We start from the raw sequence: 144,179 nt of genomic DNA, 5'->3' as shown, positions 1-144,179 counted from the left end.
CTTTCCTCTCTGTTAAGCTACACCTGGCACTCCTGAGCTTCCAGTGGTCCAGAACCTTTCTGCCCTCTGAACCTTCCTGACTCATCCTGTTGCCCTGCTTTTGGTTGGAGATCTCGTTGCATGGAGGCTGTGTGGTCTGCTTGGGATGTGTGTGGTGGTAGACTGACTAAGGAATCGTGCAGTAAAGTCTGGATGTATCGTTTATACTTTTTTTTAATCATTTATCAAAACACAGCATTATGAAGCCTCTCCATACCTGCTCTGAAGACCATGATCTATGATCAGGAGGTAGATTCCAGCCACAAGAAACAAAAGCAGGATGCAGAGCACAAGCCTCTTCCGATGGCGCAAAAGTATCATCCTGTAAAGGTCGTGAGGACTTTCTTGGGGCAGACAAAATAGACAATCACATTTTGATGAGTGAAACAAGTACAGTGTTGTCTTCTCTTTAATCCAAAGGGACTGACAAGATGAAGAACTTTGAGCTGCTCTTCAATACAAGGTAAACTTTGACATTCATTTTACATTTGTGTGTCGAACGTACCTTTTTTTAATTCTGAATTTAAATTGTATTTTAAATTTTATAAAATGTAGACATAGCAGTTTCAGAAAAGAGAAAAGGAAGCACTGAATAGCTGTTTGGAACAGGGTGACATGTAAGAGCTGAGCCAAAAAAAAATTATATATTAAATATACTACTATGGGAATCTGTAAACTCCTTCATACCAACTTTTAATTTAACACCCATAAGTATAATCAAATCCACTAAATAAATAAAATGTGTATAGGAACACGCTGGCCATTATCTAATTTTATTGGGATTTTAATGTTTTCTTCACATTTTTTTTTTTTTAGAAGCAAAACTACCCAATTTGTTAGAGCAAGACTGCAACATCAATGTCATGTATTTTACTTTATGAAGTAGGACTTACAGAAACACATGTTCCACTGCATTCTCAAAACTCACCAAACCACAATTAAGCCTCTGCAACGTCACTAAATTAAAAAGACAAAAAGACAAAGTGATTAAACAAATAGATGTGTCAGATTGCTAGAAAGGTGTTTGGAGATTAGTGGGGAGGCTGTATTTTGCTGCTATTTAAGTGCTTTATTTAAAGCTCTTTTTTAAAATCGATTTTTCTGTATCAATGCCTGCATTCCATGTTAAGTGTGCATGCCACTTTAAGATAGCTTAAAGAGCTAGTCATGAAAAAAAAGGCACTATCATGAAAAAAAAAAGCTGAATCATGAGGATTGGGGGCCACCATAAATAACTATTTAAGGTCTGACCTTTTTTTTTTTTTTTTTAGAATTTTAGATTTTTTTTGTTTGTTTATTTATTTAAATTCTCTTACATAGAAACATGTCTGGTTCAAGGTTCAAGTTCTTTTTTTACTTTATTTTACTGTCTACTATTATGATGTGATCATTTAGAATTGTGACATATTGTAATTTCTTTCCAATTGTAAAGAAACTTTAAGAAATTAACCAGAAAACTTGTTAAAACTTGATTTGTGCTATCGTAAAGCAGACTGTCTGCAAATTCTTATTCCTTGTCATATGAGATACGGTTACTCACCCTTACCACACACACTACTGCACTACAAAAGGTGTGTGTAAAGTAGTACAAATTCTAACTAGTTACTGACAAAAAGACTGTGTAAGGAAAAGCGTAACTTTGTTTTCACTTGTTCATTTAAATGGGTAAATAGTCTTGTCAATAGAACTAGATAGAACTTGTCAATCCACCAGTTAGGAATATAGAAATCTCTTCATAAAGTGTTAAATAATAATATATTATACAGATTATAATAATCTGTGGCAAATTCTCTAGTCACTATAGCGACCATTTTTATACGAGTGCCCATTATACACTGTGTACATTATACTTTTGAGCGTAAAGTGTACACTTACTGTTCACTCATTATAAAAAGTTGGACTGAGAAGATAGGAAGAGAAGAAACAAATCTTTTTTCTTACCTACAGATGAAACCCCTGTCAGTCAGCCAGGTATGCGGAGTTAGGAAGCGTTTTCCAAAAAAAAAAAAAAAAAAAAACAGTCCTGTGGGCTCCACACATACAAATACACACACCACACCCCAGAAGGCCTCTGAAAATGAAGAGGAAAAGTCATTGACAGTCCTAGGCAGGGAAGTGTGAATGAGGGAGGGGCCTAAAAAAAAATAAAAATAAAAAAGACTATAGGAAGATTGTAAAAAGGCAAAGATGTCATCATATAGAACAGACGCAAAAACAACTAATCCTCATAACGCATTGTGTCAGACAAGATAACCTGCCTGGGCACATTCTCCCTGCTGAACAGACCTGATTAAAGCAGTAATGTCTCTTTTTTCAGGTTTTTTAAACCAACAAGCTTTTAGGACTAATGGATGATTAGAAGAAAACCACTTGTTAATGAGGCTAATCAGAAAAAAAACGCTTAATTTTGCTTAAGAGCATAAAGATTGGACTTTGTATCAGTGGGAAAAAAAGGTCATGTAGTTTGGGGTGGTCGAGATTTCCCCTATTCCAGAGTAATGGCATATCAGGGTAAGAAGAAAAGCGTATAAAGCGATGCACCTTCAGTATAGTAAGTACATACAATAAATATGTTTTACGTACAAAGCACATTTATTAAAATGTCTGTGACTAAATCTAACTCATGTACTTTATGTGAAGCAAGAGTATTATCTTCGTGGGTGTGGTTTTCATGTTTTTGCACGTCAGCTAGGGAAGAATCTGGCGTGCTCTATCAAATCCCTAATCATAATATAATCACGTGTAAAGTCAACAATACACATGTCTAAAAGACATCATTCTTCAAAGTTGATTAAATGTGAATGTAGTTCTGTGGGTCAGGAATGATGTATGAATAAATAAATGTTGAAATGAAACTGCTGACAAAGAGTCTCCTTCAGTTGGGTGAAAACATGCTGCCGTCCACTAGTCTCTCATTTAAATATCATACACATAAACGACACTCCATGTTTCTATTTATATGGAACTAATTTACATTAACCATGCCCTCATCTACTGTATGCAAGTGCTGTGGAAGTGTGTCAGGCTAAAGGTAAGCAGGGCTACAAGGGGTGTAATGATCAAACTTTTGCAGAATATCAGAATAATTATAGTTGTTAAAAACTACTTTTATTTTTCTATATAATCCCTGCTACATTAATGCACTCACTCCAGCATTTCACTAGTGCTTGGACACCAGCAATGAAGAAAATCTTCTCAGTATGCTTCATATGAATAGGGATTTACATATTCTGTGTACACATACAGTACTTTAATATTCTGTGTACACATACAGACTCCTTTAAACTTTTGCATTATTTAAATGTTTTAATGCAGGTAAGAGTCTTATTAACATATTGTGCTTGAATGCTTCTGTAAATGTCATTCGGTTTTGCGTTCATGCAAAAGAAATTTTATTCCAGTTTGACTTAAATACTCTGCAGATTTGTAAGAAGCTTAATCTTGTAAAAAAATCACCAAATAGATGGTAAGAAGAGTATTTAAGTATTTCAGTCAACAATGGGATAACTGACTGATCAATCAATCAATACATAAAGTCACAAAATTATTTAAAAACTAAAAAGTAGATGACACAATGTTTTCTGTTAATATTAAATTCTCAAAAAAAAATTATGATATATAAGGCTTTGAAAATTTTATATGCCCAAAGAGACTTTGGATTTAGGTCAGAGTTTAATTGTGTCTTGTGTACATAAATGCACCTGTTATATAAATTGAAGAGATAAAACCAATAGACCAAAGTCTGCCCTTCTGACCCCAATTTATTGACACCAAATTCTGTTTGCATTAGGATTACTACTAACTCAAGCAGTTTTTTAGCCTATGCTCAAATTTGTAACACATCACATCAAACCAGTTATTAAGTCACATTTTGGCTGGTCTGAGTTATGGATATTTTAAGATTCTTGGCTCAATAAACTTAATCTTGATATTATCAAAAATTATCAAGTTTATTACTGTACCAAGTCTGGTTGCTAAAATATAGCCAGAGTTTTAGAAACAATCTAAATTCTCCCTCATTTAATATTTAAATAAGGATTTTGGTAGGTAGTAAGAGGGAACACTCAGCTTTATTTTGCACCAGGATTTCCATGTTATCCCTAAAAGTAACTTTGCCAGCAGCACAGATCTAAAGCAAAAGAATGTTTTTTGTTCGTTTGTTTGTTTGTTTGTTTGTTTGTTTGTTTGTTTGTTTTTTGACAGTTGGAAATTCTTTCATTTTCATTTTCAAAACTATTCATGTCATGGCAGTCACAAGTCATCGCAGAAAACCCGTTGGTAGCAACATGTTCCAAAGTCAAATTTTTGAATGTTTATCACACACAAATGTCACTTTATCACTTTATCTTTGATCTCCATGTAAAAAAACCTACAAAAAGAAATAGGGGGATTTGGATGATAATGTTTGATAATGATCTGGTTAAACTGGATTCTAATTATGAACATTTCTAATATTAGACATTACAGATAATGCACAGGTAATTACAATGAGAGCTTATATTTAATTTGAACACTGTCTAAACAAATTTTAATACAAATATATTTAACTTGTTAATAATGAGAGATCACTAATAAAGGAAATATAGTAGTGAATTGAGTTTACCCACAAGTTGTAAATGAGAAACTTAAAAATTAGATTTAAAACTCTTTACTATGCTAGCAAAAAATGTAATAGAAAATGTCCTTTTATATAAACATTTTACCAACATGTGTATGATGGACATTCAGGTCAAACTGGTACTTGTGGTAAGATTTCTCATGAATCTCTCATGAAGTGACATTTACAGAAAACTTTCACAGTCCACTGTTTATGCAGTAAAACATTTAAATGGTGCAAAAGAGTGCAGCGTGTCTTTAAAGAAGGCAGTATATCTGTGAATGACGATGGTGCCCAGAGTGGCTCAGAGGCCACAGCACTCACTGCCTTGAACATTCAACGAGTAGATTGCCTGATCCTTAAAAATCATGCAGCAAAAGTTTGGTAAAACAGACACATGGCAAACTTATGATGGCTCATACCAGCCTCCAGCAACCCAACTATTGTTTAATACTGTAAAGATTTAAGGCAGGACATTACAGATTTTTTGTGCTTTACTTTAAGGTGGAAACAAAGAATTCATTCAATTTAATATTATTATGGTCATTATTTACTTTTGATTATCCTTGAGCAATCAAGCAAAACAATATTCTTTGTAAATTAGTTAAATGTTGACTGCAAAATTATGTGGATTTTGTATCAATGATTTTTTTATTTAAACTAGTAGAAATAAGTTTCTTTTGATGCTCAGTGTACTAATGTAAAAAGTCTAGAAAACTGGTACACCAAACCATCTGCTATTCCACTAAGATCTGCCATCCTCAGAATCACATTTATAGTGACCCTCAGGTTCTTGGTTACCTCTCTGACTGAGGCCCATTTGTCCATGAATACTCAGTTTGGCAGTCGGATGTGGGAAAACTGTTGGTTGTTCTCAATCTCTTCCATTTGAGCCATCTTTGGCACTTTCAATGCTGATGTACCCTTCCCCAGATTTGTGTTAAGTTTTTGCATAAGCCTCTTAGGTTTACAAATAATTTATTTATTCATTGATTAAATAAATAATCATTGATTTACAACAAGGAACTATTGACACAATATCAAATCAGATTATTCTACACACCTTGCCAGTAAAACAACATTCCAGTTGATCATTCAATCGGAGATCACTTTTGGTCACAGTAACAGAGTGTGTCAGAATAAATACAGCAGCCTGCAATCAAACAATTATTCAAATGCAATTTTATTTATTTACTCAACTGTATGTACAATATGTACCATGGAGTGCAGAGACATTTTTACAGTTGTAATTGCCAGCAGAGCAGCCTGGAAACCAACACAATTAGAAAATGCGTAACTGTATTGGAAAAATGGAATTAAATGCATACCAAAAAGAACTAACAACAACAGTAAGACAGATTCCAACAATTCAGCATTCTTCAGGACTTTCAAAAGACCGAAGCTACTTTTCTGAGTTCAAAGGGTGCCCTTAGTCTTAGTCTGTATGAGATATTTTCCTTTTTTTGTCTAAAAGAATAAAAAACAATCTGTTGTAGTATTCTATTTTTTATATATAGAGGAGCATTCTATAGTATGTACTGTATATAGCTATAAAGCTAACTGGCTTTTAACACAAGTCTGAATCCCAAATCCCCACTGTAGCTTCTGATCACAGCAATGAAAAAAAAAATAAGATACAAACATGCGACAGATTAAAGAAAAAATTATCTCTATTCTGATATTGGTGGTGAGAAGCACTATCCAACACATCAGTCAAAAATCTCCCAAAATCTCTCAGTTGGATTGGGATCTGGTGCCTGAGAAGGTTAGAGGATATGATTTACATAATTTCATGCACATCAAAGCTTTTAGTTATCACCCATCTGTACATTTAAAAGACAATTCTAGCATGATTAAGTTCTGAGCATGATTAGCAAAATTGTTTTTTTTCCCCCTCATCATGCCTTAATTTAAATTTTACAGTACTGTACAAAAGCCTTAGCTGAACCTCGGATTGGTTGTTTTAATAAAGTTATGATGAGAATACTTCTCAGTGTCTTTATTAGATTGCAAATAAAAATATAAGAATTATATACTATTATTATTAAATAGTTTTTTTTATAAACAGACACAAAAAAAGCTTCTCCATTTTCATATTTTGACAGTTTTATTGTACTTCCACTACAATTTTCAGATTTTTTCAGAGGTCACGAGTGGAAGCAAAGGTCATATAAATACTTGTCACTTTAGTCTTTACACATCCAGACAAAAGTCCTATTGTCTATCCAAGTTGTAGGAACAACAAATTATAACTTGACTTTTAGTTGATCATTTGGAATCTGAAATGATTAATATACCGTAAAAGGCAAAGGCCTCTAGATTACGCTACCAAAATAAAATCTTATCATGCCGTGTTTTTTAATTATTTAATTAGGACAGAAACGTCAGGCCGTAATTAACACATTCCCAATTGTATAGAAGAAGAAACCCAGCACACCCAACCTTTACTTGAAATGCATCCTGACCTTACAGCATGACAAAGATTTCACCACAGACCAAAGTGCTGATTATCAAGATCTTGAAGACCAAGTTTCCTGCTGAGGTGGCCGACATCTTTCATGTATCTAAACATCAAGTGGAGAGGATAAGAAAAAGATTTGAAGAAACTGGTGAAGTTGATGCCAGGCCCCGGTCAGGCAGACCCGGTAAGACAACTGTTCGAGAGGACTGTTTGTTGATTCGACAGTCTAGGGCAAGCCCTTTTTCACCTGCAGCAGAGCTACATAACAACTGGTCACCAGAAACCCCTGTATCTACAAGAACAGTTTGTCAATTAATTTATGCAGTGATCTCAATGGCCAAATTAGTGTAATCAGAAACCAGCATCAAACAGAAGCAACTAAAAAATCGTGTTGCATTTGCCAAGACCCACAGTTTACAGGAAGGATGGACTGTGGAAAAGTGGCAGAATGTTGATTTCATGCCAATCGTCGAAAATACTGCAAAAGAATTATTGGACCCGGCAAGGACCCAAGATTTACACAGAAAACAGTCAAGTTCGGTGAAGGAAAAATCATGGTTTGGGGTTACATTCAGTATGAGGGAGAGATCTGCAGAGTGGATGGCAACATAAACAGCCTGAGGCATTAAGACATTCTTGCTGTCCATTACATTCCAAACCAGAGGAGAAGGCAAATTCTTCAGCAGGATGGCACTCCTTCTCATGCTTCAGGCTCCACATCACATGCGCATGTCTGAGGTAAGATGAAGAAGAAGCTTTTGAAGATGAAACCAAAGAATCTTATTGAACTCTGGGAGTCCTGCAAGAATGCTTTCTTTGCCATTCCAGATGACTGCATTAATAAGTTATTAGAGTCATTGCCGAGACGTATGGATGCAATCCTTCAAGTTCATGAGAGTCTTAAACAATAGTAATTCTTTTTGCACTGCACTATGACTTTATGTTCTGTACTGTACATTATTTCTGTTAAGTGACAAGACTTTTGTCTTAGCAAAGCCTGACCTTTCTGTCCTAATTAAATAATTTAAAATCACGCCATGATGAGATTTTAGTTTGGTAAAATAAGTGTAATCCAGAGGCCTTCACCTTTCATATAAGCTATTTTTTTCCGAATGATCAACTAGAAGTCAAGTTAGTATTTGTTGTACTGGATGCAATTTGGATAGGTGACAAGACTTTTGTCAGGGTGTGTAGAACAAGAATGGCAAACCTTACAAAGAAAGGGCTGTTGTAGCTTGAGGCTTTTATTCCAACCAAGCAGATGCCTTACCTAATAGTAGCTAGAAATGCAAAAAAAACAACAAAAAAAAAAACTAACTGAACAGGTGGGATCAGGTGTGGCTTCTGCTTGGCTGGAGTGAAAACCTGCACACCCTGGCTCTTTCTGGAGAACATTTGTCAAGTATGCTATACATGCTTATAAGCTTGTGCTATACAATTCCTCTCTATTTATTACTATATATGTATAACATAATGTACTTTTATCTTCTGTTTAATTACAGCCTAAAGATATTAAAGTGACTTGTTTTGAAAGTTATGAATGACAGAAGCTACTGTAAGTCCTAAATATTTGAAAATGCTAATTTTCCTTTGGGCCGGAGCATCAGGTCGCATCTTATGTTCTCCCTCAGGATCTCACTCAGCCAACTTGGGTCCGGAGTTAAAAACGGCTAATTGTGAGTACATTGTATACTAATAGAAATAAGAGTATCTCTATCATACCTAATAAAAACTAACTTAAAAAACAAAAACAAAGAAAAAAGAGTTCGGAGAAGTTGTGACAGTAGTTGACCTCACCGCCACCATCTTCTATTCACTGTGTATGTGACAAATTAAATTTGAATCGAATTGCCATTTAAACTATTTTCCACTGACAAAAAAAAAATCTAATTTGCAAATATTTAGCCTGGTTTCTCTCAATGCAATTCTATGTTTATACATGTCTTTGAGTTTCTTTGCTCAATTCATTTGAGAGGCCACCTTGTTAGAGCACAGACCAGCATCCTTATGCGTGCCTCAGTTGATGCTTGTCCCACCTAGAAGGAGTCAGGGACATATTTGCATAGAACATGAACAGGTTACAAAATCCATGTGAGCGCACAAGAAAATATTTTACCTGCTAGATAATATGTATGTCTTCATTATAAAGGATCCACTCAGCTTCTTTTAACTCAGCTAAATCTTTTAGAGGAAGCGAGAAATGTAATAGGACAGGAGCTAAATCCACATTCATTAGTGAGCAAAGCAAGGATAATGAATTTTGTATAAATATATATTATATCCCAATATTTTGTTTAAGTATGAATGGTTTGCAGGAAAGCAACTCAAAAGCTATTTCCTCTCCAGTCAGAGTATTTTCTTTTCAAATTTGCCAATAAATCAATTAATGAAAAGGCATTAATGACAGTGTTACAAGCCTTTGTGTTAGCAAGGTGTGGTTCTTGTCATTGTTGCTCTTTCATTTTCATTTAGAGCATTTGGCAGACAACCTTTTCAAGATCAACTTACATTTCTATCTTATTACACATTTGAGCAGTTGAAAGTTAAGGGCCTTGGTTAAGAGCCCCACAGTGGCAACTTGGTAATAGTGGGGTTTAAACCTGGGACCTTCCAATCAGCAGACCACTGAGCTACCTTACAGTGTAAGCTAGACTAGCTTTCATACGACAAATCTAAATGCAAAACCAATAATGGGTTAAAAATGTTCTGCTTGTATGTTTTTTATAACATTGTCCTTGCAATAAATTATGACCAAAGTTCATACCGTAGTATTTTTTCATGTTGAGTGAAGGTATTACTGAAAAGACACACACAGTGCTGACAGGAACGCTGGTACTTTGGTAATGTCATATATTTATTTTATTATATAAACGGTTTGTAGAGTTGATTAATTAAGGAAGACTGATCCTTGAGTAAAGTATACAGTATTTTATATATTGATAAATATCTAAAAATATATTTATATATTTTTATATATTTGATTATATTTGATTATATACTGTATTTTGTGTATGCTGCAGCTGCAATCATTTGCAGCGCTACTGATGGCTTAATTTATATTTGCACAACTTTCTAATCTTCAGATTACGAACTTTGGTGACAGTTTGTCGCCATGCTGCACTGCACATCACACTTTCTAAAGTTATATTTGTAATGTAGCTCTAAAATGACCATTGTACAACAGTTAGTTCTAACAAGTAATCTGATTGGACGAGAGGCACCCAACGAGTGGTGATACTAGACAGTAACTGTACTGAGATGTTTAATTATATATTTAATATATTTATTATATACATCACTGCCTGTTAAAACACACAGACAAAAGTCGTCTCTAAAGCACTTTCAGCAAGAAAACACATCTGATAATGTCATCTTAAGCAACACTGTCTTCTAGTAATTGCTTATGCGTCAGTCAAAATTGCCTCTAAACCGTCTGGGTACTGGTTTAGCTAACAAAGCTAATTAGCAAATCACTCATCCCCGATCACAGCTGAGCAAAAATGATTTTTTTTCCCATAAGTAGTGTCATATTTCTTTCACTGTCAACCTAAAAATCTTTAAATTCATTGTATTAGATTTTTGTGTTAAGAACCTTACCAACAGGAAATATTGATGGCTAAAAAGGCGGTTTGAAGTGATGTGTATCTTGATTCTTTGCTGAGGGAAGCTTCTAAATCAGTGGAATAAAGAACAAAATCAGCGCATCAGCAACAAAGAGCTTCTCATATCAACCAAACACTCCCAAAACCTGTTTTTACTTTGTCATTGTGGAGTATTGTGTGTGGAATAAAAGGGATTTGAATCCATGTTAGAATGAATGTGAGACATAACAAAAGATGTAAAAGGGCCTGAAAATGTTCCATCAGCATTGTATTTATTAAAACCTTTTCAAAACTTAAGATGTTAAAGTTACATGCCTACAGGGTAATTTCTCTTTCTTTTCTTTCATCTGAGAGGCAGGATCAGTTAAATGTTCAATGGCACTGAGCGAGTGATCTCTAGTGTTCCAACTTTAGAATCTCAAGTGGCTAAATACAATCATGTAGTTAAAATAGTGGAATAAATTACAACTAAATAGAAAAAAATTATTGGTAAGCTCAGGCCAGTCTGCTTATTCTCCTCTGATCTCTCTTATCAACAAAGTGTTTCCTTCTGCAATCTCTGCACATAATTTGTTTATTTCTTTTACATCAATCTATGTAAGCTTCAGAGACTGGTATGCGTAGAAAACACACAATGATTTCTGACTCATACTGTAAAATAATTTCTGACTCATATAATCACTTTTCATAACCAAGGTGAGCATCTCAGTATGTGCAAATAATTGAGTCCTTAAAATAATGAATGAGAGCAGCAGAATGAGCACATTAGGCTCCACTCCTCTGGTCAGTCTGCTCATTCTCTTCTGAACAACATGTTTCATCCTAAAAATAAATAAATAAATAAATAGATTTATCTTTATCATTCCGTGTTAATTCTGATCAACAATACCACAATTAAAGCCACAACTGCAGCTCTTGATCTGTAGCTGCATGATTTTTGCATTGTGCTGCTGCCACATGATTGACTGACTGCATAACTTATACAATCCCAAATTCACAACTAACCAAAAGAAACAAGCAAACAAAAATGAAATTATCAAACAAATGCACAGACAATAAGGGGGGAAAATAGGAGATCAAATGCACACCTTAATATGCAAATGACCAAATAAATAGTAAATAGTTCAGCAACACTCTGCTCTTGATTCTAAATTAGTAGCACCTGTTTAAGTCATAGGGTTAGGGTTAGGGTTAGGTTGTTCTAAGTAGATACATGGGGTATCAATGATGCTAAGAATAGTGAAAAATCAGCCCAGAACTACACGGAAGGAGCTGGTCAATGCCGCGAAGAGAGCTGGGACCATCGTTTCCAAGGCTACTATCAGTAATACACTAAGACATCATGGTTTAAAATCTTGCATCGCACGGAATTGCATCTCCCCTGCTTAAGTCAGCCCATGTCCAGGCTGTCTGAGGTTTGCCAGGGACCATCTGGATGATCCAGAGGAACTGGCATGGTGTCAAATTACGCGCGCGCACACATACACATACTGTAAGAGAGGCTGGAGAAGAAAATAGATTTTTAACCTTCTAATGAGACTTTAAGAAATTGTCTGACATGTCTAACCTTCCTGGAATAAGCTGATCTCTGATCAGGGGAAATTATAGATGTTAGATGTTTATTTAGTCTGTTTGCCAGCACCTTCATAATAACCTTTCTATTAACATTATGAAGAGAAATTGGCCTATGGCAGGGTCACTATCTTCTTTATCTTTTTTCAGTAAGAGACAGATGTTGGTCTCATACACAGTTTGGAGAAAGTCTTCTCTTAAAGGTAATGTGAGAGTACCTGAATTTGATTTAATTCTGTAAATTGACATAGTAGCTTAATACCCTTTAATTTGACAACTTTCTTGGCTATCCCTATTCTAGCTGATACCCTTTTCAGTTTCTGAAGTAAATGATTAATCTGAATTCATAAAATGCAGTTGTATTCACATTCATCTTCATAGGAGATAACATGACCATGCATTACCACCTTAACAATTTCCCAAAAGATCTATCCAAAACCTCACCTGTGTCATTTATTTAACTCCCTCATCTTCATGGTCTTTTACCTCTCACAAAACTTTTGTCAACTAGTAATAATGGATTATAACCCCATGGATAATGCTGTTGGGAAAAGCCAAGTCAGTGGTCATTATTAGAGGACTATGATTGGAGATAAGTATAAAAAATCCATCTGGTGACACTGCCTTCCCAAAAGGAACTGATTTAATGGCAGAGAGTAGTACTTCCCCTGTTAATATCCAATTCTTCTCTTCCCAAATCAATATGTATTAGATTATCCAGAGAGTCAAAGAAACTGTGTATGTCAGACTGAGTGACATCACATTGGGAGGAGAAGAGGTGTATATAGAACTCTTTAAACTTGTTGTTGATACCTTTAGCTCTAGTTAGCAGAGTACCTAAATTTATCTGAATTTAATTCTGTAAATTGACCTAGTAGCATAAGAACTTTTAATTTGCTGTACTAACAACCTTCCTGTCTTTGTTATCTCTTAATTTAACAAGGTTTTTTTCAGTTTCAGAAGTTAGTTATTAACCTGACTTCCTAGAATGAGAGCATTACAGAGCATCAAAGATTTTTGTAAGGCTTTAGGTAGACGTAATGTGGATTCTGAACAGCAAAAGATTTCGAATTCAGGATGTGGAGTAATGTCTTTGCGATATGCATTGGAAAAATAGAAAAGGATTTTTGATCTTTGTAACAAAAGCTAAGTTACCTTCTGAAATGTTGCACCTGTCACACTGAGCCAAAACAAACTGGTAAATCTTGTGCAGTTTGGATTTGCAGTTGTGAAGGGTGTATGAGTGATTCACCCTTCATCTCTTAATTTAACAAGGTTTTTTCAGTTTCAGAGGTTAATTATTAACCTGACTTCCTAGAATGCAGTTGTAGTCATAATGTGACTCCCAATGTAGTCACCCATTTAGATCTGTGCTCATGTTGGTGAGCTGGAAGGAAACATTTTCCCAAAAAAAAAAAAGAAAAAAAAAAGAATGGCAACGTCACATGCCTTGAAAATAAACAAGGATAACAAACCTGTGAAACCTAAGTCTTTATTGTTTTGTAGTTTTCATGTTTACTTCAGAAAAAGTATACCCGCCGACTGTCTTAATAGCATGAACCCAACAACCTGATGAGACCTGTGCATGTGAAAGGCATAAAGAAGAAATTACATCGTCTGCTTACACATAATAAGAGTAACGGTAAAAATGACCCAGCAGCATTACACAACTAGAGACATAATAAAAATAAGTGAAAATCTCTGTGACAGAATGAACATATACCCAAGCACAACTCTTTTTGTCAGAACAGAAGTAGCTGCCGGCGATGGCTACAGAACTAGTAAGGAACCGAACCGTTAACATCCTTGAGCTTTAACATGACTGATGTTAGAGATTAGACATGAGGTGATTACCAATTAGGTCCAAGTGAGGTCACCTCATTCACTTTCAAATATAGAGATTTATCAGTTTTGCGTTGTGCAGCTGCTGCCACAGATTTAACTACATTTCCATCTTGTGGTTGGTGTAGGAATGAAGTTTTTGGCAACTTTTGTCATAGTAATGATCTGAATATTTTTTGGGAGAAAGAGATAGAGCATGGGAAAGAACACATTTTAGATTAAAAAATAACTAAATTTACTAGACAATGGTGAGGAAGCCAGTAGCAGTCAAGGAACCGTCTTCTCTACATGATCTTCAGGAAGCAGTCAAGCACTGAGCGAATGACACCAGATTACTGTACATCAAATGTATCTTTGACCCTACTATATGTCCAGCCGGATCCAGCAGGTTTTGAAGAAAAAAGGAATTCATACTAAATATTGATTGTATTGATTGTTATATGGGAATTTCACACCATTAATTATTCTTATTATCTTGATTGTAATTATTTTAACATTGAACATAACATTGAATTTAACTTTTGTCCAATACTTTTGACCACCACAAACAATCACACAAACCAGGAACCTTGAAGTACTAAATGGATTACATGCCATGTACAGCTCAATCTAAAACATAAAATAATTATTCTACTTTAACTAAGTCTAACAAATATTCAGGGTGTAATAATTTCTATATTGCACATAAAACATTTACAGTAATGTAGAAACTTCAAAAGGCCTCAGGAGCTCTTCATTCAATAAGCTAAAAACAAATGAAATCAATGGATTTAAAAAAAACAAACAAAAAAAAACACAATGCAGCATTAATTTGTGTTTTACACGTGGGATTTTTCAGTCTGTACAAAAATCCCCAAAAACCAAGTATTCTTGCCTCACATGCGTGTCTAAAATAAGCACGTTCACACACCAACCTGTTTCTAAGGTATCAGATGAAATCAGGGTGGTACATTTTAAACTTCTACAAAATAGTATTACTTACATACAAGGCCTTAGCTGGTATGCTAATGGTTTAGCTCCCACATACCTAACCAGTCTTCTGATACGCTTCAATCCACCACGCTCCTTAAGATCATAAAACTCTGGACTTCTGGTAATTCCCAGAATTTTTAAATCTACAAAAGGCGGTAGCCCCTTTTTCATATTTAGCTCCAAAGCTTTGGAATAGCCTTCCAGACAGTGTTCGTGGAGCAGACACGGTTTCCCAATTCAAAAGTAGACTCAAGACGCATCTCTTTAATCTGGCATACGCGTAACTCATCCCATAACCTTATACTCCAGTACATCTATCCTGAATGGCAACTACGCTAATTCTCTCCATCTGTTCTATATTTTTCTACCCATCACGAGGCATCTGAAGATTGTACCAGCTTCAGTAGACAAAGGCCAACCCTGCGAGGTTCCTGAGGCTTTCAGAGAAGGACCAGCTCCAGCTGGATTCTGCTTTATGATGGCTGGAGCTACACATGCTGCTCCTGTGCTTCCAGTGACCCAGACCCCATCTGCCCTCTGCACCTACTGACTCATCCCTGTGCTGAACTGGACTTCATGTTAATTTAAATAACTTTTGTTATATTGAACTTTCACCTGCACAACACACATGATGTTATTTCTATCTGTTATCACCCAGATGAGGATGGGTTCCCTGTTGAGTCTGGTTCCTCTCAAGGTTTCTTTCTATTGCCATCTCAGGGAGTTTTTCTTTGCCACCATCGCCATCACCCTTGGCTTGCTCATCAGAGACATTTCATTTATCATTCATTCATCTCATTATTATCCAGACATATTTTTCTTACACATACACACTTCCAAATATTTTCTTTTCTAAAAAATTCTTTCATTTTTGTGAAGCTGCTTTGAGACAATGACCAATGTTAAAAGCGCTATATAAATAAAATTGAATTGAATTGAATTGAACTTCTTTGCAGTCATGTCATCTCCAAAATACTGTTTTGGGCTAAAAGCAATGAAAAAAGACAACTATTGTTTATCCTTAAAGGTGTATTAATTTAAGTAGGACAAGTCAGGAAAATATCACATTTGTCAGGCATCATATTTAATTTGTAAAATAATTATGTGGGAAATGAGATTTGTGAGATAACTGCAGTATTTACCCAACACCCTGCTCTGGTCCTGGATCAATAGTCATGTGCTTGACTGACACTTGATGGCAACAGTCATGATCAAGAAGGAAAATATACTTGGTCTTCTGAAATATACAGAAAAAGAAAAAATATCACAAACATTAAAGTAAAAAAAAAACAAACATTAAACCTGAAAATCTGAGAAAATTTTTCATAGGTAAGCAATTATTATATACAAAATATGCTGTTGGTGAAAGCCAGTTAAGACTGTCAACACTATTAATTAGCCTTGACACAGTCTTTTCAAAACTCTTTCAGAAGAGAATAAAGACTATGGAGGAATTCAGTGAGATTCGATTGGTTCACTAATAATAAACCAAACTCAGCAAATCTCTTAACCCTATCCTCAAGACCTTTTCTTTGAGTGCCTCATTAATTCTGTGTTTAATCCTACCTATTTTAATCTGCACAATAGACTGAGACTATAACTAAATGAGATTTTTTTCCCCCAGGCTTCATTCAATTATAAAACATGACTTCTAACAGTCCATCAGGCTGCACAGCTCCTTACCTTGCTCATAGGATGGCAGCAAATCCTAAGCTTCTACAGGCTCTCAGAGAGTTGCGTAAGTGCTAGTAGAGAAGGTACAGTATATTGTAAGAAAGAGGTACTCAAGCTAACATTCTCCTCATAGCCTTTAATAATGGCACCATTTGTCCTAAAGAGGAGGGAGAAAGGGGAAAATTGGTTTTCATTATACTGTAGCTCTGCAAACTGTTCCTGTAATTATTTACCAAACATTCATCCTCGAAGGTTCGGTTTTCACAGTCTAATGTTCTTTTTTTAGCCATGTAAGGTAGCCATGCTGTGTTGCAAGTTAGTTTGTGTTTTTTGAGAATTTGGGCACCTTATAGGTGCATTACGGTTGATTGGCGAAAAACGATTGTGTTGATTGGCTCTGTTAAGTTATATATATATAGGCACTCTCATCTCAACCAAAAAAGCCTTGGCTTCTGTGACATAATCTGGCACAAAACTGCTTCTGGCACAAATCTGCCCAACATTGTGATTTAATTTATGACACAAAGTTCTGTTTTCATAGAGTACGCACCATTTTTTAGAGTAAGCCATGATGTGACACACTTTTTTTTGTGTTGATGTGTGATGTTCGTTTTAGGTGCCTTGTCGTAATTTTTGTGTCTTCCACATACTCTGCATATACACAATTAACTACTGCGTTGATTGTCTCTGCTGAGTAACATGTATAGCCATGACCGCCTCAAGGGAAAAGGGCTGAATTGATTGGTTATTTTAAGTAACAGGTATTGCTATGCCTTCTTCTAGGTAAAAGTGCTGAATTGATTAGCTCTGTTGAGGCCTGTAGCCAAGCCCACCTTGAAAAAAAATGGTTTATTCATCCAAAAAGAGATAGATGGCCAATTCAGACACAGTGTTTTGATTAATGATTATGAAACTTATATTCTCTGTCAGAGAAATGGTTGACACATTGGCCAAAAACTTCTTACCAAAATCAGTCTGCAACATTCTCTTCCGAGTACTGTTTGGGCAGCTATGAAATCCAAAATAAATGATCTGTATCAAGCAAACATTGAAAGATAACATACAGTTGTTTTTTCAGGTTGGTCCTGGTGGTGCCTGCCCCAGGAAACTTAGGGCAGGTACACCCTGGAAAGGATCATATAGGATTCATTTGTTTGTAAATAATAATAATAATAATAATAATAATAATAATAATAAATGAAAAGTAAATTTGTCTTTTATTTCAAGTACATATGCTCATTCAAGTACATTCAAATCAAGTACATATGGCTTTTAACAGGGTAAAAAGCAGGGTTACCTCTGGGAAGGCCATTACCTAAGCTACATTCACCACATGGGTATATGCTTATGTAATTCTCATATACAAAAGAAAAAGCAATCATTCTTTAAATAGCTGGGATAAGTCAAAAATGATTCACACTATGGCTAAAAAATTTATTTGAATACATTTGAATAAATGCATAATCTTATTGCTTTTCCTAAAACATTTGTCCATCTGCCAAGAAGCTTTCGTATACCCTCATGAAATTTTTTTTTTTAAGATGAACGATGAATTCACCGCTGTCTTTACTTTTTCACCAGAAGTTATTCTTCATCCTCGTTTCAGGGTAACGAACATATTGATTGTCCAATGGAGCAAGGTCAGGACTATAGGGAGAATGCAACTACAGGGGACACAGGAATCAACTTTGGAATCACTTTTATTTCTTGTGTCTGACAGCTTTGCAGGTTACACAACAACTGTTCAAAATAGATTTGACTAAGTGAGGGAGAGAGAGCAAGGTCGATAACCTTAAATGAAAACCAGAAAAAAGGGTACATCACTATTCCTGGTAAATAACAGTCAAATCATTACTTCTAAAACACACCAGTTAAATAAAATTTAAACAAATACACCAACAAAATTATTTAACTAAGCTTCTAACACAACTGACACATACTATTCTATTAATCCTTTAAAGGACATGTAATACACAACATCATATTACATTTTTTGTGAATACATTTAAACTTAAACAACAATCACAGCATACCATAAGTTACTCTTTTCTTGTAATGAGCACTATAGTGAATTAATTAAATGTCAAATAACTCAATCAAGATTCAAGTGATCAGTTCTTCATATAAGTAAAGAGCGGTATTATCATATCATCAGTGTCCCTGAGATAACCAGCAGCCGATGCGCTTCCCTGTCTCACATGTTACTGACTGCAGTCTCCTACACACAAGTTTATACACAGACCCTATACTGTTACATCATAGCTACATCATAGTAGATACTGTGAAGTGGCGATTCTCTGTCACAGATGGTGCTTGTATGTTGAGTCTTTCAGTTGTTTAACTTTACAGTGAGAACATGCATTGGCATTAGCATTTAATCTATTTTTTAACCATTATCCTTATACGGTTCCAGTACTAGCCCTAGCGAATGCCAGAAATCTGTAAGCATCAATTTTCTTATTGGTTGACTTTTGAATGTTTTCTTTGTCAGCGATTGAGGATGTTTTTGTTGCATACTCTGCCGTTTACTCTCAGACACCTAGTGATAAGTCCATGTCTCGTCCCTAGTAATGATTCTCTTTGAGAAACTTTCACCCAAAAATTTGAATGAAATTTTGCATTGGTATTGCATAGTGCACTACTCTGTAATCTCCAGGCACAGCAAGTAAACAAGGACCTTTGGATTTTTTTTCTAGTTCAAGTTGTATGAAAGAGGTTTTGTCCCAATTGATTATACGACAAGTAAGAACAGTTCAGTCAAAGAAAATCCAGAGAGTAATAAGAAAGAGGTTGGGAATAAACCAAAAAAGGCCTTAAATAATGCTGCAAGAGGCTTGTATAACTGTACTTCTGTTTTAAGGGACAATGTTCAGTGATAAATAAAGTGATGAATAATTACCAGAAAACACTAATTTAGGAAAGCTCATTTTAAACCCAACACTGAACAAACATAACAGACATACAGCTTATGAATAGTTATTTTTATTTATTTAAATATTTTTGCGCTTTCTTTTTCCGGATCCACGTGTCTGGGGAAATTGGGCAACATACACTCCTAGAGACATGTCAGTTGTTTCTCTTGCAGATTCTTACAGGCCCGGGCTGCCAGCTTGACACCTGATTGTATCTGAGCATATTAATATGAATTAATACACATTAATATGAATTAATAAACCTTGTACAATTTTTTTGTTGTAAATTTGTTGAAAAATACATCAAATATCAAAATGCTTTTCCACAATAATCTGAAATGTTAACTCTGCTGGGTAAGGTAAACAGAAATATAATGAAACATTTCATTGCAAGTAACTTGGTCTGGGAGTGTTTTGTAAGACAAGCAAAATTTTAAAATAAATTTTAACTTGATAAATGAGCAAGGTTCTGTGTATGGGCCGGTCCAAGTGTAGTGACTGGACCAGTTCTTTAGTAACTGTACTGCAACAACGGCACCCATTAGGAAGAAAGGTTAAAAACACTGTCGCAGTGCGGGAGATTAATCTGTTTAATGACAATGCAAAGTCACATTTTCGCAAAATCCTCAAAAGAGGGCAAAAGCAAGTGAGAGATGTTCCTTGTTGAAGATTCCAGTTTTTCCGCCAGAGACTCTCCACCATAGAGCAGTGATTCTGTGTGTGTTTGTGAGTGCGCACACACATCTGTGTGTATGTGAAAGTCATCCTATACAGTAGCCCCCCCCCCCCAACCCCCTTAAAATACATGTTTATTTGTTTTATTTTTTTACTTTATATTTGATATTAATCATTTTTAATGTTAATATTTTTGGGTTGTGGATCGAATCATCAGAGTTTCTATTATTTCTTCTAGGAAAATTCGCTTTGGATTACAAGCACGTTTTGTGGAGAATTTTATTACATTTTAATTATAGTTTAGGAATTTAGTGCTATTTAGTCTAACTTAAAGTAAGTTTAACGCCCAATACCCAGGCCTGTGTGAAAGAACCAGTCCAGAGAGAAACGGGCCTGTAGGCCAGACACTCAAATTAGGGAAGTAGAAAAAAAACAGGCAGGAGGCAGAGACAGATTTAAAACAACAATAATATTAACAAGTATTAATCTAACTTAATATAATATCTAAACTAACAATGTACTAATAATACTTACAGTACTAATTTTATCTCATTATATATTATTATACTTCTTTTCTAACCGTGATCCGTGTAGAAAACTGTAGAAAACTCTACAAGAACGTAACCAAAGGACAACCCGTACACACAGAGAGCAAGAAATAAGGAACTTTAATGCAGGCAGAGCATAATGTAAAAGTGGCAAAGTATGTTGCCAAGATTTGGCAAACTAAGTTTAAAAGAGACACTTATATTATATATATAACTAACTTGGTTCCGTTTTTTTCCAAACACAGAGCACAGATGGCCAGACTTTTTAAAGATAAAAAACAAAGGGATCCATATATGGTATATGGTTATCAATGTTTAAAATCATACAAGTTAATGATTAAATTAAAAGATTAAAGAATATAATTATTTTATTAATCAAAATTTTAATGATCAGTTTCTTTAAATCAGGGAAAAATAATAATAATAATAATTAAATTAATATAGTTTAATGTAATCAAGCTTTGACAAAATTAATTATATTATTCCTAACTGTAATTCATTTCGATAATTAATCATTATACGATATGTAATCTTAAAAAAGAAAAAAGTATAATAAAAATAAAAAATAATAAATAAATTATTTAAAAAAATTTAAGCATTCTGAGGGCAGTTGAGACATGACTGTTAAAATAGGAAAATAAGAATAAGATTATTACACATCTTAGAAAAATCTTAAAACTAGTGGTTGATATTCTGGTTAGGAAAAGAGTAATAAACCAAACTCTTTGAATAAAAAAAAGGAAGAAGGAGAATTTAATTTTTGAAGGCCCAATAAAACCAACCCAGATAAATAAGTAATAAGTAAAAGATAAGATAAGAGGAGGATAAGTATGGAATTAGGACTTACCTCACCACTGGGCCAAACAAATGGACATACAGTATATCTATTAAATATTAAATAAAATTTGAATAAAACAAAGAAACAAGGAGAAGCAATGAGGCATTTGTGCGGTATATTAACCCATGTAGGAACCCATAAGGAAGTTATGGACTTTGAGGACCTTGTAGTTAGAGCTTTGTGGGGTGTCTGTCTTTCTGACCAGTTCAGAGCTGTCTATCTACATTTGTCTTCAATTAACGTTTTAGCTTTTCCTCTACTTAAAAGTTGTTTGGTTTTGTTTAAAATTTGGTGTGTTCTGAAAAAATTTGCCATGACAACTTCCGAAACGAATTATGCTCACAATCCAAGGTTTAACTGTATTCCATACATCAGTGCAGCCCAGTGTAGCATTGCTGGCTTACCTCATACCCATAGTGCTATCTGGCACTCAGACATTCTAACTGGTCTGTGGCTACCAAACCTATACACAGCGAACTGATGCACTATGTGACCTAACCTCTTTTAATCATGTGCAGCCATAACTCCAGCAATTTCTTTTGGATCAAAATAAACAGGCTAGCCTTCACTCCCCACATGCTTCAATAAGCCTTGGGGTCGAATGCCCCCAGTCACTGGTCTGCTGTACTTCCTTGGATGACTTTTTATATGTACTGTAATACCAACATTTCACAAAAACTGTCATTTTAAAGATTCTCTGGACTTACAGTATCCAGCATCACATTTGAACTCTTTTAATTCTTATGTACATTTAGCCATTTGGCAGATGCTCTTATCCAGAGCGTCTTACAAAAAGGGCTCGATCCCTTGATCCCTGAGAGACGATTGAACGAGGCGAGCAGACGAGTGCTGGAAGATTGGAGGGAACAACTTGTTTCACACCATTTATTTAATTCTTATGCTTGTGTACGCTTGCCGAGCAACTTTCAAAACTGACCTGTTGACAGCTGCCAAGTTAACCTATGTTATGCACCTCAAAGTTTAATGTTATTTCAGATCTTAACTACACCATACACAGCAACAATCCCAACTATTCACTATGGCAGTCTTTACTGTATATAATCACAGGATGAACAAAATGTCTTGGACCACCTCTCATTTCTTCACATTAAAGACAAAAATGGACAGAAACCTACAAAAATGGGTGTTTATGTAGTCTTTGCAGCAACCTCATTTATCTTCTCATCTTTTCCAACTATTCAGCATTTAGCACTACCAGTATAGAACCTGCCTTAGGGCTCTTTCAATACAATCATCTCAGCACTGCTCCAGACTAAACTACCCCAGCTCACTGTTCCTAGCTCTATCTGTCAGTGGATCACCAGCTTTCTGACAGACAGGCAACAGCTAGTTAGACTGGGAAAATTCATGTCCAACAGCCACACCATTAACACTGGTGCTTCCAAGGGATGCGTTCTTTCCCCACTGTTCTTCTCCCTCTACACAAACAACTGCACCTCTACAGACCCTCTGTCAAGCTCCTGAAATTTGCGAATGACACAACAACCATCCGCCTCATTCGCTACGCCATTTGCACATTTGCACTTAGCCCCCCTAAAAATTCTCTATAAACTTCACACAAAGACTTCAGTTTAATTCAATTAAATTTTATTTGTATAGCCTTTTTACCAATTGTTATTGTCGCAAAGCAGCTTTACACAATCAAAAGAATTATTTAGGTCTGTATGAAATGTGAGTGGGCATGAATCAAAATGAGCAGATTGTCCCTGGTGAGCAAGCCGCGGGGACAGTGGCAAGGAAAAAACTCCCTGAGATGGTAATAGGAAGAAACCTTGAGAGGAACCAGACTCAACAGGAAACCTATCCTCATTTGGGTGAAACAGAAAGCAGGAATTGATCTGTACTTATACTGTGTGTTAGGTGGCAGCCAGTTCAGATATAACAGTTAATTGATGTAAATATGGAGTCCAGGTAGTTATTGGAGACTCAGGTAGACTTGTAGAAAATTCCAGTCTTAAATTATCGAGCGACTGCAGCCAAGTCAAGTCCTCCGAGAAACAGCTGTCAACACCAGTCGAGGCCAAAACCGTCTTCATGGTAGAGTGAAACCGTCCCCAGACACCAGACGCATCCCAAAGAGACATACGGGGCATCCATGTGACGAGATCTTAAACTAGAAGCAGGGCACCAGGATGGGTCAGACAGGTCTGGAGGGCAGAGGGAGTCTGGATCACTGGCAGCTCAGGAACGGACATGTGTAGCTCGACAGAGAGAGGGAAGGAGAGAGAGAACAGGAGAGGGGAGAGCAAAAAAGGAGAAATAACAGTTAGGTATGGTCGCAGTCACATGATGTATAATGTGAATGTATATTTAGTGTAGAGTGCAAGCAGAGACTCCGGCAGGACTAACTATGACAGCATAACTAAAAGGGAGAGCGAGAAGGAAACACAGACATGAGGGCTCTCTGAGGCATTAATTATTCTCAACAGGGGTTCTGTTATTGCTGGTACTATCTGTTTAAGAAAATGTGTCGGTACAGGATCTAATATACAGGTAGATGAATTTGCAGAAGAAATGAGTGAAATTAGTTCATTCTCTTCAAGAGGAGTAAAAGATTTCTAGGTTCCGATCTGACATAGTTAGTTTAAAATCTGCATCAATTACATTGTTCGGTTTTAAAGCCTCAATTTTATGCCTGATATTTACAATTTTATTAAAAAAGTTCATAAAGTCCTCACTATTACATGATGTTGTTGTGGAGATTTCTAAAGTGGTCTTATTTCTAGTTAATTTGGTTACGGTATTAAATAAAAATCTAAAAATATTTTTTGTTATTTTCTATAAGAGTGGAGAGATATGTTGATCTAGCTACACTAAGAGCTTTTCTATTGTTCAGGATGCTCTCCTTCCATGCTATTTGAAATACTAACAATTTAGTTTGATGCCATTTACGTTTTAATTTGTGTGATCATTATACCAGGGAGCGAGTTTCTTATCTCTAATAATTTTTCTTTTAACTGCTACATTATCTAAGGTATAACGGAACGTCGACTCTAAATATTCAGTCTCCTGATCGAGTTCTGTGGGGTCAGACGGTGATCCAATCAAAGTTGTTAACTCTGGGAGATTACTGGTAAAGCTCTGTGTGGTATTTGATATAAATGTACTTTTCTCCTTCGGTTCCTCCCCGTCTTTCAGCGTGGTCTTCAATTCACCATCGCAGAGGGAGGATTAAGGCAAGGTGTGTGTTTTTCGATAAATTGTTATACCTGCATCAGTGCAGTCCTTTCTCATAAATACAGTTTACAAAATGTCATGAGGGATTAATCAGTTAAATCGTCTCTGTGTTTAACCGTCATCACACTAGCTGTTTCTTCTAGCGAAGGAAATTAAGTCCTTAATACATACCGTATGAACCTATAGTCTACTTTATAAAACAATCATGCCGCTCCTGTTTTAATTGGAAAACCTACCTGTCTATATAAAACATTGCACAGTGCTTATGGCATTTACTACCATAGAGTTATGCACATAAATTATTAAAAATAGTGACAGACGGCATTCAGTGCACTCGTTATAACTGCACAGAAAAATCCTTTTTTGTAATAAATATTGTATTGTATTAAATAATGTCCCAAATCGTAAAATACTTTTATTAGTCTTAGAATAGGGTTTTTGTCACTTTAATTTAGAAAAAGTTACTTTTTTTAATGAATAGAAACAAAAAAAGAATGATATTAAAAAGATGCTTTGTGGGGCCTCCGAGTGGCGCAGTGGTTCGATCCACGGGTGATGATGTAACCTCTTGCAGCCGGAGGCCTAGAGAGAGCTAATTGGCCGAGCTCTCTCACAGGGGAGGGATAAGAGGTATTTCGTGCTCCCACATTACTGACGGCTCTACAGCCAATCAAGGGCATCTGTGAGCTCACGCAAGCGGAAGGAGCAGATAGGGCTGTGATAGGGATATGACTAAAAAAATATTAGGGAAAAAAAATCGGGTGGAAAAAAAAAGATGCTTCGTTTAATTACATTAAAACATGTTAGTCTATATTAATTAATTAAAATAAATAGCATAGTAGCTATAAAATTTTAAGGGGTTGAATAGAGAACCTACTGTCTTACATATGTAGCTAAAACACTCAATTAAACTAGATAACATGATGATCAAAGTTTTTATATTTATATTTAACTAGATGGAAGGTTTTTCAAGTCACATGAAAAAATTTGGAGACCTGCTTCCATGTGACGTGTAAAAACCTTCCATCTACAGTTCTCTGTTCAGTTCTACAGTTCAGGGGCCTCATGTACAAAGACTTGCGTTGAATTCATACTAAAACATTGCGTACGGACAAAGCTGTAAATGTGCAAAGCTGTTACTGTACGCAGTAAAAAAAATCTTATGTATGAAACACTGCGTCCGCGGGGTCCCACGCATATTCTCTTTGTACATCCGAATTAACATGAAATTGAGCGCACGGGTACGAGCGCAAAACCCCTCCCTGCCTCCTCCTCCGTATAAATATGGTAATGACTCCACTTTGGCAAAACCAAACGAAAAAGCAATGGCAAAAGCAAGCAAGAAGAAAAACTTCACAGAATGTGAATTGGAGGTGCTCCTATCAGAGGTAGACCAGATATAAACTGTTATTTGCAAGTTTGTCCTCCGGAATTAATAACAAAATAAAATAAAAACTTAGCTGAAATAATATCTTTAAATACATCACTCATTAAGAAGCCACCCATCGCACACCCTGCCACCCTGGAGCCTCATCCCAACCATGCTGTTTGTGAGAATAAATGAATCATGGGTTGACCCAGGCCACCTTGCCACAATATTTGTTAGGCGCATTTGAGCATCACATATTATTTGCCTATTTATTGATTGGAAATGTTTCCGATTCACGTATGCAAATTCATCTTCAGATGGCGCCTTTATAGTAATGTGCGTGCAGTCGATCGCTGCGATTACATTAGAAAAACCGGCGATCGCTGCAAATTGAGCTTTAATGTTTGGCTGGTCAACTGCATGGTATGGAAACCTTATATAGGCTACCTGCTAGACATGCAGATGATCCCGTCCCATACAGCTGGCCAGCATTGCACGGCTTAAAGACGACTGCCTTAACCCCGAGCGGTCTGCCAGTTCCCTTTGGAAAGAACCAGTTGCCAGGAAACCAAGCGTTATCAGCACCTGTAAGGGAACGGGTAATGCGTGGCTCCTCGCTGTCTCTCTTTCCAAATTTGGACTTAACTCAACACAGAGCTCCAAGAGGATAGCTCTTGGAAATCTGAAACGGTTAATAAGCCAGTCATCATCGTGGGCCAGAAAATCACTGTGATCCCTGAAAACGCGTTCCCTTCGGATTCGGCCATTGACTATGTCCTCTAATAAGGCCAACACTGCCATTGCCATAGACTAAGGGTTGTATACATTTGCAAATGCTTTTATATGTTCTAAATCACATAATTGGTAGAAAAATATTGTGTCAATTAACCCATTTTATCAATTATAAATTAATAGCAATGTTTTTCATGTGTTGGTGCGATACTTTGTAGTGTGCAATTTAACATAATTGCCTCTAGGAGTCGCCAACGGAAAGAAGAAATACATGTACGCCAGACATGAAGTTGGCGTGGAAGAACGCACATTCTCACGTTAATTTCACTGTTAGTAAATCCGACCGTGAGCGTGAAAACTGGCGTAAGCAAAGTTTTCGTGTGTACGCAGCGTTGACACATGAGGCCCCAGGACAGCAAGGAAGAGAAATAATGCTACAAAAATATGAAAGAGTGCTTTGTGTACAAGAGACATGAGATACATGTGCTATGGTACATGTACTGTAATAGGGAGCTATCGTTATTTACCCAAGTAAAAGTGAAACTGGTAGGATAAGTGGCTGATGTTATAAACTGTTATTTTGTATTGCATATATTTGCTGCCACTTCTTTCTGTTTAACTTACGACAAAATCACAATAAAAGTAGGAGTTTGCTTTTTCTTTTAAATTGAATCCCAACCAATTTTGATACAAAATTGTCTACTTAAATAAAAACAAACATAACTGCAGGTCAGTTTAGTTAATGTGGCCAAACTGTGGGCAAAATTCACTCTGATATAACGAAACAATTTACACAAAGTATTTTTGCCATTTGTGCCTTTTAGCATCTTTATGAGTCAAGGACAACACTCACTCACTCACTCATCATTTATAGTATACCCTATAGTACAGTATAACTATCCGCTCTGTAAAACTATCATCCCCCTTAACGTTCCCTTTAGATTAATAATTCTGTGTATCATGTACAATTTTTCATGAAAATGACCTAATAACTGTCATTAGCCAATCAGAATTCAATATTGTAACGCGCTGCTCACATTTCCGCAATGGCCAAGAGGCCAGCTCGAGCACAGCTTTTGACATACTTCAAAAAGAAGTAAACTGAAGGTATGATACACAAATTGTGCACAATGTGTGCACAAATTCTCTCAGTCACAATGAAAACGAAGAATTACGTTTAACACAGGAGTTTTAGAAATGACTGACAGCTTTAATGATTATAAAAGATGCGTTCTTTACACAATTTGTGTAATTTCATTCTTAATTTAAAGAAAAGTTTTTGTTTTTTAAATTTTATTTTGTGGCGTCACCTACATGCTTGGGTACAAAAAGGTAAAAAAAAAATAGTAATTTGATGATTTGTGTGCATGTGTGTATGAGAGAGAGAGAGAGAGAGAGAAAGAGAGACTGGTGCATAGTTATACAAAACGACAGTAATATTGAATTAAATTATTTAATCACTAATTTTTAAATAAATTTTTATTGTACTTTTATAATCCTCCCCAGATGAAAGCCATGGAAAAGATCAAATGATCATTTTGAAAATTGCATGTTTAAATGTATGTGTTTAGTTTTGATGCTTCAAGTTGATTTAATTAAGCTTATATTTTGTTAATAAAACTATTTTTAAAAATTTGACATTTCACAATCATATCTCACCCCTCTTTTTTTTTAACAATTCGACCACTGTCTATAACACTTATCCTGTGCACAGGGTCACGTGGGGCACTGAAGCCTATCTCAGGAGACTTATAAACTTGTGTGCTGTATTTAATTACATATTTAACAGCTGTGTGCATTGCTAACTTTTTTGTAGCCTGTTCTTTGGCTCCATGTCTTGATCAATGTGGATGAGCTGTCTCTTTCTCTTCTCTCGCTCTTTTCTCTTGTTCCTTTTTTTCTTTCCCCCTTTCTATTTCTATCTTGATGTCATTTCTCTTTTATTTTATTGTTCCATCTATCATTTTACTTTTCTTTCTCTAATCTTACTTCGAAGCTTCTCTCTCTCTCTCTCACACATTTCTTTTTCTCTCTTTTTACCCTTTCCTCCGCTCATCCCCTTTTTATTTTTCCTCCATTTAATTCCTTTCTTTCTCTAACTCACTCTTTTTCAGCAGGGAAAATTCTGATAGTCAGCTCCAGATCTAGACATACTGCTTAAGTTATTACATGCTTAGAGTGTCTGGGAGGAGAGGTCACATTTCCTGTTTTTTTTTTTCCGATCTGATACAGTTCACATGACAGGAATCAGGCATTCTTAATTGGATCAGTTCCATAAACTCTTAAGCACTGAATGAGAGACCTCTAGTGTTCATCTCCAGCTATGTGCAGAATCTCCTCTGGTCACCCATGACCATGTAAACTACAGTACTAAAATAAAACATAAAAAATAGATAAGTGGGAGATTAAGTGTGCAGTTGCTCCAAACAAATCATCTTTTTAGCTAAAAAATAATAATAATTTACCAATACAACACAAAGCCTTTAGGATTTTAAGAGTTTGTGTATTACTTTTGTATGACATATTTCATAAAATTTTTTTGGCCAGCAATGTACTTAAATATGTGGGATTCTGTACTGTAAGCACTGTGTAGCAGCAGAGAAACAATGTTACAAAAATATGAGTGCTTTGTGTACAAGAGACATGAGATACATGCGCATATCCTGTGACTATCATTTATTCACCAAATAAAACTGTAACTGGTAGAGGAAAGGGGCTAATAATGTTGTACTGTAAACTAAAGTTTTTGCAAGAACAGGATTGTTAAGGGCATTTGCAAAATTCAACCATCACCATGATGAAGCTGGCCCTCATAAAGACGTTCCTAGGAAAGCAAGACCAAAACTTAATAGTACTGTACCTCTGCTGAGGAGTTTATTTAGAGTTACCAGTTTCAAGAATCACTAACAAACAACACCTCAGATTAGAGCTGTTATAAAGGCATTACAGAGCATAAGTAGCAGACACATCTCAATACCGACTGTTCCTAGGAGATTATTGCATATTTTGCACACCTTCAGCAATGTTTTACAATGTAGAAAGACAAATGAGGAAACACCATGTTTCCTGTCACATGGAGGTTTACCCACATTTTTGACTGGTAGTGTACATTTTATCATTTCATCAGTTAATGTAATAAACAATCGCACATCACCTGGGATGAGTGATATGATTTAACATATAGTTAAATGTCCCAGTAGTGTTACTAGGCTGGAAATGGTTATTTTTTAATTGAAGCATTTTAAATCACAGTATGCTTGTGAAATTGTTCTCAATAATAATAATAATAATAATAATAATGACATTGTTGAGTAAGCTCCCTTCTGAATGTTTAATGCAAGCAAAACTCATGAATACTTTTCCAAAATGCATTAGTACTCATAAATAAATTATAGAAAATTGAACACTTCATTCCTTAAAAATCTCCAACATGGTCAATAACTGGGTTATTCACTCAGATGTGCATTAAATGACTCACATTTTACATTTTATTTGCAGATAACAGCACTTTAAATAACAAATGTATCATTTACAAAACCTGAATCACAAATCATGAAATTCCTATATTATTAATAATTTAAACAATTATCAAATATTACTTCAGTGTCAAACAAAATCCCATCTGTTTTGATACTCCTTTTTTCTCACTTTAAGGAGTGACATGACAGCAGCACAGTATGGCTAAAAATGTCAAATAAGATACACATGAAACATCAGAATGAAAAAAAAAAACTCTGTGACTTTTAGCGATGACAGGGATATTGGTACTCAACAGGCTGGCTTGAGTATTTCGGAAACTTGCTGATCTCCAGAGATCTTTATACACAGCAAAGTCCAGAGTTTATACAGTGTTAGCGACAGTTCTGTGGGTGGAAATGCTGATGAGAATAATCACCACATTGATTTAAAGCAATTCATATAGTGACTCTTTAAAAGTGTCCAAAACTACCTTGTCTTTTTCCATACGAGTCTTTCCATATGATAGCCACAGATTCCCGTCCTTGGCTGACAATGTAATCAGACGTCATTTTTCTGCTTCTCTTGTTTATCCTCATCAAAGTTTGATGTTTTGTGCCAGCTGAAATACATTTCTGTTCACCATGGTTATTAAGAGTGCTTATTCGAGTTATTATAGCATTCCAGTAAGCTCAGGCTGGTCTGTTCATGCTCCTTTGATCTCTCTCATCACTAAGATGTTCTATATTGAAGACTCGGCACACAATTCGCACCATTTTGTGTAAACTCTAGTTGTGTAAAAATTCCAACAATCAATTCAACAATTTCAATCCCATCTGGTACCAACAACCACAACAGGATTAAAGTCACAGAGAACATTTTTTTGTTTTTTCATTATGTTGTTCAATGTGAACATTAACCAAAGCTTTTGACCTGTAACTGCATTGAATGTCTGACTGGATAACTGATTTAATATACTTGCGTTCCTGAAAAGTTGAAGGTGAGTGTATATTTAAAGGGAATCTACTTAGGCATCAGTACCAGGTGTTATTTGTGATTTCTTAGAGGTAGCAAAAGTATTCATCCAAGCCCACTATAATTTACAATGTTTTGGTTATTGTATAGAGAAAAGATACACAAAAATTGTCATCCAGGTGTTTAAATGATTCTCAAGATAAATGGTTAGTCTTTGGTTTTCATTGGATAAGTCTGATGTTAAACTTTAGCGACTGTATTAAAGGCATCATTGCACAATGCTTCCTTCATTAAATACATAAACAAACCCACACATATACATACACACTCGCACACAAAAATTAGCCCAACAGTTGGCATTTTCACTTTGCAGTAAGGCATCTTATGTCAGAATGAGTTAAAGGTTATTGCCAATGCAACTCCAACACTTTTTCAGTTACTGAAATGATTTACAGGCAATAAACAAATGTCTGTCTTCTTCATTGACACTCTATTTGGCTGGGAAAGTAAAATCCAAAGGCCATAAACATCACAAGGTTTTTGCCTGCAGCATAAAACCCCTCAGCTCCAGTGAGAGATCAGACATGAGTTGATTACACTTGGGTCCAAGTGAGGTCACCTCATTCACTTTCGCATATAGAGATTTATCAGTTTTAATTTGTGCAGGTGCTGCCACAGCTTCAACTCCATGTCCATGTCGTGGTTGGCGTAGAAATGTAGTTTTTGGTAACTTTTGTCATAGTAATGATCTGAATATTTTTTGTAGTCCGGCGTGATAAATCCATAGGCGTTTACCTTTTGGCATCACAGCAAAAAAAAAAAAGCACAATCAGTTTTCACAAAGTTGCACAAAGCTGGTTGCTTTAAATAACTATAAAAGTGTGAAAATTTGCAGTGTTGTAGTGATGGTCAAAAACTTTGGATACGATTGAACACAAGTGTACAAATATTGGGATTAAAGCATATTTAATTAAAATCACATTTCCTCATATCTATGATTAGGAATGAAACGCATTATAAAATAAATTCTTTACAAATATATATTTTTTAAATCACTTATTTCTAAAATATAGATCATAATGCAATAATCTCATATTTATTTTTAAATGGCAAGAAAAAATCTATAACATTTAAATGTACAGTATATTAAAGAACAGAGCTCTTACCTCATCACATGCATGAACAGCAGCCAGCAGCATCACTGCTCCTGTTGACGGCCTGTAGATGTTTTTATATTTGGTGTTGAGAGTTTGTGAATGCAAAAACCTACAGGATGACAGGGAGAAACGAGATAAGAAGCTTACAGATGCAGCTGAAGATTTCCATTTCTACACGGTCATAAGTTTCATATTACTGAAATATAGTGGTGGCCAAAAGTATTAGGACAACATATGCCATGTATTATAATGGATGATGTTACTAATTAGGTTTAACCTGTCTGCCTGAAGAATTGTGTTAACTGAAAATCTACTAAAAAAAAAAAAAAAATTGCCTATGTGACAAATGCTATTCAGATTCTGGAGCCATAGTCTGTGTCATTTCCATACCTAAACCCAAAAGTTATCTATTGAACAATGTTCAAAAAGTCAGAAGGAGTCAAGAAACCATCTTCTGTACATGATCTTCTGAAAGCAGTTTAAGCAGCCATGAATTGAGCGAGTGACACCAGCGTATTGCAGATGTCTTTTTGACTATATGCACAACCAAATCCAGCAGGTTTTGATGAATAACCACATCATACCAAATAATGATTGCTGTATAGCAACTAATTAATTATTCCTATTATTGTCGTTATTTCTAAAATTTTATAAAACTTTATTAAAACATTGAATTTAACTTTTGACGTTTTACACATGGGATTTTTCAGTCTGCACAAAAATCCCCTAAAATCAAGTATACGTGTCTAAAATAAGCACGTTCACACACCAACCTGTTTCTAAGGTACCGGATGAAATCAGGGTGGTACATTTTAAACTTCTCTGCAGTCACGTCATCTCCAAAATACTGTTTTGGCCTAAAACGGAGAAAAAAGGAACTCTGAAACATTGAAACTGGTGACATAAACTATTGTTTATCCTAAAAAGTGCATTAAGTTAAATAGGACAAGTCAGGAAAACGTCACATATGTTTAGCATCATATTTCATTTGTAAAATGATCATGTGGGAAATGAGATAAGTGCAGTATTTACTCAACACCCTGCTCTGGTCCTGAATCAACTGTTGTGTGCATGACTGCAGATTTCATGAGAATATAGTCCCGGTCATGATCAGGAAGGAAAATATACTTGGTCTCCTGAAACATAAACAAATGAAATAAAGTCTCAAAAAAAAAAAAGAAAAAAAAAAGGAAAATAAGATTTTTTTTATATATATCAAAATACAGTGGACATATATATGTGTGTGTATATATATATGTGTGTATATATGTGTGTGTATGTATATATATATATATATATATATATATATATATATATATATATATATATATATATATATATATATACACATACACACACCCACATACACACATATATACACACACACATATACACACACACACACACACACAACATATTACTGTTACCAAAGCCACACTTACTATATCTCCTAGCCTTATCTTTACTACCTCTAACTTACAATCATTTTGTCTTCCATCCTACGTACTTTGACCTGCAAAATAGACTTGAATAAGATCAGGCTGGACAGAATAAACTTACCTTGCTCTTGGGGGGGCCATCAAACCCTAAGCTTTTATAGGTTCTTATAGAGTTGCGTAAGGTGTTAGTAGAGAAGGTATAGAAAGAGGTACGTGCACCAACATCATCTTCAAAGCCTTTAAAAATGGCACCATTTGTCCTAAAGAGGAGATAATTCATTCTCATTATAACACACTGCTGTTTCTGTAATTCTATTACATTTGCTGCTAAAGAAAATATTTTCCTTTTTCTTGTTTGTAAATAAAAAGTGTCATCGCCAGCATGAGTGAATTCCAAATATAGACAAATATTAACTTGAGCTTCTCTAAAACGCTGACATTTGTACCACCTCTATCTATCTAGGCTTGGGCAATATAAAGACATAATATGATAAAAGTATGTTGCAGTACACTTTTTTTATTATCGTATATTATTATAAACAATGTATTTAAGGTTAATATATATACATCATACACATCATGTATGATATACTTGAAAACAAATCTGTACACAAATACAGTATTTGCTTCTTCAGTACTTGAACTAATTTTTTCCCCATTAAAAAAAATTCCCTGACTGATTGCACTTAGTAATCCAGGTAAGTATCTATCCAATGACGGCTAATATTAATTCGCGCACACAGTGGTTTATTAAATTTTAGGGCTGGAGAACAGCGTCTCCCCCATCAAAACGAAGTTGTAACTCAGCGGATAAGGTCAGACAGGAGATTTTCAATATTTGTAGAACCGGGTTAAGAAATTTACAACACATTATTAACACTTTTAAAAATAGTAAAAAAATAAAACAATAAAAATAAAAAAAATAAAAAAAAAAACACCACCACCAATTTCATGGAAGAAATGCAGAGGGGTAAAAAAAAAAAAAACATCATAATCAACAGTAAAAATTACAGCTATGTTTATTTCTATGTACAGATAACACAATAATGGGTGAGCATCAGGGTAAGAAGGGAAGAGCATGAAGCCATGGCGTCGTTATGCAAAGAGCCCAGTGTACAAGCCCATATCTTCTATCTACTTAGATAATTCTGTGGCAATGAGATGGACAGTTCTCACAATGAGGAGTTTTAATTGTTTCACAAGGAAGTTAGTTTAAGCCATTAATCAGATCATCATGCAAAGAGCCCAGTGTACAAGCCTCTGGAGGCAATGAACTGGGGTTGGTTCATTTGGTCAGGTCTAGACTTAACAACATGTAGCAATAAAATAAGGCCAGCTGATGACTTGAATGTACTGAATGACTTGGTTATTCCACCAATGCATTCATTTCTTTCCATAAGGCCCAGATATGTTCTAGAACTCAAAAATTTTTCACAGGTCACCACATTGCTCACCATAATAAAAAAAAAAGCCGGTTGAATGGAATATTAGCGTATGTAACTTTCTTTTTAACAACTCAATGTATGTATGACAAATATTTTTTCACCTGAAGACGTAATGGTTCTGGTCAATCTCCCGCCCTTTCCCTGACCCGTTCAGGATGCCCCCATTTCCGACCACAGCACACCGGATACACTGGGATCCGTTTTGCCTCATCTCCCAGTCGTCAAACATAAGATGGTTAGCGGAGGTGTTTAAGATGAACAGTGATTTCTTAAGAACTGAAACACACATTAGACATTCCATTTAATAACCTGTAACTGTTAGTAGCTCCTCCTTATATATAGTGGTTTTATATTATACATATAGATATATGATCCATACATAATAAACAGATGACAGGAAACGACAGTAATGGACATATCCCATGATTAATGAGGGCTACCAAGGCAAAACAGAGAGCAAGCTGTGCTCTACTGAATGCAGATATCCTCTATCTACAGTACTTAGATAATCATCATCAAGACATATTAAATTTCTTGACAATGCAAGGAGCACACAGCAGCAACCTACTGTACATTGAAGCTACATGAGGCTAGGTCAGTAAAAAGAAAATGCCTACCCAGTATGTGGCTCCTGATAATTATTATTGATCCATGACAATGAGGCATTCTAAGGCAATTCAAACAAAAGTGGAACTTACGTCTATAGTGAAGCACCTTTTCAACCATTTCATAATGCGCATAATAAAAGGCTGTGCCAAAAGTAATGCAAATGTACCGACACAACCTTTTTTTTTTATTAACTCTTCCTCTACACAAGCGTACTACTCAACATCGTCCATCACAATCAATGAATTTGGACCATTATTCAACCCAGCTCTCAAATTGTCTGCCCTTTGTTGCAGTTGATGGTCTTCCACTGAGTGATTTGTTTTGAGGTCTGGTTTCTCTCTCTTTAAACTTAGTTAACTATCTGTGCACATTCCTCTAGTCTTCGTTTCATCTGTGCACATATTACCATAGCCTTCTGTCAATGTTATATAGCCTGCATCTCTCTATTGTCCAGAACCCAATGACAGAAAAACAGGAAGAAAAATTACTACAGAACAGGAGTTTCATCATTTCCATTGCTACAGTATTACTCTTCTCTAGAGTTACTACAAGCATGTGTAATTTAAATGACCTACTATGTCAGGCCTATGACATTTAAAAAAAGAAAGAAATAAAAAAAGAGTTACGCCCACCTTTGCAATACTTTCAGTACAGACCTTGCGGATAATATGCAACCAAGTAGCATTGTAAAGAAGGAATCTAATAACCTGAGCAATTGAATGTGTCACTTTTAAAATTTTTATAATAAAATGTTCGGATTAATAAGTAGTTGACGCATTTTGGTATCTGTGCCAAGATCAGCAAGTTATTTTAAAACTATGAAAATTGATCCACAGATTTAACGGGTAGTTTACAGACACCTAGTAAAACGTGTGTGCATCAATTTAACAAACTGACTTATACACAAGTGCAGCAGTTGTACACTCATCTAAGTTTGGTCAAACAAAAAGTTTATGAATAGATATGTGAGAAAACACAATTAGACTTTGACCTTACACTAGTAAATATAAGAATTTCAAGCCAGTACTTTTGGAATGTATAGACATTTTCACTCTTTAAAAAAAATAGAGAGTGAAAATGTCTAAAAAAATATTCACTCTCCAAATGAGCAAAGTTGGTAGACATACCCCAAAAGACTTGCAGCTGTAATTGCAGTGAAAGGCGGTTCTACAAAGTATAAACTCAGGGGGACTAAATACAAATGTACACCACACTTTTCAGATCTTTATTTTAAAACATTTAAAAATAAAAAAAACACTCATTTTCCTTTTTAAATTATTTAAAAAAAATTAAATAAAAAATATTTAATTTTATTTGTATTATTATTATAATGATCAAATTATGTCCGACTTTTTGTAGGTCTATCACATAAAATCCCAACATAATACATTTACTTTTGAGGTTGTAAAGTGTCAAAATGCGGAAAGACTCAAGGGGTATAAATACTTTTGCAAGGCACTGCACTATGTAAACAAATATGACACATCTCCACTCTTACCCTTACTACAATTCTTAATTTTTCGTAGTACCAGATACACTCACCTTCAATACTGACGCTACCCCATCCATGAGCACCATAATGGCTGCGCAACCGCTCATATTCTTTGTCAGAGAAATGCTTGGCCCACTGCAATATTGACACATTGGCCAAAAACTTCTTACCAAAATCAGTCTGCAACATTCTCTTCCGAATACTGTTTGGGCAGCTCTGAAATCCAAAATAAATTATACATTTAGTTGCATTTACTAACTACATTATTAAGAACATTTAAAGGATGATTATTTAGCAATTACACTAAATAATATATGGACTACAGTGGCTCGTTATGTTTAAATAGTTTTGTAATAGTGCCTTACCATAAAACATTCATGCATGATCATGCGAAATTTGGTAACGGTCTTTCAATTTCTTTAAATTTGACAACGGGTGTAACTTACATAAAATTATTTGGTAAAAAAAATGGAAATAACTCCAAGTTGTGTCAATATCAAACATGTCGTATCAAATTCAAATTTTAAATAAGATACTTACAGTTTGTGGTAAATAATCATCCATGGTATAACGGTCTCCAAAGAAGTCTGGCTCTGTGGGCTTGGCTGGTTTTGTTATGGGCTTGGCTGGTTTTGTGGGTTTTTTTGGTTTAGTGACCTCCTCTTGAAATCGAGTTGTACGAGGAACTCTTTCTGTCACCGTGCTGCCAAAATGAGAAATGCAATACATCATATGCATGCTTTTCATATATTATAACAGCAGCAAACATGCAATGAAAAGTTATGACTCCATAATGAACTACTTGACTCATTACCAAATATTTCTCTCATCATATTTGTAATGGTTAAATGACTTTGGGGTGAAGGTTTTGAAAAATTCTTCAGGACTCCTCACCTTAGAGGAGATAGACAGCACTGATGATGTCATGTCCACTTCCATTCTCAGGTATGATTGGCTTCTATAGAGTATGCCATATCATTCTTGAGACCACAATTACCAGTAGACCTGGCACAGTTCTTTAGCATAAACGATTGTGTTCTCACTGATCAAAATGAATCAGATTCTGGGATCAAGTGTTCTTGGAAATTATCCCGGAGCTCTAATGTGAAAATACCTATCGAAGGTTGCTAGTTCGAACTGTAAATCACCAACAGCTGCTTCAGCTTTAACCTGGAACCTGTAATTTGTTTCTTGCTTTAAATTCAAGCTGTCTTAAACAAAATGAAAGGTAGATTTTGATTTTATTTTATTATGTTGAACTGACATTTATAATTTGTATTTTTTTTTCCTTATTTGGTCCCAATGGATTTTATTGGGAAATCATACATTCTATAGCTCCAGGAACTAGTGAATCACAAACATGAAGATGTTACATGACACTAACTTAAACACAGACAGCAATGTGGCAGCATACAAACTAATGTACTAACCAGGTAGTACATGAAGGCCCACCTTCCACACCACCTCTTGGAAACCACCTTGGCCGGTTGTGTGACGTTACAATTTTTTAACTGCACTGCTGCTAATTAAAAATAAACTGCACACGTGGGCAATGATAACCCAGTATATTGTCTAATAAAACCTACAGTCCAGGAATAAACGTATATTATCCTGTTGTCCTGTTGCATTCAATTTTGCACACTGCTTGTTAAACCCCTTACTATTGGGAAACTGCAGCTGCATAACAAGACTAGTTTCTTCCCTAAAGTTGTTGGCTGTCTGTCCCTAGTTACATCATCCTGAGAAATTCTGCCCCTGAAATCAAGAGAGCTCTCAGCTATAGGACACAAAATGACAAAACTTGTTGGTCCCATTCTCAGTGTTCACATGATGTTTCCATGACACCACCTATAATATTACAAGTTACTTTTTTTGTCTTTCTGATATGCAACATCTGCATATTTTAACATTTATTTAAAACATAGGCAAGTACTTCAAATAACTTAACTTTTGATGGTTCAGTTATTTATCCAATAACTGAATGGAACTTAGTTTTGTTTGTAGAAAAATAATTAAATAATAATATAATTAAACAGTAAAAAAATAAAAAGTCAACATTTGAAGTGAAAACTAATTGCTTAAAGTTGTATAAGAAAATAGCTGTTAGGTTTTACTGAGCTTGCTGGAGAATAGGAGTAGTTTGGGTAACTTTGTCACACTTGCTCTTTTCTATTTTTTATGCAAATCCCAGGAGCATACATTAGGTTTTTTGTTTCTAACTGAAAACTGGTCTGTCTTGTCCTTTTTCTTTTCTTTACAGCCATGCATATATTCTCCTGTAATGGTATTTATTTATTCATTTTTAAGTTATATATGGAAATACTGAATAATTTTGTACATAATTATGCAGACATGATAAACATGTATAACAAAATTGGTACAGCATATAATAGACATTTGCACAGTACTGTGTATATATATGTGTGTGTATATATATAGCCAAACACAGGAAAAGACACTAAGATTTTAGATACAAAAAGAAAACAATTTAATATGATTACTATATTATGTTTATAATTTTTATAAATTATATAAATTTATTAAATAAATCCATCTGTTTATTGCACTTCATCAAACAAGTATACATAAGATGGTTAAAGCTAAGCATAATCATAAAATGTTTATAAACTAACTTTAGAAAACACAACCAGATCTGAATTAGGTTCATTTTGAATAGATTACAGTAGTTGTATGAACAAACAATAACATATTGTTCTTTTGGCTTTAAGGTATTGTAAGAGATTATGTGGCAATGAGGCTGACAGTTCTTACAATGAGGAGTTTTAATTCTTTCACAAGGAAGTTTGTTTAAGACATTAATCAGATATAAGCGGTTAACGACTATAAAGGAAAGGCATAGAGAATAAAAGCACAAAAAATAACCCAGAGAAACCTGAACGGATCATACAATAATAATGTTGCTAATGTTGCTAAATAAACTATTGCTACATTGTACTAAATCTCTTGCGCAACATCATTAGAGTTTTACTTAGAATAATGTATGTCCAAAAACTGTAGAGAATAATAATGAGTTTGTGATCAGCTCACAACAACAGAGCTTAATTCTCTAAAGGGTCACTGAGCATTTTAATTCAGAGCCAGTGGAGTACTGAATTACTTTAACATGTTCCTAATAAAACCTGTTGACTGCTTTAAGTGAGTGTTGGCGCTATACATGGGCAAGGCTTAAGTAAAGCCTTGAAGTTCTATTGTCATGTCATGACTAGACATTTGAAAGGAGGAAGGGGGAGGCGGTCGAAAAAAGCTCACATTACAGAAAAACTTTTGCGTCCATTAAAAACCAAGTTTGTCTTTTGTTTTGTTAACACAAGTACATTTACCGGGGCAGAAAGCAAACAGATATATAGTTATCTAATTTGCATCTTAAAATAAATTTTCTTCACATGACCTACTTCCTCTGGTTTAAACTATGACCAGGGATTGTCATAAATATCATAAGACTTTCGAATGCCAAAAGCTCAAAAACAAAAAAAATGCACTGTTGGTTTTGTAACCAGTAATTAGGGCTATTCTGGGACAAATGGTTAGCCAAGATTAACAGTGTGTTAAGGCCAGGGTACCAGTATTGTGCAAAGTATATAAAGTCTTTGTTTGTCACATTAAATGGTTTAAAAAGACAGTATTGTGAAACAGCTGCATACCTGGAGGGAATGAGGGCAATCACTTTGTCCTTTGGCAGCAGAGAATTCTTCAGGCGTAAATGCATCATGTAGGATCCAACTACGATGAAAAAAAACAGGACAGAGAGAAGCAACTTTTTCTGATGCAGGAAACACATCATCTTGGCTCCTGACTACATGGAAAGATTTTGGGGACTCTCCTTGGGCAAACAAATTAGACTTTCACATCAGGGTTGTAAGTCATGAAGCAGCAGAGCACAGCACCCTCTTCCCCTCATAATCCAAGAGGTCTGTCAACACCTCAGAGAACCAGATGCTTCCCTGCAATATAACAAGTGAAATTTTGCATGGGTATTTCTGCACAGAGCACTACCCTGTAATTTCAGGTTAATTAAAGGACTTAAAGTCCAGGCACAGCACGTCAACAAGGACCTTTGCATATATTTTTTTTTAGTTCAAGTTGGAAAGCTGGAATCTGACCCAGTACAAGGTAAACAGGAACAGAGAATAGGAAAGTGTGAGAATGGGGAAGAGACTAAGACAAATTAAAAACAGGCAAAAAGAGTTTAATAAAAGGCTGAAAGAAGCCTGTATTATTCTCGTTTTAAAAGGACACCGTTTAGAAACCAAGCCGCTGATGAGTAATTAATCACTGATTCAAGAAACAACTAATTTTAAGCCCAGCACATCTATGCAACATACAAGCACAAACATCTTATGATCATTGGGCCTTTGGTCAAATTCACACATCAAGAGCTTGATGAGATATTGGATATTAAAATTAAGTAAATAACTAATGTTTTCTATGCATTTTCTAAATATAAATGTCCAAATGTGGTTCGACGATTGTCTGGGAAAAAAACTCTGCTGTGTAAGACACACACTTAAAGACTGATCAGCTAAAACATTAAAACCACCTGCCTTACATTGTGTATTCCCATTTTTGCCACCAAAACAGCTTTTATATACAGTAGATGATCGAATAATTAAGTTCACTGCTGTTGAGCCTTTTGACCCATCAACACAAGACCACTGAAGGTGTGCTGTTGTACCTGGCACCAAGACATTAGCACCAGATTCTGTAAGGCCTGTGAGAAGCAAGATGTGGTCCGGACTTGTTTATCCAGCACATCTCCCAGACTTCACGTTAAATTAAATCATCAGGAACTTTGAGCTTAGTTTAAACTGGCATGTTTCCTAAACAATTCCACAATTTTTGCAGTGGTTCAGGGCACACTTCCATAACTTTTCATTTAGCGAAACTGCTTTGAGACAATGACTATTGTTAAAAGCGCTATATACATAAAATTGAATTGAAAGACGACATTATCTGGATGAAAGATGATATCAGCTAATACCATGAACGGATGTACTTGGTCTGCAACAATATTTAGGTAGGTTTTATGTGTCAAAGTAACGTCCATATAAATGCCAGGACCTGAGGTAAGTCAGCAGAACATCATCCAGGCTGATGCTAGTTTGTTCCCCCCATGCCTGGCACCATTTCTACCATAGATAAGCAATGCACTAACATCCATCACTCATGCTTGTCCATGTTTCCTGCCCTCAAGACATCAACTTTGAAAACTGACGTTGGTTTTTAATGTTATGGCTGATTGGTGTATAAGTGCTCAATTTCTCCTCCACTCACCCTACACATTAAACACATTGTTTCACTACTCTATTCCTGAGATAATAAGTTCATAAAAGACCTGATTTCTGGCAAACCACAGAGATCTGTCTGATTTGACAAATGCGAGTGCGCAAACAGTAAAGTAACACCATGATCTATTTTCTTTGCAAATCAACACGTTACACTAAACTAAACACAATACAGAAGAGCGCTCTTACTTTAACGGAAACGAAGAAGTTTCTAGAAAACTGTAATTAAGTGAAGTTCGTTCTCACTCGCCAGACAAGGAAAGGAAACAAAATAATTTCTCTTACTCTGGGTTGAAATTCCGGCCAGACCCAGACTTGTAGATAAATGTTTGTAAACTTGTTTACCAAGCAACCCGATTCCACTCTCTCTCTCTCTCTCTCTCTCTCTCTCACTCACACACACACACGCACACTCAAGAGCACAAGGGGTGGACGCTTTGTGAAATGAGCAACAGCTGCTAGAAACTGGTCACCGCCTCTCTCACATCCTGTCCTCCTAACAAGGGAGGGTGGAAAGAAAAAGAGGGAGGGTCCTGAGAGGACACAGCACAAGTTGGACAAAAACGGGGGACATGTCAAGTGACCTCCTTCCCTTTGTTTCTCACACAGTCTATTTTTAACCTATCCAGAAGTTTGTAATTAAGAAAAGTAGCGCTGCTGCCTCATTTGCATGCTGTCCCGTTATCTCCGCCCTTCACACACACACACATATACGCACGCGCTTTCATTTCATTTCAGAGGTTAAAAGACAACTCAATCTCCACGAAACTGTTTTCACGTCACCCTTGAGGTATGTGCGGAATTTCCGGTTGGATAAGAAATCGCATTCTATCTCAAAGTGCGTTTCCTCATTTGTTTCCCGACGGTTAGAACTGACGTGTCTAAACGCTTCGTCATGCCTATAAACGCTCACCGAGTTATTGTTGTTGTTTCAAGCAACCGTTACTTGTAAATCCCCTACTTCCGGTTTACTGCACGGCTGTGTCGCGCACGAGCCTTCTATTATCTTAGGAGCAGAAGATTCCCTTTAGTATTTAATGTTTAGTATCACTTGTTTTTGTACATAATAGTATTTAGTATCACTTGTTTTTGTCCTTTACTGACTCAGTTGACTACAAATACACCACAGCTACTACTACTACATACCGCTAGCTGGGTGCAAAAGTTTGCACTCCCTTCTTGTGTTCCAGGCAAAAGAAAATGATGCATAATTTGTTTCACATTCCATACTGCTGCTGTCATACCTACATGCCATACCTTTGCCTCTAATGCCCTTTAATTTTGCACATTCCTCCTCTAACATCCATTTCATACATTTTAGTTTTACATTTTGTGTTGTAACTCCCAAATATGTTTACAAGAAAACAATCAAACGTAAAATAATTATATATATATATATATATATATTTTTTTTTTTTTTATGGCCCTCAAGCATTTTTATTATATATATTATATATAATAAAAATGCTTGAGGGCCATTCTGCAGAAAAAAGTAGAAAGTTGGGTAATAAAATTCCACTGAAATGTATACTTAGCAAAAAAAAGAAACGTCCCTTTTTCAGGACTGTGTATTTCAACAATAATGTTGCAAAAATCCAAATAACTTTACAGATCTTCATTGTAAAGGGTTTAAACAATGTTTTCCATGCATGTTTAATTAACCATAATCCATTAATTAACATGCACCTGTGGAATGGTCGTTAAGACCTTAACAGCTTACAGAAAGTAGGCATTTAAGGTCACAGTTCTAAAAACGCAGGACACTAAAGAGACTTGTCTACCGACTGTAAAAAAAAAAACCCAAAGAAAGATGCCCAGGGTCCCTGCTCATCTGCGTGAACGTGCATTAGGCATGCTGCAGGGAGGCATGAGGACTGCTGATGTCGCTAGGGCAATAAATTGCCATGTCCGCACTGTGAGACGCCTAAGACAGCGCTACAGGGAGACAGGAAGGATAGCTGATCATCCTCGCAGTGGAAGACAACGTGTAACAACACCTGCACAGGATCGGTACATCCGAATATCACACCTGCGAGACAGGTACAGGATGGCCACAACAACTGCCCGAGTCACACCAGAAACACACAATCCCTCCATTAGTGCTCAGACTTCGCAATAGGCAGTCCATGAGGAGGAGATGCACTGCAGTACTTCAAGCAGCTGGTGGCCACACCAGATACTGACTGGTACTTTTGATTTTGAGCCTCCCTTCATTCAGGGACACATTGTGAAACATTTTTAGTTTATGTCTTATAGTGTTGACTCTTTTAGTGTTCATACAAATATTTACACATTAAGTTTACTGAAAGTAAAAACAGTTGAAAGTCAGAGGACGTTTCTTTTTTTGCTGAGTATATTTCTTTTACACCTAGAACTTCTTTATTAGCTACAACTTAGTTTTAAACTTTATGAATCCACAAAAAAGTTTAATGCATTTTTATTAATAATATTATTTTTTTTAAATACATTTAATAACTGGTGTTAATTCCCTTCCTGGTAACACCAATGATGGTAACACTAATGACAATTTAGAGAAAAATCATGTTTTGCTAATACACATTCAAATACACAAGTGTGTGTTTGAAAGAAATAACAAAATAGGTTTACTAATTCAACATGAAAAAGATGGACAATAGAGAAAACATTAGATAGGTGCCTTACTGAAAGGTGTCAGGTAATTGTTTACAGTTACTATGATCATCGTTACCTAGTATTAGGACCTTAGTGCATCACGGTTGAGTTAGAGGACATGATTATTAAACATAAAAACTATTTTAAAAAGGGGGTTTGAAAAGGGTCGACAAAGATATCCCAACTTCATTTCCTGATTCTGCTATATGGACTAGGAAAGAGTTCTTGAACTAGCAGTATTGCTGCAATGCAGAGTGAAGAAAAGGCCAAAGGCTCCAGGCAGCCATCAGAACTTTTCCATTGGGAATTAAGCCAGGATAATGCTCAGGACTGAGCTCACGGTATTGAGCAGCACAAAGCTCAGAGGCAAAAAGAGGGCATGCTAATGCAGCATGAGTTCCTTAGAGACAGTGATCCGGGGTAGCAAGCACAAACACAGCATTGTCAGGTTTCTTGGGGACAAGAAAAAAGATGGGCAACATCAATCTTAATAAGATTTATTGTATATGTACAATTAAAGTCTTCACATTTTCAAATCACATGAAAGAAACCACAGAACTACACTTTCGATTAATTTATTAGTTAAGCACATGGATAAAACCCTTAATGACAAGCATTAGACAAAAATAATGACATTCAACATTGACTGTCTTAGCACAAATATACATTCCAACCAGTGGAAATATAAAAATTCACTCACTTGAGCGAGGAGAAAAATAATGGAACTGGGTACACAAAAGCCATGAGTGAAATTATTAGCTTACCCCCACTCTGGGTTTCCCCTGTACCTGATTGACTGAGATTTACTTTTGATGTAGCATCATTTGTACTAAAAACAATTTGCACTTAAAAAATTAGAACAAGTCTGGGTTTAAAAATATATTAGTAAACCAAATTAGAACTATATTATCATTTCAAACTTTACACACCTTATACACAGGGAAAATTCCCAGCATTGAATCAACTGTGTATAGTGTTTATATACTGTAGATCCAGTTGGATGTAAATTAACATTCTAAATGTGAACAATGCGAATTGTACTGTGAACACACTTAAAAATTTATATGATAAGCAGGCTTTCATTGACTCACAGATTACAATTGTGTGTACGAACATGTTTTTTTTTTTCAGTCAATGTTTAAATATTTACCATTTTCACTTTTAATCAATGATCAGACTAATTGCTAACCAGTCCTGACCCTTGCTTAAGGACAATACTGCTCTTGTTTGGATTCAGTTGTATTTGGAAGGAGTCCAAAATCTTTACAGATGGTAGGCACAAACAATGAGATCTATGCTGCCACCCACACCTACACAAATGACATGAACCTGAATACAAAGCTGGTGTTCTCCTCTCCTCCTGTGTAACCTTCATAAAACATTCACCAAACCATTCCTCCATTTGTTCTTTTAAGATGAAACTTTAACTAGGGTTTAGATTCCATGCTCAGTTAACCCTAAACATACTGTACATGCATGTGTGAATACGGGTTTTTTGCACATGTTTAAGAGATGGCTGGATTTGACGATCTGATTTTTTAAACTCCCATTTAATAATGGTACAAGTGAACAGTACTGTTTTTACAAAATTAACACTGTTCAAACATAAGGCCTTTTCATTAGCGGAAAGGCATAAATGGTTACCAGTTGCTTAAATGCATCAACACTGAGCTACTTCTCCATGTACTGGAGCACTGAATCAGTCAACCTATCTAATAAGGACATTTACTACATTACATGTTAAAGTTGAAATTAGACGCAAGTAATATTAGTTGGTGATGTAGCGTTTCCATTCGGTCATGCTTTACATGACCTTCCGAGAGCAGCAGCTAAGGAGAACGGTTTTCTAGGTAGAAAACAAGTCATAAAAGCTGAAAAAAACAGCCAATGTCTTCCTGTTCAAAGAAGCAGGTGTGCTTCTAAAAACATGAAAGGATCAACAGAGAATCAACATGAGAGTGCATTTCAAAAATGCAGCCAATCCCAATATGTCCACTGATCCCGATAGTGTATAAGAGAAGAGGATGGGAAGAGGCGCTTTTGCTCTGGGGGGACTGAGCAGGGAGAGAAGCGAGCAGCCCCTTAGTATTTCTTTAAACGTATTAGTGCACTTTGTCTCAGGCCTCTTCAGTGCTCAGAGGTATACATTTCCTGGGGAAGCTTTTAGTGTTAAATAAACACAAAGTGTAGTCCTGTCCCTTTAAATGCTAGCTCTACTTTTCTTAATCCTCTAAACATGTCCTTTGCACTTTGCTTTGTCCATCCTCCTGCCTTTTCACATTCTAAAGCCTTCTCACTATTACTATCTGTAAAAGCAAAATTCCTACTTTGGGACTTTCTCATGTCACAAACTCTACTCATAATACATACTGTTTAGCAACCATTATTCGATTCAAAAGCATACCTAAGTACTCACTTTTTGTTATTTCCTTTTTTTTTCTCCACCATTAACAGGTTTCTAGAACATTCTCCTAACTATAACAAGTCTGATAAGACCTTTAACACACTTCGAATTCAGGGCTTGACTGGTCATAAGGCCTGCGTGTTTCAGTGAATGTGCTGTGATCCCACTACTCCATGCGAGCCCCGGGGAGACCTGAGACAAAGGGCATCTGTTTGTGACACAAAGGGGAAGGTGGGTGGGTGAGAGCTGGTCCTCCCTCCCTCTTTCTGTAATACTGTGTAGAAACTGAAAGCCTGCAGCAGGGGAACAGCTTTCCAACAAGCACAGGGTAGTAAACTGTGTGTCTGACACATATATTTATATTTTTTTAGTTTCACATTTCTTTATCGTCCCTCTGCGTCACACCACTATCTCTACTAACCCCCCACACACAGTTGCTTCAAAGAAAGAACAGCGCAAAGTGTTTAGAACGTATAAAAGTCCTGTACTCAGTAAGAGCCTTTCCCACCCCCACTCTGCTCATACGGAGAATAATTCCTTTGCCCCCGCACCACCCCAGCTTGCTCCTTTTTTTCTCTCTTGGCCTATATATCAAGAGAAGTTTGTGGTCTAGTCCAAGGCGTGACAAAGGCCTTTTGGCGCTCTTACGCGTTCTTCTCTTAGTTCAGTTTCTGTCACCCAGGGAAAGAAAACACTGTTGTGCCAAATGGAGAAATGGTGATGGAACAATCCTCTCTCCCTCTATCCTCCTGCCTAATCCCACCTATTGATCAGGGAAAAGGGAGAGCAAAAAAATCATTTTCCTAACAGCTGTTTTCTCTGATGCTCCAACAAGGCCTCCAGATGATCTGCTCTCTTTAGTGCAGCCTAGGACATAAAGTGAAAAAAAGAAAAAAGCAAGGAAAAAGAAAGAGATTGTCAGATATGGTTTCAATTATGGGCTAATTTTTTATACCCCAGTGGGTAGAATGAGCATTTCTTATTTGCTTTACAGGTCTTATTTGCAAAATGGCTTCCACACCTCATGCTGCTTTCTCAAAAAGTTCACAGTTTCTTCCTTCTTCAAAATAGCTGACTTCACCCTATAAAAAGAGAAACAGGGAACAAAGCCATGCTCAGTCAGTGCTTACGTGGAGCTCAGCATCTGGGGCACAAATGCAAATTCATGAATAACATTTCATGATGGAAAGATGGACAGCATCTGGTCTTTGTGTCTATATGTCTCTTATTTCTTACCGCTGGTGGACCTCGGCCAGCTCTTCCTCTTTCTCTCTGCTGAGTCGCTCCAACTCGAGCCGGAGTCTGGCGCGTACCTCGGCCACCTCAACCTTCATCCTTTTGTTCTCTTCCTCCATTACAACCAGCCTTTCTGCAAACTCCTCTCTGATGATTTCAGCCAGGCTCCGCCTCTCTTCTGACATTTTATCTCGGATCTGTCACACAGGAAAATCTGATGTATTTGTGCGAGCCATAGAACCAGGGGATGACTCATCTCTTAACTCTCATCAGCCTACAGTAGCTTTCAAAAGGGCAACTAACAAAACTAGTAATATCATTACACTGACAAGGAAATGTACCAGCATTATTATCTACGTATATTATTACAGTATCTGCCATTGTGCAAGAGCAGATACAAATATACAAGTGATGTTGCATACCAAGAGATTTGTAATGGTGTTTAGGATTTCGTTTTGGCGGAAATGTTTTTTTTATCTGAATAAGGTCTACATTTGACATGACATTGATATGGTACTTTTGAAGCCAGGTTGCGTAAGTAATGAACAAGCACTTGTTTGGTAGGTTACATTCATGTACTGGAAATTGTGCAGGGTGTGTTATCGTCTATGTGATCATTCTAGCCAGAGCAACAGAATGGTATGTGCCAACCTCACTGTGCAAAATGGTTTGTTTTAAGTTGGCACATTCACCATTATTTCTTTTGAAGGAAATTGCTGATATAAAAAAATATATATATTATAAAGTAACTATAATCAGCAAAAAAAAAAAGAAACGTCCTCTGACTTTCAACTGTTTTTACTTTCAGTAAACTCAATGTGTAAATATTTGTATAAACACTAAAGGAGTCAACACCATAAGACATAAACTAAAAATGTTTCACAATGTGTCCCTGAATGAAGGGAGGCTCAAAATCAAAAGTACCAGTCAGTATCTGGTGTGGCCACCAGCTGCTTGAAGTACTGCAGTGCATCTCCTCCTCATGGACTGCCTATTGCGGACAATCTGAGCACTGATGGAGGGATTGTGTGTTCCTGGTGTGACTCGGGCAGTTGTTGTGGCCATCCTGTACCTGTCATGCAGGTGTGATATTCGGATGTACCGATCCTGTGCAGGTGTTGTTACACGTGGTCTTCCACTGCGAGGATGATCGCTGTCCTTCCTGTCTCTCTGTAGCGCTGTCTTAGGCGTCTCACAGTGCGGACATGGCGATTTATTGCCCTAGCCACATCAGCAGTCCTCATGCCTCCCTGCAGCATGCCTAATGCACGTTCACGCAGATGAGCAGGGACCCTGGGCATCTTTCTTTGGGTGTTTTTTCACAGTCGGTAGACAAGTCTCTTTAGTGTCCTGTGTTTTTAGAACTGTAACCTTAAATGCCTACTTTCTGTAAGCTGTTAAGGTCTTAACGACCATTCCACAGATGCATGTTAATTAATTGATTATGGTTAATTGAACATGCATGGAAAACATTGTTTAAACTCTTTACAATGAAGATCTGTAAAGTTATTTGGATTTTTACAACATTATTGTTGAAATACACAGTCCTGAAAAAGGGACGTTTCTTTTTTCACTGAGTATATGTGAGTCTTGTGCTTAAGATAATATTTTTGAGCCGGCAATTTGTTAAGGTAACTTGAATTAACAACATTTGAAACAAAGTGCAAAGTCTTAGGGTAGTGCTGCCTGGTTGGAATAAAGGCCTGTACATACACTGGCACCTACGCCATCATGTAATACAATTCTGGTGTATTACTGGTTATACCAGTGTGTTTTTGGTACACATGTTGGCCCTTCCCTTGAGACAAATATGTACACTGGAAATTACCTGGTGTTGTAATGGTTTTGGAGTGTTGCTTTATTATTGCTTCATTTACCTGCGTGAGATCAGCAATCACCAGCTCTTTTTGCGTAAGAAGGGACTGCAAGCGGAGAAGCTCTCCTTCCGTTTCAACCTGTTTCCTTTTCATCTCCTGATGTTTTTCCAAAGCTACCTGCTCCGAGCGTTCCAGCTCTCGAAGCTCTGCTTCGTACTTTTCCCTCACACGCTTTACACTGAATTTGCACACACACACACACACACACACACACACACACACACACAGAATGTGTAAACATAGTAAAAGTCTTCAGGTACTTATTAAGTCATTTCTTGCTATTTGGATTTAGTGCATTAAAGTTCACGGCACAGATTAATTCCTTCTGACGCTATTTATGAAAATGTCACATTTTCACATCTTGTTATACTTGCACAGTTTCTCTATTTTTGACTTGGGGAATCTTAGAATGTGTCAAAGTCAAATAAATGGCTAAATAATACAAACACGCATAAACTTTTCATGCTCACCGGTTGTCGGCTGCTCTTTCGCTCTCTTCTCTAGCTGTGTTGGTTTCCTCTTCTAGCCTCCGAATAGCCACCTCGATCTCTTTGTCCCGTTCCCGGCGCACTTCCTCTTTCAGCTCTCGCTCTCGGGTAAGCATCCAGACTTCCTAGGAAAACATAACCCACTTTGTTAGACTTTAAAATAGATGTATACAAGTACTGCATATGTACCGTAAGTGGACATAGTGAGCAAAGCCAGTAGATGACTCAATTAAAATATCCATATGACCTGAATTTTCTTTAAACACAGTGACATTATACTCAAAAGTTTCTGAACACCCTTTAGCCTTGCTATTCCTTATACTTAATGTAATTGAATATTAGGTCTAGGTGAACAGAAGTTGACTCATAACGTGTGTCTTTTATTCCGCTCAATAAATTTACTGCACAAACTCTATATTTGCTTTTATTAGCTTTACACAATTGGATTGGCAATCTTTTTTTTTTTCATTCAAAGTTCAAATACAAATCGTGATTTGTTGACACAAGTAACCAAACACAAGTAGGTAAACTGCATGCATGTGGTGGAATAAATGCCTCTTGGTTAATTTATGGTTGATTTTCCAACCATTTTAACTAAACATCTGGTAGATTTTATGGTTTCTTAAAAGAGTGTCAATATGCATCAGGACACTGAATTACATTATCTTCAGGTCATCACTTGGTAGTTTAAGGCCTGTTCACGTTGACAATCAGGTGACATTCTATTGTAAAGCAATAACAGCATTCCAGGTTACTATTTTATTTAAAGAGACTAAAGAATAACTAGAGTACTAAAACCATTAAATGAGGACCAAACAAGATAATCTAAAAGGCACGTTCATAAATACTTTTAACCACTGAGTACCAGAGACAGACTGAAGGGTACAAGTCCATCTCCAAAGATCTACAGTGGATTTACCTTTGTCCACAGTGCGTAACATTTATTAAGAAGTTTGCAACTGTAGCTAATCTCCCTGGGCGAGGACGGAAGAGAAAAATTTATGAAAGGTTGCAACGCAGGATAGTCAGGATGGTGGATAAGCAGCCCCAAAGAAATTCCAAAGAAATTCAAGCTGTCCTGCAGGCTCAGGGAGCATCAGTGTAGTGCGAACTATCTGTGCTATGGATAACTATAAACGCTATGGCAGAAGACCCAGGAGGACCCCACTGCTGACACAGAGACATAAAAAAGCAAGACTACAGTTTGCCAAAATGTACTTGAGTAAGCCAAAATCCTTCTGGGAAAATGTCTTGTGGACAAACAGCTTTTTGTTAAAGGTCATTATTCTACTGTTTATGAAAACGGTATAAGGCCTACAAAGAAAAGACCACAGTACCTACAGTTAAATTTGGTGGAGGTTCAAAGATGTTTTGGGGTTGTTTTGCTTCGTCTGGCACTGGGTGCCCTAAATGTGTGAAAGGCATCATGAAATCTGAGGATTACCAAAGGATTTTGGGTCGCACTCTAGGGCCCAGTGTCAGAAAGCTGGGTGTGCGCCCGAGATCTTGGGTCCTCCAGCAGGACAATGACCCCAAACATAGTTTAAAAAGCACTCAGAAATGGATGGCAACAAAGCGCTGGAGAGTTCTAAAGTGGCGAGCAATGAGTCCAGATCTAAATCTCATTGAACACCTGTGGAGAAATCTTAAAATTGCTGTTGGGTAACAGCGCCCTTTCAATATGAGAGAACTGAAGCAGGTTTCAAAGAATGAGTGGTCCAACATTCCATTTGAGAGGTGTAAGAAGCTTATTGCTGGTTATAGGAAGCGACTGATTTCAGTTTTTCCAAAGGGTGTCAAACCAAATATTAAGTTAAGGTTGGCAATAATTTTGTCCAGCCCACTTTTGGAGTTTTGTGTGACATTATGTCAAATTTGCTTTTTTTCCCTGTTTTTTTTTTTTTGTTGTTGTTCCAATACGCACAAAGAGAATAAACATGTGTATAGCAAAACTTGTTAATGCATTACTTTTCTGTAAGAAATACTTGATTTTCTAGAAAAGTTTCAGGGGTGCCAACAATTTTGGCCATGACTATAATATGTACCTATTTTTATACCTTTATATATACCTTTTATATATACCTTTTTACTTTATTACAGCTTGTACTGTATGTCTATATTTAAGGCTTTACATCTCTATATTTAATAGTTTGTTTACTTTTATAATCAATGTAACTGTTTTTAAATATTTACTATCAATATTAATGTCTTTTACTTTGTTTTAGGTCTTTGAGCTGCATTGTGGGTACATTCTATAAACTGTGCTAAATACCACATGAATATGTTATAATGTTTAATTAAATCCTTTCACAAAGTCAAACAGGTCATTTGTGAGAACATTAAATATAGAAATAACACACACACACACACACCTCCTTTTTCATGTAATTTTCTTCCCATGTCTGTTTCTCTATTTCCAGCCGTTCCCGCAGAGCCTTCATTTCCATCTAAAAGCAAAAACAAACATTTAACACACTATAAGAGTTTATTCTGTTGCCAAGGAAGATTACAACATTCTGTAAATAATTACGGACTGGACAAGCAATATAAAGTACTGTGCAAAGGTCTTGAGCCACCAGGTCTTGTAGAGTAAAACATTTGTTCCGATTTGTAACCTCAACAGCAACCTCATTTCCCCTCTCGTCTGTTGCAATCACTCAGCATTCAACATCAACACTAACCATTGGCCTGATCATCTGTCAGCTGCACCTGTTTCTCACTGGTTTATGTCCTACATTATATGTTTTTTTACACCAGAACGATTCACTGTGTGGCTTAACAAACAAAAAGCATTCCTCTAACACTGCTCAGGCACAGGCAAAAACCTGCCATAAATGAGATTCAGAGATTCAGAAAAGTCTTTTCGAAAGCCTGGAGAACTATTCCTCAAGACTGCATTAAAAACACAATACAGTCTGTCCCTTTGGAAGCAAAAGATGAAGAAATATGAGTTTTTTTTCCCACAATGCTGTATATAACGGAGAACTTGTGCTAAAGAAAGCCGTCATGTACACAGTCATTCCTGTTTGTTTTCGTCCACCTTTCAACATAAATTATGTTTTATTTCTAAATATTCTGTGCAATTCCTAAATCAAGGTGATGTATTTGTTAGCCACTGATTTATTGCAATTCGATTCAAGCAAAAGTGGCTGCGCAAAAAAATACACATTTAAGGACTGTTTTCTTGTTCAGATGTTTAAAATGGATATTAAATTATGCCTTCTTAATCCTCCATTTGTTTTGTGTTTGAGAAAAAACACAAAACGGAGACAATTTAAAACCATTACTGTAATGTGTAAAATAAAGAATTATATTTATTTTTTCCTCACTACACAATCTCATTTCATCTTTTTTTTAAATATAATTTCAGGCTCCAATAAACAGCCTAGATTTTTTAAAATGCACCTAAATTTTGTACATGTTTCATGTGACGAATATCACAAAATTTTATTATTCCTAAAACAATACAATTAGTCAATTTTACAAATATTAGACCTAAAGATTACCCAGAATGCATTAAGTACACAGAATGTTTTGTTTGACTACATTTAGTTTTGTTTTTTACTTATTTTATTTTTATTCATATACACAGATTACTTTTTAGAAGAAGTGTTTTATATGCTTTTTTTTATTTTTAGAAATGTTGTTTATATGGAATGTAAAACTGTATTTAAGTCATAAAAATCATCAAAAAGTGTTTACATAATTTATCCATAAAAGGTTTTATGCATAATTTCAATCACATACTGTACATAGTTTAATTAAATGTACAAATGTGAAACTCCTACATAAGCATTACGAGTTCCTGACTCGGCTCCAGCAACTTCTAGACTAAATTTAAGCTTCTGGGGTATTTGTGTTAGCCAATCTGACTTGCTGATAAGGGCTCGAGATACATCCTCCCTTTCCAGATAAAAATGGGGAACTGCGCAATTCACTTTGTTCCATGTTGACAGAAGAACGGGGCCAAGTACAGAACTTGACACATCTGTAGTGTGCAGTCTAGAGACGTGTGCTGTCACATGAAACATCTTGTACTGAGAGAAGAAAACTTCACAAGGTTGACAGGCATCATGACAAATATGTATTATTCATTTTCTAAATAGCTATTTCAGGTTCTCACCTGGTGCCGCCTCTCCTGCTCCTCTCTGCTTTTCTCCACCTCTTCCCTGAGAGTGCGATTAGCCAGAGAGCTGTTGTTTTCCAATTGAGTCTTTAACTCCTCCAGCTCGGCCTGCTGCCTGTAATACAGTACACACAAAGACAGACACACAATTATATGTGAACTCAAGCTTAGCTCTCTCAGTGGTGCAGTGACCAAATAACCCTAAACTGTATCAACCCTGACCCTGACCTTGAAGCTTGCTGGGCAAGACGCTCCTTCTCTTCAGCGACTTCCTTGTAGAGTCGTCTCCTCTGCTGCTGTAAGGCATTCTCTTCTTCCTGCATTTGCTTCTCAAACCTAACACACACACACAGAGACATAAATAGTTTCATACAGCCCAATCCTGAACACTGTAATTATGGAGAAGATGCATACCTTTCAAATTACACAATACTGAATAGAGTACACCCCTCTCATTTTGGTGCCAATGACCTCTTCGTGTTTCGACTTTACTTTTGCACTGTGTACCTTTGCTTGGCAAGTTCCCTCTCCCGCTGGCACTGTTCGTCTCTCTCTTTCTCCAGCTGCTGTCGGAGCTCATCTGTCTGTCGAATGTAGCGTTGCGCTGCTCTCTCGTCTGCTTGAAGCAGCTCGGCCTCGTGCATCACCTTCAGCTTCTTCAGCTCCTGCTTGTGCTTGGCGATCAGTTTCTGGATCTCTGGCTCCAAGCCTGAACACACAAACATGAGTACACATCACACAAAAGTGACGTTTTAAAAGACAATCCTATTAGATTGTCAAAAGAGCTGGCAGAATCATTGGTTTTCAACAGCTCACCTTTCACAGTGATTTCCTTGATCTTCTTGGTCTTCTCATCGATCCACTTCTCACGCCGGATCTTTTCCGTGGTGCTCATCAACTCTTTGAGTTTTTTAATCTCCTGATGTTGGGGAAGAAAGAGGAATAAATATAGAAATATGGATGAAAAAAGCACTTTTTACTCTGACGTTGTGGCAATTGACATGTTTAAGAGTGTGAAAAATAGAATTTAATTTTTGGTCACACACAGAACAGATGTTTAGGCTGAATCTTTAACAGCTGGCTCTCATAACTGACAAAGCATGGAATAATATTATATTTTATTAAGGGGTAAAAAATATGTGGCCAAAAATTTGTGGACATCTGATGATCACAGGCATACTGTATGTGGTTCTTCCCCAAGCTGCAGTCACAAAGTTAGATGCACTCAATTGTACAGAACGCCTTAATAAGCTGTAGCATTAAGATTTCTCTTTACTGGAACCAAAAGGCCCAAACATGTTTCAGCATGACGATGAGATAAAGTCATGGCTTGCCAAAATTGTTGTGAAAGAACACAAGTTGTTTACAACAAACTTTGTTTTTTTTTAAATTATTATTATTAGGGCCCAAGCACTATGATATCAACCCTGCGTGTAGAGGCCCTCTCGTTTTTGGCTTTTTGAGAGCTTTATTATGCTCGAAAATCAGGAAAATTAGAAGACAGGTTGGAATCTGGTGCCATTAGGACACTGGAGCATCTGGGCGTTTTGCTGCATAGCTCTACACACTTATACGTATGCATGCTGTACGAAACCTTTAGATCTTATACACATTTAGATCTCAATAAGCTAAACAAATTTCGATTTGCATGTCATGGGCATTACTCAACAGGAAGTCAGTTATTTTGGGTCGTTTGCAAAATGCACCCAATGTACTTTGATAAACCCTCCCCCTGGGGGATTCATACGGAAGTCACCAAACCAGCCCCATTGACTGGGAATCCAGTGATGGGTTTGGGCATTGGCTTGCATTGGCTGGGCCTTTCGCATAGCAGGCGAGAAACCTACTACTGAGCCACCAATGCCCTTGAGTAAAATTGAGAGGTAGTGCCTCGCCACCTCTAGAAAAAGCTGGAATCCCTTGTTCCAAACACCAAGGGATTTGGGATTAAGCCTTGTGTTACAAACTAGTTAGTTTTGTAGCTCGCTTCGGCCATAAACAAAAATCACAGATGGAATCAGGTTCAGGGGCAATTTGAGGCAACTTTGATGCAATGAAACTAATTTCACTCCACTAATTTCCACTAATGCACACATTGTACCTGAGACTAAAGGGTGCACAAAGAAGAGTCTCACTAAATACTGATTTTGTTTTATTAATTAATGTTTATGGAGCATTAGAGTTTTTTGTATATGCATCCTTTCTTTATATGATTTTTTTGCATGTGTCTTTTGCACAGACTTTTGCAGTGTACCGCACACCCACACACACACACACACAGACAAAATTAGCAAAGGGGAGCGGGCAAAAAATATAACAAAAAGTAATGGACTAAATGGTCCACAAATTTCAGTTTAAGCTGCATCAACTAATTAAGTAAGGGATAATGCATAAGGTGTTACAGGAAACCCAGGGGTAGCTCAGTGGTTAAGGCATTGGATTACGATTCGGAAGATTCCAGGTTCAAACCCCACAACCACCAAGTTGCCACTGTTGGGCCCTTGAGCAAGGCCCTTAACCCTCAACTGCTTAGATATGTAATGAGATAAAAATGTAAGTCGCTCTGGATAAGAGTGTCTGCCAAATGCCTAAATGTAAATGAAACTAACCAATCATTGACGGTTTGCTGAGTTGCAGCATCTGTGGTCACATACTGATTATTATCTTCTGTACTGTAAACATGCTGTTCTAAAAAAAAAGGAACCGACACTTTCTGACCAATCAGCCTGAGGAAATGAGAAGTACTACGGTAGAATTACTTTTTAAAAATCCAAGTCCATCCGTCTGTGAAATCAGCAGTGTGCTGGTTTCACTGCACAAATTTAACCTATAATGTTTTCCAGCACTCTATATTTAGTTTTGTACAAAAAAAAAGGAAGAAAACTTTCAGACATGCCCTGCAGAGAGGGGAACAGTGGGATGGGCACGACTCTACTCTGAAGGGTAAATCCACACAGATGGTGAACGATCTAATATTTGTCACGGTAAACATGCCATCTGGGTTATTATAAAAGATCCAGTCGCTTGTCATGGGTAGGTCTGTTACGCTTCTACAAGTCTGCCTACGTGTCTGCCTTTATTACAGGCTTCTCACAGCAATGTGTAACGATGCTGTTTGCCGTGGAGCGTTTAACCATTTATTTGCACTGTTAAGCATTTTATTATACACTTTACTGTGTCTCTAAAGTCTAATCGACCAAGTCATCCAAGTCACAGCAGAGGCTTGATATGTGAAAGAAAAGCAATGAAATGATGAAAAAGTGGAGGTTAGAAATGGAAACACAAGCATTACCTCACACAAGGGACCCAGAATTTGCCACACCTACAGCCAGAGGAGCAAACATAAGCAGAGGGGCAGAGAAAAACGCAGACAAGGAAAGAAAGAGAGAACAGTTAAAAAGGAGAAAGATATGTTGAAGTTAAACACATGTATCCCACACACACACAGTAAGAGGTTACTATTAAAGACGAACAGTGACTGCGACATGTAGCCTATGCACACCAAAGATCTACAACTGAAAACTGAGTCAAATCAACCCAGTAGTCTTTCTGTTCTACATCTGAAAACAGAAAACATGCAGACCAAAGCAAGCAGGTACAGTAACTGCTGTAGTGTCGAGTAATATAGGAAGTATGACAAGAATTAAAGTCTAGTGCTGACACACATCAGGAGTCTCATTTATCAAAGTGTGCATAAAACAAGTACTAAATTTGTGCCAAGGATCCGTTTATACACACACACAGCTTTTACTGTACATTCACTCCGTGTAATCTGTTCTGACCTTGTGAGAACTGAAAATAGTAAATACTCTCTCTTTAAGGGAAAAGTGTTGTTTAAGAAGACATGACATCATCAGATGTGTTTTACTGGTGAAAGTGCTTCCATGGGTCTTTTGTGTTTAAATGTGGGTTTTGGCAGACATCTGCTCTCAATAAAGTGACTCTCTCTCTTTCTTTCTTTCTCTCTCTCTCTCTCTCTCTCTCATATATATATATATATTAAAAGAAGCATATGAACTATTTAAAAGCGAAATAACTGGTCTTTGAGGGTCAGAAATCTGAACGTTTTCTCTCACAGTGGAAATGCACCTATGCTGAAAATTGTAGACCCCTCCATGATTTCTAAGTAAGAGAACTTGCAAAATCACAGGGAGATCAAATACTTATTGACCTCACTGTATATATAAAATCACCACTCGTGGAATGCCTCTCGTCCAAACAGTAAAATAGTTTAGGACTAACTGTTGTTTAATTATGATCCCTTACGCAAATAAAATATATTTCTCTATATATTAACGGTCAATATATTAAAAGATTTTGTGTTCTGATCTCCTGGTAAATTGAAATGATTTTATAATGTTAAAATTCCTCGCTACACTAACTGATACTCACTAATAATTAACAGGAAAAAAGATATTCATATTCACAATATACAAAATAATCTATTGAGAAATATATTGAAATATATTCAAACATATATATTTATGTATGTAATTTATATTCAACAAAATACTTCATAATATATTGAATTTGATTGAATATATCTATCTTTCTCTCTTTTTTTTTTTACAATATGCTTGTATGTTAATGTAGTTCGAACAAAATGGACTTCATAGGAATTAATCAGAGTAAAAAGTAAAAGTGTGTGTATAATTCTTAAACATGCATAAAGTTTCAATAATGTTTCAATAAAATAATTATAAGTATAAATATAAAGGTTTTTGCCTTCATTGCAATATATACTGTATATCCATGTGTTGTAAAATATTCACATATTTTACAACACATTGCCATATATTTCTCTGTAAGGGATTAGAAAAGATTTTTGTGGTCAGATTACCTAAAATTAAACTTTATTACCCTTAGAGGTTCTTGCATTTTCATGGTTTGGAGTGGACATAAATCTGCACATTTAATGCACAGAAACGAGCATACGAAACCATACATACACACATTATATCCAAACTAGCCATACACACCGTTGATAAATGAGGCCTCAGATCTGTCTATTAACCTGATGATAAAATCTAACTGTAATGAGGTAAATAAAGGTTACAACTCACCAGTTCATGCTGCTCCTGCATCTGGTTGATCTTTTTTGTGTATTTCTGGTCGACCTGTTTGAGCTCGGCCACCACCCCCTCACAGCGCTCACTCAGGGCCTTCTTGTCATCGATCAGCTGAGAACAAGGGGGTAGACGAGTTTCACACAAACATGGCTCATTGCTTATTGAATGGCTATTCTGGGAGACTGGGCTATTCAACAGAAGGTTGAATCAAATCTAAGCACTGCCAAGACCTTCAATTGGATCTGATCCTTAAAGGATTCTAATATAAAATTGTTTTGGATAAAATTTTCAGGCAAAAGTTGACCGGTATTTCTCTATGTGACCATAGAATTATAACTTGTAGCATTGTTTCTCAATCCTATATGTCTTATGTGTCTTATTGTACGACTGAAATTGAATTCAACGAGTACCTCTGGCAAACAGGGACTTGCACTATTGCCAAACGGTATCATTGCACTGAATGCAGGAATTATGTTGAAGCAGATGAGTTGCAAGCTGGCAAACGTCAAAAAGTACAGCGTGATATCCCAAAATCAATATTACAGAACGCTTGTTTACAAATCAAAACCCTTTGGCTTTTTCAAAGCCAAGCAACAAGCCAGGATGTATGAATGTATTTTTTTTAAGTACACACATACTAGTACTTATCTGAATGTCTAAAGATGACTAATAAGTGAACTTAGCATAATAGTTTATTATGCTTATACAGTACTACAGGATCGGAAGTTTATCCCAGGAGACTTAGAGCATGGTGTGGGGTACACACTGGAAACACACACACACACACACACACACACACAGACAAAATGACAATTTGGGAATGCCAATTAGCCTAACCTGCATATCTTTAGACTGTGGGAGGAAACCAGAGTACCCAGAGGAAACCCTCCAAGCACAGGGTGAACATGCAAACTCCATACACACAGACCTGAGGTGGGTGCGAGACTATGCCACCCTGCCATCCCTTAAATATACTTTCAATCAATTTTTAAATAAAAAAGTCTCCGATCATTTTAGCGACAGACTAGAATCTTCATCAACATCTCAAATTACAAATAGCATAACAGGCACCTGATCGATAAAAGCGAGATGTCTTTGGATTGTAGCCTCATACTGTTGTTTCTGTAACTGAAAGTTGTGGTTGAGCTCTTTCTCTGTCTCCTTCACGTGATGAAGCGTCAGCTCTCTCTGTTGAGTCTACAGACATAAAAGCACATGTCATTCAGCTCTCGCCGGCTCTCACCAACCTACTAATTTTAGGTTTTTATAACAAATGCATATCCAAACTTGAAAACAATCATTGGTTTTACGGAAACTAACGCACAGCTGTGCGTATACGCTTACCAGTGCTGTCTGCAGCACATTGACAGTGCGTTTCTTTTCCTCCAGCTCTAGTTTGAGTCTCATCATCGAGCCGGTAACCTCAGCAGCAGTAGCAGAAGCCTGATCCACTGTAGCCAGCTCCTCCTCAGACAGTAACACCTAACCACATACATCACAACAACATATTGATATGGACAACGTACAAAAAAACACTAAATCAAATCAAAAGTTTCCTCAGACTGTACAAGTACCTCTCTGTGTGATCCTGATGTAACTGAACGTGGCCTCTCCTGTTCGGACTTCTCCATCTCATCCAGGAAGCTCATGATGCTCTGCAGCTTGGCTTCGGACAGTAACGCTCCACCTTCTGACAGGGCAGGACTCTGGCTCAGCTGCCCATGCCTCTCTACATTATCTGTGGTTAGGGTGATGGAGCCTCCACCCTGAAAGGGTAAGTTGGTGTAGGGTTCTTAAAGTATGACCAGTCTGTATATCAAATATATTGTTCCCAGTATGTTTCTGGAGGTTGACCTTGAAATAGTTTATCCACATCAACTATAACAGCTGCATAGTAACCTTAAATGTTTCTTATTCATACTGCAAATTGACTATTATTATTATTATTATTATTATTGTTGTTGTTGTTGTTGTTATTATTATTGAATAAAATGGCATTACAATTATGTACTGTAAAAATAGTACTGCAAACTACAAACTTGATTTTTGCAGAATGTAACCTAGGAGTGACTTGTACGTAACGTGCATTGAGCTCTGTGTCCTTTACAGCAATGGTTCCCAAACTTTTTTCCTTGAAAACCTAAGACCCTTCGCAACAACCCAGCCCATATACACAAATAAAAAAAAATAAACCGAATTAAAAAAAATCTATGCACATTTTACTGCAAGTGTATAATTATGATCTTATTTGGCATGTGTGTATCTAATTCCAACAACATCACAGCCTCAGGGCAAACAAAGCCTCGTGACCCCTTTGATCTCTGACACCCCCCTTGAAAGGGGCTTGGACCACATGTTGGGAAGCAGGGCTTACATTTACATTTCAGCAGACACTCTTATCCAGAGCGACTTACATTTTTATCTCATTATTATCTCAGCAGTTGAGGGTTGAGGGTCTTGCTCAAGGGCCCGACTTGGTGGTGGTGGGGTTTGAACCTAGGACCTTCCGTACCATAGCCCAATGCCTTAACCACTTGGTTACCCCTGGTTTAAAAAGATATTTGTTTGAAAATGTTTACGATTTTTTTTTTTATATATTTAAAAAAATAGTTTTTCTTATGTTTCTATCTGTATCTAGTATGATAACCTAAGTTCAGCTGAATAATTCATATAACTGCACGTGCTTGGATAATCTACAACAGGGGATTTGCTTTAGAAGTTAATGTTTAAAAAGCTTGAGTTGTTAAACCTAACCAGTTCTCTTCATATCCTGACAGCTCTGCTTTAGTATTTCTTTCTCAGTTTGGCCGCCTACAATAATTGTATTATTTTCATATAGTTAAATGTATGGTGGTCCAAAGATTTTTCCGTACACTCTATTGCTTAAAACTGTGTGGCAGGGGTATATTTAAACACACATTCCTCAATTTTCCTAAAACAGGAAGTCTAGTAGAAGGCAGTAAAGCTAGGAGATGCCTGCCACAAAGCTATAAAGTCTGCCTGTGGATTAGGAGAGATGGCTCTACGGAGCCAGGCAGAATATATTTTTTAAGGTATGTAAATATAAAGGAGATAAAGATAAAGATAAGCCACATGTTATTGCATTTCACCTCTCTCACACTCTGCACACGCCCTCCCCCTCCCATCCCCCCTCTCTCTTAGCCTCTAAGCATAAACATGCTTCATAAACCTGAGATACTGTGTTGGTGTAAACTGATAGTATTAAATTATGATAGTATTTGTATGATAGTATTCATCATTTTCGGTCCATATCGCCCCACCTAGTACCTCTTCAATCCATGCATATTTCTCCTTCCTGTAGCTCTTATCCTCTGAGAATCTCTCTGGCGCCTCCTCTAGGAGTTTGAGGGAATCCAGCAGGTCATTGAGTGTCGTTTTGGAATGAGCTCTGCTTGATGGTGCCCCCTGTCTCTGGTCTTCTACACTCACAGACCTCTGCAGAATCTCCTGAGCAACATCATCTTAATTAGCACGATTACTGACTTATTCAAAGTGTCTGGTGAAATTTGTCACATGTGACCAGCCGTATCAAAAAGCGGCCATTTTTTCTAGTTCTGTATCTTATGTTATGTTTCGGAGATAATATACGTAAACTGTGACGTCCCTGAGAACACGGAGCGCACGCTGAACAAATGTGTAATTACCTGAGAACACTGAGAGCCTCTTCGTGTTGACACCTTGGGCGATGCTGCCCTCAGATTTCCAACATCTTCTAGTTCGCTCTCCAAATTCACATTGGAATCTGTGCACAGAAATCCAAAATATATTACAGAGATACAATACTTTTATAATATCCTCAGATAGTATCTCCTATACGTTTTCTAGCTCATAAACAAAACAACGCCGGCTGAGCTCCGGATACCTGTGTTCTTAGCCTTGGCGGCTATTGGAGACGTGGGCAAACTCTGAGCAGGCTTCTTACGGCCCACTTTCCCGGCCTTCTGCAGGCCATCCACTTCCTGCTCTGCTATTCGCTGCACCTCCTCAGCTCTCTGTGCCCTTTTCTGCTGCAGCTCCTGTCTCATGCACACACAAAGAGCAATAATGTCACTAGACATAAAACAGTTACTGTACACATTTCAAGGCTATGTGAACAAATGAAACGTTTGGATTGAACAGTATTTTCACATAAATCCTGGACGTTGGTATCTACATGTCTGAGTTTGGGTCTAGTCGTTTGTTCTACTGCACCACATCAGGTCTTATCAAGGCCACCAAAGCGGCTTTTCATCTTTCATAAGCGCATATGTACAGTATAGTAAACAAAAGATAAACCTGGATTGCTGTGAGCCGAGCCAGTCGGGCCTTCTCCTCTCTAATGCGTTTCCTGTCCTCCTCTTTCTTTTTCTGAGATTTCATAGCCTTTTCTTCACCCTGCTGAAGCTCCCTTTCCTGCTTGAGCACATTATATAATAACCACGTTATAATAATAACTAGCCATACACAATATTTTAAAATAAACAAACTTTAAAAGACGAGTTAGTCTGTTAAAGTGTATGTGTACAAAATACAAGACATCATTATTTTCAAGGAGAGAAAAAGACATCCAGAGTCGAGAAATCCTTCATCCCATTATTGATCTCAGACAGAGTAAAAAAAAAGAACTTATGATCTGGTGCCAGTTACTGTGGCTCACCAGCATTCAAACATGTGGATCAAATGGATCAGAACACTACCGAGTCCATGGTAATCCAACTCATTACCTTTCTTTTTGAAGTGAGCAGTTGCTTGAGGGCTGCTTCGTTTGCTTTTCTCCTGCTGACATGGCGCCGGTACCACCGCTGGATCGTGACTGCTGCGTGGCTGACCTGCTGGATGAACCTGTTTAAAACGTCAGGAGTTTAATGATCATGCACGTCATGGCACATTCAGACGGCGACATTTTATCAGAAATCATCCGACATTGGAATCGCACCAGCGTCAGGTATTTAATAAGGTTGTGATGATAAGCAGCATGACCTTACCTCTCAGCCTCCTCCTCCGTGACCTCTCGTCTGCGAGGGCTGCGAGGACTTCGCGAGCTGGAAACGTTATTATTAGAGCCTGATGAAGCTGAGAAGTTCTTCTGAGATTTGGTCAGGGAGCTGCTCTCTATCGTCCCCTCATCGTTCACTGTGGCTTTGATGATGTTACTGATCAGACAAGAATCAATGAAAAGTTGGCTTATTTATTTGCAGCTACAGCACCACCTGTTGGATAAAACGGCAAATCGCACTGTTTAAGCATGAGTCTTTATTAATGAGTCCGTACTTGAAGCAGGGTTTCTGATTGGAGCTCTTGGGTGTGAGGGGCTTGTCCGAGTGGTTGTTGTGCAGCATGGTTGTCACGGAGTTGCCCACAGCTGCTTTACTGCTCCTGCAGGTAAAACATTAAACTGAACTTGAACTTGAACACAATGTGAGGAAACATTCCTCATAAAACGGTATCATTTTACCATGGTAGGCTTAAAGATATCGCAGAAACTAAATAACTTCTAAGCCACTTCTAAGTATTAACATATTAAAGTAATAACAGTGAAGGGGAGTTTGACACTAAACATTACACTGGTAGAGGTTGGCGCTGTCGCCTCGCCCCCCCATGTTCCGGGTTCGATTCCTGCCTCGGGTGTGTGTGCATGGAGTTTGCATGTTCTCCCTGCGCGTGGTGGGTTTCCTCTGGTTTCCTCCCACTTCCTTCCTCCAAAGACTATAGTGTGTGAATGAGTGTGTATATGTGTGTGTGCCATGTGATGGATTAGCCACGCAGTCCAGGGTGTACCCTGCCTCGAACAGAATGAAGCGGTATAGACGACACCGATGATGCAGACAGCCCCACATGTAAAGAGCTACATACATATTTTTACTAATTGTGTTTTAACCTCTTTATATTCAACAATATGATGCTCTATAAATAAGAGGCATAATTACTTTCAACTTTCTTATTTCCTATACCCTGTTCTGCAGGGTCACACACACCAAGATTTCACTGTCTGCATTTAGCTTTGTTTATGGTGCACAGTGTGGTGGTAAATTCATGTGTGAAAATGATTTCTCATGCTCCCAGAACCACGGTTTCACAATTTGAATCCTGGAATATACCCGTTCAATCAGGAAAGAAAAAACGTCCATAGATGTGATAACCTGGTCATTCAGGAGATTAAGGTCGCCAGTGGACTTCATTTTATTGTCACATAATGTTGCTGAGCCTAGACCTGTCCAACTGCAGCAACCCCAGATCATAACACTGTCTCCAGAGGCTTGTACAGTGGGCACAGTGCATGATGGGTACACAGATCACATGATCTTTTTCTATTGCTCCTAAATCCAATCTTTGATCCCTTGTAAATTTAAGTTGTTGTTTTTTGTCTGATTAGTCTCAATAACAAGTGCACACAGCTGTTTAGGTCCAATCCTGTGAGTTCAGAAACGCTTTTACTTTCACAGTTAAACAAAGCTGAGATTCATCTTTACTAAGCATTTAATTGATCTCCATTCACGATTTTATTTCTGACCACATGTCGTCCACAGAGTTGAAGGTTTAGTACATTCCTTACAGCTTTTAGTAATGTGTCGTCAGTTCCTAATTTAATTCCAATAATAAAAAGTGGGGAATTTTTTTTTTGGCCCGTGTATATGCACATAACTATTCAGTAGACTTGTAGTAGTCTAATCATGGAATGATTTCTAATACAGCATTACTTATTCAATAATCTACTGAGCCCCTTAAAGGGATAGGTTATTTTTCTTCTTCTTTTTTTAAGTCTGTCTTAAATTAAAATCAAGGTGTAGATAAGTCCTCAATGCAAGAAAAGTGTACTGATTCTTGAACAAAATATGTCATGAAATATCGAATGTTAGCAGACATCCTCATGTCTCTGCTGGGAAACAAAATAATGTCAACTTACCTGTTGTTGGCAGTGAAGTTATCAGCCAGGGAGATGCCAGAGTCCCTTTTTTTCAGCCCAGTGGGAGAATCCATGCTGCAGGTGCTGCGGGAGCTGGAGGGCAACACCAACGCTCGCGGCTGGTCGTCCTTAAAAGCGCACACATATGCACAGACACAAATCTACTTTCATTTTGTTCACAAAAGGCATACAAGGACAGCTTTATCGTGTCATCTCAGGTTACCTTGCAGAATTGTTCTACAAGTTCTACAGTCATTCACACAGTGCTGCCAAAGAAACAGGGCAACTTTCCAACAACATTAAAATGGGTTAGATTCACATTTTAGTGTGTATTGAGTTGAATGTGATGTACTCTAGATAAAGCTTTTACTTATTACTCGAAGCAGACTTGTCAAAGAGAACCATAAGGTAACCCCAGTCTTCTATGTTCTTCTGTGTTGTTAGATATTACATACATTACAGCATTAATTTACACTAATATCCAGTTAACTGAGTAGCTTCAATCATGTGAAAAAACATCTGATTATAGTGGCTCTGAGTATTAGGCCTACGCTACCTCAGATGGACAACATAACGTTTTTCACTGTGGAATTATTTATTTAACAAAAAAGAAGCCCAAAAGAAAAAAATGTGTGCAATACTCAATAACCCCATGATATAATAGCTTGTAGATCGTCCTAAAGAAGCAATAACTAGAAGTAACAGTTTCCGGTATGAGTTTATCTTGCAATGTTTTGTTCTTCTTTTCATCATTGCCTCGGTTTATTGGGGTTTTTGGGTATTTACAGTACTCATCCACAGCTCTCCTAAGGTCCCACCCCAGCATATCAATTGTGTTAAGGTCTGGACTTTGGCTTGGCCATACCAAAACCTTGATTCTTTAATTTTTTTGCCATTCTGATAAGATTTACAGGTCATCGGATCATTGTCCTGTTGCCTCACCCGATTTTCCGATCTGTCGGACTGATGGCCTCGCATCTGCCTCTAGAATACTCTGGTATACAGATGAGTTCATGGTCGTCTCAATGACTGCAAGGTGACCAGGTCAAAACAAAACAAGCCTAAATCTTCACCCCTCCATGGCTGTGCTTGACAGTGGGAAGTAGGTGTTTCTGCTGAAATTCACAAAACATAGCCCTGGGCATGAAGACCACATAAATCCACCTTGGTCTCTTCTGTTCACAGGTTCCAGAACTCTTGTGGTTTGTTTAGATGCAGTTTTGAGGACCTCAGTTTCCATGTTTCTCTTGGCAACCTTTCCAAACAAACTGTACTTGGTTATTTTTATTCTAATTATACTGTCATACTGACTTTAACATTGAATATGCTCAGTTAAGGCCTGTGGGGTCTAAGATGTAGCTTTTGCATTTTTTGTATTTCTCTTAGCATTGCATAGTCTGACCTTGGGGTGAATGTGCTGGGACGTCCACTCCTGGGAAGACTGGCAACTGTCTTGAATGCTTTTCACTTGTGAATAATCTTTCTCACTGTAGAATCTTGAACTCCAAATAGTCTGGAAATGGTTTTATAACTCTTTCTACATCTATGTAACAATTGCTTCTCTATGCAATTGTCGGGTCAGGGGCTCAGTGGTTAGGGCATTGGACTATGGTTCGGAAGGATCCCAGGTTCAAATCCTACTACCACCAAGTTGGGCCCTTGAGCAACGCCCTTAACCCTCAACTGTTCAAATGTACATATAATAAGATAAAAATGTACAGTGGGGCGAAAAAGTATTTAGTCAGCCACCAATTGTGCAAGTTCTCCCACTTAAAAAGATGAGAGAGGCCTGTAATTTTTACCATAGGTATACCTCAATTATAAGAGACAAAATAAGAAAAAAAAAATCAGAAAATCACATTGTGCACATGATTTTTAATGAATTAATTGGTAAATTTAGCTATAAAAATAGGTATTTGGTCACCTACAAACAAGCAAGATTTCTGTCTTTCACACACCTGTAACAACTATTTTTAAGAGGCTCTTCTGTCCTCCCCTCATTACCTGTATTAATGGCATCTGAGGAATGGGCCAAAATACCGGCAATAGTGTGTGAAAACCCTGTGAAGACTTACAGAAAACGTTTGACCTCTGTCATTACCAACAAAAGGTATATAACAAAGTATTGGGATGAAATTTAATGAAATACTTATTTTCCACCATAATTTGCAAATAAATTCTTTAAAAATCCTACAAGGTGATTTTCTTTTTTCTTTATTTTGTCTCTCATAGTTGGCATATACCCATGATGATTGGGAGAACTTTTTTGCCCCACTGTAAGTTGCTCTGGATAAGGGCATCTGCCAAGGGCATCTTTTTACCTCTTGGCATTGTGGTAACACACACCTAAATGCTCAAGACTAAAAAACTGCCAAAGTTTCTGCTTTTATAGAGGTCTGCACACCTGCTGATGATCAATTAACCAATAGGTGATGATTATCAGAACCTGACTGCAACTTACCCTCTTAAATCATTATTGTTAAATAAATAAGGACTCTGTGAAAAAAGCTAGATGTTGTCGCTCATCTGAGGTTGCATTTGCCTAATAATAAAAACCGCTATGATAAGATATTGTGGCGTGGGCGGGGCGGCGGCTGACGACCAGCATGCCTTGCGGGGATGTCGGTGTGTGTTCACCATGTTGGGGAAAGGTGTTCTGGTTAGTGGCTTAGGCCCTGTTGTGTGTGAGGGGGGTGTGTGACGTGTGAAATGTGCTCCAGTTCAAGCTAGTGCTGAATTGGATGTAGGCTCCTGAGTGAAGGTGCTGCTCATGCCTTACATGCTGTGTGCTTAATAAAGTACTCCCAGCCATTGCATTGGGTAGCAAATAAGCTCACTCGTCTCTCCAGCATTCTTCCCGGCGTAAAAACGCTACAATAGTATGTTATAAAATATAGAATTAAAAGAGGGGGTACTAACTTTTACACGATTGTACGTGATTATAACTTTATTATTACTTATGACCCTTTACATGATTAAAAGGACGTTGCTTTACACAACCTATAAAGACAAACTATATTTAAATACTGAAGCACTGAACCTATAAGAGCAGGAGAGTCGGTGGTGAATGGTGATGCAGGTAAAGTAGTACCAGAATATTCCACGTTGTGCGGTCTGGAGAGGCCTTAGTGAGGCTGGCTAGTTTCTTGCGGCCATCGGTGCTGCTGTCAAAGAGAGCCAAGAAATCCTCTGTCTGGCCGTCACTGAGAAAGTGAGAGAGAGAGAGAGAGAGAGAGAGAGAGAGAGAGAGAGAATTTATGAGTGGTGAGAATTTCATGGGTGTCAGAAAAACAAATCATGATTCACACTGAATCAACTAAAAATGCATCACTGTGCACATTCCATTCCAAAGAGGACTGGAACAAACCTGTTTTTTTTTCACAAAGAAATTATCAATTCTTTTTATGACTGTCCTTTAGATTTTTTTCCCTTTCCCTTTATTTAGCACATAAAAAACTCAAATAAATGCATAAAACTAGAATGAATACAAACTATATACAGTAAATGTAGATTTCGGCAGATAAAGATTAACACTTTGGGAGGAAAGAAATGGGATGAGTGATACACCCGGAGGATCACTGTTTCAACACAGCAAGCTTTGGCTAAGCGTAAGCATTGCTACCCATATCCGATGAACACGTTTCAAAGGGAAAAGTACCTATTTTGTGGTGACAGCTTTGTGAGGACAGCTGCATTAGGCCTTTGCTTAGGAATGCAATGAGACGGCAGCCATTTAGAGAAACAGATGCCTTCGCAAAACCCAAGGAACGCACATATGGCTATCACCTCTGTTCAGACATTTAAATGACTTAAACGGGCAACATGGGCAGATGCTGCTCATCTTGACGCCTAACCATGGCCCTACATAGAGAATGCCAGCTGGCCAAATGGAAAGTAGTGCAACGCTGATTTTAAAAGGCGCATTCCATTATGATTCGAGGAGGGGAGGTCAGGGGCTGGTGGCTATTGATGAGTAGAATGAAAAGGGAACAGGGTAAAGTTATTCTTTATTCTACTTCTATAAAGAATAATCAGGCAGAGAGAGGGAAGGGTGATGGCAGCTGACGGACAATAAGCTACCGGGGTGCGCACACTTCTCCTTTCACTGCAGCCTCATTCGAGAGAAACCCGAGAGGATTCCCTCTTACCCCCCTTCCTGTTGAGGACAAAGCCATCCCCACTGCCCTCCTCCATACCGCGGCAGCAGCCGCCAGCTCACAATAGCCATTGTCTGCAGAAAAAAGATAAATCTCCCAAACCCCAGCTGTTGCTTCTCCATGCGGTGCAAAGCCCAAAAAGTTTAGGAGTGCCCAAGCTTGACAATGCCTGGAGCATATACACTACATATACCGTAGGTAACAAGCTGGGGCACCTCACCAATCACTCACATCAAAAAAAGCAATGTGTAGAATGTTGTGAGGTAGCTAAACATTGCTTTAAGAATGTTTGAAGCGACTGAGCAGAGATCAGCACAACTGCTGTAACTGAAACCTGCACCTGGGTCTTATTAGAAAACTGGACACCAATGGAATGGAAAGCGTGACACAGTGACCAATCTCTGTAGCAAATCTGCTCTTTTTTCACTGAGCAAAATTTACCTTAAGTTCACTTTCAGACTGAATGCTTAACCTTTTTACAGTTTACTTTTTTTTTAAGTAAAACACATTTACACTTAAAGAATATGAGAGTGATGTTTTATACCCGAGTCTGGGGTTGGCCTGCTGGTTCACCTGCGTGGTGCTGTTTGATCGGCGCAGATTCTTAATGGCACGGGAACTCCCAAACCCACCATCAACCTGCCAACGACAGGAAGTAACAGCCCGTCAATTAAAGAGTCACTACAGTGGCCGAATGTGTTTTAACTGCTGCTGGCTGTCTGGACAAATTCCAAATGCTTGTTTAACATCCCGTACACACAATTAAACATACACATTCAAATGTATATTAACATTTTTCCAGTACTTTTAAAATCCGATTGATAGAAGAGGAATAAAATTTCAAAATATGCTCTTACTATACTTTACTATTTTGGACTATATACACACACAATATGAGACAACAGTATATACAGAATAGTAGTATATTACAGGTAGGAATGACTGATGATTCTGAAATGTTTACGAAGCTAAAGACGCACCGGTGTGTTGCGTTTGCCACGTCCATCGCTAGCCACAGACACAGATATAGAGCGGGAGAAGTGTTTCCCTGGTGAGGCGCTGCTGGGTCTGCGCCCCATGGGAAGCTGTGATCCGGTCAAGCTCAGATCGAGTGCGTCGCCAGCCATTCCAGACTGGATGGACATGGGACTGCGAGTAGTGTGCATCCTCTCTCAGTCTGAGATAAAAAGGAAAGAGGTCAGTAAACTCTGATTCAAAGCCAGACATAAAAAAGAATCTGGAGGTTATTGTGATACAGTCAAAAAGGATTAATGGTTAACGTCCTAAAAGTTGACTGCAAAGCAAAAGGGAATATGGCTATTTCAAATTCCAAGCCGAAAACTTAAGGGGAAATTGTGCCGTTTTTCAAAGGCTGCTGCAGGTCTAATCATAAAAAGGATATAGCGAAGCTTGGCACCAAATCTAGTTATTTAACAATAAGACGGCAGAATCCCTTATGAAGCTCTTATGAGCAAGAAAGTTTCTATATTACACTGCTGAGGGTGTGTAGGAAACCAATAGAGATTATACTACATACAATGATTATTATGAAATAATTTCCACTGCTAAAAAAAATAGAAATACAGTTTAACTTTCTAATGATTATTGGATTTGTTGTTTCAATGGTTGATGCAACAACAACTGCCAGGGATATCGAGATAGTGCAGATGTGGCTCAAGCGAACGATGCTCTGGGTTGCTGGTCAAAGGGTTGGGTTTGAGCTCATCACTGATGGGTTGCCACTGTTGGGCCCTTGGGCAAGGCCCTTAACCTGATGCCTATGTAAGTGTCTAAAGTAGAAGCAGGACTCAATGGGGAGAACAATATAGAGTGGACAGGGAAAAGTGTGAACCAAGATCAAGATGCATGATAAGCTCACCATTTGAACCTTGGCCTGCCCATCAATCAATCAATCAATCAATCAAAATCTAGAAAGCAAATAAATGCTACATCATGGTGTTTTCACATGATAGTTTAAAAACCTATATTTCACCTGTATTTTGTCAAAATCAGTATTATTTCCACATTTACCTTATAACCCAATAATAATAATAATAAACAGTAAACCTCTGCATACATTAAGGATTAGTAAACTCTACATGCTGGTATTGCATAACACAAAATACTGTAGTGATGATTTGAACCAGGACAGAACCAGATTTATTTTCCCCAAATGCTGAAGGTTAATGTTAGCCATAAATATTTCCCAGAATGCACCTTCTGCGCATCAATATAAACAGGAAGTCCTTACGAGGTCAGTAAGACAAACGCGCGCGCAGTGGGATGCTACAGTGGCTGCGTAACCAAGACAACGCCAAGCGTTGCTACAGGTGATGTAACCGTTCCTGCCTGTTATTGTGCTAAACCGAGAACGAAATTCTACAATCGACTGTTAAACGACGCATGAATATGATGATATATCTTAGATAACCAGAGTGTAGAAACTATATTTTTATAAAGTCTAGTGAATATCGGAAGATTCTGGAATTTAGCCACTGCTCCCGAGTCTTCTTACACATAAAAACAACAATAACTAGCCTAACCTACAGTACTGATTCAACTAAAATTAAACTGTTTCGTGAACATAATTAAAATATTGTTATTAATCGTGACTCGTTTTGCATAAAAACACAACACTACAGGCATAGATCTACACTTCTCCCTCAGCACTCACCTAAATCTGAATCAGATTCCACACATCCACTGTCTCCACTGCAAAACGATGATGTAAATTAAGGGTCTAATTCCCGTTTCTCGGGAACCAGATTTGTCAAATTCCTGCCTCGGATATAACACCTCCACCATGGAAAACTGTTTTCGTATCTAACAATAAATACAGCGCAATCCCATGTCTTAGCAACGAGCCTATCGAATCACCAAAATGACGCTGCCTGTCCAAACGCAGCCAATCACAGAGCGAAGTAGGAGGAGCTTCGAGAAAAAAACCTACCGGAACTCCGCCCATGTTATTCTCTTATTGGTGGTTGCCCGGATACTTGTGATCTGTCCTGGCGATCTGATTGGTGACTTTGATTGGAGTGGAAGGGGGTAAAAAGGCAAGGGTTTGAAGCTTGGTTGAAGCTCAGAGAACACTTACAGATAACGTAATAGTAATAACAACAACAATGTGTGAGAGTGTGTGCGTGTGGAAATAAAAATATAAATTTGACACAACCATGCATTAAGGGAGCAAATGTTTATTTTCAGCCAAAATTTACTATTTTAACCGTATTTATGCTACAATTAGACTAAGGAAGAAGAAGAAGGGAAAAAAAGTAACATTTTATTTACAAACAATAAGGTAGTTTCCTTTCGGCTTTGACACTTAGGTGCTTGGCTGAGAACAAATAACAACAAATAAAACACAAACTCTCCAAATTGCCTGTGTGACTGGGCTTAATTTTGTGACATCATTAATATGTTCACACAAATGACATAAAAATGTTTATAACATCGTTAAAAATAATAAATTGTAGTGAGTATTTTAAGAACTGCTCTGGAATGAATACACTTTCAGACCCTGAGGCAATTTAAATGACAAAGCATTTGCTGTTTACAGTAGCTCTACGCATCACAATGAAATAGATTTGAGGAACACAGTCATCTCTTGAAGGCTACAGCAAACCTCCAGACCTCTGCACCATTATTCAGAAGGATTTCCTCTGAAAGATCATCCAGTCCAGGCAAGACAGGAGCTCCTTTTTTGTCCAAATGTGATTCCAGAGTGTTTCTGATGCTGAAAAGAAGGGGGAAAAAAAACAGAATTGGGGAGGAACAACAGTTAGCAATTGCGGTCCATTGTTCACAGCACACACTTTAGTTTTTTCTGCCTGGCCAGCTGCCAATAGGAGGTGGTTAAAAGAGGCTGGGACTGACAGATGGAAGCCTGGAGGGGTCAAAGTGTGGCCCTGTGGAGTCAAAAGGCCCCGATCCCCAGGGGACTGCAAGGTGGAGAAGGCCTTCTTTGCTGTGATTAAAAGCACCCACTCAGGAACAAAAGCTTAAAGACACTTCTTTCTCTTTGTGGTGAAGTCCTGGTTATTGTTAAGAAATGTATAAAATTCAGTGGCACACTCCGGCAATAAATGTCTTTAATTCTTTCTCTCGTGTTAGTTAACAAAGTGGTAAATCTGTCTGATCATAAAAGCATATGTTATAAAAACAGTTTGCGTAACCATATGTGGCCAATACAGCAAATACTTCATGCTTCTCCCACCCAAATGGTCTTAGGGTTTTTTGTTTAGTTTTTTTGCTAAAAGAGAACACAGACAAGTAAGCAGAATGTCAGATAGAAAAAAAATAAATACTCACTCCCAGGTAGAATGGTATCTGTCCTCTGAAGTTATGTCTGTCTTCAAAAGCAGAATCTCATGAAGCTCCAGAGTAAAAAGTTCAACATCAGTGGTGTTCAGAAACTCCTTCAACTCTTTCTCGCCCTCAGCAGAAAGTTTCTCTTTATACTCTTTGGAAAGTTTTGGAATAGGGTCCTAAGGAGTTAAAAAAAATAATTGCCTAAAATATAATATTATACACATTATGAAGAGATTATGGTATGTGTATTAATTTATATGTTGGAGAGAGCCAAATTATGCATGCTAGATGAAGCATCATCCAAAATACCACTGCATGCCTCATTTCAACAGGCTTCATTCCAACAGGCCAAAACATGAGGTCAAATGCCATAGATCTGCAGACTACATATGTTTTAAACAAAACCCTGGCACACTCTGGTGAACACTTTCTCTGGATTTACGATACACAGCTTGGGCCTCTTTTCCCATTAAGTGTTGGCCCAGGTCAAAGGTTGGTGAGTGGAATTACGGACAGACTTAATTGGATGAGCAGAAGGTAGCTTGATTGGGTTTTTCAAATTGAAATGTGTTTGGTCTGAATACCAATGCATACGATTACTCTAAATCACAAGCTGCAATATATTATTTTTATACTGGTTTTCAAATTATATCTATTAATTTGATTAATAGATATTTTGTATATATGTAAACAATTACATAAATGCTTATCTGTAACTATGCACAAGGCTGTACCTTTAGGATTTTTAATTTTACACAGCAATAAGCGAAAGCAGAAAACTTACCCTGGTGATGCTAAAACAATTTTTATTTTTTTTTATAGTTCTTATTTGCATAATGATACCATACTCATGTGCACAGAGTTAGATTTTTTAAACCAGATTTTCTCGAGAACCAAATAACAATTGTAGCCTTTATAATCATTCATTAACTTCTCTATACAATCTCTTGTGCATTTATTTCTAGATGAGCTGCATTTTGTATGTTAGAAATATATTTAATTTGTTTACATTGACTGTTAGCTATGTTACACTGAATTGTGCTATGTCACATTGAATATTGTTTTATTAATGCCATAGGTGTTAATTATAATAATGTATGTTATAAACATGAGGCACGTGAACTACATTTATTACTAAAAATGAAGTCCCTTTTTAATAACACTATATATATATATATATATATATATATATATATATATATATATATATACTGTTTTAAATGTGTTCTTTTTTATAATATATGGAACTCAATAGGAGATGTGCTTTGAATCTAGGTAGCAGTTTGGTAGCCCGAAAATTTAAAACAGAAAATTAACCACTGACCATGTTACAAAAAAAAAAACACAAAACAGAAGATACCCATCAACTTGAGCTCTTTTAATAACAAGTGTGGATATGAAGGGTGCGGAAGAATTCACCTGTCCTCTCTGCAGCTTCAGCTCACTCCTCCAGCAGGTCAGCAGCTGCCATGTGGCTGTACACTGACCCAGCCTGATATCTGCCAGAGCCTGAGAAAACAGAAAAACAAAAAAGAGAAAAATGATTGAAAACCACACATTTGAGCATGCACACGTGGAATCCAAACTGGACTGGACACTTTTTTTGGAACACCTTCTTCCATATGTGGCAGGAGCATTAGTTAGTGTTCACACAATGTGCATAGTGTGATGCACAAATGAACAAGTTTGAGTCTTTCAGGAACTGATGATCTCCTGGGATTTTTATGACCTCGTCTCAAAATGGTGTAAATTAAATAATAATAATAATAATAATAATAATAATAAAAAACACAAAAAAGTGTTTTTGCAGCAAAAAGTGCCCTGTTAATGAGAGAGATCAGAGGAGAATGGCTAGCACTGACACAAGGACTAACTCGAATAGAACCGTTTTCTATCCATGGTTATAAGAAAAGCATCTCAAATTTTAAGGCAGATGAGTTAAGACAGTAGAAGACCCCATCAGGTTTCACTCCACTGGGAACTGACACAATAAATCTAGACAGCCGAAGACTGGAAAAGTGTTACCTGTAGATTTAAATGCCCTTTAAATGCATCTTCATCTCCAGTTCAGGACAAAAACTAATTTTAGACACCAAAATTTCTGGGCTGATTGACAATATTTAGCTGTAAAATGCTTATCTGAAACTGTGTCTTACATTTAAATTGTATTAAAATTACTCACTCACTCATCATATATACCGCTTCATCCTGTATTCAGGGTCGCGGGTGGCCTGGAGCCTATCCAGGGCACATGGCAGGGTACACCCTGGAAAGGGTGCCAATCCATCACAGGGCACACACACTCACACACTCAATTACACACTACGGGCAATTTGAGAACTCCAATTAGCCTAACCTGCAGGTCTTTGGACTATTGGAGGAAACCCGCCAAGCACGGGGAGAAGATACAAACTCCACGCATACAGAGACAGCAATCGAGTCTGGACGAGAATCAAACCCTGAAGGTGCAAGGCGACAGTGCTAATCACTACACCACCGCTGTATTAAAATCAAGTGATAATAATATGACAGATTAACAGTGAACGCTAATAGAAATACTCTAGAATAACTATATAAAATCACTGTATGGCAAATGAAAATTAATATTAATGAGTTTACTAAGGCTAAAGACTTGACTGCGTTTTAAAGTCTGCATATTTGGGCCATTTTTAGGCATTCTTATGTGTTATTATAGGCCAGTAATAATGTCTGGTCTAATGCCCTCAAAATATCAATGTATTTTTTTTTATATTACAAGGTGAATGTTTTAATATTATTAGCATAAGCAGTATAGATCTTGAATGAATGAATGAATTTCTCTTTCTTTGAAGAAAAGAATATTATAGCTATTAAGACTCAAGTGTAAATGCATTATAAATAGCATAATAGATTATGTCAGTGCAGGCTGCTGTAATCCTTACCTTGGCTACACTGCTGGAGATGTGTTGCCGCATCTTGAGAGAGTCCTGAAGATAGAACAGTAGTAAGCTTTCTGGTTGTCCTCCAGTTTTACCCAGAAAACGCAAGCCAGTCTCCAGAGCATCCACAGCATCACACACATCAGTGAAGGCACGCAGCACTGTTCTTACTGAGCAACACACTGAGCGTTTCAGAGGCTCCTAATCAGCCAAAAGAGGATAAATAGTATTCAATATATATTACTACAAATTGGGGAGCATGTTTAGAAATAATTTACATTAATGTTATGAAATAATAGAAATGTGAATATTTCATTCATTGAACTTTAATATCTAAAGTAAAATAGAAAATGTGGAACATTTATTATAAGTGGTTGGGTTCACCTGAGGTATCTTGCTTCTGACATCTTTCAAAACCTCTGAAAAATCTTGATGACGTCTCTTTAGGTACTTTTCAGTGTCCTGCATTAGTTAAACAAACAGGATCAACTGATCAACAGCAGACTCAATCAGGTAATGCAATTTATTTTAACTGAATAATATTGTATATCTAAATAAATAAAGGAAAAGTATTTGTCTGAACATTGGTCAGAACTCAGCTCTTTCAACTATATATTTATGTTTCATACACTGGAGGGCCGAAACCAGTCTTATAAAATTTCTGTCCGTCTGTCTGAGCAGAATTGAATGAAACTTTGCCATAAATAAAATCAAAATGTTAAGTAGATGTGAAGTTATGTCACAGCATCTAGCTAGCTCTTTTTTGGGCGAATATACTGTAGCGCTTTTTCCCTCGAGATGGCCGTGACTCTACATGTCACTCAATCAGCTCGAATCAACGCAATAGTTTCTCATGTATACACAACGTATGTGGAAGACACAGAAATACAACCATAATGCACCTACAAGCCGGCAAAATCCTCGATAAAAACACACATAGGACAGCGCGACTCATCATGGCTTACTCAAAAAAAAAATGGTGCATACACTATGAAAACTGAACCGTATGCTATAAATTAAATCTAAACGTTGAGTAGAAGGGAAGTTATGAACAGTCATGCGCCAGATAATGATCAGCTTAGCATTTTTTTGCTTTAAAGTTAAACTATTTCTACAAACTCTTTACCCTTCAATGTCGGATACTTACGCTAGTATTAAATAAATCTATAATAAAGTGAAACACAAGCTGTTTTCTGATGATTTCAACAAGTTTTGTACAATAAAATAATTTTTGTTTTTAAACAGTCTGACTGATTATTTTTCTGATTAACAGTTGTGCTTTCAATATTAATCCACATTAAGCATTCAAGCCTAGACTCAACTCAGCTTGCTTTAATGTTAATAATGCATTAAGAGCATGATTAGTAAGTAAATTAGTTTACTAACCGCTTGGATGCGTGGCTTTCCAGCTATAAAGCGTCTGTGAAGTTGTTTCTCAATGGCCTTCAGGTCGTAGTCGCTGGCAGTTTGTTGACCCTTCACCAGTGTGTAGTGGCAGTGAGCTAACACCAGGGGCAGCAGATCCTTCTCTGGGTGACACAGGGCCAACTGGCTCTCAGACACCGCCCCCACAGGCACACTGTAGTCACTGCAGGACACAAGATCACCTTAGTAATGAACGGTTTCTTGAGTAAACGCACTTTCCCAAGCAGCACACACTGACACACCTTTCTTCCTTATGACTGAGTCTCTGAGCTTCTCGCACCAGGCTGTTGTGAGTTTCCGACAGCAGTTTGATGAGAGCGTGGAGACACGAGCCCGGTCCATGATGGCTCGGGCAGAGAAACTGACCTGGGCTATCCATGGTAATGTCCTTCTCACACAGTTCTCGATCCACACCTACATCAGCTAACACACACCAGACGAACAGTAAATATAGTTGCTGAATAGTAAAGTTCAGCAAAGCAGGGTAGCACACATTCATTGCAGCGCACCATGCGCACACACACACATACACATGCACACACAAAATGAACCACCACGCTACTTAAGCAGTGTTTTTAAGATGGTTAGCACTTACCGTTATTAGCTAGCTCCATTCTGAGATGGTTCCACACCCTGATGAAGGTCTGTAGCCTTTCTTTAAGTTTATTCCTCTGGATGCCTTTAAACACACAATTATAATGTAACACATTTAATTTTATATCAATGCTGATTTTTTAAAAATAATTTTTAACGAAAGATCAAAATAATAATATGATTTTAGTATTGTTTCCATATCTTAAATCTACAGTACCTGAAGGAATTCCATGAAGCAGTGTTGTGATGGTGGAAGAGTGTGTCTCAGAGTCTGATGGTACGAACCGTACCAGATTAGACAACAAGGCTGTCAGGTCAGGCAGACAAGCCAGGTATCTTATGTACTGCACCTGTCACACATACACACAGACTATCAGTCTTTCACTATTTTATCTTTGGATTAAATCAGAACTGTATTAACATTTAACATTTTTACAGATTTAAACATAATATTTTTTTGGAGTACATACTTTTTTGAGAAACAATGCCAGCAGGGGAACTTGTTCCTGTGCATGCTTTTGAGCAATAAGCTGGTGCAGATGTTCCACGGTCAGGGTGTCTGGAGGCGTCCAGAAAGCCGTATGATGGCTGGGACATTCGGAAGGGAGAGGAATGAGAGGACGAGGGTCTTTCTTTAATATCTTCATCAGACTGCTGTTGGACAGCTTATCATCAGCTGCAACTTCTTCCTGAGCATCACTTAAGTGTCTGTTCAAATTCTGAATGCACAAAGAAAACAGAGAGAATGCCATACTGTAGCTATACAGAGGAGACAGGAGACAGATCACAGGATAGACAGCTACGTACTTGCTGATCTTGTCACGGTCTTAGATTTGAGTACATGACATAGCTAGCAAAGAGCCATTTTTATGCAGTGCACACTAGCTATAAACACATCCAGATAAAACAGAGCTATGTGATTTCTGTGAACTGACCTCATAAACCGGAATGATGGCATTTCTGCAAACCTGCTTCTCCCAATTCTCACGGGCAGAGCGGGAAGACCATTCTGTTGCCCCCTGCTGGACACGAACTGGTAAAGAATAACATCTGGTGTGAACATCACATACTGTACTTTCTGCTGAACTCCTCCTATCCTGCTGAACTACAATCCTAAATAATGAGTGCTATATTGGCATTTACAACATATAGCAGACATCCATATCCAGACTGATCCTGTAATCTATTTAAAAAAATATATCCTCATGCTGTTTGACTCAGTCAGGAACTAAGAATAGCATCAAACATCTTGCATTTGGGTTAGTACATCATAAAAAAAAAAAAACATGTTGTGTACTGTGGTGCAGTGCTCTATAATGTGTGTGTTGAGTTGTTTTGGAAAGCGTAATTGTGATAAAGCCTTCATGCGCAAAAGAGGGGAAGAAAATAATAGTCAACTATATTTTTACATCTGTGGAAGAGTACACCAAACCTTAAGTCAAACACTGATTAAACATAGTAAAATGCACTGAAAACTTTATAAAGTATAAAATTGTAGAGAGGAAAGTCTAAGGTACAAATATCTTCTGCATTTGTTTCATGAAACTAAACTTTTAACAAACATTTAATAAATTAATAATTGTTTAAAATGGTGGAACTAAGCTAATGCACATTTAAAACCTGCCCTTTGGTCATATTCACTATAAAAGACCTGGCCAAGATGGCAACTTCACCGATAAAGCTAACTTGTTTGTGGGAACTGTACACACAATCATTAACTCAACTGGGAGTTATTGCCACATCCCCCGTACAATCCTGACCTCGCTCCAAGCCATTTCCACATGTTTGGGCCAGTAAAGGAGTTCCTGGGAGGCCGGTGTTTCAGATATAAAACATGCAGTCTGATCATGTTTCTGGCACCTCGAGAAAACATTCTACCCTAATGGTATGCAAGCACTAGTGCAATGCTGGATTAGTATAGCAGGGGATTACCTAGAGAAATAAAGAACTGTTTTCTGTTATTTTGCACAGTAAAAAACATCTCATAATTGAATAAAATAAACTAAGCTTAAAAAAAATAGAAGCAAAATGCAAAAGGCAGTTATTACTCCAACCCCACACTTCACTTTTAAGTGGTTAATTACTGACATTTACTGTATGCCTTTGTATGTAAGCCATGCTAGGTATAGGGTTTATTGCACAAAGTCATTCCATTGTCTAATGCCTTACTGTTTATCATTCCTTACCTGCCTATCATCTCATCTCTGTCCATTTGGATTTTCTACTCTTCCTCGTCATACTTGAGTCTAAGCGCACTGTGATTAGGGAATCTTCAGTAAGCATCTCACTCAATTGCATTTCTGATCACTTTATCTGAACATTTCTGGAATCTTAACAGTTTGCATGTAAAATGACAGAGGTGGCATGTCCTGCATAAACAGGTTCACACACCTGCTGGGATATGTGCTAATCTGTTAAGGATCAGATGAACAGTGATGGCTGTGTCGTCCCAGTTCAGATTCAGAGTCTTCCCCAGGACATCCATGTCCTTTTCAAGATGGCGCCAGAGAAACTCTTGGACATTGTTAACAGCCGGGTGAATCATTTCACTGATACCCTGCAAAAATTTACAAAAGATGTACAGAATAATTATATTTTAATAAATGCATTAAATGTTAAATATTGTTCAGCATATGCAGACTAGACAAACAATTTCTTTTGTTCCCTCATATACAAAATTTTCCATGTATGTATTTCTTACAGTTTAATTGAATAATGATTAAATATGCTTTTGCAATCACTGAACCATCTGGGATTTGATGAAAACAACTCTCTTTTATAACTATGATGCACCCTAACTCGCTAACCTCTATACCACTTATCCTGTACAAAGTCTCAGGAGGAGCCCATCCAAAAATACTTGGGGCACAAGGTCAGGTACATGCCGGAGGGGAAGCCAATCCATTGCAGGGCACACAGGCACGCACACACTACGGGCAATTCGGTAATGGCAATTAGCCTACTCTGCATGTCTTTGGACTGTGGGATAAAACCAGAGCACCTGGAGGAAACCCACCAAGCATGGGGAGAACATCCAAACTCAGATGGTGAACACTCAGCCCTGGGTGTTAACCACTACACCACCATGACACAAATTAGACATGGACTTTAAATTGACTTTTATTCCCAATTAGCCAAACAGGTCTGCTGACTGAACTCGGCTGTCTCTTTTTATTAAGGAATTCACCCTCAAATTAAACAACATATGTTGATTATTAGCTAATTATATGTAATATAAAGAAAAAGAACAAACATCCCCACCTATGTAATATTCTCCTAATAATGTGTAAGTGCACAAAAGAGCTCAGGTGGGTTTGAGAGGGATTAAATAATAGCGACCTTTAATTACACATTGTACTAAACGGTAGACTGTACTTAAATTTTAATTACACATTGTACTTAAAAACTAATAAATTACCTCATAAAAATCACCTAAATATAAGCATATAATTTTTAAATAGAAGCATAATAATGTTTTATAAATATTTTAATTATTATTATCCTTTGACCAGAAAAGAATATGAGAGCGTAAAAGCTCAGCATACATGACGATTGAGAAAGGATCCATGCAGCATGGCCAGATGAAGGAAGAGACGGAGCATACAGGACTGGTCCATAGACAGATCTCTGTTTGGAGCGTCGGATCTGCGAGCAGCATCACCCAGAATATGGCCTGGTCGGGTTTGATCACTCACAGGGCCTTGGGCTGGAGTGAATCCAGCTACTGGCCGGTGGTTTAGACCACCAATAGGCACACCACATGTGTCGCACCTTCCCTCGGCCACTGGCTTCCTACACTAATAGCAGAAAAAAAAACAATGTTAAGCCTTTATGACTGTTTAAGTACTGTTTGATTTATAACATAGTTTTTTTTTTACAAAATCATTCATCATTAAATGGATGTGATAAATCCTGTAAAAAATCTTTGATAAACTGCAGCTCACCTCTCCAACAAAAGATGGGTGACCATTTTTACAATCTGTAGGTCAAAATTAAAAAATAAAGAAAACAACATGTCATTACAAATGATACGCGCTGCCATTTTGTACACACAAGTTTTTTTTTCAACAACAAATTCAAATAGTGAGTTAATGCACATTTATAAATTTCTCTCTGATACACAGTAAGGAGACCATTTTAATGTATAATAAAAAAGTTTACCTTTTTTCCCTACAATTTTGTCCCAAAGTGTAAAAATGTAGAATGGTTTTTCATGATATAGAATGTTTCACGTTTTAGTATTTATTTAAAACAGCAAAAGTAATGAGGGGATTTGATTTAAAATATAAACTGTGTGATACGTATAAAAAATTTTTAAAAAAAAAATCTGAATAAAACAATAAATACATACAAACTTTTCACTGGTGTGCGAACAGATAAACATGCTGGCTCAAATTTAAGTGATAGCTACAGATTTAGGCTTACTGTATCCACTCTATGTCTATCTGTTCCATTAAAAACTTACAGTACGTCTGCAGTCCCTTTCTTTCGTTTAGCCACTGAGCGACCATAATGATGTTGTCATCTGGCATGGTTGGAAGAAATGATTCCTGGATGAAGGGAGAATTCGTGTATTTTTGAATTGCAAAGATTAGTCTGAGCTGTCAGTCGTGTTTTAAAATAGTAATCAAAATAATTAAGTTTATCTGGAGTTGTATTTTATTGAATTAAACTCAACTGCACAGCTGTAATGTTTATACTTACCATACACTTATGTCTCTGTGACATTTCCAGTATTTTTTTTCTTTTGCATTTACAGTTTATTTACAGGATCACATATTGCAATTTACATCATCATTTTACTTGAATCTATCACAGATTAACCCATCTTTTTACCCATTTTTATACTAGTACTGTATACCTCTAGAACAATAAAGTAATAACCTGGGATCCAGTGTAGCTTTTTATATAAACTTTCCTGCCACAAATTACAATCTTAATGCTACAATTTTACAGATGTTTAGTTTGTTACTTACTTATGTTTTCTTACTTTAATTTTTAATATTTAGAATTTCCCTTCAAGTCATTTACTTTCCTTACCCTCATATTCTGCGGCCTAGAGGCAATGAGGTGCAGAGGGAAGAGAAATTGGCTCCCGCTATGGAACACAGCAATGGCATGAACCAGGAGCTCCCGAAGAAGACGTCTCTGTCCTGATTCGTTTGCAGGGACATGCAGGTGAGACATGAGACCTCCAGCAGGATTTGATAAAAGGTCGTTGCAGAGTTCACGCAGGTGCCCTGTTGTGCTTTCCCGCACACTGCCCTTCAGTATCTCTAACTCCTTTTGAGAAATAAAGAAAAAAAACTTGAGACATGCTTAAGAGTTAACCTTTGCTATGTTTGTTTGTTTGTTTTTATTTGGTGACATGTTAAACCAACTTCAGCGTAATAAATGTGTCTCTGTTTTTATATTCTCTATGGTAACTCACTCACTCACTCATTATCTATACCGCTTTCTCCTGCATACAGGGTCACGAGAGGCCTGGAGCCTATCCCAGGAGACTTAGGGCACGAAGCGGGGTACATCCTGGACAAGGTGCCAATGCATCACAGGGCACAAACACACACACACTACAAGCAATTTGGAAATGCCAATCTGCATGTCTTTGAACTAGGGAAGAAAACCTAAGTGCCTGGAGGAAACCCACCAACGCGGGAATTGAACCCGGACCCTGGAGGTGCGAATCGACAGTGCTAACCACTAAGCCAGCATGCCTTCCTCTATGGTAACTATACAGGGTAAATAAATGACTATATTTTATTGTTTTATAATTATTAAAATGATGATAATTGTGGAGATTAACAATGATTTTTATTAGAATTAAAAATATTTGTATATATATTTATTTAGATTTTTTAATTTTACCTGTTCTCCAGGACGCAGGGCTGAGTCTGGTGACCCTAGGCGGCAGGTCACATGTCTGAACAAGGCCAAAGCCAGGAAAACATTCTTTACAGACCCTGGACTGCTTACATTCTAAAGACAAAGACACACATACACACTTGTTATTATTCAGAAGGCATTACAGTGTCCTAAACAAATCCCAATCATATATTATATTTGAAAAAAAAAAAAAAAAAACAGGGTTGTAAGGCATCTAAGTAGACTTGAACAAACTTTAAAACTAAAGGTCATTCAGCAATTTTGGCAGAAGGTACAGTAGCTTAAGATAGCTCCTTTAAAACTGTAAATTCCAATCTAGCCCCTTCTTTTAGTATTCCCCCAAGTACCACGTGCACCAAACACTTTTGCGCCTCAGTCTCAGCCTGGATTGTTTTGTTAATGGGATACACAGCATCTGATCTTTTGGGTACACCTGGGAACACTATTGGGTAATCTTGTTTTTGGTGACAGGTTGTGGGAAAAGTATGGTTACCGAAGACCACACTCTAGTAAAGATAGAAATCTGACTTTAAGGCTATTGGTTGCTAAGGTAGCTTACTTTAATGCTACATGATAGCGGTTTTCTGAAATGACAGGCAACATGATTGACAGGCAACCATATTGTTTTAGTTAGTTTGATGTTCTTCAATAAATGGATTAACAGTTCATGGCATTATTGTTTCCCCAAATATTCAAACTATGTCTTGTTCTTTTATGTAAACAGTTATTTTATGTAGTGACCTGCAGGGCAGCTTTAAGTGGATCTTTGTTTGATTCCATCAGTGCTTGCACCAGCCCATTTCTGACAGTGCGATACTCCTCACCACAGCACAGGAATCGATCCACCTCCACTGGAATCAACCTCTTCAAACAGAGAACATCCCAAATATAAGGATTATTATTGTGCTCTTCATAATAAATGGAAAGCTCTCGGTTGGGCCACACTTACCTGGAGTCGCAAGAACTCAGCAGGGAACACCCACTCATAGGGGGCGCTGTTCATCAGGGCCTGGATACAGTCTGAGCCTGCCTGCCTGTTAAGCGTTCTGAGTAGGTAGACTCTATACCAATCATTCTCCGCATACTTAAAGACCGCCTTCACCTCCTCTAACAGTCTTTCCTCCCATTTAGCATATTCTCCTGAAGAAAAAGACATTTCAACATCACTTCTAACATTATACAAAAATATCGAACCAGTTCATCATATTAAAATAAGTACAATGTCTATCTAAATGCATGCAAAATATATAAAATTTTTTTTTTTTTCAACATATCTTAAGGTTTAACATTTATCTGGCTAAACACATCCACCCAAATGAGGATGTGTTCCCTGTTGAATGTGGTTCCTCTTGAGGTTTTTTTTCTTACTGTCATCTCAAGGAGTTTTTTCTCTTTTTTTCCTTACACTTTTCTGATCTACTTTCATACATTTCCATAAATTCTATAAAACCAATTTGTGACAATGACCATTGTTAAAAGTGGTATAAAAATAAAACTGAATTTAATTGAACATAGCATATAGATTACAGTATGGATTCTTCCAATCATTAACACATCCATGTTAAGCAATCTGGCTCTGTTGTAGACAGAAGTTTATGGACACTATTTATGAACATGAATGTCATGACAATATTGGTCTTTTAACAGTTTCTTTGAAATTGTATTATAAACAAGTTACTGGGAGGTGTGCCAAGTTCTGAAAGTAGACGCAGTCTGTCACCCTCAGCAGTAAGGTAATTGGTCTAGATGGTGTAGGAAAAGCCAAGAAACCACCAAGACACATCCCTGCCACGAACTGAAAGCTGCTGGAACACATTGTCTAGATTTATATTGCCATGGACTGAAAGGCTGCTGTACAAAAAAGAAGGCTTACTTTAAAATCAACAACTTCAGGTTGACCTCATGGACAAAGTAAAATCCTTCTGAAGAAAGGTTTTAACCAGAGGAATGTTTGTAAAAGAAAAAAGGAAAATGTAATCCCATGAACACTGTACCACCTGTTGATGCTTTGGGCTGTTTAGCTACTGCTGGAACTGATGCATTGCACAATTTGGCAAGAATAATGAAGAAAGAGGACTACCTAAGAACTGAGTCTTCCAACAGGACAATGAAACTTCTGACCACAGCTATACTACACAACGTACAGGGGTTGAACAATGAAACTGAAACACCTGGTTTTAGACCACAATAATTCATTAGTATGGCCTCCTTTTGCGGCCAATACTGCATCAATTTGTCTTGGGAATGACAGAAACAAGTCCTGCACAGTGGCCAGAGGGATTTTGAGCCATTCGTCTTGCAGAATAGTGGCCAGGTCACTTTGTGATGCTGGTGGAGGAAAACATTTCTTGACTCGCTCTTTCAAAACACCTTAAAGTAGCTCAATTATATTTGGATCTGGTGACTGTGCAGGCCATGGGAGATCTTCAACTTCAACTTCACTTTCATCATCAAACCATCAGATGTTCATCAAACCACTCTGTCACCTGTCTTGGTGTGTGTATTGGTGCATTACTGTATCATCCTGATACACAGCACCACCTTAAGGATACAATGTTTGAACCATTGGGTGCACATGGTCCTCATGAATGGTTCGGTAGTCCTTGGCAGTGGCGCGCCCATCTAGCAAAAGTATTGGGCCTAGGGAATGCCATGATATTGCAGCCCAAACTATCAATGATCCACTCTATGCTTCACTCTGGGCATGCAACAGTCTGGGTGGTAGCTTCTTTGGGGCTTCTCCACACCATAGCTCTCCCAGATGTGAAAAAGGCAGTAAAGATGGACCCATCAGAGAACAATACATGTTTCACATTATCCACAGCCCAAGATTTTCACTGCTGGCACTATTGAAACCAATGTTTGGCATTAGCACGAGTGACCCAAAGTTTGGCTATAGCAGCCCGGCTATGTACATTGACCCTGTGGAGCTCCCGACAAACAGTTTATGTGGAAACAGGAGAATTGAGGTGCACATTTAATTCTACAGAGAGTTAGGCAGCTGTGGTTTTATGTTTTTTGGATAAAATCCAGATTAGCACCTGGACATCCCTTTCAGGCAGCTTCCTCTTGCGTCCACAGTTACTCCTGTTGGACGCGATTCGTCCTTCTTGGTCGTATGCTGGCATTACGCTAGAAACTGTAGCTCTTGATACATCACAAAGACTTGGTCACAGATGCGCCAGCGAGACACGCACCAACAATTTGAACTTTTATTAACTCTGATATGTCACCCTTAATGTTGTGTGCATTGCAATATTTTAAGCAAAACTGTGCTATTACTTTGCTAATTAAACCTTTACATTCTGCTCATACTGGTGGAATGTGCAACCAATGAAAATTGGCCACCAGACTGGTCAAATTTAGCCATGAAACCTCCAAAACTTAATTGGCCAGTGTTTCAGTGTCATTGTTTAACCCCTGTATGCTTTAACTAGATTTCTCAATTTATTCTCAGCCTCACCGCTCTTATGGCCAACAGCCCTGGGAAGTATGCGAGCAGCAGTGTCCAGACACATCCTGAGACGGGCCATGCACAGCAGGAATTCAGCCGGATGCTTTTCTCTGGATGGTGTTTGCTTGCGAGCCAATCGGCTGAGAAAATTAATGTCTGCCTGTTGACGTCGCTGAAGTTCTTTGCCTTCCAGGGTTTCATTCAAAGCCACGCAAAGAAGTGAATCCTAGAAAAACCCCACACAGAAACACTTTGTCAAGTAACCATTCATATACCTGAAACAAATATGTAATATTGCAGGAGGTTATATATGCGCGACAATGAAAAAGAAATAAGATACAAATAGGCTGAAATGTTTTATAGGAAATGACACATTATGAAATGTGAAAATATTTCATGCAATTTTATTACTTTGCAGTACTTCATGGTGTGGTTTGTAAATCTGTAAAAGGCTTTATATCCCTAAATGTTTACTGTATATCATTTATTTAAAAGATGTATTACCATATACAGTGGAACCTTGGATTGCGAGTAACTTGGTCAGCGAGTTTTTTGCAAAACCAGTAAAAAAAATTTAATAAATGCCAGGAGGATAAAAAAGGAAAGTGTTTGAGAAAATTCAATTGAGCAGAAAAGCTCTGAGATATACAAACAGCCTCAAGATTAAAACCATTGCAATTAAAAAACACCTAGGTTTTGGGTTCCTCTTATACAATCGGGTAAGCTCTGGACCCTCAGGGTGTGGCTTTCTAGGGCCTCTAGTGAGGGCGATATGGTGTCTGGCACCAAAATGAGGGCTCGTGGAGTGTCACTGTATAAGACTGTATGGTCACACTGAGTGGCTATTTGAAAGACATTATATAACCATGTTGCCTAAAGCAATGCAATTCACAGGAAGTACATGAACAAGAGAGAGCTCCAGAGATAGCAAACCACTCTTAATATCTCATTCTGCATTTCTGGGCTTTACAACAAAAATACTTTCACAGAAAAATGCATGTATGATGAATGACATACTTGAAAACAGTTGGCAAAAAGTCTGTAAAGTTCCATTCTGTCCTGATCATCCAGGAGTTTTTCTGCCAGGTTTTCCAAATATGTCTGAATGTGGCCCTTTACCTGTTTAAAACTGAAGACATAACATGCATTTGTACAGCGCTTATTCAGTCCTGCAGCATAATACTTTGTGTGTGTGTGATAACAAATTTATTAATACCTGTATTGTAGTAACAGTTTAGGCAACACAGACCGTACCACAGGACTCTGGTCAACACATTCCAGGAAAGGTGTTAGCTCTCTCGTCTTATACACGTCACCTAAAAACAAAGTGTGCAAACATGCACATGCACAAAACACAATACACACACACACAGACACACACACACACAAAAAAAAAAAAAAAAACAACTTTCAAACCAAAACCAATAAAATGCTCACAACACACTCAGGAGATACACAGTTGTTGTAGCGTATCTCAGATCATCAATAAGTTGTCTCAGATTAGTTAAAATCACCTACCCTGTGCTGAAATAAGGAGCGAGAAGAGCAGCTCCACCATGTCCTCCGGGGGGTGCTGTGCCTTGGAGAAGCAGAAACGAGAGACCACCTCCAAAAAGAAGGAGTTACAGCATCTCCTTAACTTCCTATGTTGTTTTAAGGCTGAACTGAAAAGCACATTGTTTAATCAGCAATATTATTACTATTAACTATTATTATTACTATTATTAACAGTTTATGCCACAGCACTGTTGAATTCTCGAATCTGATGGACCTTTTTTTAAGACAAAAAGCAGTATTTGTTACACTTGTCTTTTTGGGAGACTTACTCTATACTTTCAGAGCTAGCTGGCTGGTAGTTGGGAGGAAGCGCTGTCCTGCATTTGGGGCATTTAGCTTCCGCTCCTTGCATACATCTCTTCATACAGGACAGGCAGATCACATGCTCACACTGTAGGACGCAGGGCTCAGCCAGGTCCTCCAGACACACAGGACACTTCAGACCGAAACTAAGATGAGAAACAGCCCAGGGAAAAAGTATATAAATGGATGTTATGAATGAAAAGAAAGGAATTTGAATATAAACTTAGTTATCGAACATGTCATCGAAGCATGGAAATCCTCCCTAATCTTGATTAGGATTAAAAATTTATGGCACCCGCGGAAGGGGGGCCGTACCGTAACTCTCTGCTTATGGATTCCTCGTGGTACTCATTGAGAATGCGGATGAGGTGCTTTAAGAAGGCTTTGCTCTGTAGCTCAGAACACTCCTCCATCAGCTAATGGATCAGAGAAAAAAGTGTAGCCATTATTTGACAAAAAAAAAAATGGCATGAATATGCAATGAGGTATCACGTTGGCGTGTTTTCCTCTACACTGACCCTCTGTAGCTGGATGCAGTGTTTAAGTGTAAGGGCCACCAGCTTCTCATCACGCGGATTTACTCTCACCACAACTTGCTCGATAAAAGCAGCTATGACCAGCATGGCCTGCCACACAGACCTGAAAAGCACAAAAGGTGAGTAAGGGCAAGCATTACTGATTTCTTTTTAAAGGCATCTTTCTCTTGTACTTCACAAAGCTTACTTTATAGCATCCAGATGTTTAAGACAGACAGGGGTGCAGAGAGAGCTGTAAGTAACACTGAACGCTCTCTGCAGGCAGGCCTGCAGCAATTCAACTCTGTTCAGAAAGTCTGAGCACTCAGAAAATGATGCAATGGCTTGATGTTTAGTCTCCTCCACACATATTCCAAGAGCTATAATGTCTTCATGCTGTGACAAATAAAAGTGATAATGAATATCTGGTCTCTTTTTTTCTTCGCTTACTTAAAAAGTTGATTCTCGTCTTTTAAAGGTACGAATGTGAGTAAGGTAAGTCTCTGGTCAATATAAAATATGTTCTTACCATGTCCACTCTGTCTTTTTGTGAGGACTGTTTTAAAACGAGAGGAGTTAATTGAGGCTGAATCTGCAGAACGTGTAAGAGTGTGTCGAGTCGTTGACTGAAGTGTCGGGCTGCTGCCATGATCCAGGCTGGAGAAAGATCAGGGGTCACACCCATGTCCTGCTGCAGGGCAGCAACACAACCTAACAATGCTGAACTAAACACCTGCAACAAAAGCACACACATAAATCTGAAAACACAAACAAAAATATTAAGTTTTGATTTTTAAAAAATGGTGTCTAAAAGTCTGTGCAGATGTGCAACATCTTGACTATTCAGTATTCACTCACTCTCACTCACTCATACTTTATACCGCTTTATCCTGTATTCAGGGTAGCGGAGGGACCTGGAGCCTATCCCAGGAGGCTTAGGGCATGAGGCAGGGTACACTCTGAAGAGGGTGCCAATCCATCGCAGGGCACACCCATTCACACATTCACACACTAATTCATTCACACACTTCGGGCAATTTGGGAATGTCAATTAGCCTAATACGCATGTCTTTGGACTGTGGGAGGAAACTGGAGTACCCGGAGGAAACCCACCAAGCATGGGGAGAACATCCAAACTCAGATGGCAAGTGAACACTCAAACCTGGGTGTTAACTACTACACCACCATGACACAAATTAGACATGCACTTTAAATTGACTTTTATTCCCAAATAGCCAAATAAGCCCGCTGACTTAACCCGGCTGTCCCTAATAGGCATTCTGTATTCAAGATGTTACAAAATTTCTAGGTCACTATTTGAATATAAGTACTTTTCAGATATTTATCGTGTTAATGCCTTGGTACAAGATCAGCTTAGTTTAAAGACTTGATTAAGCTTGATTTAGTAACAGGACATGAAGCTTTATGCCAGTGTCTCACCTTTACTTCTTCTTCTGTCTTGATTTTAAAGGAGAGTATTACAAAATCAGTAAGATATCTCTGGCCCAGTTCTTTGCGCTCTGTCTCTGAGAGTTTCTCTATGTAGCCACCCAACTGACTCCCGGCCACAGCACTTACAAACTGTTGGATCCGCTCGTGGCTGTTCTGTTCTATACCTGAGACAAATAAGAGAAGACAAGGTTTTTACTATTAAGTAGTTTTTATATTTTAGTATTTAGTTTAAATTTAATTTGAGCATTGTCTTGATACCAAACTGCCTTTAGCGGACATTTACCGCAAAATTTGGAAAATGCACTTATCATAACAGAAGTGCTTTGGAGTTTCAATCAGATACATATTCTCATGCTAGTACAAATAGGTCAGAGTCTGAGAATACTATCAAACTTGCATGTTTGAAATATGTTAACATGGTAAGTTAGTACAGGGACAAAAAATATGCAAGTCCAATATTTTATTGCTTATTTAAATGTTTGGTGAAAATTTAGGTCTACAGTACCACGTACCAAAGTTTTAAAGACAGACCGTGAGTCTTGGCACAGATCGTTCATAAAGATGCTAATGAAGGTGCTGTTAATTGGTGATTTCTGAGCCTGGTAACTTTAAATGAACTTCTCCTCTGCAGCAGAGGTAAGTTTTGGTCTTTTATCTTTCCTGGGAAGGTCTTCACGAGAGCCAGTTTCATCATAGTGCTTGATGGGTTTTGCACATGCACTTGACAATACTGTTCTTGTAAGAACTACAGTATTCCAGTACAGTTGACCTTCATGTCTTAAATTAACACCTGACTGTTGTTGTTATTTAATTACCTAATGCCATTTGTGTTATTTCTTAGTATTAAGAATAAAAAAAAGAAATACAATATTGTTTTAGAATGTGGAAAATAACTCAATAACAAAAATCACTGAATTACGTAGCAGCTGTGTCCAAACTTTTGACTAGTACTGTATTTTAACCTTGCATCGGCCAAAAAAAGTGAATTTTTAAATAAGATCATATAACACATTTTTTTTATAATAATTAATGCTTCTTATCTACTGGTCCATGCTTTGTCTTTTTATTTGTAAATATGCAGTTATATTTTTGGAACTTTTTGTAGTTCAAATCTTTCAATGATCTGCATTGTCATTCATATGAAACTTGGCCAAATTAGATTTTACATGAAAAGACGTAAACCTAAAAAGGTGTACTATTCAAAAATGCTAAATTGTTAAGATATTGCAACATGAATTTGACATGGTTATGGACACTACAGATTTTTTGCTTCAGTATAACAGTATAGACAGTATAATGCTGAAAATGTGTAACATCTAAAAAAAATGTTTAAAAAAATCAGCACCAATACTGTGTTTTTGCCATATGCAAGCATCATAAATTTGATAAAGGTATCTACAAGTAGCCAATGGAGAGTATATATCAGTGGGAAACAAATCATGTTGTAATTATCATTTATTACCTAAGCTTTCTATCAAAATGACTTTTAGAGCTAAAGGTTCACCATTATTCAAGACTCCATTATTCAAGACTCCATTATACTTATTAAGTTTACTATGTGAAACAACATACTGTATCAGTGTTTAGTCCATACAGTAAGTGTGTAAATACTGTTGTAGATCTGTCTTCTTACCCTGCCCAAACTGAGATTCCTCCCATAGGCCATGACAGTAAAGTCTGATGAGCCAACTAAAAGGAGCATTACAGGTCCATGCTTCTCCTCCATCTTCTTCTGATGAACTAAAACAATATATAAGCATAGCAATAAGCATTACCATTGACAAATGTTTTTGTTTGTTTTTTTGCAATTGGCCTGTCTGATCACAATGGTCAGAAGTTTTTTCTCCAAATGTGCACCTTGAGTTCTGTGGCATTGACAGGTCTAAAATTTGCCCATCATCAAAGATGTTCAGCCAGAACTGGACCAGCCCCTCACTGAGACCTGCACTATAGACCAAGTCCAGGTTAGAGTCTCTGTCCAACACTTCTAATATCTGGGCCAGAATCGGGGTCAGAACTTCCTGTAGACGTCGCCACAGAGTGTGCCTGTGTATAAAATCATAAGGAGACAGAGAGTGTTGTGTAATAAAACTACTAAGGTTATTCACAATTCATTGAGGCAAGCTTAGTAAGGTTAAAGTAAGTTAAGATTAGTCTTATGGTCATGTCTAAGTCTAAAATAAAGTGCATTTATAAGTTAACAGAAGAGTCCAGGTCATTTTACACTTGCATTCATGTTTACATTCAAGTCTCTGCCTGGCCAAAAAAAAAAAAATTATTATTGCGGTTAAGGTCAGGATACTGTAGTGGCCATTTCTGAAAGAAAATGATTCCTCTTGACCTCAGAGGCAGTATTGGACAATTTGAGCCTGATCAATTTGCCACTGTTAACCTGGAATATGCCCGTGCTATCAAAATGAAAAAAATACTGTTGGACTAACTTGGTCACATCAGTACAATATATTTAGGTAGTCAGTTGACTTAATTTTATTGCCGCATAAGGTGGCTAAGTCTAGACCTGACCAATTGAAGCAACCCCAGATCATAGCACTGCTTCGAAAGGCTTGTACAGTGGGCGCTATGCATGATGGGTACATCTCTTCATGCACTTTCCTTCTTACCTTGATGCACACATTGCTCTGGATTTCAGTCAATTTGGACAAACTTAACCTTTTTCCATTTCTCCATAGAGGTCGATCACACAGCTGTTTAATGCCAATCCCATGAGTTCAAGTTACCTGTACACTGTGCATGTAAAAATGCTCTTACTTTCAATAGTAAACATAGTTGTGATTTTTTTTTTTAGCCAGGCAGTAGAGTCTTACAACTTCAAGTCAAGTTTTCAAGTTAAGTTTTAACCCACAGCTAAGTCAAGTCCACTCTAACGCTTAAGTAGTACATCAGTAATAAACACCCTACAAATTCTACCACAATCTTTGTTAGACATCAACATATGTAAAAAAAATTTTTTTTTAAGTGTTACGTAGGATTAATAAAGTGAAAACATCATCAGTCTTAATTAATTAAATGAAACATCATCAATTTCTTGATTCCACTAAACTACCTGAGAGTGCCGCCTTCCTGCAAGGCCTCTCGCTTCATTACTTCTTTGTTCACCCAGTCTTCTGAATTAGGAATAAACTCCTCTCTCTGTGTCAGGGCGGCCACCAATCGCCTCAGCAACACTTCCTGAAAACGGGCTAATGCACAAAATGACATTGAATGACAGCTTTTTACAAAGTTCTTCTCAGTATTTCAGGTAATACATACTTTAAGCAGGTTGTGCCATTGAATCGACTAACCTCCATTTCGCCCCAAGTCATTTTCCAGAAGGCCAAGAAGAGTGTTCATGCGCTTCATACTCCTAGGAGCTTTATTACTAGAATCTTTAAGTAGGGAAACAGCTTTCTGAGAGCACGATCTCACCAAAGACAAGCTGTGCAGGTATGCAGATTCTTCCTGTTAACCAAAAAATAAGGGTTTTTAAAAAATATGATGCACTGGATTTAGCATGTAGTCATCAGATGTTTCTGGACCTTAAAATATTTTTTTTAATTAGTGGCACTTGCGAAGCAAGACACTACTTTTATTATCTCACAGGCTTATTATTATTTTTATTTTTAATTCTTGTTTGAATTAACAAGTTTGGTGCGTAACTATTTCCATACCATTTTTCGTAGACCCATGAAAGAGGTGTCAAATCATGCGGCTTATTCAGGAATGGAGTGCTTGACATAACTTTGGGGCCGGTAAATTGGGGTGGTGTGTAAATTGCGCCAAAATCCCAGAGACTTAACATTGAGACCAATTTTGACAGATTCTACTGCAGAGCAAGAATTTGGTAAAAGTCTCAAATTAACCACATCTGAAAAGGCTTGCAAGCTCTGTCAAAACATACCCCACAAGAGAGTATAGGTTGTACCCCGGGCACAAGGGGAGTGCTCATTTACCTTAGGCAACTAATCAGTATTTCGTGTTTATCATGATGCTAATAATCCACGAGCCTAGCAACATGATGCTAACAATATTAACATGTTGCTAGCATGATGCTAATATGATTAGCATATTGCTAACATGATGCTAACAATATTAGCATGATGCTAGCATGATAGTAAGGTGATCAGCATGTTGCTAGCATGATGATAAGCATGTTGCTAACTTGATTAGCAGGCGGCACAGTTGTGTAATGGTTAGGCCTGTCGCCTTGCACCTCCGGGTCGATTCCCGGCCAGGCTTGATTCATGCAATTTGCATGTTCTCCTCGTGCTTGGTGGGTTTTCTCCCTGTACCCCGGTTTCCTCCCATATTCCAAAGACATGTAGGTTAGGTTAATTGGAGTTCCCAAATTGCCTGTAGAGTGTGTGAGTGTGTGTATGTCTGTGTGCCCTGCGATGGATTGGCACCCTGTCCAGGGTGTATCCTGCTTCGTGCCCTAAGTCTCCTGGGTATGCTCCAGGCTCCCCGCGACCCTAACGTGATTAGCATGTTGCTATCAGTATACTAACTACAGTACAGTATATTAGCATGTCGCTAACATGATGCTAGCATAATTAGCATGTGGCACGGCAAGCACCACACAATACCTCTCCCTATTTTATTTTTTTTTTTACAGTTTGGGGTAAACTTACCTGTTGGCTTTTGACCATAGCTTCTTGATCTTCTGCTCCCATGGCAACTAGAAATGCAAAATTTTCAATCAAAACAAAAAGGGTGATTTAATGAGGGATCTTACTCTGTCATTTTACCTTGAATTAAAACTGCACGCATGTGGACTATATACTTAATGGGTAGCAACACACCAGGTTCTGTCGACTGGGAGAGTAGCTTGCTGATTGGTGTTCCACAAAAAACAGAGAGATCCAAGCTCATGTCATTGGTGTCTCTGAGGTCATCAATATGTGTCGAAAGCCATCCACCTGTTTCAGAACATAAAATAATGAAACTCCTGGAGACATGACATAATTGCACTTATATGAAAATGTACTTTTACTCACCTCCCTGAAATCCAATATACTTATTGCCACTTGCAATCCTTGAGAGTTTTGTGATAAACACAATATAGCAGTTGTGATCTTCTAATTGAAAAGCGAGAAGTTCATTCATGGTGCAGTACCTGAAAACAGATTGGCAGGTTTTAATCTAACTATGTAAAGATGTTGTATCACAAACATGGGAGTACCTGTGATAACATACCACTTTTGTTTCTAAAAGTAAAAAAGCTTTAAAAAATATTTATTAAACATTAAATTACATGGCAATTATTAATGTTATATTTAAAAAAGAAAAGGAAAAAAGTTCTAAAACGCTTACTTTGCAGAAGCAGTGAGTTCATTTTTGCAAACTGATTCCTCCATATCCATCTGAACCAAGAGGATGTGCAGAGACATATGTGCAGTCTTTAGAAAACCTCTGAGAATGACCAAAGTGAGAAAAAATATTTCATTCATTTTAATGTAAAAACAAAAGTCATGAAATTTCTACATAAAACTAAAAATAATCTTCACAAATATTTGTTTTTGACAAACAAAATTGTTTAAAATCATTGTAATCCTGGAATGGAACAGAAGATACATACACAATAGCAAGAAAAAGTATGTGAACCTTTTGTAATTTCGTGGTTTCTGCATTGATTTGTCATAAAATGTGATCTAATATTTATCTAAGTCAAGGGTATTGACAAAATAATAACACAAAAAAGTAAAGTACAGTAATTAAGCGAATACTTAATTACATGACTGCAAGCTTTCCAGGCCCTGATACAGAAAAGCAGGCCCAAATCATGGCGATAAGCAGCACCCTTTTTATGTCAGATGTAGTGCTGCGTGTTCTTGGCAAATCTTAATCAATCTTTGTTTTATCAGGGTACAAAACATTTTGCAATACCGATGTGAGTGTAAATGTGCTCTTTCGCAAACTTCAGGCATGCAGCATTGGTCTTTTTAGCAATCAGCAGCTTCTTTGTGGTGTCCTGCAATGGACACCCTATTCGTTCAATGTTTAACGTACAGTGGAACCTCGGATTACGAGTAACGCGGTTTACGAGTGTTCCGCAAGACGAGCAAAGATTTTTAATAATTTTTGACTTAAAAAACAAGTGTTGTTGTGGTTTACGAGCACAGAGTATCATGTGTAACGCATGCGCTTCTTGTTTTGACACCGAGCGTCGCGTCATCACAACTGAGCCAACGTTTTTTCTCTCTCTTGCGCTGCGGGTATTCATCTCCCCTGCTGAGTCTTAGTGCTCGTCTCTTACTGGTATAATCAACATCCGTGTGTGTGTGTGTGTGTCATCTCTTGCGCTGCAGAGTGTGTGTTATGTGTGTCACACACACACACATGCTCTCTTACTCTCTCGCCTTTACTGTGTGTCAATGTTTGAGTGTGTGTGTTATATGTGTTTTTCTTTCTCTTGCGCTGCAGTGTGTGTGTGTTATGTGTGCCCGTGCGTAATTTGACAACGTGTCGGTTCACTTTCTTTCTCTCCCTCTCTCTCTTGCCTTTAATGTGTTTGTGTGTGTGTGAAACAGAGAGGGGGTGCTTCATTTACACACAACCGGCATGGTGTCAAATTACGCTTGCGCACACACATAACACACACTCAGCAGCGCGGGAGAGAGAAAAACACACACACAGCGCCTGTGCGCATAAATGGAAACACTTATCTGTTGGGATTTTAATTTTTCCTTTTTTTAAGGTAACGTGCAGGTTAATTTGTTTTATTTTAACTTTATATTTTGTTTTAATTATTTTTCTGTATTAACTTTTTTGGACTGTGGAACAAATAATTTTATTTTTCATTATTTCTCATGGGAAAATGTGCTTTGATTTACGAGTGTTTTGGAATACAAGCCCGCTTCCGGAACGAATTATGCTCGTAATCCGAGGTTCCACTGTACTGTGACTCATAAACATAGATGTTTGCCATTTTCAATGATGCTTTTAAATCCTGGGTCATTTTGACTGAGTGCCCACTTTTTGTTAGAGTAGCCACAGTCCCAGAGTGTCTCCTGTTTGCCTACCTGTAGAATGGTGAAGTCTTTGAAATTTGTAAGGATCACATACTTTTTCCATTAGCACTATAAGGTTACTATGGTTGTTGAAAGAAAGATCAAAATTCTTTTGTGTTATTACTGTATTTTAGGCACATTATGTTTGACAATACTCTTAACCGATGAAGATCAGATCACATTTTATGACTTTATGAATTAATGCAGAAAACCATGCAATTCCAAAAGGTTCAAATACTTTTTCCTGCCACTGTAAATGTGACATGGGTACAATATAGAATTTATAAAGCTTGGCAATATATGATTATTGTACTCTGTACCGAATTTTGCTGCAGAAAGAAACTTCTGTGTCAAACTGGTGCAGAGAGAGCAAAAGTAGCCGTTCCATGGACAGACCCAAAGCTTGGGCCAGATTTCGCACATCAGCTTTAGTTAGCAGACTAGAGAAGGTGGTTACCTAGCACAAAATGCAACATTTAAATGTAATTAAATTTATTACAAAACCGTTATATACACAAATTTACACCAATACCAATTTTCTTTACATGTCCAATAACCTTTCTCACCTCTATGAATTTTTTCTTTTCCTTGTCACTCTTCCTTAAATGACTGTCCAAAAATCCTCTGAGGGAATGGTGATCTTGCTGACCAAAATATAGCCTTTGAAGTCTTATTCCTTCACTGTTTCCCAGTCCTGAGTTCTTTAACCTTAACACAGAATCCGGTGTGGCGCAGTTCAACAAAAAGGATTTGGCACATTCATAGACATCTTCCTCCTCATCTATGGATTCATTTGGCTCATTTAAGTTGACTTCATCATTGTCATCTGGATATATATCCATTTCCACAGTCTTGGGAATTTCCTCCAGAAAATCTTGTTTGCCTTCAGATTCAATGTTGTCGTCACTGTCAGCTACATCCATCAAAACAAGTCCCTTATTGTTTTCATCAAGAAGAGTCTCGCTGCCTGTTAAAGCACTGTCCTTATCATCGAGTGCAGCATGATAAGACTGAACTCCTTCTTCTTGATCGAACACCTGCTCCTTATGTTCCTTTATGTCTTTCTCTGCGGTCATAGACAGACTGCTAAACTCTGTGGACATGGACATACTTTTGCGCCTCTTGCTGGGCATGCTAGTGTCAATCTGTCCATCTTCCACTTTTGGATAATCCTGTTTTTCTCTTCTTTCTAATGCTTGAAGGAGAGCACTGGCACAAGCATCTCCATGAAAGCCAACAAAGGCATCAAATGAGCTGAAATCTGATTCAGTTGTCTTAGAATAGTGAGAAAACTCCTGCACCCAGTTCTTGAGTTTTTCCAGAACTCTGTGTTGCCATGGTGTCAAATCTGTACTCCTATCTACTTTGTGCTTCTCCAGCCTATTTTTCAGCGGGACAGGAAACTTGTCATAGACCTTTTCCTGGTCTTCAATAACAATCAGTCTAAAGCTTTTGTGAACTCGACATTTTACCCTGTGTGACCCTAATCCCAGGTCGACATACTGCTGCCCACAAAAGTAAACATAGTACTGATTCAATGCATCATACAGACTCTCATATAGATTAAGCAAATTCAAGAGGATGACAGTCCGGCCAGTTTCCATACACGTCTTGACTCGACTCACATTACGGCAGATTTGAGCATACTCCTGATCTTTGGGAAATCCAGAACCAAACACAATTTCAGGGCAGTTTTTTTCATCTTTTGAAAAAATACACTGCTGAATTATGTACAGGGCAGCATTGTTTGTTGTGAGCAGAAGGAGATAACGACATTCTTCTTCATTGTTGTGATCAAGGTTCTGTTTAACCATTTCTAGCGTGCTTATCATAAGGACGTCTTGATGATTTGAGAAGAGATCTTGGAAATGACCAAAAGGATCAAAGTTGTCTTTTTGTCCACTGAAATTCCGCAGTATAGCTTGTGCTAAGTCACTGTCACTGGGTTCATGGTCTGTGTTTTTCACTACAGCAAAAATCATTTTCACCAAATTATAAAAATCCCTGAGTCCAAAAAATTGATCCCTGTCATTTTTACAAATGCTTAAAAATCCTTTCGCCAGTTTAGGCAGAAGATGACTGATTTTGCGAAGAACTGACTCAGATGACGAACAGATACCTTTGGCTGTCTCCACTAATTCATTTTCACTTGGATCCCAACGAGAGACAAAAATACCTCGATTCATCTTAGCAGGATCGAGAGCCCAGTTTGAGATTCCAACAAAACCCACTTTCATGTGTGGATCTGGCCTGTCATTGTCAATGCAACCATCCTCCAAAAGAGGGTGCAGGGTTTTCAATGGCATCTGTGGAGAATCTTCTGCTAATCCTATCTCATCCAACACAACCACTGATACATACTCATCCAAGTTCTTGTCTTTTTGAAAACGAGCACAATTTCTGAAAGTTCCAATGATCCCTTCTGGACTTGAGTGAGGGCTGCACTGAAATGACACCATGTGCACCTCTTTAAGCATCTGGAACAATTCACTGTGAGATGCCTGCCTCTGCATGGCATCAGCAACAACAGTTTTGGCAAGAGATTTAGAGCTCCCTGGCTTGCCTACCAGAAAAAGTGGGATCTTCAGCTCAATGCAGATCACCATGAGAAAGACATTTTCTTTCAGTGCTAAATTTTTAGCAATTGTCTCTCTTGTGCGAATGCCTTGGAGGAAGAAGTCTTGGCAAGAGGAAATCTCATGCTCCAGCGCTTGTTTGGTGTTAAGTGGTTGAGGAAAGACATCACTAATATTCTGCAAATAGTTGTCTCTGAACTCAAGTGATGGATAATAGCAAACACCCAAAGCAAGGGCCAAGCATTTAAAGGTCATTTGTACCATGTCAATCTCCTGACATTTTGGAAAAATGTGTTCTCTGTGTTGGTAGAACCACACTAGCACCCTCATTGATCTCTCAACATCCCTAAGACTTACAAAACTGCACTCATCTACTTGATGACGCATATGCTTTTGAGAGGCTGCCAACGCTTCACTGATCACACTCTGGCATTGTGATGGCAAGAAGTGCTCTTCAATTTGTTTCTTTACAATTTGTTGGATGTAAGAAAGTTCTGTTGATTCACTTAACTGTCCAAAGTCCCAAACAAGGGGAATCATACTTGGCGGCAAAGGATGAACTCTGTATACAAGCTGGCGCATGGGAACTTGACCAAATCGGTCCTCTGTTTCCCCAGCCTTTACTCTGTAGCCCAATCCAGCTCTCTCCAAGCGTTCAATCATTCTGGGAGTGTGCTTCCTGTAAGGATTACATGCAGCAATTATCTTTAGACCAGAATTTTTCTTCAAAGGAACTCCTTGCACAGTCTTGTCACATAGTACTTCTTTGATAGCAAAGATGGCCTCTGTGGTGTTCGCTTCATCAAAAAACAAAATAGTGTCTAGTTTGTGTTTTTCACTGTTTCTCTGTGCAAGTTCTTCTGCCTCCCTCACCTTCTTGTATATAGTGTCAGCAGTAGTCCCTCCATGAACTTTAACCAGTTTCATGTTTTCAATGTTTCTGCCTTCCCTTTGCAGATCACAAAGAAACTTCACTAGTCTGGTCTTCCCACAGCCAGTTTCCCCCATTATGATCACAGGAATTTCGCACCTGAATCTCATATGGATGGCCAGCATCTTCATTACATTATCAGAAGTGAGTTCATATGTAGGATCAGGATCAAATTGTTCCCCTATCTTGGCACCAACGACAAGGGAAATCTTTTGTATCTTGGTCTTTCTTGGCAAATCGTCAAAGACTTCAGAAAATGAAATGTTTTGATTTCGAAGTCCTGTAAACAGGTCGAGTGACATTACATCTCCCATCAAAACTTCCTTAGTTTTTTGGTCAACCACATTAACAATGTTTTTGGTAGAACTCTGCTTTACATGAAAACCAAGGAAGGTCATGGTCAAGTGATCTGCATTAAAAAAGATATATGGATGAGGTTTATTCTCCCACCGCTTCCGTATAGTTAATCTGCCTAAAAGACCATCCTGATGATCACTCTCCAAAAGAGGTAAAGGGCTTTTGTCCGAGCTGTCCAGGGAGGGAGATGCAAAGTCCCTTGCCATGTGTATCATGAATTTTACTATAAAGCTTTTGAATCCACTCAAAATGCTACCAAAAAAGTTTGGATCACAGAATCCTGATTTCTCACAATCTTTGAGCTGCAGGTTGAGAAACCAAGTAAAGTGCTTCAGTTCAGCCCATGAGGGGTCCTTTAGTCCACAGTTTGATAAAAGATGATGAAGACAATTCACTTTATTGCCCTCTATGGACCCATCTTCATATTTGAAATGGTCCAAATTCTCATTTCTGTTGAATCTTATCAAATATTGGTAAGGTCTCTGAACACCTTCACTCTTAAACTCTTGGGAGTCCATCAGTGGGTCTAAGGATGTATATTTTATCTGACCAGATCTGATTTTGAGCTCCATTTCTCTGACTTCATTTGGTGGTTTACAGTGAATGGTTGGCAGTAAGCTAAGAAGACCTTGGGTTGACTGAAAAGAAGCAAAGAGAAAAATAATTATTTAAAAAGGCACCTATTATGCAATTTGCTTTTTAGTCATTGTTTGATATTTTGATGGTTCTTTAGTGTCTATGTATAAACAAAAAAGGTTCCCTGCTTATGTCCTTTCTTCATTTTTGTATTGTATTAGCAGCTCATAAATATAGGCAGAGAAATTGTATTTTCGTTAAAGTGAAATAAAAAGTTTTAGGTATGAAAAACGGCATTTTAGCTGCAACAGTGACATAAACATATTAGGTACCTCTGAAACCTTTTGTGAATTTGTTAAAGAAATGTCCAAGTATTTTATAAAAATTCACTATTGAATTACGCAACAGAATGTCTTGGGTAGTGGGTGAAAGTAGGGAAATCAAATGAAAGTAGCCTGGTTGTAATAGAGAGCAGAAACAGACAAACCTCTTTACGAGTTTTACTATGATGCGCAGAATCTGGAAGAAGTGCTTCAACTACAATCAAGTGGGCTGTGTTTCTCCTCCATAGTTTCCCTTCACTGTCTCTCAGACATCCTAGAATGAGTAATCTGAACAGGAACTCCTCTAAACCACAACGAACCTGTTAAGTCAAATATCTGTTAGCATGTATGAATTTGTTAGCATCAAACTCATACAAAAGTAAAATGACTCCAATTAGTAGACTTTGCAAAGAATAGAAATGTAAGGTAGTGGAACATACAGCTGCAGTGTCAATGTGCAGGAGAACAGGATCTTGTTCTTTTAGTGATGCCTGCTTCTCACAAAGTGTTTGAACTAAGCAGTCAAAATTAACTTTGGGTTCTATCAGTCTAACTGTAAGGTAAGTTGCCGTTGGAAAGGTTCTCCTAAAATTCTGGAACATCCTGGTAACATAGAGTGACTTTCCTGCAGGGACACAAGAGTGACAAGTGGAATTTTTTTCACATAATATTTTAATCATTTTATTCCATTCATTTAAATTAAACATATTTCTATAGACTTAAATACTGTACATACCAACAGCTGCACGTCTAGAAGTAATCAACCAGGATGAAATACCATCTGGAAAGACCTGACGTTGGCGGCTTTGAACATAGGTAGTAGTTAAGTGATGCCTAAGGTATTCCTTGGCACTTTCCAAAGAAAGACTCAAGCCTGCTTGTACCTTGTAGTTGCTAAAGTATAACGGGACATAGCTGCTTTGGTTCACAGGAGACACTATTACCAGGCGAAAATGAGACCTAGCACTCCGCTCCATTGCCTCAAAACGCTCTGCCAGAGCCACACTCACATCATAGGTCAGTAAACCTGGATTAACCAATGTGTAGATTTTCTGATGGTGATTTGGAGCACCTTGGCCTAGGCATCTCCGAAGAAAGATCTCAACCTCTTCTTCACTTGTGTCCTCTTGGCATATTAGCACCTCATCAACTGAGGGAAAAGCCTGTTCTTGGCTCTCCATGTACAAAGCAAGTGTGTTGGTTATTAGTTCTGTAGAAGGGCAATCAATGAGATTGGGCTTTCCTTCTTGAAGAATAGATGGCAACTTGCGCATGATGTTGAGGTTGTTCATAGTAGAGAAACAGGAAAGGAACTGAGCAAGGGTTTTAACGTCCATGTATTGTGTAAGATATTTGGTCCTGTTATTCCTGAAGTCCTGCCACGAATCCGCCAATGTTTCCATAACTATGTTTGGAATTTTGCATTCTTGGAGCGATGCGGATGAAACTGAACAAGTTTCTATCATATCTTTTTCTGTTCCAGCTTCATCACTGGTGTCCTCCCACTCAAGCTCATCCGCTTCAGCTGAACCTTCTTCCTCCTCACTATCTCCCTGAAGGCTGCCCATCTCACAATATTCTTCAGAATATGCTACAGAGTTAGATGAATTTTCTTCCATCATATCCTCAGGAAAAATGTCTTCTTCAGAATCATTGTCGATATTAGTGTCTTCTTTGTGCAGTTTGGGTCTGCTAATATCCATAGACTCTTCAGATTCTGAGTCAGAACTGAATTGGCTCTGAAGGTCAGACTGAAGACTCTCTTTTGCTTTTTCAAAGGCATTTCTGATATCACTTAGTGTACTGTCTGGCTTAAGCGGGGTAAGCAAGTGCCATATTTGTTGTGGCACAGGCATCCCTTTTTCACAGATTTTGTTGATCCATTGGCAAAGGTAGACCAATTGTTCCGAAGTATAATAATTGAGAGCATAGAACTGAGAGCGCAGCTCAGACATAAAGCTACGCCAGTCTTCATAGCAGGCTTCCATACAGCGGCATACTTTTTGAAGCTCCTCGGCAATATGTCCATTATACATAAAATGTTTCCCAAGCAAGGGAACATGTATGTTAATGCATGGTTTTTTCTCATGGTTGCATATTACATATGCAAATAAGTCTCGGAAGAATAGGTTCCCAGATGAACATAGCTGCATGAGTATACGCGCCATTCTCTGTACGCCTTCAAATACCTAAAATAAAAAGAAGTAATTTTCACACAATTTATTCAATCTCTTAATATAGTAATATCTTCCATTCCTGAACGTATAATCCATTCTTTCTATCGATTAAAATATCATTCAGAATAGGTGCTCTGGTAAACTGACCTCTGTGAACTTGTTTACTTGTTCTTTGCTATGCTCTCCCTTGGATGACATGAGCATTAGCTTGTTCTGTAACTCCAATAATTCATCAAGACTGTAAGTTTTATCTATTTCACTGGTTTTTACCTTCACACATAAAACACTGCCCAGGGATTTCTAAAAAAAAAAAAAAAAAAGGAAACAAAAAGAAATTTAGAACTTTAGAACTTAAAGATTCCTTCACAAATTTCTTCATAAAAATGTACGTGTATATACTGTAAGTCATTATTTAAAGCTTCATTACACTATAAATTGTATAATTTTGTACTTGATGTCTGTCTTGTCATATTATCAACAGATTAGAATTCTCTAAACTTTAACAAGACCACACTAATGACATGCTAATGTAAATCAGCCTAGAAAATGTCATAACAAATAACACTACAATGGGTGCATTTGAGTGCATAGAAACCTACAAGTTTCCTTTTTGAGTTCATTGCCATACTGTAAATTCATCCTTCTACTCACCTTTCCAGAAGAATGATCTGGCCAGCAAATATGGTACACACCATGGGTATTGATCGCTGAGGCCAAAAAAAGTGAGGACTTTTCCACAGAGCCATGAGTTTCCCTTAGTCCTTTTAACCAGGCTAACCAACAATCGGAGTGTGTCTACGGACAGGATCCACATGCTGTTAACAACTTAGAATCTGCTTAGAATTACTGTCTATTCTGCATATTTCTAAACCAAAGCTTACCAGTTTTTCTGGAAGTTTTTCATCTCTATTGAGAGCATCCCAGACTTCCTGAGCACAGGCAATCAACTGTTCAAAACCTGCATTCTCATGCAAGGAGTATAACAAGGGACTGTAACCTGAGACAGCATCTTGAAAACCGGTCAATCTGTCAATCTCCGTGTCATTCTCTCCAGCCGAAATTGAAGCCAAATCCACAAAAACCTTCAACTCACTGCGATCTATTCAAAAGCACAAATGTATAATCATTGAAGGAAATAAACATTTAAGTAGGAAAGTTGTTAACAATTTACAATTCAGCTTGAAAAGTCATAGGTAACTAAACAGAAACTATTGAGTAGTACTATATTAAAACCTACTGTAGGTCACTAGTATTAACTACAATGATTATTGGGTAATTATTCAGTAAGTACTAATAAAAAAGTTTGGTATTTCATTATGACGTAAACAATAGTTTAGTCCTATTACTTACTCTTATACTTACTTATAACTTACTCACTCACTCATCATCTACAGTATACCGTTTTATCCTGTATTCAGGGTCACGTGGGGCCTAAAGCCTATCCCAGGAATAGTGATACATCCTGTACAGGGTGCCAACCCACTGCAGAGCAAACACACACTTATTTGCACACTATGGGCAATTTGGAAAGAACCTGAAGTACCTCGAGGACATCAACCAAGCACGTAGAGAAAATAGAAATTCCATGCACACAGAGACAGAAATCAAACCTATCCGGGAATCGAACACGGACCCTGGAGGTGCATCTATCCTGACCTACCCATTGAAGAACTATTAGCTGATGCTAGTAGAATATGTTAGCACTCAAGTAAGTTCAACATATGTTTTACTCACTCACTCACTCACTCACTTATCTTCTATACCACTTTATCCTGTATTCAGGGCCGTGGGGACCTCCTATTCCAGGAGGCTTGGGGCACGAGGCAGGGTACACCCTGGACAGGGTGCCAATCCATCGCAGGGCACACACACATACACACACTCATTCACACACTATGGGCAATTTAGGAATGCCAATTAGCCTAACCTGCATATCTTTGGATTGTGGGAGGAAACTGGTTTACCTGGAGGAAACCCACCAAGCACAGGGAGGACATGCAAACTTCATGCACACAGGGCAATCGAGCCTGGTCGGGAGTCAAACCCGGACGCTGGAGGTGCAAGGCGACAGTGCTAACCACTACACCACCGTGCCGCCACATATGTTTTAATATTATAAAAATACATGCTCAGAAATGCTGTTCATAGGTTACACAGTAAAGGTTTTCTAAAAAGTGCAACCAGACATGCATATGTTTTCAACTTTGAAAAACAGAATACATTTGATACACTTAATGAACTTACTTTTAATTGTGGTCTTAACCCAGTTGACTAGATTTTCGCTCTTCAGGAATGCCTCCAGACAAGCTGTGTGCTGATGGCTGACATGAGATAGCTTTTGCTTGGCCTTAATAAGGTCATCGCTCAATGAAAGCAGATGCTGGTTTTTAAATGAATCTTCATTCTGTACAAAACAGTGTTGTTTTGCTTACTGCAAACATCTTACTGTCAAATAGTTATTGACTACTTTACTAAGAAACTACTGTAAATTTATACAAAAATATCAACTCATATTAACATTAAAGTTCTGAACAATATGTTTGGGTAATTGCTGTATTTTTGTTTTTTGCAGTTCATCACAGTTAATATACTGTATATATAATATATAAAATGATCATTTGGTTGACCAGTGCATTGCTTTAATTGTTCACAGCATATTATCCATTTACAGCTTATTATATAATACTTAAGCAAATCTAATAAGGGTAATCATTGAACTCATTTTACCAGCTGAGTGAGACTGTGTATATGGCTGAAGTCTCCTTTCAGATTGAGTTTGTCTCTTATCTTCAGTATTGCATTGGAAGACTCTGCTGCATGGTGAAGCTGTCTATACTCCTGGATCTGTTTAAGCCTTTGTTCCAGCCAGTTTTCCATCAGACCTGGATACTTGTCAAGCTTAGAGGCCATAAGTTTCATCTCCTTACGGAGCCGAACGCCATTACCTTCGTCTTCACACCCTTTAACAGCCTTGTCCAGTTCCTCAAAAGTTACAAATCCATTTCCAATCCTTATACCAAGCTGATAAAATTCACGAAGAGAAGGTTGCCAGATTACAGAAAGAACATCTTCCAGACCCAGAGTTTCAGACTCCGTGATCTTAGATGCCAATGCGTTAGCTCTGTCCATCCATGATTTGAGAATCAGGTTGCTGTCTTGGAATTCATGCATCTCTTTTGCTGCACTGAGCACTTTAGTTAAGTCAGCACTGTAGCACAAAACCTTCCCCGTTAAAATCCCGTTTAGATCTTCATTAGAGAAGCATGGTTGTACTACCACCAGCTTATTTAATCCCAGTGGATGCATACTAATCTTGTGCTCTTGCTCAAGTACTGAGATCTCGGGTACTGATAAAGCATTAACAGAGATATTCAGTTAAATTACGAATGCTGGTAAATGTACATGCTGTTATTGTACAGTAGGAAACTTACCGTGAATTATCTCTGAAATTTTCCCAAGCATTTTTATGAGGACATTTATATGTTCCCTCTGTTCCAGCATGGCTTGGCAATCTTTCTCTCTTTGATTAAGCAGTCTTTCTGGATCAACAGTAATTTTATCCAATTTCAAGTGTTTTTGACCTAAAAATGGAGACTCACAAACTTAAAACATGGTGATCAATGGTGAAATGCAACACATGTAAACACAGTTACCCTTCTATAAAAATTAGATACAGCTTACATGTGATGATGTAAAAAACAAACAAAGAAAACATGTGAAAGTGCATTTTCTGCCCTAAAATTGCATGTTGAACTAAATTAATGATTGATGATGAGTGAATGAAATTTAAGTGTTTTACTGTGACAGGCTGCAAAGTGCCTAAAGACACAACTTTAAAACTGGTTGTTTATGTTACAATCTTAGCAGCAACCTCATTTCCCCTCTCATCTGTTCTAACCACTCAACATTACCAGTATACTAATCACTGGCCTGATCATCTGTCATCATCTGTACCTGTTTCTCACTGATTCATGCTTTAAAGTGTTTTTTAATGCTTGAATGATTCATATGTCACTGTGTGGCTAAACTAACAAAAATCATTTCTTCGAAACTGGTCAGGTACATGGGCTGGACTGAAAATTAAAGCCAAAAACTTGCCACTATTTCTCAAGACTACAATGTTTAAAAAAAAAAAATCAGAAATACAAAATACATTAAAAAAAATTGGACTCTATGGAAGAAATGTTTGGTTGCTCAAGGCCTCCACAGTACAGTACTGTAAATCTATTGTATAAAACAATTACCTATGAACAATAATCACTGTGAAACAATAATGTAAACATTTTTGAAATTACAAAAATTACATATGGAAATAAAATAATCATATATTAAGAAACATGAACAAGTGGAAAAATAAAAATGCCTGCACTATGTGAAAAAAGTCTCCATATGGAGAATGTGTGAAACATAACTAAAAAAAAAACACATGTACATTCTATGATCTTTTACATACATATGACTCTTCTGCAAAGGCCAGTCATATAGGCATACGTACATGGTACTTACATTTTTTGTACAGCTCTTGGAATTGTTTCTTGTGTTTCAGGATAATCCGTAGTTGACCAAAGGGAATATTACCCTGGCAAAGAGAACTGACCAAATCACCTAAAGTAGCCTGGGACATGCTCATTATTTGATTGGCCTCTTCATTTAATTTGTCATGACTCCAGTCTCCTGAAGGGAAAAATAATCAGTCTGTTAGCTATACCGTATGTGTTGTTATATTATAAGTGTATGGCCATAGTTCAAACAAGATAAGATGCTTTATTGGTCACAGGGTCAGGGGCACCAAAAACTCATCTACGCCTATGGGAACTCCCAAAATCTAAATCTGACCGAGCATGTATAGAATGTGCTGGACAAAAAGTCTGATCCATCGAGGCCCCACCCTGCAAGCCACAGCACCCAAAAGATTTGCTGCCAACGTCCCAGTACCAGACACCACAGCACAATATGAACCTAAGGTTGGCATTTTAATATTATGGCTGATTTGTGTAAATTAAGACAAGTTAAAAGAACAAAAAGAAAAATGATTAACATAATAAAATAAAGTAGGATAAGGGAAAAAAAATATATATAAAAATTATAGTTTCCAGTTGTATTTCACTTTTTACTTGTTTATGTAATATATGTGCCAGGGTTAGAGGGATTGCCGACAACTGATGGGGTAATGACAAATGTTACAATTTAATAAAAATTTTTGGTTATGTTTTAAAAATAGCATTACCATTCCATTACTTATTCGTGTCACTACATTCGCTTTTTCTGATCCATGAGGAATACGGCAAATTCCAAATGCTTTCTCATTCTTTGGGTTTGCTCATCTAGTATTCTAAACACACGCTTATTTGAGATTCTTCCAGAGAAACTGTGTGACTGTCAAAGGATTTCATGTCATGCAGTGTTTGCATTAACAAGTATTTAAAGTAAAGGTCCTTTACTTTCATAATAACAGATGCCACTGGTTCATCACGAGTTAGAACAAAATCATTTTTTTTTCTTAAACATATAGATTTAACTGACAGAAGCAATGAATCTTATGTCTACTTAATGGAATAAAAAGATATGCATAGTTGATAAGGTTTCAGAGATGTGGTGTACCTTGAGATAAGAGGACGTAGATGGCAGATTGGTCATTCAGTAGCTGGGTCACTCTGTCTTCTCCAAAACGAGCTGCTGACTCAGTAACAATTGAAGACAAAATGGATGAAGAAACATGTTTCAGGTTTGGCTGTAGAGCTTTCAGAAGAGTCCCTTCTTTACTTTCCTGAATGCGACATGAAATATTCATGCACTCATTTTTGGAGAACATGAAAAAAAATAATCTATTTACATAGCAAACTGGCACCAACCTGGCATAACTTTTTAATGGCAGAGAAGCACAGCTTATGAAAACATGTCTTAACAGTAGAGTGGCTTTTCTCTATAGCTCCTGCTGGGGTTTCCAGACAGCAGATCCTTACCCTGTCCATGTCATTAAGCTGTAGAATAAAAGACAACAGAAGATAATATAATTTTGTATGCATTATTTTTTAACAGACAATCATGAACATGCCCTTTTTTGGAGATACCTCAGAGATCCTTTTTATTAAGTCGTCCTTTATGCTGCACATCCATTGCTCTGTAACAGAGGGAATTGAACACTGCAACCCAAAGAAAGCACCCCAGAGCTGTGGGGGGAGGGGGGATGACATTATTTATACAGGTAGTCATTTACAAGTGTTTTCTATTATTAGTTTTTTAATTATTTTCCTACCTCTATTTCTTTCGGGTATTTAAATACGGAATTTTGAAACAGAGGATTCTGAAGGAGATCACATCTCCACTTTCTAAACTCATTTTGAGTGTATTCAAGCTGTTTCAAAAGTTTTTTTCTCTCTGTATCTTTGTCCTCTCCATGCTACAAAGATAAAAAAAAATTAATAAGTTGTAAATGTAGTTCTAGAACAGAGTTAAATAAAAAGTGTTTAGCTGTTGATACCTTCGAAAGAAATTCATACTGAATTTCGGCCATTTTTAGCAACAGCTGAAAAGACAGCACTGTTGCTTTATAAGCTGGAAGGAGTCGAGTCATTGTGCAAGTGCTCTTATGGATATTTCTACAGCACTGATATATGGAGTCCAACCATTCAGATAAGTCTAAAATGAGTCTGAAAGTAAAATCATATAAAATTAAATATGCAATGACAAACGTAAATAAACACCAGTTACAAAAATATTTAACAAAATATTTTCATTATATTATTCTTTAAAAACATTTGATTTCTCTATGACATCTTTCCATACAACGTGATAGAAGAATCACAAGCGTGACCCTCGTCCTAGAATCATACCTGTCTTTGTCCTTTTCAACACAGTTCAACAGATCTGTCAAAATGTTTTCTGTGATCTGCAAAGCACAAAGAATTTGTAAGTTTTTTTAATAGCCTTGATGGAAATTAATAACTTTGTTCTGTGATCTGCTTATCACCTACCCTCAGATTTGTCTCTGTATGTTTGGGGTCAGTTTGTCGAACGTACTCTTGAAAATCTCTCAATCTGTACATCAGACTCTGAATCAACTTTTCAGGTGCGATGTTTGTCAACTTAGCAAACTTGGATATATCATCAAATGCTATCAAGGACAGCCAGGCGGTCAAAACATGAGGCTTGTCCTTGGCCAGCTCCTTGTGCTTTTCAACCAGCTCAAGGATCATCCTTAAAAAATAACAAAAGATTTGAAATTTGATAAAGAAATACTTATCATTATATTTACTGAATCACTTAAACAAATAAGGTACATACATATTTGTAGTCAAAATATATTTTATTATTTCATTTATGACTCGGATATAATATTGTATACTGTATGTATTTTTTTAACTAACTACTGTATACGGATTAACATGAACTGCATGAGTCGGGTTAAAAACACCAAAAATGACAAACCTTCTCTTATCAAGATATACTTTTATTTTTTCTCTGTATGTACGGTATGTTACATCTTCTAGTCCTGTCCAGGCTGCTTCCTCAACAGATGTGCCAAGTCGTTTTGAGGCTGCACCAGGCTGCCACACAGAATGGAGAAGAGGAACCAGCAGGACCGTCTCTGAGACCGTAAGCTGAGAACACTGGATCATCAGCCCTTTCACTGTACTGTATTAACAAATTAAACAAAACAATAGCCATTAATAATAATAATAATAATAATAAGTATATTATAATGATAACAAATTTTATTAGATAGCATTTTATTGAAGAATAGTGGGCTTTCATAACACACTCATGAGCATCACATATAGTTTACATAGTTATATAGTTTACAAAACAATATAAAATGATTTATATAAAAACCTTTTTAAAATTCTCCGATAAACCTTCAAAACAGTAAACAGTGTTGTCTTTAATTAAACCTGAAATGGGAAAGAAATCTTGTGTATTTGTATGGGGTTGTAAAATAAAATAAAATAAAACAATTCTTGGAAGTTATTTGCTTATGAATTATGCGCTAAATCTAAAGTAATCAAAAGTGCATTAAATACCTTTTAGTAAAAGCAATGATTGTGCTGGTAGTAAAAACAAACTAAGAAAAAAATAAGAGTAACCTTAATTGATCTTAAAATAAACATAAAGCCTAAACTGCTTGATATACAATTTTAGTGCAAGCCACTTTGAATTTAAAGTGTCAGTCAAATGATTAAACTAAAAATGTTACATGGTGCGGGCATGGCCACGAGATGTTATAGTGAAAGTAAGAAGGAGTGAGTTTATTAATTAGAACTCAAAAGTAACTAAAAACAAAAACCTAAAACTTCTGTCTTTGCATTGTTTTTTGGGCCTAATACCGGAGGGTCATGCTCTCTAGCCTGTGCTACCTAATGATTGCACGCTGCATGCTGGTTTCCAGGGGCCTAAATAGATGCGCTGCCAGGTGTAGCACATCTCCAGTGATATCAACTGGGCGTAATATTAGACAGTAACTTGTCATTTGAAAATTCATATTTCTAATATCACAAAAACAGCCTTTTTCCATCTTAGAAATATTGCCAAGCTTAGGAACATCTTATCCGTATCTGATGCAGAAAAGCTAGTTCATGCTTTTATGACCTCCAGACTGGACTATTGTAATGCATTACTAGGTGGTTGTCCTGCATCCTCAATAAACAAGCTACAGTTAGTCCAAAATGCAGCCGCCAGGGTTCTCACTAGATCAAGAAAATATGATCATATAACCCCAATATTATCATTCTTGCAGTGGCTCCCTGTTCAGTTTAGAATTAATTACAAAATAGTATTACTTACATACAAGGCCTTAAATGGTTTAGCTCCCACATACCTAACCAGTCTTCTGATACGCTATAATCCACCACGTTCCTTAAGATCACAAAATTCCGGGCCTCTGGTAATTCCCAGGATTTCAAAATTTACAAAAAGGGGTAGGGCTTTTTCATTTTTAGCTCCAAAGCTTTGGAATAGCCTTCCAGACAGTGTTCGGGGAGCAGACATGGTTTCCCAATTCAAAAGTAGACTCAAGACACATCTCTTTAATCTGGCATAAGCGTAACTCATCCCATAACCTTATACTCCAGTACATCTATCCTGAATGGCAACTACGCTAATTCTCTCCATCTGTTCTGCACTTTTCTACTCATCCCGAGGCATCTGGAGATTTTGCCAGCTTCAGTAGACAAAGGCCAACCCTGAGAGGTTCCTGAGGCATCCAGAGAAGGACCAGCTCCAGCTGGATTCTGCTTTATGATGGTTGGAGCTACACATGCTGCTCCTGTGCTTCCAGTGATACAGACCACATCTGCCCTCTGCACCTACTGACTTCCTGTGCTGAACTGGACTTCATGTTAATTTAAATAACTTCTGTTATATTGAACTTTCAGCTGCATAACACACATGATGTTATATAATTTCTATCTGTTATCACCCAAATGAGGATGGGTTCCCTGTTGAGTCTGGTTCCGCTTAAGGTTTCTTTCTATTGCCATCTCGGGGGTTTTTCCTTGCCACTGTCACCGTCACCCTTGGCTTAGCAGAGACATTTTATTCATCATTCATTTATTCATCTCATTATTATCTAGATACATTTTTCTCACACATACACACTTCCAAAAATGTTCTTTTCTAAAAAATTCTTTCATTTTTGTGAAGCTGCTTTGAGACAATGACCATTGTTAAAAGCGCTATATAGATAAAATTAAATTGAATTGATTTCCCCATACGGTGGTTTTGCCTAGCAACCGCCCATTTACAGCGGATCCACCTTTTACAATCCCACAACATGGTTCCTTTTCTCACGGTGGAAACTTGCGCCCTGAGCTTATAACAGCATATAGAGCACAACCTCTGGATGGTCTGGTGTCCACAAACTTTTGGTTATATAATGTAGGTTTTCCCTTTAATGTATCACCTGTCTGTATATGACCCCATGCATACTTATAAGTAGTAAATATATATATATATATATATATATATATATATATATATATTATTGTATTTTACATTCACACAGTTACATTTTAAAACAGATTCCCTCTGCATTACTGATTTTTATACTTACTGCGGCAGTGTGGGAAAGGAATTTTGTATTTCTTGTACTTGTTTAAGAGCAGGGGCAGATGAGACCAGATGACACAGCGTACCCCAACCTTTAATCGCAAGCTTCACACCACATGCACGGGCCACCTGAAACACTGAGAGGCCTAGTACAAGAGGGTCGGAATTAGCCGAACTTCCTGCAGCATTTAGAATGTCGACCAGCTTCTTTGCAATCAATTCATACACCTAAAACAGAGCATCAGGAGTTGATGTAGCAATTTGTGAAAGATTTAATTGCTTTGTTATAATCAACAGCATTAACTAACCTCTACAAAAGGAGCAGGCAGATTTTGATGGTAGAACACTCGCTGATTGGAATTATAAAAACACCAAATATAATTATTTAAGAGCTGTATGAATGTTCTTATAGTCTCCTGATTAGATGGTTCCCATTGTTCAAACAATCTGTTAAGTAGTATGCGTGCAGAATTCTGCCAGGCCTCAGATATTTCTTTTTCTGCAGATGTGATCCAGCTCCTCAGCCATTCCTTAAAACCTGATCCACTTATATGGCCCTCAAAGAGATGAATTTCTAGGCAGGATAAAGGATAAACAAAGTGATCAAATAGTAACCCAAATTAAATAATTAGTTAGTTAGTTAGTTAGTTAGTCAGTTAGTTTTTTAAAAGGACCAAATTTTCCTACCTTTCAATGAGGGATTGAAAGTGAGCGTTCTTTTGGCAATTTCTACTATTTTTTTCCTTCGTTGCTGCACTGCATAGTTATAGTATAGCACTCCACCTCTCTTCACATAATGTTCATCAATAGAGAGGTTTGCCTCAATTAAACAGACTTTCTTATCAATTTCTCTACTTAACATATGAAACAAAACAAAAGTATCAACACAAGCCAAGACCATGCATTGGAAGATTCAGGCTATATAGCCTATATATATATTTATATAGTATGTGTCCTGCTTGATGCTTTTAAACTTTTATAGTATATATATATATATATATATATAACAGTTTATATATATGCTCTTATAACTATTACATCTTAGAAGAAGAAAAAAACTTACCTAAACAGGGTTATATTCAATTCAAAATCCCAGTTTTCATAACAGATTAGAAGTTTGTCTTTCTCTTTGTTAAACTTAAAGCTTTGATCCAGTACTAAGTACACATATAATGTGAACATTGGTTTCTCAGGTGGTCCTCTCACTGGGGGCATTTCTCTAATAGAATAAAAAGTGTTAGATAGCTGTCACTTTGTTTTTAACCCTTTGTTGCACCATTTTTAATAAAGAAATCAAAAAAATATTATGCCACAGTTCGTAGGAAAAAAATGGGTCATAAATCAAAGAGTTAAAACCTACAAAAAAAAAGCCAAAGTGATTAATAAAAGAAATACTACCTATGTGCTTCTTTATCATGGGTTTTGCCCTCCTTTGCTGCTGACTGGCCAGTTTTTTCCTTTGAGTCTTTATCTGATGCTGCTTCAGCATATGACCTCGGTTTTGTTTCTTTAGACCTTGGGTTAGAGGTGTCTTGTGAACTTTCATCTTTCTGTTCTTTTTTCTTGTTCTTAATGTCCTCCCCCTGCATTATTTCATCACAGTTTGATGGTGTAGCTGTTCCTTTCTTTTGATCCCCTCCAGGATCAGGAGGTGTTGACACTGAATTGTCAGCATCTATTTGTTCATTCGTCTTGGGTGAATCATTTTCTGTACTCCCTTGGGCTTGAATTTGGGCTTCACACCCAGGATCTGACTCGGTTTGTGTGTGACATGATTTGTGTCTGATAGACTCAGTTTGGGTCACTTTATTCTTTAGATTTCGTCTTGTTTGTGTTTGAGCTTCCATTTTTCCTGTTGCAAGCACTGGGATGCTGACACAGTCCTGATCAGGCTGGAACTCACTCTGGTTTCTTGATGCATTAATGGTGTCTTCATTTTGGCTCTGAAAGTGGGGTGGGGATGAGGTGCTGTCACCACTTGCTGATTTTTTGGTCTTTTTTCGCCTTTCGTTCCTGGGGTTGTTGCGCCAGCTTGATCTGTCTAATCCTTTCTTTCGGTCCTTGTTTTGCCTTTTCCTCTTCATTTTAAATTCTTTCAAGCTTGGTTTAAGATACATATGCGATGAGAAAGAACACAAACAGTGATTAAAATGTAACATTTGATGATGCAAAACTGAATAAGGTCCAAAACTGGGACTACATTTAAAATTGCAATCCCAAAAATGACTAATTAAACAGGTGGAACCAGGTGTGGCTTCTGCTTGGTTGGAATGAAAACCTGCACCCACATCAACACCTTCTGCATTCAGTTTAGCATCCTGGTTTAAAACTAGCACTTGGTGGTCTATCCACCCCACATACCTGGGTGACGTTGTGGTTATACAATGTGCTTCAGTGGAGAAGGATTACAGATGGACCATGACTGAACATATAGTGTACTATGTAATCTAATAGTATTAATAGACAATTCAGCTTTGTGGTGCTGGAACAATAAATTTGTTGTCAATATGATGTCATCAGTTTTTTATGACCACCTGCTTAATATTAAGTAAGTCCCTCCATTTTGCCACTTAAACAGTAATGACCTGTGTGATCTGACAACTTTTTAAGGAAACCAGTCAGTTTCAACTAGAGCTACAGCAGCTTTTACACTGGATCAGAGTACAGGCCAGCCTTCACTCCCAATGTGCATCAGTGAGCCTTGGCCCCCATGACCCTATCACAGGTTCACAGGTTTTCCTTCCTCGGACCCTTTTTGGTAGGTCCTGACCACTGCCAACCAGGAATATCCCACAAGAACTGCAGTTTTAAAGTTGCTTTTACCAAGTTGTCTAGCAGGCACCATTTGGCCACAGTGGCTGTGACACTTGTCACAGTAGCTATAGATACAACATATATTAGGCTGCAAGTAAACATTTTGTCCTTGTGTCGATGTGTTAAAAACGTTAAGAATTGGCAGGCAGAAAGATTTTAGTGACTTTGACAAGGGTCAAACTGTGAGGTAAAAAACATACCAAAAGTGGAGCAAGAAATTCAAACCGCTGAACCAGCAACAGGGTCATGGGCAGCGAAGGCTCTGATCCAATATCCATCCATCCACCTAGGAACCTCTGTAGTCCAAGCAGGAGCTATGCAGGCCAATGATGAGCATTGTATTTATTCCCATTTTGTACAACCGTAGTAGGACCTCCGTTTTTTTTTACACACTACGGGCAATTTGGGAACGCCAATTAGGCCAATCTGCATGCCTTTAGTCTGTTGGAGGAAACCCACCAAGCGGAGAGAACATGAAAACTCCATGCACACAGACCTGACATGAGATTCGAACCCAGGACCTTGAGGTGCTAGGCGACAGTGCTAACCACTAAGCCACCGTGCCACCATAGGGGTTACATACGGGTCAGAAGGGGAGACTGAGAGATAGAGAAAGAGAGAGAGAGAAAAAACAGTGAAAGAAGGAAAAGGTAGAACAACAGTGGGAGAAAAAGAAAGACATCGAGACTGTGAGGGAGAAAAAGACAGAGAGAAAAATTTATATTGTCAATCTTCTATAATTGCCTAGGCAACAATGTCATTTGTTAACATCCATCTTAACTGAGGTCTATTTTGTAATGCTTTGGCAATAACGTACACATCCAGTATAGTCATGCCAATAAAGCTTGTTGACTGGGGGGGAGTAAGAGAGAGACAGAGAGAGAGAAGGAGAGAGACAAAGAGAGAGAGACGAGACAGAGAAAGAGAGCAAATATGACTGTATGAGTTGATAAATCTCTTTCCGTGGTGTATTTAACGGTTTTAACGGATTCACTTGTCATTCGTTTTATTTTTTGAAACTCTCCTCAGTGAGCAGCCGAACCCTGAGACAGCGCTTTATAAACCCACACAACGCCGCTGTACACCGAATACAGTACTGTACGATACGGTTTCTATCCAAATCCCTCGAGGTAAACTAAACCCCAGCACACATCTTACCTTTAAGCAGCACTTTCCCTTCAGACTGTCAGTGAATCTCGCGTCATATAAACAGAAATCCGGAGCTTCAGTAACTTAACCAGCCTCTGTTTCAACACTTTCAGTTTCGTTTCTTTCTTCTCTCTCTCTCTCTAGCTTTCTATTCAGGAAATCCTTAAAACAATAAAGCTGTAAATGTTCACCAGAAATCTTTATCAAATGCCAAAGTGCGGCAGATGCACTGCAGAGCAACTACACTGTAAAATCAGCTTTAATAATAAAAAAGATTTCTTTTTAATGCATCATATGCTACTTATGCACACAAATCCCAACCAGTCACAGAGCAAAATGCAAAACAACTTGCAAATTAAGTGTGTGTTTTACGTCACTCTCTTTTTCCTTTGCTTAATTCATTTTAAAATCCTGCTCAAAAGAACCGAGGGAATACTTAGTCCCGGTTGGACTCGAACGCCCCTTATATGTGTATCTATGTTTTCCCCCTAATTCTTTAAGCAGTATGCATAGGTATGCGTAGTGGTTACCACTGTCGCCTCACACCTCCAGGGTCTGGGTTCAATTCCCACCTCGGGTCTGTATACATGGAGTCTCCCCGTGCTTGATGGGTTTCCTCCCACAGTCCAAGGACATGTAGATTAAGTTGATTTGTGCTCCCAAATTGCCCATAGTGTGTGAATGAGCTTGCGTGTGTGTGTGTGTGTGTGTGCGCCCTGCAATTGATTGGTCCAGGGTGTGTCCAGGCCTGCTGCAACACTGTATACAGGATAAAGCGGTATAGAAGATAAGCGAGTAAGCAAACACTATATACTTCTATAACAATGTTTTAAAGTTGGTCTTCCCTTTCCTGTTATAATAGCCTTTGGGCTTTTCACTAGATTCTGGAACATAACTATAGAGATTGTAATTAATGTAGCCACAATATCATTAACAGGTGAGAAAGGTCTGGCATGCAGGTGACATTGTAGTTCATCCCTAAGGTGTTTAGTGGGGCTGAGGTCAGGGCTATGTGAAGGACACACAAGTTTTACCTACCTCAACTACCCTGGCAAACAATGTCTTCATGAGTCTGGCTTAATGCATATCACATTATTATGCTGGAACAGGTTATTTACTGTGGAGTAAAATCATAATGCCATAGCACACAAAAAACATGTATGCTGTCAAAAGTTAGGGAAAGGCCTACATAGACTATATGGGTGTCAGGGTCAGGTGTCCACAAACTTTTGGCCATATGGTGTATAGAGTATATAGTACAACAATATTGAAAAAATTCCCCACTCCTTCTAGAGCCAAAAATACAGCATAATTTTTAATGGCACTTAAATGGATTTCAGACCATTACTTCATATTAAAAAAAAAAAAAGTTTATTTTAAGTGTAGAATGATTGTAGGGTTTTACAAAACAAAATTAAAAAAAAAAATCACAGGTATAACATTGTATTAATAATTATGTCTCACTCAAAATTTAGTATCATGAACAGTATAACATTGAAACTCAGTAGCTGTATACCATAAAATAGACAGAATAAAAATTAGCTTCCTTAAAAAATTCCAATAGATGCATTTTTCACTGACCCTATACGATGTAGAATTTATACAGTCTTCACCGATATATAGTGTACTGACCCTACCATAGTAATAAAAAAAAAAAAAAAAAGCTTTTTTGGGGTCTGACAGGTGAAGAAGTGAAATCACACCTATGGATTTTCTGCCTTCATCATTCTTCGAATCAAGACTCTGGTTTTGCATCTTGGCCTGGTGTCAGGTTCAGAGGTCACAACATTTCCTTGTCTCTCCTCTCGAGCTGACCGGATCTTATCGACAGAAGACTCTACTTCTTCAAACTTGCCTGTGAGCTCACTCAGTCGCTGCTTTAAAGAGTTGAATTCTTTGTATAGATCACCAAGTGCTACAGACAGAGATCCAATCCTAGAGAGACAACATTACAGTGTCATATATCTGAAAGAAATTCAGCCAGTATAAATAAAAAATATATATCCGTAGAAATATTATAGATGTGTATGTAGTGCACTGCAGACAAGAGAACTGACCTCCCATAGTATGGTAACACAGTACTGTGGTCATTGAGAAGCAGATCTTTCACCTGAGTCACGATGGCATATTTCCAATTGTCTAGGACTAAAGTGAGATTTGCACACCCTCTGGCGTTCACCTTTACAGCTGCAATATGCCAGTCAAGGAGTTTACTTGTCAAGTCTGTTTTTAATCTTTTCTACCTACATGCATATATACAGTATATACACTATATATATATATATATATATATATATATATATATATATATATATATAAACACAGTCCAATGTACTACCAAAATTCCAAAATGAATTTTGCTCTAACATATATAAGAAATGCATATGAAAAGATAAAATCTCTGATTGTACCTTCAGCTCTGTAGTCCCACACAAAGTTTTTCTGTGCAGCTCCCAGTGAAAGCATAAAAAACACAAACGGCAAAATCTGCATTTTCTAGACACAAATAGAAAGTTCTAAATTAAGCCCAGCAAGCTCATACTGACCCTATAATAACTAAATGTAATTTAAAAAATAATACAAAAATACATTATATCATTATATATTTACTATCACATTTTAACTTAAAATGCAAACTATTATCACATATATCCATAAATCTCAAACGACAAAACAGTTGTATATAATCTTTAAACATAACCAACCACCACAAAAAGGTGCTTACCTCCATATAAGTACATTAAACAATTTCAAACAACTAGAAAGTGTAAAAACATATCCCAAGCACGATTCTTCTGCCATTTATATCTGTCTGTCAAGACTGTAAACCCACCCTTCACTTGAGTCACCATGAAGAGAGGGATGGAGTCATGTTTCAGCCTATCCTCAAGGCTAGATACATAAATTCACATTCTGCACTCAATTCAATGTCATTCTCACATACTACTCTATAAACTGCTTAAATAAAGTAATACATGTTATAGTAGAGTTAAGCACTTTACCCACATTGACTGAGCAAAATTAAAGCATATCTGTGATAAACCCCGGGAGCACAACATTAAGCTTTTAGTTATAAGAAACAAAAACAGAGGTTGACACTAAATCTATTCTCCACGATAAACGTGTGGTGTGCAGTCCGACATCAAAAGGACAGAAGACTATATATCTTACCTCCAAAGCAGCATTCCTGGACATCATGTGCAAGACATCTGGGGTTCAGGGGGAACCGATGGAAATAAACCTGGTCCGCATGCGAGGGTGCTTAAAAGTACAGACTCATCTCAGCAGGTTAACCAGTTTAAAACTGCTGTTTTATCCTGCTGTTATGTATGTGAGCTTTCTAACTTTAATTCCACATACGTCACGTTGTTTAAAGTTAATGCTGACACTGTTCACAAGGCTCTACTCTCAAAGATAAGTCTCTAGTTCTCTTTAAGTAAATATCTAATCTCTTAAATGCATGCACCTTTAAATAAAGGCATATTAGTAAGATACTTTTGTATGTTTCTGAAGAATTTCCACTTTTCTTACAGAAGACTGGGCTTTGATTTGCTTGGCAGTCATGGGGGTGCAGACGTCTGCGCTCTCATTGCCAGGCCCAAACCCAGATAAAACAGGGAGGGTTGCACAAGTACATCTAGTATAAAACGTGCAAAATTAAATATGCCACTCACATGATCTACGAAATGACCCTTGTCTGAGTATTTTTGTTACTTCTACTTCGCCACAAAAATATGATTGAAGAAAACATATAAATTTTTCATACAAGATAAGGCCTAAGTTTCTCTTTCAAATTAAACATCTAAAAATAAGCCAAAGAATAAAAGAAATAAATCTAAATTAACATAAAAAGAAATTTATATTGCATTTCTATGCTTTATTGCTTTCTATGTAGAAAGCAAGAATTCTGTGCGTAGTGTTTGCATGTTCTCCCCAGGCTTGGTAGGTTTCCTCCCATAGACCATAGATAGACATGTTGATTATGGTAACTGGTGTTTCCAGATGCCTGTAGTGTGCGAGTTAATGAGGCATCCCAGGGTATATCCAGGGTTAGGCTCCAGGTCCACCCATGACTTAGTACAGGATAAGCAGTAAAAACAGAGAGTGAGTGTGTTCATCCTGTTTTGAAAAGGTGCATTATTTCTTTAGCTGATTCTTTTTACCAAAAATAAAAGCAAAGTCTAGTAGTAGTATTTAAACCACCACAACCTCAACCTTATTGTTACTTGGGTTGATTAAGATAATACTGGTAATGCATTTAATAGTGACTCCCATTTATGAATATAATATTTGACTGGATGGAAATCAAACAGACAATTTTCAAAATAATCTGTTTTGCAAGTTTGCTTCCAAAATTATTATTTTTTTAAATCAAGAAAGTATGCCTCCTACTGATACCCAGGACACGAAAAAGAGATTACGAAAAGAGGGTAAGATGGTAAGTCAAAAATTGAGAACCCGACATTGAAAGACAGGTTAGTTCCAGTTGTTGTACACTGTATGAAAAATATTTTACTACACTGACAGTAAAGAAACCAGTCACTGGATTTATGGTATGCTGAAAAGTAACTAACTTAATATATAACTTAAAGAAGTCAAACACATGTGACTCCAACCCTCAAATGTGGCTAATAAAACCACACAACATCAAAGAATAAGAGCATGTAATGATTGAGAAAAACGCCTGTGCAACCTTTAATTGGGAGTCTGAATTAAAACTCAAGAACAAGCTGTTACAGTGAGTTGAAGAGTCCAATGATCCGGACAGTTGTTTCACGTGTGTTACAGTGTGCATTTCGTTTTTGTGAAAATCCACCAAGTGCTTATTCAGCTCAATATTTTTTTGGAAAACAGGATTGTATTAAATTCAATCAATATACATATAACTATGGTTCAAAAAGCAAAACAAAGTAAAATAAAAAGAGAAAAGCTTCACTGAAATTAAATAACAGTATCAGTATCAATCTGCATATTATTTACACAACACATCTCGAGGCTGTGAGAATTAAAGAGTAGGAGCAAAAATTTAATTCCAAAAAAAAAAAGAAAAACTAATTCGTTAAGTTTCATTAACGTCCAGAATGCAACAATGCTCTCAGCTTAGGCTGCACGGAGAAAGAAACCTTGACCAAGTGCTTTACCTAAATCCCAGCATGCCTTGTGGTCAATGCAAAGAGGCTACAGGAACAATTATTGTTAGCTTTGGACATGTAGCCTAGCACACCACTGGTATTCGCATAGCAACCCAGGACAGGCAGTGATGAATTGGGTGTTGTTCTGGTGGGGGTGGGGGGGTCTAAGAGGGAGGGGCATTGAGAACAGGTTGAAACCCACTCCTGCGTTGGTAAATTTTTTTAACTTCGGGGCAGGCTGCACATCTCGCAGTGCTCTGTACCCGGCTGGTTCATGAAGGTGCAGTGGAGGCAGGACCACATGGCAGAGGAGGATGCTGGAACAGACGGGCCACCCATGGCGTAGTCCAGAGAGCCTCCCTGTTGCCCTCCCACTGTGCCTATGACAAAAAGAGACAAAATGTAAAATAATGGGAACAGCAGGTCCCAATATGAGGTTATCTTTTTTAAAAATCCAAGCTTGATAAATTACCTATCAAACTTTATAATTCCAATTAAGTAAGACTCAACAACATCCAAGACAAGTTTAAACTTCTATCAATATCTTGGTCTCCCTTTTTTCAGTTAATGGTTTTGAACCTTACCCACAATACCATTCATCTACATGCTGACACTGACAATGACCCCAGTGAGAATTAGCCTTTGCTGCATCTCCACTAAAATTCCAGCTCACTCTTCACCACTGCAGCTTATTCTGGACCTTTAAATTCAATGTTTGTTGCCTCTTATAGTTCTTTGTTAGATTTCTCATTAATAAAAGTGAGAAAAGACACACGTACAATACTTTTAAAATTATTTTCCTCCCTTAAAAACATTGTACTGTGCTACTAATAAACCCAATACATTAAGTCAACTGAATGTACAGGCATATTCCAGAACTCAAATTGTACAAGAGTGGTCCTGGGAGCAATTATTTTGGCACATGAACTGGCCACCGCACTGCACACTGTAATTTACACTAAAGGCAGTCTTACAAAATTGGGTATAAATTAAAGAATATAAACAAGAAAAAAGCGAACCAACACAAATGAACATTTACGATTAATGGGCATTTATCGATATACACACATGAATTTTAAATGATTAAAAATTCCACCAAAACTGTTAAGAATAAATCAGAGATTTCCTTACTACAGAGCTGCTCGATTGTAGCCCACTGCTCAGATTTCTTCCAGGTTTGTGCCAGCTCTTCATTCGAAGTTTTCACAGCATCCAGTAACAACCCAATACTGTCCTGTTAATAGGAAAGAAATATAAAGCAAAGAAATAAGTAAGTAAAGAAGTTAGTAAACCTAGTGTAGCTGTGGTCCATGAAGGAAGCCAGATATTAAAAACGTAACACCACACAGCACAACGGTGTAGATTCCTCTACATCAAAAGCAAAGAACTTAATTCAATATCACAACATCAGCCTCTTTTTGGCAAATGGTCTACATTTAGCCTTGGTACAATGGTGCCATCTGCTGGACAAAGTATTTCCTAAGCAGCTAATTCTTGCTCACTCATCACCTATACTGCTTTATCATGTATACAGGGTGATTCTGGAGCCTATCCCAGGAGACTTAGGGCATGAGGCGGGTTTAACCCTGGACAGGGTGTGAACCCACTGCAGGGCCCATAAACACATCGGCCTGGCTTATTCTTTGGATTAATAAATATACTTAATGTTTGGTTGACTCACAGTTATTGCTAAGAGTTTTGCAATATACTTACTCGCAAAGGCATGACCTCATTAGTGACGAGGAAGAGCAGCAGATGAAAGTCAGAGACTATGTTCAGAAAGGATGCAGAGGAGCTCTGGGAGAGATACGTAGCTAAAGTATGGAAGTCCTGATATTCACAAACACAAAGAATAATATAACATGATTAGTAAAAACCCTGAGCTTAGCAAATTGTAAATGTGCTACATAACTTTGATTGGAAGATTGAATTCATTTAATTCGATTGGAAGATTTACATACTAAATATTACAATTAATTAACAATGTTAAAATATCTTTAATAAGAACAAAGTGTACTTCATGATGTGACATCTTGATTAACTTATCTCTATGCAAAGAAACTTTAAATGCCTAAAGACAAGTGATTGCAGACATTACTAAACTTCCCATTCCAGACTTAGTCCGACCTATACTGGTATTATAACCTCCACTCTACTGGGAAGATTTCGGTTTGTGGTGTGATGATCTGTGTATGAGAGAGTGAGGGAGGTCAGAAGGTCTGAATTATTTCAGTTCATCCCTGTGGTGTTTAATGGTATGGAGGTCTAGGGTCTGTTGCAGGACACTTGATTTTTTCCACTCTACACTACACTTGTCTTTATGGATTTCACTTTGAGCACAAGGGGGACTATTATACTGAAATAAGTCTGCACCATTTACCTCCAATGGAAAAAAAAAATTGTTAAAGCTACAAAGTGAAAAGACATCCTATACAACTGTGTCGTTTCCCACTTTGTTCTCAGATAGTGATGTGTCTAAAGGGTGTAAGTGGCTACCTGTGTTTCTCCAAGTGCATCTCTGTTCTCGATGGGGAAGCGGAACGTAGAGGAAAAGGTGAACACAGGGTCCTTAGGGAAAGTGGTGGTTATCTGTTCAAACACAGAACACATTTTTTAAAATAATTTTACAAAAACATAGAAAACAAACAGATACGACTATCCATATATACAGTGAAACTTCGGATTACGAGTAACACAGTTTACGAGTGTTCCACAAAATGAGCAAAGATTTTTAATAAATTTTGACTTGGAAAACGAGCATTACGAGCACCGAGTATCATGTATCACGCATGCACTTCTTGATTTTATGCCGAGCGTCACGTGATCACAAGTAAGCCAACGGTTTTTCTCTCTCTTGCGCAGCGGATAACCATCTCTGCCGCTGGGTCTTCGTGATCGTCTCTTACTGGTATAATCAACATCCGTGTGTGTGTGTGTGTTTTTCTTTCTCTTGCGCTACAGAATGTGTGTGTTTGTGTGTGCGCACGTAATTTGACACCGCGCTGGTTCACACACAAACACTCTGTCTCTCACCTTTACTGTGTCAGTGTTTAAGTGTGTGTGTTTTTCTTTCTCTTGCCCTGCAGAGTGTGTTATGTGTGTGCGCGTGCGCGTAATTTGACACCGTGCTGGTTCACACTCTCTCTCGCCTTTAATGTGTTTGTGCACATTGTGCACCGGCACAGTGTCAAATTACGCGTGCGCACACACATAACACACACGTAGCAGCGCAGGAGAGAGAAAAACACACACACAGCGCCTGTGCGCATAAATGAAAACACTTATCTGTCGGGATTTATTTTTACTTTTTTTAAGGTAACGTGCAGGGCAATTTGTTTTATTTTTACTTTATATTTTGTGTTAATTATTTTTTATGTTTTTTTTTGGGAGGAGGGCTGTGGAACCAATTATTTTAATTTCCATTATTTCTTATGGGAAAATGTGCTTCTATTTACAAGTGTTTTGGAATACGAGCCCGCTTCCAGGATGAATTATGCTCGTAATCCGGGGTTCCACTGTACTTAATACACTGTAAGCTTTGAAATAGAATTCAAATGGCATTTTATATAAATATATATAAGGAATTATATACCCAAGAAATCAACATCTTCAGCTCATCCTGATAATTAAACAAGCTGCAGATGGCATTTCAGACTTTGGAAGCTCTTCATTTTACAAGCACACGGTGATTTATAAATAGCCAAGTTTCTTAAAATCAAAGCCTTTTAAGTGAAAAATCTAGCTTGATGAGAACTAGGATAAAGGTCAAAAGTTCTTCATACTGAGTGATGATTTTTTTATAAAAACAGAGATCACACAATTAAACAGATCCTCAACTGCTTGATTAAGAAAATGCTACTTACATCGATAATTAGGTACTCCACTGGTAGAGGTCGGGCCAAGTATGTGATGTCATTGCCAAATTTGTCTTTATCCTGAATAAAGTAGATAAATATTAAGAAAAAAGGTAAGTATAAGAGCACAAAGAAATAACAGATCATAAAGCCTGAGTATCCAAGAAAGGAAGGGAAATCAATTTTCTAATGGTCTTGCAGCTTAACCTCTCCTGTCGTTTGTGGAGAGAGAGGAATATTTCATAATATGTAGAAAAAATAAATCATCTCCCCAGCTCATTTGTTATCCTGGTCAGGTCTGCATCAAGTTTAGAACAGTCAGATCTATTAGGTTGGCTTGTTGATTGAACCAAATAAATGGACAGCATTCTAAGGGCTTGATGGCCCCGTTTAAAAAGCTTTTATGATAAACTATCTCTCATCTGTGCAATGCCCTGTTACAATTTCAGAATAAAAGCAATCATTTACTATTCAAAAGCATGTCAGTGCCTGACAAGTCTCTTTCTGAAGTCACTTACATCAGACACTGCAGAGCAGCACAACTGCACTGGAATTTCAAACATGCTTTATCCTTTATTTTATTTACATTTAGGCATTTGGCAGACGCTCTTATCCAGAGTGACTTACATTTTTTATCTCAATACACATCTGAGCAGTTAAGGGTTAAGAGCCTTGCTCAAGAGCCCAACAGTGGCAACTTGGTGGGTGTGGGGTTTGAACCTGGGATCTTCCGAACCGTAGTCCAATGCCTTAACCACTGAGCTATCCCTGGCACATTTTATGTTCTGTCGTTGTACTAGTTTTGGGAAGGGTAAGAATTTTAAAGACTTAACCATGACTGAGTGCCAAAGAATGAATCAATATACTGTACCTGAATATGAATATGATGGGTTATTAAAAGTGATAAAACATAAAAGTGACACTAGATAACAGAAAAGGCGCTCTGTATATGTTTTAAACCATTAAAGCTTTCATATCGGAAGTGAAATCGTGCAAGGATGTACCTTATAGAAGACGTCAGGGACATACTGCTCACTGCTGGACTCTTTGGCATAGCCGAGTTCAGGAACGTCTCTGCAGGGCAGAAGGCACTCGTCCCTCACCAAGGCCATGCACTGATTAGATACTTGATATCCCTCAAAATGTACCTGGTTATCAGGACCACCTGCACGCACACATACAAATGTTTTAGACCTCGCCATACACATGTCAGGTTAGTTCTGTTATAGATTATAAAAATACAATATTAAACCACTTCATGTCCATGACTTATCTGATGCTTTTTATAACAACTAGTAGAGTGATAGCAAAAATGTGTTGGAGGCTCTGCAAGCTTTTTTGAGGTAAGCATTTAAAGCCGATGACTAAACATGGGGGGAAAATCTATTCAGGTCTGTATCGCTATTCTTTTCTAAGATAAATCATCCAGCTCCACAAGTATTTGATTAGTAATACATAAAAAATCTCCACTATAATCATACAAGTGGAGAGCTCTAAACAATTCACACACTGGCAGGAGTGAATTAGTGAATTATTTAGAAGAATTTTTTATTATTATATACAACACAGTTACTGATATAGATATATAGATATCTAAAAAAAAATTACAATACTGTAATTAGGGCTGGACGATTTTATCGATTCTGCGATATAAATCGATATTTTTTTTTGCCGCGAGTATCGATACATACGTCCCATTCAAATCCCCCGCGTTGTTTACCCCCGTTCGCGTTGCAGGAAGAGCGATTTGGTCAACCAGTCGCTAGTGTTGCTGTGGAGCAAGTTACCCGTACTAACTTTACACAGATGCAGATGTCTACCTATATTCAGAGAATGGCGGCGAATATAAATCCAGCACCTGCCTGCTTAAAAGCAGATGTGTGGGAGCACTTTGGTTTTAAAAAAAAGAAGAAAAGCAACGACTTGGATAAAAGCATAAGCTATGTGGCACTAACGTTAAATATTCCGGTGCTGTGTCGAAGTTGGTTCCCCCATCAGGATACCTTTTTTTTAGCCCCACCCCCGTGAAATCGGCACAGGGAACACGCATTTAGTAGAAGGCTCGTCCGCGAAGGGTTATGCGCGGACCACTGAGATTCTACGGAGCGCAGTAAAGGCCAAAACGGACAGTTAGCGTTTTTTTTATCCCTGACGAACTCGAGCCATCAGGATGCGTTTCCCTTGTTATCTTGGACATATTTAAAATGATGAACCTCGGCTGAGTCACTTGTAGGCTGTAAACATGTCAGTACATGCGTTGTATTGTTTATATTTAATCACTGGTATACACTACCCATGATTTATTTATTTATGCTATTTTATCAAGGGATTTTTTAAAAATACAGTATATATTTAATATAAATAAATGGACCACTACGAGTGCTGATTTCTTTCATATGCAGTTTGGGTTTATTTAAATAGATGTGACCTAGTGAATTGACATCACACGGATAAAATGCTAATTATCTCGCATAATAATAATAATTATTATAATAATAATAATTATTATTATTATTATTATTATTACTATTATTATTATTATTATTATTAATGTCTTGGGACTATCTGATGGGTCTCTATTTTGGCATTATGGTTTTGCTGAAAAGGCATATTTGATATGAAATATCGGACAAAATACTGACAAGTTTACAGCCTAAGGTCAAAGAAACTGTTCAGAACAGGCCACTTGCACTTTAACTCTCCATTGTTAATTGCAAATTGCAATGTTGCACTTTATTTACTTTTCAAAGGCTTGTAAGCTACAGTTTGCACTGTTTTAATAAATGGAACTAATTTTCTCAACACATCTTTGATTAATTTGATTTATTTTGCAAGCTGTCTGATGTTTTTTGAGTTTATTTTAATTAATTCAATCCAAGTAAATGAAACACTCACATGATGTCACCAAAATCACTCTGTCTCTTTTAAATTGATCAGAAAATGATGTAAGCGTATCGACTTATATCGAATCGTATCGAATTATATCGAATCGTATCGTTGGCTAAATATTGTGATATATATCGTATCGTGAGCTGAATATCGTGTATCGTATCGTATCGTGAGATTAGTGTATCGCTACAGCCCTAACTGTAATAGAATACTTTAAAATACATAAAAAGAAACAAGATGATATTTCTGACAGATATAAGATGATATTTCTGACAGAAATGCATCCTCAGTAAGAACCATACAATAATTACTAACCAGATTAGTAAACCTTGGTGATTAATTCGCCCTTCCTGCTTCATATGCATAAAGACTTGCACCTTAGAGATGTTCACTATTGTCATTGTAGGCAATAAGAAAATGTGATGAAAAATTAAATCATGCACCTGTTGCTACCACTGTGACAAATTTCGATCCAAAGTTGCCATCAGGAGAGAGTCGGCATGGATTAGCATTCTGGTTCTGGAAATGTCCGGCCGTGATGCACTCCTCAGCGCTTAAAAAGTACGAGTCCTGCACAACAAATACATAAAAAAAGGAAAATGAGTCACTTTTATGGGTTAATGGTGAAGCATCTCTATACACGGTTTTGTTTAGACAGGCAATTTGTCTTACCTTGTTTCTACTGTAACGTACTGTGCCTATTCTTGTATCCTCCGATAGCAGGTCTGTGAAGATCCACCCCACCTGGGAGCATACAAAAATAATAACCTTCTAGTTCACTCTTGCCTTAATCCACTTTATATCATACACTCAGAAAGCAAAATAAATAACATTCTAACAAGCATACTAACAGAAATGTTAAAAAAAAAAGAAAATCCAGATAGAGCAAAGGAGTTACCTTGCAGAGGCCAAGTTTAGCAGCAATCTCCTCCACTGCTGAAGCTCTGGGGTCATCAATGAGCTCCAGGCTGTTTTGAGTGGCAATCTGATACCAAACACACAAGAAACATTTACCATAGGTATCTAATTGTAAATAAGGTTAAAATGTGCCAAATCTGTTCATGTGAAATATGAATCTAATAATATGCTGGTGTTTTTTGATCGAACCGTTCCATACTAATCATTCTATGCTGATGTAATAACCTCCACTCTACTAGAAAAAGGCTTTCCACTAGATTTTGGAGCATTCTACCACAGGAGCAGTAGTGAGATCTAATACTGCGGTCACATAGTCAGGAACCAGGTCATCCCAAGTGTGTCCAGTTGGGTTGAGGTCAGGGCTCTGTTAACTGTCACTCGAGTTCTTCTGTTTTAAAATTGACAAATTATTATCTTCAAGGAGCTTTCTTTGTATATGAGGAAACTGAAATGCTGAAACAAGTTTGGGCTTTTTAGTTTGCTTAGTAGCTACATTATACAAAGACATTCTTTACAAATGCGTGCTGGCGGAACAGTATGGGGAAGAACGACAGGTGTCCGCATATTTTGGATCCTTTAGTGTGTTTAAATTTGCTCTTTTTTTATCTTCTTCTTACTAATAACAGTTGTTTCTGTTCATTATTATTTTCATTTGTTCACGCCCTTTGTGATTCAAACGTAACATCATGCCAGCACCTTAAATAAGTACAGGAGTCTTTAAGTCATGAGGTAAATAAAGACGCAAAACTGATTTACAGAAGACTTCAAACACAGTACAATTACGAGACGAAGCAAAACATTTAAATGGTGTAAACGTTTAAGCTGTGACAGACAGAGGCATTATGTGCTTGCATCATGCTACCTAACTAAAAACTTTAACCCTAATTTTAAACATTTTCCATCAAAAAAAGTTCACCTGTGGTGGTTCGTAAATGGCGGCCACCTCAGCGCGGATTCCCAGTGGAATGTCTTTATGTTCTGTGTAACGGCCATACAGGTAGCCCATCCGCTGACTTCCTGTCTTTCTCCAAAAGTCCAAGAAACGGTCTGCAATGGTGTGGTTCTCAAACATGATGTTATCCACGTGTCGGTATTTCTGTAACGGAAACCAGCTTTTCCTTAGTTTTATACTCATTATAGGACAACCGAGATGCAGAACAATTTACTCTATTAGCCAAAAGTTTCAATCACAAAAGAAATTATGACCAACAGCATCCTACTTATATTGTTCCTTTAAGCCCTTATAGCTTGAAAGTACCTGTCTGTTTAGTGTGATAGCACTGGGCTGGCACTTGGTGCAGATGCCCTCAGGCCAGGGCAAATGGCCCTCGCAGCCTGACTTGATCTTACAACTGATGTTCTCCAATGCTGCAAACTTTCCTCTGAGGAGGAAGAGAGATAAAAAAAAACATGCAGTAGTTTTTACGTGGTGCATGCACAAAGAAATAAACAAGCAGACAGACAGAACACATCAAGATGGAATTTGAAATTTTTGTCTATCACTCATCTTACACCCCTCCCCCGCCAATTATTTTTTCGCTGATATCTTAATATCCAGACAAGCCAAGTTTACAGTTTTATTATATGTATAAATGATGCACAGCCAACCTTAAAAAAAACTTTGCCCCAGGTAGTGTGTAGAGTAAAGAATGTTTAAAGCAAAACTTCCTGGGGTGTGAGCTACCCATATTTTCACTCGTTAAGTCAAAACCCTGTAAAGAAGCTCACTTGTCTGCTCCTCCTGTCAGTTTGCGAATGTAGGCGTGGAACGACATGTGTTTGACAGGCGGGTCAAGATGATTCAGGTAGTCTTCGTCGAAAGGCTGTCACAGATGAAAAAAATTATAATAAATAAATAAAAGAAGAAGAAAAAGTATTTTTAACACAGAAATTAAGTTTTTTCGCCCACAGTGACTCGAGTATGAAATATGAAAAAAAGCATTTGGGGGGGAAAAAATATTTTCATATTCATGTTCTTACCTCTAAAGGTACACAGTGAACACATTTCCCCATGGGACCATGCCGGCATCTAAAAATACACACATGTGCATAGAGTTTACAGCACTGAGAGAAACCCATTATGTACTACAGACAAACTGAGCACACATGCAAGCACTGAGAAAATCTAGATTATATATATATATATATATATATATAGGCTCACAGCTGGGGATCTCGGTTTCTGTATATCTTGCCATCCTGCTTGGCCAGATACTGATCAATCTCATCCTCTTGGATTTGAGGTCCTGAGTGTGAACGAGACATGGAGGATGAGGAAGAAGAAGACAGAGAGGAGGAGGAGTGAGGCTGTGCTGTGTCCATGTTCTCACTGGAGGAACCAGCTGATGATGGGAAAAGAAAGAGCATGTCTCCATGCCTAGACAAAAAGATAGAAAAGTAGACAGAATGAATACACACACTAAACAGTAAAAACATTATTTTTGTTGCAGTAAAATATTAGATAAAAAAGTATAAATATTAATTACAATCTTTAAGCTAACAAAACCTATGAAACTATATGATTAATTATTTTATTCTGTGCACAATAAATGCACTGTGTGTAATTGTGCAAATGCACATGTACAACCCAGCCTTAGTTAGCAGTAACCTTAGCTTAAAACTGGGCAGATCTTCAATCTTATCTAGTATTCGTGTGTAAATCAATACTGATGGTTCATGATGTGTTCAGGACGTACAGACTTACTTGATTTTAAGCAGACTAAGTGTCTTGTTCTGAGAGATAATCTCGCCGGTCTTGTTGCGGTTCAGGTAGACCGAAAACCCATTCGAGCTGAAGCCAAACTCTTTAGCAACCTTTTAAAAAGAAAAAAAAAGAAAATGTTGTCTATCCTGTTTGTTCATTTATTAGAACAGAGAAAATAAAACTGCCCTGTCTGGTTTATCAAATGCAAAATGCCAAATTATCACTATTTATTTGTGGAAAGCAGGATATAAAGGCTGTTCTTGCTTAACAGAGTGAAAAAAGAAAGAACAAATGAAAAAAAGAACACAGAGAACAAAAAGAGGCTCCAGCAGCTTGGCAATAATCCCTGCACTGCAGCCTACTCAGCACAACTCACAGACTCACTATGGAGGAATTACAACAGATATTATGAGATAACATTGCTCTGATAGCTCAGATAACTTAATATTAAAAAACAAAACAAAAAGGTCAGACACCAGAAGGTGACCGCTTAAAGTCTAAAAGAATCTCAAGTGCGCATTAAATTAACATTTTCAGGATGATCACTAATTAAATTTTTCACTGTACAAAGTTAGATCCAAGATTAGCCACAAATTCAAGTCAGAGAATGGCACATTAAAGGATCAATTGTAATGCAGTTGTGTGTGAAATCTAATAGAGAACAGAGACTTGTGAGCTCGGTGCACTTAACAAAAAATGGATGATGAGAATATTTACTCTCAGTGTTACTAAGCATGCAGGAAAAATAAAGGCATAGTTCAGAATGATGATAACATTTGTGCAAACGACTTCATATCCCTCGTTTGCCTGTCATATTTTTTCACATCACCATGTGGGTTAATTTATTTCCCTGATTGTAGTTTGTGAGCAGGGCAGGGGACTGACAGGGAAGGTCCCTCATTCAGAACTATGAGATGGGGAGGGAGGGGTTAGTGGACATCACCACAGGATTACTCCAGGGGGACATTTAATTTAAAATTGCAAAATTTGCAACCCCAGTATTGATAAACTGTACAGTATATATCACCTGTTTAAACAATGTCAGGGCTCATAAGGTTACAACAGAGTTTTAAAAAAATTATTAGTAAAAAGGACGTAACAAATTTAGAGTAGCAGCAACATGCAAAGGAGAAGGAAGGATTTGGAAGTAAAACAAAAAAACTACACTACAGTAATCTGGTTATAGAAAACGGTTTTCTGTATCGCAATGATGTCGTTTCATAGAACGTATTGGGGACTTTAGGTGATGCAAGACTGAGAGGGCGGCTTTAGCTAAGACTTCTCCGCATCCAGGCCTGCTGTGCGTCACTCACCCCGTCTCCAGCTGTACTGAAATAACAGAACGTGATCCCAGTATTGATCTGCAGATTCGCTCCCTCTCTCCACATGAATCTTTAATTTGACACTGCAGAGCTGCTGCTTCTTCTTCTGAGATGCATTTATTTACACAAATACAAGAACTCAAAAATCTAGCAATATTGGGTTGATTATAATAAGCTCATGCTGTCACAGAGAGAAAGCAGCATGCAACTGCATGTATCTGACAATTCCCGCTGGTTGCTTTTTGCTCTAACATCTCCTAATCTATCCCAAAACATCTTCTAAACCAGTTATATACAATGACATTTAATTAGATAAAGCCGTCACTGAGAAGACAAAGATGAACTGTGGAGGCCTACTGCATTTTTTCAGAGCAGTACACTTGTTGTCTCAAACAACAGCTGCTCTGTAATATGATCGCTGCGGTGAGCAAATCCTCTCTGTTAGCAAGTCTCGCTGGAAGCGTGCGGGACATAACAGCCTGCCATAAAGCTGTCCCTTGCTAAGTATTTATGTGATCCGACCATGCACAGCTCGGAAAGCAAAACTGAGTTCTCATCAATAAATCAGCCACTATGAGCAGAATAAGCAAAGCTGTCTGAGAGCTGCTGGAAATGTCAAGAGACCTGTCCTCATAGCATTTGTATTACAATAGGACTGTAAAACGATATCTGATCCAGTTCTGGACAAATACACATGGTCCTCAATAAACGTGCAGACGATAAGTAAAATGTCCAAGTGTCTCTTTAGAATCTGTAAACATTAATCAACAGTTTGGCTGCTTAATAAATAGTGCATAATGACCCATTATGCTCTTGTTCAGTCTGTCAACACCACTGTCTTATTGCCCTATCTGCTCATAGTGGCTGATTTATTGATCTCTGGTCCGATTCCTGAGTGATGCTGTAACCTCTCGCAGCTGGAGGTCATGAGAGAGCTGATTGGCCGAGCTCTCTCAGAGGGGAGAGGTGAGCTCACGCAAGCGGAAGGAGCGGATAGCGCTGTCCTCCGAATGTGTTACAATGACCCCCAACAGTGTGTGAGCGAGCAGTTCGAAAAGATGCCGTCACGTGGTTTAAAGAAAATCTTCGTCCCTCCCGACAAAGTGGTAGTAGCCTTAATGTGGGAGCCCCCTCGTGACGGGGAAGAATTAGACACGACTAAATTAAGGAGAAAATCTTGAGGGAAAAAAAAACAAAACAAAAAAAACACACTGTCTTATTTATCATACAGAGTCGTAATTTTATGGATTCCATAGGGGCGAGCACTGAAATTCAAAATGAGTACATTTGTGTGTTCAAGATTTAGTGTGCTTCATACCTTCTTCAGAAAAGCTGCAGCAGTCTCACGCTTGGTTGAAGAGATTTTTTTCATCCCCTCTGGAGACTGGACACGAATGATCTGAAAGCAAACAAACATAAAAATAAAAGTTATGAATAGGGTCAACCTGTCGTGTAGTTTCACATTTATTTTGGACAGAAATACTCTCGAACCAACGTTCAGCAAAGGTTCTCTGAGCTGCTGGTGTAACCGCACATGTTTACCGGGTTTTCTCTAACTGCGAATCGGCACATCCTGCATCACAGGTAACTCTGATGACTATTGTGTAGGGAAGGGAATTACATCACCAGGGCCAACCTGATATGATACGATATTATCACGATACCTAGGTGTCAATTCGTTCTGTTTTGCGATTCTATAAGCATCATAATTTTTTTTTATATCCTCATACATAATTTTTTTTTTTTTTGGAATTTATTACAATTTTCAACAAAATTTGTTTATATTTTGTACTAAACTGTACTGTGCTGTGCTGCCTGAAAGTGTGAGAATAGTTTAGAGCACACCACCTGTAGGATTATACAAGAAAAGCAAGATTTTACCATCTAAAACAAATAAGTATCATTAAAAAATATATTTTGGAGCCAGCGTAGTAACACATGAATTGCTACACAAAGAAATCACAATACATTACTGAATAAATTTTCTTCCTACAACTTCTACTATCTTGCATCAAACTAACTGAAGAAAACACTTTGATATTTGAAACTGAATTTTGCCGTGTCACTACCCTACCCTTGACTGATTTTCCTTATTTCATCAAAAGCATTCTAAACTCCCCTCAGGCTAAGAGCTGTCAAAAAAGTACAAAGAAGTCATGTTTTATAGATTGAATTATACATGCTAATTCAGTCATTATACATTTATTATAATAATAAGATTATATGTTTATCATTATTATGTTGTAATTCATGGTTAAAAGCTGACTAATGTATATGTTAACAATGTATCTTTTAAAATGGGACGGAAATTGGAGAATGCAAATATTACAAACAAGCACATTTTTAGCTATTAAAAATACTTTTATTTTACAAATCTTAAAATGATAAAAACATTAATATAACACTATACTGCAAACCGTACTTTTTTTTGGAAATTACTATTTAATGTAGAGTGAATCAATATATCTATTGATCTGGGTGGGCAAACCTTTAAACAGTGTTTAAAAATATATCAGATCAGATACAACCCCCCGGTTTTAGTTTTACAGCAAATTTATATTAAATGTACAGTAAGTCTTGTTGCTTTATTAATTAAAATGCAGACATCAATCTTGCAGACTTACAGATCTGATTGTCTGTATCTGTACCAAAGTTAGTAGTGAACAGGATTTAATTAGACTGGATTCTGTCCCTTACCCAAAGCATCTACAGCCCAAGCTGGTAAGAGGATCGGAAGAAATCTGAATCACATATACAAAATGTGGAAAATGGTGGAAAAGCAACAAGACATGATATTTCGCATGAGGTGTAAAATGAACACACTGCACACATTATGGCAACTGACAGACAGCCTTAACCATCTCTATCATTATACAGTACATCTGAGAATTTAAATCCGTGACCTTTTGACCAGTAGTCAGGCACCTTAACCACTAAGCTACCCCCTGCCCTCACCATATTGGTGCAGTAAGTAAGATTAGTCCATTTTTTTTAAAAGTACAATTAGTTTTTGGATAATTAGAGGATTCCTCTTTTCCCCCTAAACCACGCCCACTTCTTAATCCCCACCCATGCTCTCGAAGCCCCGCCCTCAGACTCTCTGACAGCCCGCTGAGCAGACTGTGTACAAAATGACTGACAGGAGGTCCAGCCAAACACAAACAAGCATTACAGAGCAGAAAACAGTTTCCTAAACAGGTTTTCTCAGCCGCTTAATTCATTTTTGCAAAACGATTCGACAAACCATTACTTTAATAATGCTTTAATATTTTTTAGATTATTTATGAGTAAGAACTTCACAAATAATCATTAATTAGACCGTTAAGTAAATGCAAACTGAACAGTCGTGGTTAAAGTAGAACACAAAACCCGTATTTTCTAGCTAAATTAACTTTTAAAGTATAAGATGTTAAACCTGTTACTAATCGATAACATTTAGTAACCAGTAATTAAATGTCCCATTGTTTAGCAGCTGAAGTGGAAAGGAGCTTCTTTCTCACACAGCCGATTCCTCTAAGCCTGAGCTCATAAACACATCAATCTCAGGCTTTTTCACACAGCTAAGCGTGTCCACTCTTTACTAATCCCCACACTGCGTGCCCCTTTACCCCTGCTCCTGTACTCCTACCCCTTATCTCATACAGGCCCTGAGACTTCTGACCGTTAGCTTGCTAATCACTTAGCATCACGCTAACATTTCTGCTGCCTCATCACCCGGAATAAACTGCACAATTCACTTCCTTATGCTTCCCCCCGAATGACCAGAAGCTATTCAAACCTGCACAAATAGATACTTACGATGTTTTCCGACATGATTGCTCGGGCCTGGGATCCCGGAACCTGAACTCAGATAACAATATTAGCGTTTACAGTACCGGCTAGAGATGTTACAGTCTGTGCGAAACTCAACTCCATAACTCTGCGCTGTGTGTGAAAACGGCTACAGGGTAACAGAAACTTCCGGTGCCTTATTTGTTTTCCCAACAGTTTTTAGGCAAGCCCCGCCCTCTATGCTATTATTGGGTAATAGTTCATATTTAAACAAACATACGTTGCTCATTGGACCAAAAAGCTCAAGAATGCTCCTTCAACCAATTGTAATGCAGAAGGTGGGTCACTGTGACAGTCGTCTCTCTTAGAGATGCGGGAATACGAGTGGGATTTAGTACTATGTATTTGTGACCGCTGCCGGAAGTATGTCGTTTTCAAAATTAAAGCTTTCTTAAAATCTAATACTGAGATAAAAGAGAAAAAAAAATCTTGTCCTTTTAAACTATTAATATAAAATATTTTTGTTAATAAATAAAAACAAATTAATAATTAATTATTGAATTCAGGTGTTTTAATCAGGCTACTTATCCCCAGTAAAAGGCAATCTTAATGCTTCAGCATAGCTAGATATTGTATTATGCACAATGCTATTAAACTCTCATTTAATTATAAAAAAAATCAATGCAGCACCTTTCAATAGCATTTTATTAGGATAAAAACCGGCTTCAAATTATTATAAAAATACATGCTTGTGACTTACCCAAAAAAACAGTAAAGTAACATTAAACATTAACATTAAACATTAGTCAAAGTCAAATTCAACTTTATTGTTAATTCTGCTACATGTACGGTGCATACATCTAGAGAATAGAAATTACGTTACTCTTAATCCTCCTTACAACTTATTAACTATTTACTATAAATAAATTAATAAACTGGCTAAAAATTCCTACCTGACTGCGTTCACACACATCTGGCGGCGTTTTATATATAACAGTAGTTTGTTTGTTTTTCTCGCTTGTTTGCGTATTTGTTTGGGCAGCAGGCAGCAGGCGGTGCATGGCTGGCCGGTGGTGGTGTTTTTAACAGGTTTTTACATGCGATTATCAGCCTTTATGTCATGCTCTGGTCATGTCATAGGTGATTATCAGCTTTCATGTCATACTGTGGGCATGTTACAGGCGTACCTCACTGACTGTAATGGTAGCAGCGTCATCATCAACTTTTACGTCATACTGTGATCGTGTCACAGGTGTTCCTCACGGAATGAAACAGTAGGCATCGTTGTCTGCTGCGAAAACGTGTTCATTGGGCCAAGCGCATGGCTACTGAAACCCCGGATCAGACTGCATTAGCGTCCACAGCGGCGGCGTACTGTTTATGACAGGCAAAAGTGAATTGACCTCATTTACGCAGTCACA

At 37.6% G+C, this 144,179-nt stretch overlaps 5 protein-coding genes across 11 annotated transcripts in view; all 5 read right to left on the bottom strand.

Moving 5' to 3' along the window:
• LOC128541344 (alpha-N-acetylgalactosaminide alpha-2,6-sialyltransferase 2-like) overlaps nt 1-2,093 on the bottom strand; it is an 11,061-nt gene extending 8,968 nt beyond the window's left edge. Inside the window, exons 1-3 of one of the 3 annotated variants that reach the window (XM_053511719.1) lie at nt 1,981-2,093; nt 933-996; nt 257-383 (exon numbers count right to left, since the gene is read on the bottom strand). In XM_053511719.1, the coding sequence (XP_053367694.1) occupies nt 257-360 (104 nt within the window). In that variant the 5' untranslated portion in view covers nt 361-383; nt 933-996; nt 1,981-2,093. The remainder of the gene's footprint in view (nt 1-256; nt 384-932; nt 997-1,980) is intronic. The other 2 variants (XM_053511718.1, XM_053511720.1) reach the window with 2 other exon arrangements.
• A 29,537-nt stretch (nt 2,094-31,630) lies between these two features.
• LOC128541318 (alpha-N-acetylgalactosaminide alpha-2,6-sialyltransferase 2-like) lies at nt 31,631-43,349 on the bottom strand. The gene is made up of 10 exons (XM_053511676.1): nt 43,193-43,349; nt 41,267-41,566; nt 38,145-38,307; nt 37,655-37,820; nt 35,605-35,779; nt 34,180-34,318; nt 33,652-33,755; nt 33,393-33,476; nt 32,629-32,728; nt 31,631-32,257 (listed from the first exon to the last, which is right to left on the bottom strand). Exons 2-10 carry the CDS (start codon nt 41,404-41,406, stop codon nt 32,087-32,089), a joined length of 1,242 nt encoding a protein of 413 aa, XP_053367651.1. The 5' UTR covers nt 41,407-41,566; nt 43,193-43,349; the 3' UTR covers nt 31,631-32,086.
• A 3,727-nt stretch (nt 43,350-47,076) lies between these two features.
• cep131 (centrosomal protein 131) lies at nt 47,077-74,634 on the bottom strand. Of its 3 annotated transcripts, XM_053511927.1 has the most exons (27): nt 74,474-74,634; nt 72,780-72,976; nt 72,344-72,438; nt 70,734-70,845; nt 67,643-67,770; nt 66,010-66,114; nt 65,724-65,891; nt 65,463-65,580; nt 65,035-65,151; nt 64,622-64,775; nt 64,404-64,501; nt 64,027-64,206; nt 62,313-62,504; nt 62,083-62,220; nt 61,810-61,935; nt 60,733-60,849; nt 58,962-58,991; nt 56,486-56,588; nt 56,177-56,378; nt 55,898-56,005; nt 55,667-55,784; nt 53,916-53,990; nt 51,526-51,668; nt 51,056-51,233; nt 49,179-49,375; nt 48,964-49,024; nt 47,077-48,809 (listed from the first exon to the last, which is right to left on the bottom strand). In XM_053511927.1, exons 2-27 carry the CDS (start codon nt 72,963-72,965, stop codon nt 48,738-48,740), a joined length of 3,321 nt encoding a protein of 1,106 aa, XP_053367902.1. In that variant the 5' UTR covers nt 72,966-72,976; nt 74,474-74,634; the 3' UTR covers nt 47,077-48,737. The 3 variants fall into 3 exon arrangements, with proteins under 3 accessions (XP_053367902.1, XP_053367903.1, XP_053367904.1); XM_053511928.1 differs by lacking the exon at nt 58,962-58,991; XM_053511929.1 differs by lacking the exon at nt 64,027-64,206.
• A 342-nt stretch (nt 74,635-74,976) lies between these two features.
• Nucleotides 74,977-122,299, bottom strand: rnf213b (ring finger protein 213b). Of its 2 annotated transcripts, none has more exons than XM_053510912.1 (63): nt 122,178-122,299; nt 119,604-120,305; nt 119,269-119,424; nt 118,893-119,056; nt 118,514-118,779; nt 118,210-118,433; nt 115,590-115,796; nt 115,136-115,358; nt 114,995-115,050; nt 114,643-114,811; nt 114,418-114,561; nt 114,233-114,331; nt 114,014-114,142; nt 113,763-113,928; nt 112,668-112,835; nt 111,593-111,742; nt 110,889-111,508; nt 110,406-110,565; nt 109,043-109,260; nt 108,813-108,956; nt 108,309-108,461; nt 106,721-108,173; nt 106,425-106,609; nt 106,149-106,304; nt 101,788-105,723; nt 101,542-101,678; nt 99,525-99,623; nt 99,209-99,327; nt 99,014-99,130; nt 98,843-98,889; nt 97,517-97,673; nt 97,279-97,414; nt 96,072-96,260; nt 95,848-95,954; nt 94,203-94,378; nt 93,292-93,495; nt 92,971-93,158; nt 92,766-92,886; nt 92,563-92,663; nt 92,214-92,393; nt 91,906-92,051; nt 91,604-91,703; nt 91,405-91,516; nt 90,397-90,613; nt 87,883-88,073; nt 87,675-87,797; nt 86,916-87,026; nt 86,088-86,330; nt 85,513-85,597; nt 84,992-85,026; nt 84,593-84,844; nt 83,439-83,604; nt 81,983-82,080; nt 81,518-81,766; nt 81,265-81,397; nt 81,049-81,132; nt 80,696-80,876; nt 80,415-80,616; nt 79,413-79,490; nt 79,032-79,229; nt 77,530-77,619; nt 76,111-76,286; nt 74,977-75,535 (listed from the first exon to the last, which is right to left on the bottom strand). In XM_053510912.1, exons 2-63 carry the CDS (start codon nt 120,287-120,289, stop codon nt 75,400-75,402), a joined length of 15,516 nt encoding a protein of 5,171 aa, XP_053366887.1. In that variant the 5' UTR covers nt 120,290-120,305; nt 122,178-122,299; the 3' UTR covers nt 74,977-75,399. The 2 variants fall into 2 exon arrangements, with proteins under 2 accessions (XP_053366887.1, XP_053366889.1); XM_053510914.1 differs by having other exon boundaries at nt 80,696-80,867.
• Nucleotides 122,300-126,839: 4,540 nt separating this feature from the next.
• On the bottom strand, nt 126,840-143,818 carry nploc4 (NPL4 homolog, ubiquitin recognition factor). Of its 2 annotated transcripts, none has more exons than XM_053512283.1 (17): nt 143,712-143,818; nt 140,306-140,386; nt 137,666-137,775; nt 137,126-137,338; nt 136,942-136,990; nt 136,690-136,784; nt 136,220-136,343; nt 135,878-136,057; nt 134,942-135,028; nt 134,716-134,787; nt 134,487-134,613; nt 132,159-132,319; nt 131,164-131,235; nt 129,797-129,889; nt 129,014-129,130; nt 128,432-128,534; nt 126,840-127,680 (listed from the first exon to the last, which is right to left on the bottom strand). In XM_053512283.1, exons 2-17 carry the CDS (start codon nt 140,357-140,359, stop codon nt 127,523-127,525), a joined length of 1,815 nt encoding a protein of 604 aa, XP_053368258.1. In that variant the 5' UTR covers nt 140,360-140,386; nt 143,712-143,818; the 3' UTR covers nt 126,840-127,522. The 2 variants fall into 2 exon arrangements, with proteins under 2 accessions (XP_053368258.1, XP_053368257.1); XM_053512282.1 differs by lacking the exon at nt 143,712-143,818 and adding an exon at nt 142,786-142,925.
• Between the last annotated feature and the right edge of the window lie 361 nt (nt 143,819-144,179).

Source organism: Clarias gariepinus, chromosome 14 (assembly GCF_024256425.1).
Source record: "Clarias gariepinus isolate MV-2021 ecotype Netherlands chromosome 14, CGAR_prim_01v2, whole genome shotgun sequence".
NCBI lineage: Eukaryota > Metazoa > Chordata > Actinopteri > Siluriformes > Clariidae > Clarias > Clarias gariepinus.
This window is presented reverse-complemented; position numbering and strand designations above follow the sequence as displayed.

What these genes read in the sequence shown, in the direction of transcription:
- LOC128541318 (XM_053511676.1), bottom strand. Translation starts at nt 41,406, where the DNA reads ATGATGTGTTTCCTGCATCAGAAAAAGTTGCTTCTCTCTGTCCTGTTT. An exon ending in ATGGCCCCCCCAAGAGCAAG is followed by an intron (nt 33,756 to 34,179) that starts GTAAGTTTATTC and finishes TTTATGTTTCAG; the next exon opens with GAGACCAAGTATATTTTCCT. An exon ending in GGACCAGAGCAGGGTGTTGA is followed by an intron (nt 33,477 to 33,651) that starts GTAAATACTGCA and finishes TCTCCGTTTTAG; the next exon opens with GCCAAAACAGTATTTTGGAG.
- cep131 (XM_053511927.1), bottom strand. Translation starts at nt 72,965, where the DNA reads ATGCACACTACTCGCAGTCCCATGTCCATCCAGTCTGGAATGGCTGGC. An exon ending in GCACAACGTGGAATATTCTG is followed by an intron (nt 67,771 to 70,733) that starts GTACTACTTTAC and finishes TGCGCTTTTAAG; the next exon opens with GACGACCAGCCGCGAGCGTT. An exon ending in CTGGCCGAGGTCCACCAGCG is followed by an intron (nt 49,025 to 49,178) that starts GTAAGAAATAAG and finishes CTCTTTTTATAG; the next exon opens with GGTGAAGTCAGCTATTTTGA.
- rnf213b (XM_053510912.1), bottom strand. Translation starts at nt 120,289, where the DNA reads ATGAAGAGGAAAAGGCAAAACAAGGACCGAAAGAAAGGATTAGACAGA. An exon ending in AATACCCGAAAGAAATAGAG is followed by an intron (nt 114,332 to 114,417) that starts GTAGGAAAATAA and finishes CTCCCCCCACAG; the next exon opens with CTCTGGGGTGCTTTCTTTGG. An exon ending in AATTTCAGAGATAATTCACG is followed by an intron (nt 111,509 to 111,592) that starts GTAAGTTTCCTA and finishes ATGCTTTATCAG; the next exon opens with TACCCGAGATCTCAGTACTT.
- nploc4 (XM_053512282.1), bottom strand. An exon ending in AGAAACCGAGATCCCCAGCT is followed by an intron (nt 136,991 to 137,125) that starts GTGAGCCTATAT and finishes GTGTATTTTTAG; the next exon opens with ATGCCGGCATGGTCCCATGG. An exon ending in TTCACTGTGTACCTTTAGAG is followed by an intron (nt 136,785 to 136,941) that starts GTAAGAACATGA and finishes CATCTGTGACAG; the next exon opens with CCTTTCGACGAAGACTACCT.